This window comes from Eublepharis macularius, chromosome 7, assembly GCF_028583425.1.
Source record: "Eublepharis macularius isolate TG4126 chromosome 7, MPM_Emac_v1.0, whole genome shotgun sequence".
Classification (NCBI taxonomy): Eukaryota; Metazoa; Chordata; class Lepidosauria; order Squamata; family Eublepharidae; genus Eublepharis; species Eublepharis macularius.
This window is the reverse complement of record NC_072796.1, coordinates 42784266-42915497: the sequence shown is the minus strand read 5'-3', so window position 1 is coordinate 42915497 and position 131232 is coordinate 42784266. Positions and strand designations below refer to the sequence as shown.

Here is a 131232-nt window from a genome sequence, read left to right as displayed (position 1 = left end):
TTACTCCTCTCTCCTCTATTTTATACTTTACTCCTCTCTCTCTCTCTCCTCACAACAACCCAGTGAGGTAAGTTAGGGCTGAGAATGTGTAACTGGCCCAAGGCCTTGAATGTCAGAGTGAAGATTCAAACTCCCAGATTGTAGTCTGATACTGTAACCACTACACACACTGGCTTTTGTGGTGTGGCCACTATTGAACAGTAGCAAGCAGCCAGTCCTGAGTGAGTCAAGCAAGTCAGGCGGTAGCAAGTCACACAGTGGTTGTTGCCAGGCCTGACCTCTTTGAATTTTCCCTCAAAGGCCAGAACAGCCCTGGAAAGGGCCCTGCCGCTCCCCCTGCCTTTCACTTACAGAAACCAAGGCTAGAAGGCTGACAAAACAGTTGTGGTTTCCTAGCAATGGCCAATGAAGGCATTTGTTTCTTTAATGCATTGCTTCTAAAGGGGGGTTGGGGTAACCACTCAATATTTTTTCTTTAGATGTCATTTTTTCCTGCAAACCCCAGGCTTTTATCAGGTTTGTAGAAAGATCTGTCTTGTCCATGGCTCCGATATCTGGATTTAATTATTCACAGATTTGGCCATGTTTAGCATTAGATACATTTATGACGCCGAAGCATTCCAGTGTGGCCTACCACTATACTACCCTGGTGAATTCCAGGAATCACACTGACACTTGGCTAACAAATTCAACAGGGCAGGGATCCTATATGTGATGAAGGATAGTACGTATTTACTGAATTAAAAAGCGTAATCCTGTGGTTGCTGCTCTAGCAGTAGACCTACCCAAGGGTTTTCTAACACTGTTGAATTGTGCAAAAAACCCAGAGCCACCTTTGATTTCAGTCTGTCCATTCGAGCTTCATCAGCTCACACAAACCTATTACCTATGCTTGTCTCCCTCTATTTCCCCCTTCCCCCTTTTCTACCCACTTTTTTCCTTCCCATGAAAGACAACTCTGTTTTTCTTTCTGGTCCATTAGTAGTAATTCAGTTGGTGCAAAAGTGGTGCTAACCTGATTCTCCCTCCTCTGTGAAGCCTCCTGGGACACTTGGCTTTACCTACATGAGTTCCACAACAGCCAAAATCAGAGTTTTGAAGGGCCCAGGGGGCTACTGGTTGAAGGAGGGATGTCCAGCAACACTGTTTTCCTTTCCACCACCCCCACCAGCACTGCAACAACAGGCATCTTCCCCAAGCCCTGCACCGGCCCTTCTGTCAGCCCCTCAGCTGCAGGAACCTCCACAGCGGCCCAGGCCACATTCCATGGCGGAAAAGCAGCAGCCAACACCCGTGCCCAACCCTGGGTAGCATCCCCCAACTCTGCAGCTGCTTCACCTTCCTCCTGCAGCAACACAGACAGCCCATCCCAAGCCAGGCCCACTGGAGTGTTTTGGAAACCAGGGTAGGGCAGGCTCACAGCCAAGCTACAAGTGGCGCCTGACACTGGTTGGACACTTGTTAGCTTCTCTCAAGTTTTGATGGGAAATGTAGGCATCCTGGTCTTGCAGCTGTAATGGAGAGCCAAGCTGTAAAACCAGGACGCCTACATTTCCCATCAAAACTTGAGGTAAGCTGACAAGTGTCCAACCTGTGTAAGGCGTCACTTGTAGCTTGGCTCTCAGATTCCAGACTGCAGAGGGAGACATGCCTCAACAGTGCAACAGCAGGGACAAGCCAGGAAGAGGGCTCAGCAAACACCCCGCCCTAGGCTGGGGTGGGGAGGGTGGTGTTGCCAACCTCCCCCTTCAGAATCATGGACTATGTTACCTGTGCCTGTCTCCTGCCTTTTGAATTATGGACTATGTTATCCATGCCTGTTTTCTGCGTCCCTAGATTATGGACTCTCTCTCTCTTACTTGCCCTGAGACCCGCTGCATCTCTTGTGCGGGGCATGAACTGTACCTTGGGACAAGAACCTGGCAGCTAGCAATGACATGCAAGAAGGAAGGGTTCTCCGTGAAATGGACTAGGCGCCCCCTGGCCTGCCTTCCACAGGGAAGCCACTGCAGAACAGTCCTGGGCCTGCCATAACACCCAGAGAAGCAAGCTAGCGAGCCCACGAATGCACAGAAGCAAACCAGAGGGCAGCCATGCTCTCATGCAACAGGCAGTTACTACAGACGGTCCTCCCTGAATCCACCATTTCACCGCAAGGCTCCTGTCACGTCTGAAGCTATGCCTCGCCCTGATATGCAGATCGCTTGCAACAGCCCCGGGGGCGGGGGGGCGACATGCCAACTGTACCGGGCGGATGATGGACACTTATCAATACGCCCATCGAACATCAACATTCCGAGCCGATCACATCAAGAGCAATCTGGCTTCCTGTCAGATTCAATCAACCCGCCCTGCACTCCTTCCCTTCCTTTTGTCCCGTCCCCAAGAGTGTCGCTATCACACAATTAGATTCTAAAGTGGTCCATCAAATTCCTGATATGAGCCCATCATATCTCTTGTTAGCCCATTATATCTTTTGTTGAAAACATCCTGAGAGCCATTATGAGGCACCCCCAAAGAGCCCCCACCTCAGGGCACATTTCGGCTATTTAAGCAGGCTCTGCCTGACACTAAGTGCTCAGTGCTTGGCACCATGCCCAGTGCCATGCTCGGCCAGGCACTGTGCACCATCCCCAACCCAGATAGACCTTCTGCGCATATGGTGCTGGCATTATACACTGCAGACCCCTCCATCCCCGCCACTGGAATCTCTGCTTCTCGCCATGATCAGGTTAATGCCTTTCTCTGCCATCGATCTCAAGTGGGAACCTGCTAATGCAAATGTCTCTGTAACTCTTTCCAACCTTTATTTCTGAGTTCTTGTATGTCTGCCGTATGTAAGTGCTATGTCAGGCATATACAACACTGTTAGTAAACATTATTTATTTGAATATTAGCCTCCTCTTCCTTGTCTGAGTAATCTGAAAGACTGACTCTGCTATACAGCGGTTAAAGATCTGCGCTAGCTCAAGAAGAACTGCTTGCTAGTTTCCCCTATAAAAATAGCAGTTCTGATAACAGCGGGGCCAGGAAACTGTGAAGGCTATCCCTCCCCCCCCTTGGATAGGCTCGGAGAAGGACTAATCAGGGAGTCTGGGTGGTGATTGGGAGGAAAGCCAGGGAGGTGGGAGGAGAAATCCCTTAAAAGCTGGTTCCTTTGAGGGCCCAGGAGGAAAAAGCAAAGGAAGAGAAGTTTGGAGTGTGCTGCTGTTCTTCGGGCAGGAGAAGGAAAAAGGTGGTGCAACCCTCTTCCCTGTCCATCTGAGGACACAGGTCTTTGACATCTGATAGGCCAGCTGATAGCCAGACTGGATCATTGGTGAGGGAAGAGCCTCACAGGGGAAGTTCTGCATACATCCTTATGTGCATGTGCCATAGAATCCAAGCCAGCATGAATATGTGTATGCTATCTTTTTGAGCATGAGTGCAGCATGCCTACCCTTTAACCTCCCACCCCAAGTATTCCAGGAATCAACTTGAAGACATGGATGTATATTGACAGCAACCAGAGATATAAACCATTAGAGGGCAGCATGTACACATTATATATAAAGGATTATTCTGTTTCCAGCACTCACAAATATAAGCAGGAATCATTTTAATCAAAAGGAATTTCCCACAATGTTTAAGGCCTTGATTCCAAATAATAGACATTGTTATCAGGTTACAACTTTTAATTGTTTAAACTCATCAGTAGACAACTAAACTTTGAATTGATTAATGATTGGCCAATTTTAATTGGTAGGCCTGTGAATTCAGGACACACCAGCTTAACTTTGAGAGAAGTTTTGTTGTATGTGTATAACTATAATAGGAAATGAAAAGGAAATTGGAGAATATAATCTAACAATAAGTAGTTGGATTCATTAATCAAGTTATGATGATGTAACACTTCAGTTCTTGAAGAGGGAACTGTACTAAGGAGGTATGTAAATTTCTTTTAGTATAAAATAGTATATGTACTGCTGTAGGCTGTTTTAAATTGTGGATATGTGTGTTATAAATTCTGAGCTTGAGATCTTTGGTCAAATGAGCCAACAAATAAAGGAAAGGAATTAAATTTAAATTAGACAGTCATTTGAAAGGCAGAGGATTCATCAACCAACAATACAAGCCTTGTTCACAAGTTTCAGTGAGTGCATGTACATTCTTCATGTACATGTGTACATCTATTTGTAAACACATACCTGCACTGTGCAGGGGGCTGGACGAGATGACCCTACAGGTCCCTTCCAACCCTATGATTCTATGATTTATAAAAAAAACAAAACCCTCAACATGCACATTCACTTTGCAGTTGAAGCCAGGTACAGTACCTGAATCAATATGGAGTTTAAATCACATACTCACCTGTTGAATATAATGTGGTAATTATCCAACATACATAAAGATTTAATGTAACTTGTGAACAGAGCTTTCATTATTGTGCATCAGGAGTTGTACACTGAACTGCACTTGTACCAGTGAAGCCTTACAGTGCATGTACCAGGGAGGTTAGATTCAGCAAATGGGGTAACGTGACTGGGAGAAGCAATGAGTGGGAGAGAGCAAAGCTCATGGGAGACTGTGAGAACTGCAGTTAGGAAGGGGGAAGAAAAAATAGCTTGGGGATTAAGGTTGTAGGGGAGGTGCTTACGATTGACGTGCAGGTGAAAGGGAGGGAGAGGAAAAGAGCAAACATACCTCAGCAACAGCACTGGCTGCAGGCGTCTAATATTCTGTGATCTGTCTCTCCTCCCACTCCCTCCATCAATATTCATTTCTGTGGATGATCTCCAAGTGCTTGCTTGGCTGCTGAAGGTGTGTGTTGTGCCTCAAGGAGTGGAACACAAACACCATGCTGCCAAGATAAGTGGTGCCATTTCCCCAGTGAAACAGAGGCAGAAACCTACTACTACTCTCTAGAGTTCATTTACCTCAAACTGTTCTTGCATTCTTTTTCTCCTTCCCCAAAAGGAGCTTTTATAATGATATAAACTGAGCACACCAACAGAAAATAAACTATGATAAGTGAGAGGGGGGCTTGGGAGGAGGGGAAATCCCATTCTCCCCACTATCCACTTCCCCAAACTGTCTCCACTTCTCCCACACTTCATAGAAGCAGAACCACAAGTGACAAAAGGCACAGATTGGACACTTGTCAGCTTCCCTCAAGTTTTGATGGGAAATGTAGGCATCCTAGTCTCGCAGCTTCGCTCTCTGACTGCTGTCCAATGGACTTTTCAACTGTCACTTGTCCAACATTCCACCAAGTTGCCTACATTTCCCATCAAAACTTGAGGGAAGCAGACAAGTGTCCAATCTGTGCCTTTTGTCACTTGTGGTTCTGCTCATAGAGTTGGAAGGGGTCTTACAGGCCATCTAGTCTGCCCAGTGTAGGAACAGCCTAAAGCATCCCCGACCAGTATTCGTCCAGTTGCTCCTTGAAGACTGCCAGTGAAGGGCAGCCCACCACATCCCTAGGCAACCGATTCCCTTGATGAATACTCTTTAAGGAAGTTTTTCCTAATGTCCAGCCAGTAGCTTCCCTCCTGTAGTTTCAACCCATTGTTTCAAGTCCTATTCTCTGTTGCCAATAGGAACAGCTCTCTTCCCTCCCTAATTGACAGCTTTTTAAATACTTAAAGAGAGTGATCATGTCTCCCCTCAATCTCCTCTTCTCCAAGCTGAACATTCCCAAGCCCTCCAGTCATTCCTCACGGGGCTTGGTCTCCAGGCCCCTGATAATTCTGGTTGCTCTTCTCTGCACTTGTTCCAATTTGATTACATCCTTTTTGAAGTGAGGCCTTCAGAACTGCACACAATACTCCAGGCGGGGCCTGACCAACATGGTACATAGTGGGATAATGATATCCTGTGATTTGGATGTTATGCCTTTGTTAATACACCACAAGATTGTGTTTGCCTTTTTTGCTGCTGCATCATACTGGCTGCTCAGATTTGGCAGTAGAAAAGAGCAAGAGTTCTTTAGCACCTATAAGACTAACAAAATTTGTGGTAGAGTATGAGCTTTGCTCATCATTTGCTCATCCCTCTCTTGCTGTCACCTACCTTCTCCTCCTCCCTATTCCACCCCCACCAGCAGCCACCCTTCCCCCAAGTTTCAAAAACCTTTTAACTCAGAATATCTATCCTCCACTCAGTTCCATATGCACAATTACTAGAATTTCTTTGTGACAAGCTGCTGATATAGACATAGGAGCAGATTCAATAAATATATTGGCAGTTCTAGACATTTATTGCCAAACACAAGATCAACTGCATCGTGCCAGGAACAGTCACACCATGGTGGGTCTTTTCATTTAAGAGGAAAGCAACAGTTTTCCAGAATGTTCAATCTGAACTGTAACATCAAGGTGGTGAGGCAAAGTCTTAGGGTCTGATTTCATGAGATGTTAAAAGGCAAGTTATGTTGGGGAAAATTCACATTTAGCATGTCCCAGCACTCACTTTCAAAATGGTGTGTAGGGGGAAATAACCTCCCAAGTGTATGAGTGGAGGCAGGAAAGACAGTTCCACAGGAGACACATGTGGCCGGCAGTAACACGAACAGTCCACCTGCCCCCACCCCACCCCGCCCCCGTCCTTCTCTGCCTGCAAAAGTGCGCTGGGTGGAAGGGGGAATGAGGAAGCCTCACTTGTCTCCATGTGCACACGCAGGAGCCCATTTCCTCACACAGACTACTTTGAAAGTGAGCGCCAATCACACATTAAAAGTGAGTCTCCCCTGACCTAAATTGAATTTAACATCTTGTGAAATCAAGACTCTTTATTTCACATGTGCTGCACAGCCAAATTTTATGTTCTGATGTCTCTTGCGAGACTTCAGGCTACAGGCATAAAGTTAACATTTGTAATGCTCTTCCACATCAAAAATGCCCTGGCCTTGGAAAAGCAGCTTTTTAGAGTTCCGTGATTCTCCATCTGCATTCTGAACTGGTACAGGACTACGAAAGCTTGTGCTCTGAAAATCTTGCGGGTCGTTAAGGTGCTGCTGGGCTTGACTCTTGCTGCCCTGCTTCAGGTGTGTGTTTGTGTATGGTGGTGCCTCTTTCCTACAGCAGAGTGTCCTTTTCTTTTTATGGAAAGTGATATATTACTGGAGATTGCATTAATCCAACCACTGCTCTTGTCTATAGAATGATTTGCAAACTGATCCATTTGTGCTCTTTTGGTCATTTAAGCAGCTGTGGTAGACTGGGATGTAACTTAACCTTGATTTGTATTGTAGGGCTATATTACGCAAGCTGCAATTTACCCTTGAGTTAAGTTTCTGACTTACATTGGAAGGGAAGTAATGATGATAATCCAACTTAATTCCCCTCCACTGCATGTGCTGACATAGACTAACCACTTGGGACTCCCTTCTTTGTCCATTTTAACTATAATTTTTCTGTTCTAGTTGGACAGAACTTTAGATGAAGAGAAGCAATGGGTTTCTGGTCATCAGAAGTAAATCTTGAAAAGACTTAGTGAGGAAAAATAACTGTGGTTATTTATAAATTCCTCAGGGCTTCCAGCCACCTTTTCCTTACAAAATTTCTGGCACTTAGCAATAAGTGCCTCTTAACGCTTAACGAAAGACTGTCCCTGTGTGCTGTTGACTCTCAGCCTGCTGTTTGTGATCCAATTTAAACTGAAGCTGACAACACAAAAATAACTCACCTGTGGGACTTTGCACTTGCACAGCATGGCATTTCAAACTAGGGTGCCCACCTAAAGAAAGCAGTAAAGAATTCTTAGTTATTATGCCAGAGACTGATAGCTCTGGCTAGGGTTGCACTGATGTGCCAGCTAAGCACATGCAGCTGTTTTGCTCAAGCAGCAGCCCTGTTGACACAAGATGCTGCAAAACTGCAAAGATAAGCAATCACTCCAAGGGGAGGGGCTCAAGGTCTAGGCAAAACAGAGAGCACTCCTTGTTGGCATGAGCTAAGGGATCAAAATCTTCTGCTCTTTCCCAAAGTTTGTCTGGTACTTGGCAAAAGCAACCAGTATAAACCACATATTAATGGGCTTGACTTGCACAACTAGCAAATATTTTGTTTTAAAATGCAAACTCTGGGCATGGGTCAGTCAATCCTGTCACAGAAGCCTTTGGGATTTCCACTCATCTGGCACCAGAGACCCACCACCTCCACCCACCCACCCACACTCAGGTCAGAAGCAGCACAGTGTCCCACATACTACTTCTGACCTGGAAGTGCTGTTTCTTAAGCAAAGCTGTTTTGGAAGGCACCATTGTTAGGTCAAGAAGGGCTTCATTATGCTTCCACCCAGCCTAGCAAGTGCTCTTTCTGGTGCCAACTGAGAGAATGCATTCTAGAAACTATCAGTCTTCTGATGTGTTCTCTGATTTTGTGATAGGAGGTTGGGAGTGGTCTAGCCTCACATGATACAGACTGCGTAGAAGGGAAGGGACTAGACACAGGGGCCACTATGAGGGCACACCTGCTCTAAAAGAGGCGTTTTTCTGCCACAAGCATGCTTCTCGCAGGGCACCCAGAGGCAAAAGCATAGTGCAGAAGGCAGAGGGCACACACTGTCCTGTCCTGCAATGCCCAAGGCAGGATCCAGAAGGGCCTCTGGATCCAGTCAACAGTGAAGATTACAGGCAGAAACTATAACTCTCACCTCACATGAATGGACACCTCACCTGTCACTTCATATGGGTTTGGGGTTCTGATGAGATGCAGAGTTTCCATCCACTATTCCCACCTTCAGTAAAGGACAAAGGTCCCAGGTCCATTGCCACTACTTTCCTCTCCTCCAAATCCTTTACTGCATAGAAGGCAACAATCCATCCAAAGATGTTTTAAAGTACAGGAAGATGTTACTGACATGGTCACACTAAATAAAGATTTGTTGTATTTAAATTACTGTGGTATGAACAGTAGTACAGGGTTAATCCTACCCAAATCTTTCTTGACTCCCTGTCTATCCAAATAGTGAGAATCTGTCTTGAATAGCACATGGACTGAAACTGCACTGGAGTCCAGTACACTACACCTGTACTATTACTTATTATTGCATTCCTAGACTCTCATTTCCCTTTTGAGTACACGTGCATAGGACCTGGCTATGAAGCTACTGCAAAATGTAATGTAGTCTTCCAAACATTAAATAGATCAACCCTCCCCCTACCCTACTGACTAGTTTGCAAGGGACAACCATATGCCAGAGTTCCCCTGGCTCTGCCTAAACCGCTTCCCATCTTTACTTCCATGAAGCTCAACACTGTCTGCTACACCTCAAAGGGCTATGAACTAAGCATATTTTCAACAGAGGCTGAAATCTCACATGTATAATATGAAATTCATCTTTCTGCATGGCTAGCAGTTCAGAAACCTGATATACAGACATTCAAAATTGTCTTAATGTTTCTCACCCATGCATTTCAACTGTAAGTGGAAAAGAATTAAAAAATGCATTAAGTGGCACATGTGAATACCATCTAAAATGATTTGGATTTCATAGTGGCATTCTCAAGCTTGAGAGATCAAGGGTTATGGCATTTTAATAGTCCCCCTTCCTGGACACAAATATGAAGAAACTGTAAGGGAAACATCTGGTTTCATTTTTCTTTTCTCCACTGCTGTTCCCATCTGACAAAACTTTAGAACTTGCCAGTTTTCCGTAACAAAATTAGCTGTTTTCTACAGCCCAGGATCACTGTGTCATTGTGAGGTGAAAATATTTTCGTCATCACTAGAGTGCATTGAAGGGCTGAAGCGCCCATTTTGACCACTTGAAAGCCACCTTGGCAGCTTGCCAGGTACCTGTGAACTTAAACCAAAACACCACACAGATCTCCCTCAGTCTTGAAGCAGAGGGGCAATCTCCTGAGGTCTTCCTCCACACACGATATGCCTCTCTTAGGTGTGTGACCTAAAGCTACTTAACATGTTGTGATTCTACATCTCTATGAGTCACATTACTACCAGCAGTATTAGGAAAACAAGCTATATAATTTAAACTGGGTCTATGGATGTGACTGGGTCAGGCCCCTGAGGTCACCATCCCACAGGGATTAAGCAAGGAGGTTGGGTGGGCAAGGCAGAGCCAGTGGAGACAACCCCCCTAGGCATGGTATGAGAATGGCTATTTATTTATTTTTCAGATTTTTAGATCATCTCTTCCTCTAAACAAGGTCCAAAGCAGTTTACAACATTAAAAGCAATATAAATATTATATATTAAAAACTAAAAAAAATATGTCACCATAATTAAAGGGGGTCCCACAAGAATACAACCAATAGTAAAACAGCTAGGTGGCAACAACAACCTGGACCCAATCAGGTTTTAAAGCCTGAAGACCAACCTGTGCACTAGGTTAACCCAAAAGTTCCCACCTCCAGACACAGTTCACCTGCCTTGTCAAGGGTAGTGGTGTCAGCTAGGGCATGCCACTTAGGTTGGAACATAGGTGTTTATGGGGTGGGGGGAGTTCAACCAATCATATTGTCTGCCTGCCTGTAGTTGGCCAATGGAGAAGATTGGCAGCAAGAATGCTCTGTTTTGCAGAAGAATGTTGACCATCAAAAAGAAGGATTTGGATTCTACCTTCATTGTAGGAACAAAGAACAAGGAAACACAAAACCAACAGGAAACAGCAGAATGCAAAGGAAATAAGTTATTGGGACAATAGGAAAAGAAAAAAGTGAGCATGAAGCAGGATAGTTTTTTTGCACTTGTTGAAGTGCTCTTCTACTTGGAAATACCATGCTACCCCTGCTGCATCCATCTACACTCACTTTCTATGGGAGCATTGTTGTGTATGTGTTATTTGTGCCTGAGGAAAAACTCAGTGGATCAATCATTTAGTCTAGGAGGGGAACTAATGGTTGATGCTGCTTTGGTTAATCGCAAAAACAGATGCCCCCGAGCCTCATTTACCCATCCACTCCTGAAAAGAACAGCATGCATTTGTGCATGCGCAGCCAAAGCATGCACAACGGACCAAAACAAGAAAAAACAAATGGATCGGTTCCAAGCCACAACCAGCCCAGCCAGAACAAACTAGTAATGAAAAGGGACTATTCCAGAACTGAAACTAAAACGGAAACTTTCTAGATGCACACCCATTTTAACAAGCTTATCATGAGAAAATCTTTAAGAAATCAGCCAAATGATCATCCTTTTTAAAAAGTGAAATAGGCTTTTCTTTAGTTGCTGCTTTATTTTCTGACCCTTAGATTTCTGCAAGAGTCCAGTAGCACCTATAAGACCAACAAAACTTGTGGTAGCCAGGTATGAGCTTTCACGAAAGCTCATACCCTACCACAAATTTTGTTAGTCTTATAGGTACTACTGGACTCTTGCTCTTTTCTGTTGCTACAGACAGACTAACATGGCCATCCATCTTGATCTATCTCCTTAAAACTATGTAACTTGATTGTCCAACAAGTGTGTGGATAGTTTGCGGGGGGGGGCTCTAAAAAGCAGCTGAGGGAGGTATGAATCAGGGCTATGGTATTCAATAAGGGAGGGATTGCCTCTGATACATTTCCCCAAACAAAAGTGTCTCACTTAGACAGGGCCGGCGCGCCCATGGAGGCCAGGTAGGCGGTGGCCTCGGGCGCGCGGCCACTGGAGGGGCGCTGGAGGGGGTGTTGGGGGCGGAGGCACGCGCAGCAAAGCTGGCATGACTGGGCTGCAGCTACTGCTGCAGCCAGCCCGTTGCTGCCGCCACCGCCGCCACTCACCTCAGCTTGGGCGCAGCCTCCGTGCGCCGCTCGAGCAGCGGCTCGCGGCTTCTGCGCCCAGCTGGGGCGCACGGCGGCGGTGGTGGCATGGAGCTGGCTGGATGGCTGCAGCAGCAGCTGCAGCCAGCCACGGCAGCTCTGCAGCGCGCTCCTCTGCCCCCACACGCCCCAGCCAGTCGCAGAAGCCGCGAGCCGCTGCTGGGGCATCGCGCCAAGCAGCCTCTGTGCGGCACCCGCCCCAGCAGCAGCTCGGGGCTTCTGCATAGGGCCGGCGCGCTGCCGCCGCCACACGCCCCAGCCGGGCGCAGCCTCTGTGCACCGCCCCAGCAGCGGCTCGCAGCTTGTGCACCCGGCTGGGGTGCGCGGTGGCGGCGGAAGGACGGGGCTGGCTGGCTGCAGCAGCAGCTGCAGCCAGCCACGCCAGCTCCGCTGCGCGCTCCTCCGCCCCAGCCGAGCGCAGAAGCCATGAGCTGCTGCTGGGGCGGCGCACAGAGCAGCCTCTGCGCGCTGCTCCAGCAGCAGCTCGCAGCTTCTGCACTCGGCAGTCCTCCGTGCGCCGCCCAGCCCCGCTGCGGCACGTGATGACGTCTGCGATGACGTCATCACGCAGGCCGTGGCGGGCGCGCACATGCACGCCGCTGCGGGCGCCAAAACCTCTAGCACCGGCCCTGCACTTAGATGCATTCAGGCCATTTCCGCACAGCCCATTGTTCCCACCATTTTATCCCTTTGGCCTGTGCTTTGCTGAGTCGTGTCACATATTCATCCTCCATATTCATCCTCCACATTCACTGAGCATTGCCCACAAGCGCTTACCTTTGGTTGTGAGATCACATAAAAACCTTCACAGGTAAGACAAAAAAGTGGATTTGGAAATGCTTGAAATATATGCAGAAAAACTCACCATAAACCCGCAACAACAACAAAAATCGCAACGAAAATGATTCAGCTAAATCTGAGGAAAACCTGCTAAAACAACTACATGCACACAGCCGACAAACAGCAATGGGTGCAAGAAAAAGCTGCTACTGTTCTGTGGGTAAAGAGCACCTCGAACGACATCTGGAAACAGCCTTAGTCCTGGGGGAAGGCTAGAAGCAATTATTATTATATTTATAGCCTGCCTTTCTCACTGAGAGCCAAAGTGGATTACTTAGTGCACGTGAAAATACACTATAATCAATAGCTAGTACCAGGGCTTTTTTTCTGGGAAAAGAGGTGGTGGCTAGTACATTCACTGAGCAAAGTCCAATAACGTACAACAGTTAGGACATCCAGTGAAAAGAGATACAAATCCACAGGGAGGTAATTTTTAATAAATATTAATAACAACAACAACATTTGATTTATATACTGCCCTTCAGGACAACTTAATGCCACTCTCCGAGCGGTTTACAAACTGTGTTAATTATTATCCTCACAACAATCACCCTGTGAGGTGGGTGGGGCTGAGAGAGCTCCAAGAAGCTGTGACTGACTCAAGGTCACCCAACTGGCTTCAAGTGGCTGAGTGAGGAATCAAACCCAGTTCTCCAGATAAGAGTCTTGCTGCTCTTAACCACTACACCAAGTTGGGAAAACTTCAAGGAGAGAGAAACATTAACCCATCCTTCCCTGCACTTAATACCAATCCATTCCCCCACCCCTACCCCAATACATGCAAGCTATTTCAAGGTGCAAAAACTCACTTCTGGGGATTCAGTCACAGTTCCTACATCACATGGCATTGTCCCTAGGTGCATTCTGTGGGCACATTTTTTATTGTTTTGCTGTAAGCATAAGGAGGTGAACAACTAGCAATAAAGCAGCAATATCTAAAACGGCCTAAAACTCTGAAATAAAATCATGAGCAGGCCCTAGGATAAATAACGCCCTGCGCAAAAAATGCCTTTGGCACTCCCCCCCCCCAGTCAGCTTTGCAAAATTGCAGAGTGTGTGGCTTGTGGAAGATTGCAAAACCTAGTAGTATAACAGGCCCTACAGCTCCTCTCCGGGTTTCCCAGCAATGCCTGTGCAAAACACTCAGAAGCAGAAGACTTGTCCTTCTGCTGCTTTTCTTCCAGCACTCTGTTCCTACTTCAGTTCCGGGATCCCAAGGGAGCCTCCAAGGCTGTAGCTTCTTTACTCTACTTCCCTCTATCCAAGTCTTCTCCTCCAGCTCTACTTTTTAACCAGCTTCACCCTTAACAGAAGGGTTGACAACCATCTAGAGCAAGCCTTAAGCAGCGTTTATTTTGTTATTGGAACAAATGCTTTTATGGGTGTGCAGTAACAAATAGCTCATGAGGGAAGAGTAGGAAGAGGCATTCAGAGTTAGAGATAACCAGACAGCAGATTTTCCTCACGATCCTGATTTTGGAGGGGAAGGTACCACTTTCCTTCCTTCCATCCCATCCTCATTCTCTTTTTTTCTAACGGTTGTTTTAATTTTGCTGTTGGATAATTATGTTTTTGTACTCTGTCACCGCCTGAATTGGGTCCCATTTTTCTGGAAGAAAGGCAGGCTTCTACATATTTGCTGCATTCAGAAGACATCCAGTGGAACCTACAGACTAATTGGTTTTAATAGTTGTTAAGCTTATATTAACTGTTCAGGGATTTTCTAACCACATTGCTGTATGAAACAAATACAGATCCTGACTGGTTTTCCAAGGCTACTTTTACATGTGAATTTCCCCGTCACATGAATGGCAGCTACTGTGAGCTGTTCCACTATTTTCTTAGCAAACATTTTTGGACAGATATTGTCGATAGCCGTGTCAGTAATTACGAGGAAGACCAGGATTTCCTGGTATGCCGTAGTTACGATATTCCACAACTGCCTGGACCACAAGGATAAAAACCGGAGCACCTAAGCTGCCAAGTGGAGTAAACAGTTCTGAACTCCCTTTGTACAGCCTGGCACCAAAATAAATTCAAATATAAAGAACCTTGCAAGGAGCAACAGATGTCAGAGTTGGTAATTTTCCTTTCTGCTTCAACTCCTCAAAACTGCCACAAGCTGGCTAAGTGCCCATCCAAGGGCCTCACTTTGGAGAGCTAGCCAAACATATGCTGCCTCAGGAGCTGCCAGCTCCATTGGAAAAATGTACAAACCTCAAAACACACCTGTGAAAATGCAGCCATCTGCACAAACCACTCTGAACATCTCCTTTGCTGAATGGTATTGGGAAATGCCAGCCAGCTCCACAACACACACACGCACCCCGCCACAAATTGCAACAGCTGTGAAAATGCAAACTGCCTACAGTTTAACAGTTGTAGGATTTAAGTATAGAATGTTACATTGGTTGTAGAGAAAACTGCATACAGGAGGTTAAAGTCTTAGAGCTGGTTATACTTTAGGAGCAGAGGTCATTCACCTTAGCTGGTTCCAAACATAGGTAAGCGTATATATTTGCTGGGGTCACAAGAAATTTTTTCTATACTCCCCGCATGGAAACCAGAAATCCTGGAGTCTCTATACACGAGACACAGTATATGAGGATGCTCAAACGAAGCAAGGCACAATGTTACCCTGGAAACAAAGTTCTTAAAAAGACAGCTCTACAGAGCCTGCAAATATCGCTGCTCAGAGGGTTTGTTTATTTTCTCTCCGCCTCCCAGAAGGGGAGGTGAAACTGAGAGCTGAACTAGAAGTGACACCTGACACGGGGAGGACACGTGTCAGTTTCCTGCAAGTTTTGACAGGAAGTAGTGAGTGCACTGACAGCAGGGAGCAAGGGGAAGTTCCAGCTCGTGCACCTGATGAGAGGCCCTGATCATCCCACTGACAGCCACAAGCAGCTCTTGCAGGCCGGAGACCAGTCAGGCTGCTTTTGCTGAGCCAAGCCATCCCGCTTTGGGCTTCCTCTGAATGGCTGCCCTCTACCCTCCTGAGCCTTCCAGAACTATGGAACCCTGTGCGGCTGCATTCGAGCTTGAGGGCAGTCAGACAAAGGCTTTGCTCCCTTGATCCTGGTGGGAGAAGGGTGCTCAGGAGCGCCTTGGTGCTGCCCGTGCCAAAGCCTAGTGCCCGGAAAATCAACAAGCCTGGCTGAGCTGCTGAGCCGTTCCACCCCTCAGTACAACCCGTACTAGAAGCAAATAGCCAACCTCACCCACCCTGCAACTGAAGCCTACCTTCAGGTGGAAGACAGAGAGCTCTGGGGCCGGGCTGGAAGTGGGACCACGCAGGGCTGCAGCGCCTTCCCAGGTGCAAGGCTTTGGCACGGGCGTCACCGAGGCTCTCCTGAGTTATAGATTACATTTACAGATGTCGCCACTTGCTACTGATCCAGTGCCTCTGCCCATTCTGATGCTGCTTGATAAGAACTGAAACACAAAAACTTTTTGGGGGGAGGGAGACCTCTGTGTCCCAAATTTGTTTCACTGTTCCAAAAGCCACTTTAATGAACTGAACCAGTGATTTCTGGTTGTATTTCTGGCTCGTTTGTTTCATTTTTCACACCACTGTTTGCCAGCCATATAATAATCATTGTCATGCACATTCAACGCATATAACACTCCCTTTTGTAGGAACTATGGCTTTTGGGCAATGAAAGCGTGCAAATTAGGTGTGGCCCTCAGTCTCAGGATATATTCCAGTGCTCCATTTAGAGCAGAACAAGTTGCGAAGCTTGTTTCATGGGTCCTCTTATCTACAGTCATTGTGCCAGTTGTTTAAGAAAACCGATCGATGCGCTTGAAGTGCAGCAGCAAACCAGAGCTATATTTGCTCACTTCTCTACCCACCCATCTTGCCCTAGATTACTTACAAGTGCAATTCTCTCAAGCAGGGCCGGTGCCAGAGTTTCTGGCGCCTGAGGCTGGGGGCAGCTTCAGGGCTGTTGCCGTTCTCGTGCGCATGCGCATGTGCACCCAGCCTCCTCAGCTGCCCCGTACCGCCCTGGCCACCTGCCGCACCTGGCCCACAGCTGTGTTTTAGCAGCAGCGGCAGCAGCAACTTAGAGCTGGACCAAACGAGAAGAGAGTCGCACAAGTTTTCTTGGAGGGATGGGACAGAATAATGACAGAAGAAAGCAAAGGGGAAGGGGAAGGAGAAAGCGGGAAGGACCTAGAGAAACAGCTGCACCTCAGGGTGTGCGCTTTGAATGAGCTGCTGAAGATGCAAATCCTTCTTCCAGGCACGAGCCCCCCTCCCCACCCCTGATGCAAGGGCATCCTGGGAGAGAGCAGCAGCAGCCCACCCTGAATGGTCTTTGGGTGCCCTTGCGTCCAGCAGGCTTGTGCCTGGAAGAAGGATTTGAGTCTTCAGCAGCTCATTCAACGCGCACACCCTGAGGCACAGCTGTTTCTCTAGGTCCTTCCCGCTTTCTCCTTCCCCTTCCCCTTTGCTTTCTTCTGTCATTATTCCATCCCATCCGCCCCCACAGTCCCCCAAAAGAAACATCACTTTTCCTCCGCTCCTTTCCAGTTTGTGAGGCAACAGTCAGGAGATAGGGGGGAATGCTTGGCGTGCATGCGTCCTCCCAGCCCTCCTGCTCAGTTGCTCTGTGGAGCGCGCACCCACCCCCAGCGCCCCCCTCCAGTGCCTCTGTACTCAGGATGATTGCCGGACCTGCCTCCATTGACGTGCCAGCCCTGCTCTCAAGTCACATTTGCAAGACTCTCAGATTCATAAGAATTTGTTCATGCAGTATTACTTTCAGGACCAACGCCATTGTCTTTCTGCTTTAAATAAACTGACTGATTGTTTTATTGAATTGTTCATTCTAATACATTCATACTCGTATAATAATAACAATAACAACAACAACATTTGATTTATATACCGCCCTTCAGGACAACTTAACCCCCACTCAGAGTGGTTTACAAAGTATGTCATTATTATCCCCACAACAAAACACCCTGTCAGGTGGGTGGGGCTGAGAGAGCTCCAGAAAGCTGTGACTAGCCCAAGGTCACCCAGCTGGCTTCAAGTGGAAGAGTGGGGAATCAAACCCGGCTTTCCAGATTAGAGTCCTGTGTCCTTTACCACTACACCAAACTGGCTCTCATAAGGAGAACGCTCAGTGAACTACTGTCAGCGTTACTGTGTTAAACTATGCTGGACCTGATTTCAATCAGTAGTGTGGTCGCCAGTGAAAATTGCAGCCACAGGGTGGGAGCACCAAGTACTTATTATGAGAACCTTTGAATTTCCTTTTCATGTATATGGTCCATGCTAAATAGTATGGGAAGACGACACACTGGATATTCACTGAAAAGGAGGGGCTGCAGTTCTGTGGTAGAGCATCTGCTTTGCCTCCAGAAGGTCCCAAGTTCAGTCCCCAGCATCTCCAGTTAAAAACAGGGTAAGGCTGTAGATGATATGGAAAGCCCCTGCCAGTCAAAGTGGACAATACTGATCTTGATAGACCAATAGTGTGGTTCAATATAATGCTTCACATGTTTACGTGTGTCTTTATGTGGCATGAATAGTTCCAATGGAAGCTGGTGGGCCCATATAAGAAGTTGACCCAAATGTCCTTACAGCTGTAAATTTTAGTCAGCAGCTGCACGACTAACCAACCATTTTAATTGGGGCTAAGGGGACATAAAAAGGGTAAAGGTAGTCCCACATAATAGGATGTATTTACCTTTCCAAATCTACCCCTTCCATGGGTGATTTTTTTTTTGTCACATTGAGGCAGACACGCATCCCCAACTTATAAAATGTCTAGTTGTGTGTTTTGATTACAGACCAACCGATAGTTTGCAAAAACTTCACCACGTCGTCGGCCCATAATCAAAACACTTATTGAAATAAGTGTTGGAATGCATGGTACCACAACACTGCAACAAAAATCCATCCCCGGGAGCAATCTTAATATTGTTAAGAATAGAACTTTAGTATATGAAGGAATCGGTGCAGTGTTGTGTTTCAAAGTATCAGACTGGACCCAAGGAAACCCCGTTTAAAATTCACATTCACGTATGAAGTTCATTGGCTGACCTTGAAACAGTCACTTTCGTCAGCTTACCTCACTGAGGTAAAACCAGACAAAACATTGGGAATCCCATGAACAGAGCTCCAAACTTTTAAAAAAAGTTTTATGGTCAGAACACATAGGGGTCCGGCAAGCACTAGCAACATGGAGCAAGGGGACAGAATGTTTGAGCCTCCACCCACCCACCCCCACACACATGTACACCATTTTCTTGACCTAAAAACACCCCTCAGGAACCACTATTTTTCCCACTGGAGAAATATATGTACTAAATACAGGTACCAATATGCTTGTCCAAAGAGAGCAAATAGCAGCTCTCTATGTCAGTTTTATTTTGGGAAAACAATAGGGGGGAGACAAGCTCCCCCTTCCCCTCACACAGTAGTCTCATTCTGAATTGGGCCTTACCTGATAATTAAAAAGCTGCTGGAATTCTGGTCACATAAATCTCAGCATCAGGTCCTCGGCAGACCACAGGAAGTGATAACCACGTACCTTTCCCTGAAGTCTTTGAAGAAAATGTAGAACAGAAATATGATAAATGAAATCTAATGCTGGTGTGGTGGTTATATATTGCAGACTTGCAGCCAGCAATAGCTCATTTAATTCCCACACAGCACATGAGATTTGTGCATAAGACAAAACACTTTGAAATCCAGATAGCAACCAGACCCAAACATTCACCAAAAGAGATTTATTTTAAAAGGGTAGACATCAGAAAAAACCACACAAGGACCAAGGAAACAATGAGTTTCACACATGGGTGCTTCCCTGAGCAAACTAAATGGAAGGAGCTGTTTAAGTACCGCTGTATCATGCTGAGTCCAGCACAGATGGAGGCCTGTCACCAAGTTCATTTAATACAGTAACAGATGTAGAAACTCAGCTCCTTTACCAAACAAGTTCAGTCTCGAGCTCTCCACATTCTGCTGCTTCCACACTGGAACCAAATTTAGCAGGCAACTGTAGTGTAAGTGTCCAGCTCATAACCAACTGCTTTTTTGTTCCTTAGGGTCTGGAAAACTGAACAAGAGAATTGTCAGGACTGTAAAATTGGACTATCCTGCACGTAAGCAACTTGTCTGCACACTTTCTAGTGGCTCGGTGGGGGTCTGTCAGTATCAGGAACTGGGAAGGCACGAGGGTGTTTACATGGTTCATTACCCTCCTTGCAGTTGCTGTAGCAACCCAAGGGGACAGTTTATAGAAAGAAAGGAAGTTCACACATGGGGAGCTCAGCTTTCAGAGTCCAGAATCAAACATGAGTGTAAAACAAAAGATCAGAAGCTAGAGAGGAAATGTTGTTAAAGAAAAAAAATCCGGTGTGCAAAGTCACTCAGATGCTAGCAATGCCCAGCAGCTCTATTTATAAAAGCCCTATTTAAAACACCAGTTCTTATATCAGTCGCAGAGCAGACTCAGACCCAAGATCTGAGTGGTTTTTTTTTTAAAAAATAAAGGACCAGCCAATCTTGCAGGATAGTTTAGGGGGAATGGGAAATGTTCAAATGAGCCCTTGTATATCTGGAGTGAGGGCTTCCCTGTCTTCCCACTCTCTCTTCAGCACAAAGCACAGCAGGTCTGAGAAAGAGAGACAAACTGCCAGGCCTCTGAGGAAAACAAGCTGGCCCTGGAGAATAAAATCACCACTCCACTATGGCCAACTTGCTCTTCTCCCAGGCCGCTGGTGTGGAGGTTTTACTATTTGTGGCCCACTTGCTCTCCCCACAGCCATTGCCTGGTGCTGTGATGAGGGTACAGAGACTGCAAAAAGAAAGGCAGAGAGTTGTGGGAGTGGATTGACCTTTTCCTTCCATTCAAGGCTCAAGGCCCACCGCTCAAGGAGGGTTGCAGCTTACCCATACTCCCCCCCAGTGGCAGCAGTTTCATGGTGTGAGACAGGAGCCAACTACAAACTCTGCTGGGCAATGGCCTTGCCCACTTTCCTGCCGCATGAGTGGGGAACAGTGCTGAGAGGATCCACAAATGGCATGTCAAAGAGCCACATATGACTCCCAAGTCACTGAATGAGTATTGCTGCTGCCATAGGCTTTCAAATCGACACTGTCATTTCAAAGGAAAGTATGTGTAGCATGCCTCCCAGCCGCCCATACATTTACTCATTGGCTGTTTTCAGAGTACATTGACCCTTCAGCTTCTGTGAAGCTCCCAGTGAGCCACTATCCTAAAGGGACACTGGCAAGCCAAGCTGAGCAACAGTCATGCTAGCTCAGTTTAGATGTGGTCAGTAAGTTTACTCATTGCCTCAACTTCCCTCTGCCACTCCCCAGGTGCAAGCCAAGCAACCACTGTGACGTTGCCCTACAAAGTGCTCCTTTGAGAGCCAGTTTGGTGTAGTGGTTAAGCACGCAGGACTCTAATCTGGAGAGCCGGGTTTGATTCCCCACTCCTCCACTTGAAGCCAGCTGGGTGACCTTGGGTCAGTCACAGCTTCTAGGAGCTCTCTCAGCCCCACCCACCTCACAGGGTGTTTTGTTGTGGGGATAACAACAACATACTTTGTAAACTGCTCTGAGTAGGTGTTAAGTCATCCTGAAGGGCGGTATATAAATGTTGTTGTTGTTATTCAGACACATTGGATAATGCACTCTCAATGCACTTAAGCAATCTTTCGTAAGTGGATTTTCCTGATTCGCTTTAGCGATTGCCTGTAGATGGGTTTGCAATTGCAAATGATTGCTAAAGTGTACTGAGAGTACATTAGCCAATGTGTATGAGGCAGTGGACAGCAATGGTGTGGGCACAGACCATGGTTAAGCCAACATTCACCCTCATTGCTCTACTTGGCCAGGCCCAAGCCAAGCAGCCCCCGAGGTGCTGTCCAGACTCAAGCTTTGCTATTTTGTCATCCCACAGAGTAATTATTATTGCAAAATCTCAAGCAGACAGGATGGAGAAAAGACAAAAAAAATGACAAAATTTTACTTGACAATTTGTTACCAAGTTGTATCACTTGCTACAGGCTTGTCAACAATTTTTCTGGTTGCCTCAGGCAGGTAAAAATTATTTCCAGGAAAGCAGGCAGGAAAATTTTTGTAAAATGGAACACTGTTGGTTCTTTTTTCTTCCAATTTGTTAATGTGTTACAGCTGAGTTAATATAGGTATGTGTGAATAGGTGGGTTAGTAACTTCTGAGGATCATTTTTCAAGGCTAGGTTACTCCATTTGCCATCAAGTACAATAAATGATAGGTGGCATACTAACAACGTCCAGCATTTTTATATTTGTACTTGTGTTATTTGTACATTTAAAAAAAATCACCAGCAGGGGAACTTCTAGCATCTGATGGCATTTCCAACTCACACAAAGTGGCAATTCTGAAGTATGGTTTTGAGTGTGCACGGAAGCCTTTTTCTGGCTTTAGGTACCTTGTGTGTCTCTACAGGGGCTGTCCACTGTTATTTAGCAACCGGTACAAACTCCTGCCTGCAAAATCTGGAAGAAATACAAGGAACTGGAGAAGTTTCAAAGCAGATTTTAAGGGGAGCTAGTTCATTACGGCAAATAGCTCCTGTCCTGCAAGGCTCAGCTACTCTCAGCCTTATTTGCCTCAAAGTCTAGCCTCGGGCTTAGGCTCAGGCTTGACTCTGTCGTAGGGTTGCCAGCTCCAGGTTTGAAAATTCCTAGAGATTTGGAGGGTAGAACCTAGAAAGAATGGTGTTTGGGGAAGGAAGCAACCTCAGTGGGGATATAACGCCATATAGCTCACCATCCAAAGCAGCCATTTTCTCCAGAGGAACTGATCCCTGTGGCCTGGAAATCAGTTGTCATCCCAGGAGATCTTCAGCCACTACCTGGAGGTTGGCAACTCTGTGAAACTTGGCAGACAAACCTCTTCTAGGGATCTCAAGTCCCTACACCTTCCCAGTGGGAGGTCGGGGACCGGGAATTACCCTTTGAAGTATCGTCATGGGCATGTGCTCCCAGAGAGGTGTGATAACATCACTTCTGGGAAGTGATGTCATCGCACTGGCCACGGGAATGCTCCTGCCCTTTGCATGGGGCTAATTCTGGCCTGTTTGGGGTCAAAATGGGCCCCAATGAAGCACATTAGCACACTCGCGGCCTGTGTTATGACATCACTTGGTTGCGCCCCACCAGCATGCCAGTGGCGGGGGATTGCAACCTCCAGGAGACAACTAGGCAAACTCCTGGGAGATTGGGCAACTGGAAAGCCTAGCCTCTTCCCCTACAAAAACTCATAAGCACCAGAACTTTTGCTCAAAGGCACCAAGGCAGAGGAAAGGAAGGTTCTCTGTGGGCAGAGATATTAAAACATGAAGAAATATTACAAGATGAGTCATTCTGTGAGGAAAAAGGGAACAATAGACAGGCCTAGCCAATTGACTCATATGGAATCCAGTGACCAGTCAGGGGCATGGAAGGGCAGCCGATCTCTGCGCTGGCTGATGAGTTAGCATGCTGGTGCCTAGATGGACATGACCTAACCTGGGCTGACTGGTGTGTTGTGGCATTAGTATTTTGATTTCTGCATAAGAGATTTTTTTGTTGCAAAAGCAAGTGGAGGGAAAGAAAGGAGCCCCCCTCTTTAAAAAATGATAATCATCATAATTTGAGCATAGCAACTGGCAAGTTAAATTTACAGTAAAAAGGCCACGTTCTTGCATAACGTTTCTCAAGATGAATGAACACAAGACGGCCTATACCAAACCCTACATTTCAAACTTGTTTTTTCTCTGCACTGTTCATCTGCTGTCTAACAAGACACGTTAGAATGGTCTCTGGATGTCTATTTCAAATTGATTTCTGCCACTCCCACACTGGACCCAGCACTGTTCCCCAAGGGTACCGGAGCTACTTTTCAGGCAGCTTACTGGAGTACAGCAGGAAGCAGAGATGGAAAATTCCCGTTCCACAAGCTCTGCTCAAGGATCTAGTTGGTTACAAGCCAGTCGTTCACCTCACCTTTGTCAAGCTGAAAGCACCTTACAAAATCATCTGATGAAGAGAACTGTGGTTCTCGAAAGCTTATGCTACAGTAAAGTTGGTTAGTCTTAAAGGTACTGCTGGACTCTTTACTATTTTGCACCTTACAAAAACAATTAAAACCAATAAAATGTTGGGTGTTTGAGAATTTTGAAAAATTTTTCCAGAAATTGTTCATTGTTATCAAGAATGCTTCAAAAGCGATATCCCCCAACCTTCTGAAGGAAGAGAGGAAGAAAGATATCTAGGAAAACTATGGCAACCTTGCAAAGCCTTATCTACCCTGAAGTCTAGCAAACCTTAGATAAGTTACAGCCTGATAAAACAATTCATTTAGTTTTATCACTTTCTGTTCTATGAATATAAATACAAAAACATGTACATTTCAAGCCACAGAACCAATTCATTTTTAGATGAATGAGAAACATAAGATCATTTCCCTCTTTATGCTAGAATACGAAGCTGAAATAAATAGTACCTAATAACATTTGATGTTGTAGTTTAAAATTGAGTGTGTATATTAGAGGCCTGAATATTTTTAGTCTATTAGTACCTTTGAATTCTGACAAAGGGTAGTGAATGCAACTACAAAAGGGCCACTACAGAAGGCAGTCAACCACACAAATGTCTGGGAGCGAGGTCATGTGTAACTCTTAACAGAACTCTGCAAGATTTCAGGCAAAACTGAACGCCTTTTAAAATGAACATATGGGGTGGGGGTGGGGTTTTTTAAAATGGCATACACGCAGCTTACCTTCAGTCATGCAGTGAGGATCTTTGTGCTGTAGTGGCAGCTGCTGTTGAAACAACTTTTACAAATGGTTGTTGGGGGTTTTCCGGGCTGTATTGCCGTGGTCTTGGCATTGTAGTTCCTGACGTTTCGCCAGCAGCTGTGGCTGGCATCTTCAGAGGTGTAGCACCAAAAGACAGAGATCTCTCAGTGTCACCTGACCTTGACACTGACCTTGACACTGAGAGATCTCTGTCTTTTGGTGCTACACCTCTGAAGATGCCAGCCACAGCTGCTGGCGAAACGTCAGGAACTACAATGCCAAGACCACGGCAATACAGCCCGGAAAACCCCCAACAACCATCGTTCTCCGGCCGTGAAAGCCTTCGACAATACAACTTTTACAAAATCTGCACAGCCAATCAGATTTCCAATGGCCAGTCAGAAGCCCTACTGGATCCTAGCCTGGGCCACTTTCTAAAAACACCTGCTGGGCACCAGGAAAGAGGTTGGCAGGCATTACATTGGGGAACCCTTGGTGTGTCTCATATATTCAAAAAGAAGATAAAATGGGTAATGAAAATCCCCTGTGGTTCCAGTAATTTTCAAACGGAAGACTTTTCATACAGTTGAACGGTAATAACAACAAACATTGCTTATCAGTCACTGATAGCAGAGGCGGGGAGAGAACGGGGACAAAACACTAACAGTGCAATCCTGTGCAGTTATTCCAGCCTAAGCCCATCAAAATCAATGTATTTTGACAGTAGTTTATCAACTGAAGACCAATGTTTCCTCTGATAAATGTCAACTTGTTCGTAACAGTATATTAGGAAACTAAGTGAACCACTATAATGTGCAATCTATCAGAGAGACCAGCTAACTTTATCTTCAGGGTTGAGTCAAGGGGTGACCAGACTGGGGAAATGTGGGGAGTAAACAGATAAGGTTCACACTTCCAGTATTCCCATCACCATGAAGAAGGCAGTAGTGAAAGGATCTGAGATCCCCATGTTTAGCATGCCTGAATTAGAAGGGGAAAGCAAGCTAAAAGTTAATATGAGAATCTGGAAAGTGAGTCTAAATGGGAAAAAAAATTAACTCTCGTTTTCTCCAGTGTATTGAAAATAGTATAAAGGGAAAACAAGAACAAATCTGAATTTTCCAAGTGCAAGAATGAAACCAGTTACAGCAAACAAAGGTCAGTGTGAATCTTTTAAAGTTATTATTATGAACTTCAGGTTACTTACGGGTTTAAGTATAACGCTCCTTTACAGAACTAGGGCAATGTCAGATGTTGGCATGGCCGGGCAAACGCCAGGGCTCTGGGACCCCAAAATGGCCCACTGCAGATTTACATGTGCTAAATATATTTAACAACTCCATTTAGCCAATATAAGCGGAGAAAATTAGTCAGGGACTGCAAGGAGAAGGGGGGAAATGCAAAATACAATGTTTTGGTCACAAAAGCTCCCAGACCCTTGATTAAGCAGGGTTCAAAGTTGCGTGGCTTTGTATTTTTAGGCTCGCCTGCCACTCAGCATCTAAGAAAAAAAACTCTATGTAGGATTAGTTCTTGCTCAGCTCTTTTGATTTTATTATGTTTATTTGTTGTTGTAATATTGTTACATGTCTTGATTTCCAACTATGCTGAATAAAAGTCAGGCCTAGAAATATTTTAAATAAAACAATTTACTTGGCTTTAGTTTATATGTTAGAAGGTGAAACGTAAATAATTACTATGTGTAGCTGGCATCACATCTGTCTCTCTGCACATGATCCAGAGTTGCACTGGGAAAGACAGATGTTCTGCTAGGCATACAGTTGAGGCCAGCATTGGATCCACCTAATGGGCCTCCCTGCCAGTCTCCTACTAGTGGGGGGGGGGCAGCATATGGCCATCTGCCCACCACGTACGAGTAGTTATAGAATACCAACCCTTGCCTCCACCTTTCTTATATGGTGTACAGGGAAGGTGAAGGGGACCCATTTTGGATCCTGGAATTTATGTTTGTTGAGCCTGATTGTAGGATGGCATATCTGTAGATATGTGATTTTAGTGTTTTTATCTTTTGTATTCTTATTTATTGCAATAACCCGCCCTGAGCCCACTCGCAGGGAGGGAGGGCTATACATTTAATAAATAATAGTAATAGTAATAATAATTCCTGCCTACACACATGCACACAAATAGTAAATGCATTAGCTCACCAAAAGAATGCTGCCCATTTTGAAACTTCCATTGTTTTTTAAATATAACATTTTTATTGCGTAGATTGTTTGATACAGAACAGCATTATTTTCATCATTTTGAATTTGGAAGTAACATACAACTGAATAAGAGGAGGAATTGAAGTACCCAAACAAAAATGTGTGATTCTCTGTTCATGTGGCATAAACCAGTCTTGTACACAACTTGTAGCAGCAGTTTTATAAAGTTCCCTTTAGAAAAAAAATATTTATACATATAAATTCTACATACTAATCGTTGTTTTCCTTGCATGGGACTGAAGATTTTAGGATTAAAGTTCCTTCTTGAGTGGAGAAAAGGAGAGGAAGAGACACACACACCCTCCCAATTCTTGGTAACAATAGTACTATCAGCATAGATAGGTTACAGAAGGGAGCTTACAAGGGATACTTTACCTCCTCAAAAGCAGTATGCCGCTGGGCGGGGACTGAAAGAAACGTAGGCAAGGATTTATGACAGCAAGGAGGTAAGGGTTCATTTTATGTCCCTTCCAGCTCTTTTCCCTTCCGTAACTGCTCTGAAAGGCTAGAGGATTGAATGCAGTGCCTGCTCCACCCTCACTCCCACTTCCCCCCTACACCACAGTTCCATAGCACAACCAATAAAGGGGATAGCAACACACACACAGGCTCATCACTGGACAAGGGGGTATTCCAGTGCACAATGCTGGGTAATGGAAGAATTGAGGATCGGGATAAACGGAAAGGGGGAGACTCGTTCAGAAGCGGCCACTGAACCATCAACAGAGCTCTCACTGGAACAACTATTTCAACATAGCTGCAGTCCTTAGCTCTGCTTGTAACCTGGTTTGCTTTCCTTTCAAAGCTTTCACAGTCAAGTGCTTAATGTAGTGATTGCAAATCCAAGAAGATAATTTGGGGGGGGGGGGAGAGAAATGCTTGTCTTTTTAAAGCCCTGAGAGAAGAGGGGGGGAATGAAATTTAAAAAAAAAAAGCGGAGAGAGAAACAAATGATCTGCACATGCAAGACTAAGCCTAAGATTCACCCATAGTTTAAACACATTATACATTTCACAGTTTAATATAGGGAGTTGTGAATGTGAGGAGGGCCTGGGCGGCAAAAGTGGGTGGGGTGAGGGGCACAAACAAGGGGTTTTCTTCCTCCATCAAATGCAACTAATAAAAACATCAATAAAATGTGGCAAGATTTTATAATCTACTAGGATATAGATAAAGGCTAAATAAAGCTTTAGATCAATAGTGATTATTGCTAGCAGATGTCCCGGCAGGGTGCTGGGAAATTTATTTGCTACATTATTCCTGCAGCATAAAGTTTAGTTCAGGCCTGTCAAACCTGCACGCACCCCCCCCCACCCCGACCATATATGGCACTCTTGCCAGAGGCCGAGGCCTGCTTCGGAGATAATTAAGCACCTAGCAGGTCACAATGGGACATTGAGTGCCCCTTACCATCTGGGGAAGGGGTGGGGGTCAAGTTTGCCAATCCTTATTTAGTTAATGGCTTCTCCCCCACAGTATTATGCCATTTAGTGTGGAGAGTTGAAAAAAAAAATCCCAAGAACAAAAATACCTCTCACCCCCCCCCCCAAAATAATATTATTATTATATAATAGCAATACAAATTACGGGATACGTGAACTTCCTTTGATTAGAGTCACTTAGCAGAAGGGTTTTTTTTTTTTTAAGGAATCATTTTTACTATTCTGCAGGAACAGTTTCAAACCTGGGTTTTGCATCTTCTAATAAAATTCACATTTCTCCCCTCTCTTTTTAATTTTATATGAAGTATTTTATCAGTCTAGGATGGTGCACCTTTCACCTCTGCTGTCTGATTTGGGCCTCCAGGAAGTAGTGGATATAAGACAGAAAGACTTACTGTCCAATTGTGAAGGAGAATATATGGTGCATGGTAGTTTCCCCATACAAGTTCCATTCATTTAAATGGTGCTTGGTCCGGAGGATCACTTGAGGTATAGACTTTGAGGTCAGGGGAGGACAAAAAACAGGGGCCTAATTGGAGGAATAGCGTAGTGGGGCTCCAGACATTTTTTTTTTTTTGGCCCTCAAAACTGAAGGACAAGATATATATATATTGAGCACTCTAAAAATTAGAGCTACTTCAGAAGGAGGCCTATACCCAATCCACAAGTCTTTCTGAACCAGAATGCTGGGATGTAAACTGGCTTACACCCTACAGGAGACGGTGGCTATGATCACAAAACCACTGCACCAACAAAGAAGTCTCTGTTCTCACAGAAGAGGACAGGAAGTCACTGTGAACGTATCACAGCCAGCATTCTAATGTCATTTCCCTATATCTGCATCTTACAAAGGGAGAGCACAGAATCATACCAACTGGCAAAAGACATGAGAGGGCTCATAAAAGGTGTCCACAAGACTCCCAATTAGTTCCTTGCCTTTGCAAGACCATCAAAATTAATGCCTCTTCTATCTTTATCTGATTTTGCACTTGAATCTTAAGTCGTGATACAGGAATTTAACAATGCAGCCATCTTAAACACTGAGGTTCCACAAAAACCCATGTTTGTTTTTCAAAATTAATGGACTTCGCATCAGGGTGGAACAAACTGTACACCCCCAGCACACCAGCTTATCTGACCTACAGATCATCATTCTAATATTGGCATTTTACAACATCTCCTGTTGCCAGCAACAAGATATGCATTCCAATCTCAACGTAATTGAAAATTTAGGGGGCGGGGGGACCACCAGAATCTAAGCATCAACCCTAGAAATCTTGGGAAGGAAGTTTATTCTGTCAACCTGACATGTCTAATAGTTATCTGTAGTTTTATTGCCAGTAGTATTTTTTTCCTTGCTTTAAAGCACATTATGGTAGCAAGATCATTTAAGGCTTTCAAATTTATTTTTATTTTCCATCTTTCAGCTGGAAGACTGAATCTTCTTGCTCATCAATGTAAAAAAATGCAACTATTGCTATTTCAAACAAGTGTCAACTTCATAGTATTTGCAGTGCCTTCCACGTGCATTTGGAGAGTCTTCTTCCCCTCAGACTTCTCCCAGACGACAAGAAATCCGTCTCCCTTTCTATTCATTTACATTGAACTGCGACCACTGAAACTACCCCTAGCGCACTCCTGATCACTGCTTAATTGGCCTCTGTTTGATTCTCTAGTCAGAGGAAGACGGTTCCATATAAATACAGTAGAAGAGCTGCAAACCCATGAGGGAGGGGAGGGAGTCAGTGAGAGATTAGGTCAGAAACATTTAAGCAGGCAATCCAGGCTGCGTCGTAGATCTCCGTAGGCAAATATTGCCCATTGGTTTCTGCTGAACGCAGAGATTAGCAAACTGACAACATTTATAAAATATTAAAAATAATAATAATAATATATTGAAGCACAAATCAAACATATATAACGGTGCATAATTTCCATAGGTTTTTTAAAGTCACTATGCAACTCCTTCTGTATGCTCAAAGTCCACAATAGTCAGAAAGAGCCGTTTACAAAATGACAGTAGCTAGAACATTATCATTGCTAATACAAGGGGAGGGGGGTGGAAAGCAAGTATGTGGTTTAAATTTGTTTTTCCTGTTTCTGGCTTGGACCAACTTTGAAAACCTTAATCAACATATTAATACACAGAACCGGATTAACTGCCCCTCCAGCAAATATTTTAAAAAAAACCCTACCATAGGAAAAAAAAACTGAAACAAATCAACACCTTTATCCCTAGTTCCTCTATTGGGGATTTCTTAAAAGTTTATTCCAGTTATTGGCTGCAGTTTCCAGGGGCTTCCTTGCCCCACTGACTCCTTGTTTCCAGCTCAGAGAGAACACACACAGCGGCTATCACAGATATACAAGAACAAGCTCACACACCTCAATACAAAAAGGTAACATTAATGCTTAAATGAAAAAGGTCCTCTCCAAATAGTTTCATTAAAATCTTTTTTTTAAAAATCATCTTTTTCGTTTTTAAAAAAAATCTATGATACCAAAAGACCTAATAAAGTAGTAAGGCACTCATCAGTATATAACTGTAGTCTTTTGCATTATTTATACTGAAAGGTTTATGGCACTGAATCCAGTCTGCCATGCTCCCTCCTCCCCATTCTGCATCACAACAGGAGGTTGACTCAGCATTGAGGGCTTAAAAAAAACCTTGTTCCATCCATTTTATTCTGTGTGCCAGGTCAGTTTGCTGGGGTGTGGCGCATGCCATAATTGTCACTCAACTCCCAAGAGCTGAGGAGTGCTCTCTGCAGAGGCAAGAATGTGACTCATGGAAGATTTTTTGTTGTGCATCTCCAACAAATCCTGTATGTATCCCGATGAGCTCTCGTGGTCACCGTTCCCTCGAGACTCTTGATCTTTTGCCGCTTGCTTCTGTGCATTCTTACTAGACTCTGCAAGACCAGAGCCAGTTGTTCTCACATTAGGCCTTTCATCCTTGCAAATTAAATCCTTTGCAGCACTAGCAAGGCTCTCTTTCCGGCTTCTAGTGAGGGGAGAACAGCTACCAGGCCCCACAAGTGAGTCACACTCATTTTCAGAGATGGGGTTGGTGCTGCTATGGAGAGACTCATTTTCGCTGTCCTCGTCACCCCTGGAACGGGCATCCTCTCGGTCACTTTCCTTCCCATGATGCCGAGTACTCTTTGCCTTCTGATGTATACGCTGATGGCGAACCAAACTGTGCTTCAGTGTAAAGGTCCGTTCACAGGTTTGACATTTGTAAGGTCGCTCCCCTAAATCAAAGACAAGTAAACAGATGTTATAGATTCCTCTATCTCCCCCTTTTAAAATACCAGTTCTGAACTAATTACACATCAGTTATATAACAAAATGAAAGTGACAGGGATATAACAGTGCTGGAAGTCTGTGATTCTTTGGGGACTTTTTACAAGGAAGTTACAACTGTTTTGTACACTTGCAGAGCCTCCATAATGGCATCATGCCTATATATGCCGCTGCACCACCACATTCGTTTTCTACTACAGAAAATGCCATACTGCCAAGATGCTGTTGTTTCTCTATGGCACAAATGGTACTGAATGCACACCTATTGTAAGGAACAGGAAGGCAGAGATCATTTGCATTAAATAGTTACGCTTATGTGGAATGACGTATTTTCCAGTTTTAGACAAAGCCACCCATGTTAGAAAGTTTTTAGTTTCAACTGTGAATGAATCTATAGAAACAAGATGATGGGTTGTGTCCTTAGAATATGCACACTGGGATTCAGGTGACAGACAAAGGCGACTGCAAAACCCAATGGCCAATACAAATGACCCATTCCCGGAACAATGTCAGGAAAAAACTGCAAACAGGGAAACCAGCTTGGGTGCAGAATATCAAAAATTTCTTCTCTAAAGTTGTAAACAGACATGGCAGCAGGGCTTTTTTTTCAGCCGGAACGCGGGGGAACGGAGTTCCGGAACCTCTTGAAAATGGTCACATGGCTGGTGGCCCCGCCCCCTGATCTCCAGACAGAGGGGAGTTGAGGTTGCCCTCTGCGCCACTCAGCTTAGGTTTAGGGCGGGGCCACCAGCCATGTGACCATTTTCTCCGAGGACATCCCACTGAGTTCCACCACCTCTTTTCCCAGAAAAAAGCCCTGCAGGGCAGTATCAGAACTGTGATTCAGAACATGCATCACCAACTAATACAAAGAAAGTAGGGAGTAAGTAGTTTTATGCAAAGACAGAGAGGGTAGGATGCACGGAACCCCTTCTTTTCCTGCTAACCCCACCCCCACTGTTTCTGTCTGGGCCCTGATCCTGAAGTTAAGCTTCACCAAGTGAGAATGGGGGGACTATAGTGGGGGAAAGAGTTCATTCCCTGTACTTATTGCTACTCTACATGAAGTCACCCCCTCTCCATACATCTTTGGTAACATCTATTTTCTAACACACCAGTTGTCCTGCTGTCCGATCTAACTGGCACTTAATAGCATTTTTTTCCAATTGCCTGTGTACAGTGCCCTCAATCGCACCTGACTTAAGGCAACCCCAGGAAGGGGCTTTCAAGGCAAGTGAGAAGCAGAGATGGCTTTCCATTGTCTTCCTCTGCAAAGCCTTCCTTGGTGGTCTCCCAAGTACTGACCATGCTTAGCTTCCAGATCTGACAAGACTGGGCTATACCATGCTGCCTTCGCTCCCTCTTCCCAGTTACGCTCCTTTATAATAACAGTTCCTTAAGTTCCCTCCTATGAAATGAATTCAGCTTAAAAGCCCTTAGTTCTAGCTAAATCATACAGCACCCATTGTTATTAAGACATCCAAAGAAATTGTTAAAGTTCCATATTATACACTTATCCATACTGTTAGTTGCTTGGAATGGACTCTAAAATCACAAGGGTTAATACACCAGTGGAGAGTTGTGTTATTTCTTAGATGTGTAGGGTTGTGGTTTTTTAGCACATTCCTCGTGTCTCCTGCACCCTCTCTTATACACATACCCTAATCACATGCACACTGCACCTCCCAGTCCCCTCTCCACTATCATTAACTGCTATTAACACTATCAAAATATTGATTTCTGCCCTGTCTGCTGAGCCCCTTTCCATCAGTAACACACAGCCCTACTTAACAACAGTCTCTGTGTGAACATAAGATTCCCCTGAATCAGACCAATGGTCCACCTAGACCAGCAGCCTGTCGTGCATATTTTCCAAACTGTTCCCCTATAGGTCCATCAAAATAGGGCATAGAGGCTATGTTGCCGCATAGTACTGGTATTCAGAGAATTACTGATTAGTAATTAGTAACCACTAATGGACCTCTCCTCCATGAATCTGTCGAATATTCTTTAAAAGTCACCTATGTTCATGGCTGTCTCTACATGGTAGGGATAGCAGGAGGCCTCCTAGCATCTGAGCTTGTTGCCTACCAACACTTCTGGTGCTGATGGGAGGAAATGGAGGGGGAGAGTGTGCCAGCATCGTATCAGCGCACTGACATCTTACATTCCTTCCAGTAAAAAACAGAAATGACATGGTGACATGCTAGCATTTTACTAAAATCCCTCCAGTAAAGCCATAGAGTTTCTGTAAATGCTAGAGCATTTAAAGATGTCACTTCCTGTTTTTACTGAAAAGGATGTAAGTGCTCCAGACGCTGCCTCCCCCAATTCCTCCCAGGAGTTGCAGCCTGGCAACCCTACTGCATCCACTGGCAGCTGAATTTCACAATTAAAGTATTTCATTTTCTCTGTCCTGAATCTACTGCCTATTGACTTCATCAAGCGATCCTAAGTTTTAGTATTATGAGAAGGGAAGAAAAAAGATCTCTATCCACTTTCAGCACTCCATGTATTATTTTATAAACTTCTCACTGCCCCTCCTAGTTGTATTGTTTTAAACAGAAAATTTCCAAATCTTCCATAATGCAGTAGCTGCTAAGCCAATGGTTTTGAATAGGTCATATCAATATTTTAAAGCACAAACTATTCACAACCAACGGCCAAAGACTACTTCTTGTCATTATCCAAGTTACTGGTATGAACACAATTTCTTCCTGTGTTTTGTGTTTTAATTCAGTACCTCATGGACTATAAAATCAGTACCGTAAAAGATTTTTCAGAGCAGTCTTTGCAAATAGACACATAGACAGGGGCTCTCAACAAGAATTATCATTAGTTTGACTCAGGGCCTGCAACAAGAAATGAGGTTTGTTGGCTCTTTGACTTGCTGTTAAGCATGCTTTCTGTAGAAAACTTAGCCAAATCTTATGCAATTAAGCACCCGCAATGACCTGGCAGTTTTCCTCTGCAGCCCCAATAAGCTCCTTCCTCTAAAAATTATAAAAATTATTTTTCATTTGGTACAATAGAGCTCCAGAAATACACAGTTCACGAATCAGCATTTCCCTTCCAATCTCCAACTGCACAGCAAATCCCTTTAAGCGCTGATAAAATGAACGGAGCTCTATTTGCTTGTAAGCGTGGTCTGCTAGAGTAACGCACTTTTTTAAAATAGGGAGGAACCTAGAAGAAAGGCAGAAGGCAAAGAGAAGAAAGACATTTGTAGGAAAATCATTCAAAGTGCGTTCAATATGACAGCTGAAAATGGATCCCAAATCTAGAGTTTGAAGAATTGCTCTTTGCATAAGATATAAGTAAAGACTTTCCTGGTTACATGTTTTCAAAAGCGATCAATCCCGGTATGCATTTTCCCACTTCTGACCTATTTGGAGAATAATCGTGGGCTTTGTTATTGTGTCTCAGCCTTTAAAAGACACTTCATTCAGTCCACATGGTTACTGTTTTCCTAGGGCCAGGCCCAACACTAAAGATCAAGTCGCCACTTAGGATTGCCTTACCTGAAAAGTGTGGGATAGGGGTGGGTGGGTTGGTAAGCAGGTGCAAGGCATGAAGCCACCTTCCTTGTGCGCACATTCCAGAAGCCCCAATGACATTACTTCTGGTTGAAAATCAAATGGAAATTTGGGGCTGATTTGGCCCTTCTGAGAACCCTTAGCTTCCAGGTTTTAAATGGCAGTGTGTAATCATGGCCTCTGAAGCATGCATCATTTCATTGCATACTCTGGTGGCTTCCGGCCTGCCTCCCACCTGCTAACCATGTGAACAGGGGACAAAAGGTTGGGCAGGCATCCCTATTGTCAAAAGAAGCATTTATAGCTGATCCTGCAACTAGGGTTGCAGTTAGGGTTGCCAGGTCCCTATACCCTCCTTAGCGTGGGGATGGACCTGTGCCAGTCATGCACTCCCACTTCTGGAAGTGACATTGTCACGCTGGCCACAGGAGCACTCCCACACTCTGCACGGGGCCAAAATCAGTCCCAAACGAAGCACAGGAGTACACACGCACCGCAGATGTTCCCAGAATGCCTGCCAGTGGCGAGAGACCTCTGAGGGGCTTTGCCACCTCCCATCGATCGCTGGGGGATCAGTGGGCAAAGAGGCAAATCCCCAGGAGTTTGTCCGCCACTGGCAGGCACCTAGGAACCCTAGTTGCAGTGCCTGGAAATCAGCGGGAGGGTGAGGGGGCATTATTATTCCAGGAGAAAAATTAAAGTAAAACAAGGCCTCGTCTACTTACAGGAAGTTCTTATCATAGAATTCTGACAATTCCTAGAGCTACTTGGAAGTATGCAAGAACTTCCAACTTTACCCTAGAGCGTTTCCTAGAGTTACCCTTTGTTATTTCTGGGTAGCTCTAGGAATTTCCAGAACTCTATGGTTTGAACTTCCTGTGAGTAGATGAGGCCCAATTTTTCCTTTTAATTTTTCTCCATCCACAAACTGGGAGCAGCAAATCCCCTGCCCCCACTAGGGACTCAGCAGCCCTACCTGCAGCTATCATCTGCAGAGAGGTATACCCTTTATGAACAATTGAACCATAATAATATGCACTTGCAGGTTTGCTTTCAAAATTTTTGCCACAGGCGTAAATATTTCTGCTGGAATAAGTCATCCATGCCCATAGATCAGCTGAAAGATTCCTCACTATATCCATTCTTGGGATCATCTTCTGAGCATGTTGCACTAATGACACCTTCCAATAAAAATGTTTCATGAGCCTGAACCCATGAGAGTATCTCCAAAAGCTATGCTGCAAATGAGACACATTATGTCAGAACTTAATTGTCTAGCTGAAGATGAAAGAGGCAGGCAGGTCATCTTCATTGCTTTAAAACCTCTTAAATTCTTCCCTCGGTTAAAATTTAAATCAGGATACCTGAGCTTTAAACAAGCTATTACCTCTCACTGAATGAATGCATCAAAATACAAAACAAGTAATGGTCATACTCTAAGGTGCCACAGGACTCAAATCCTGCTGATCTACTGCAGACCAACACTGCTACCCCCCTAAAATTGTCCTCAAAGACTGAGAAGTTCTCAGTTTTTCCCATAGAAAACATGGGGAATTTGGAGGAGCACTGTACTGTAGGTATATAAGACATTTTCAAGATTTTTTTTGTTTAATTGTAAATAATTATCGCAATGATTAATATGCTATAATGTGTTTCCTGATAATACATTATTCAAGAGTTCTGTATTTTCAATGTTACAATGCTTAGCTTAATATCCACACATGCTGGCCATCCTACCTACTGTGACTCTTTGAGACAGCCTGTTCAAATACTACATAATTTGTTTGGTACCTTCAAATTATTTTTCCTATGCATCAGATGGCAAAATTAAAGATGCATGTGCTATGGTTAAGACAGGGTGCTACAGTTTGCAACTCTTTCTCAAATACTAGGTATACATACAATTTATATCTTCTAGAAAATGAAGATATTTATTCTTCTAAATTCCATAAATATGCCAGATAGTACAATTCCATAAGCTAACTAACTTATTAAAATCGCATGTATGTTGTTCAATCAGTAAAAGTAGATTAGGTTTGAGAGGACATAAGTAGCGTATATATTTCAATTTCTTCCAAAAGGTCAGTCAGTCCCCATCCCTCCCTCCCCCCGCCCCCAAGAAACTGGAAAAAATGTTTTCACCCCATAGCTTCAGAATTCCTGAAAATTCTACATCTCTAGTCCCCCCCAAAACACATTGAGAGAGAACATGCAATCAAAGAGGTAACTTCTTAGGGGGATCCAATCAGCATCTCAGAAGCCTTAGCTGCCAGTCAACTGGCCTGTAACCCTGGCTGAAGACCTCCTTGCAAGTGTAGTGTATTCAAATAGATGAAAGTTTCATTTGTGTAGAATGTTAAGGCTCTTCTCAGTTCTTCCCAAGGCAACTCCTCACCCCCTTCCCCAGCCTACCAGGAAACCCCCAACAGGTAAAGAATTCTGCAGCAGTTCAGAAGAGGAAAAAAAACCCCTTAGCCCATTCTCGAAAGAAATAACTGAACATTACCCTACTAAAAAGCTTTCCAGGAGAATGAGAGTATTCCAAGGGCTACAGCACTAGCGTATTCTTCCCAGGCCCAACGTGTAGAAAGCTTATCAAGGCGTTGCTTCTCGATCCATGAACAGATGCCAAGGGCATGAGCCAAAGACTAAGGAGAAGCCTGCAGGTGTGTCCTATTGGACACCAGGAAATAACAGTGCTTTGCAGTATGTGAAGCAGGGAAAAATTCCAGAAGGAAGTAACTGCATTCTAGTAATCTGTTTCCTTTAAAAAAAAAATGCTGCCCTCCCTCTTCAATCCATTCTGTATGGCTATGAAGGTTTCACCTGAAACCCAGAGGCATGTCTACTATGCCTTAAATAGTGCACAGAAGGAAGATACAAAGCCTCTTTTCCTCCCTCTGCCAATTACATGCTTAGCATTATCCTGCAACCTGTAAGGTCTAGCGAGCAAAGCCTAGCAAGTTCTTACCTGTGTGGGACCTCATGTGCCTCGTCAAGTCTTGCAGAGACCAAAATCGTTTGTTGCAAACTGTACAGACCTTCTTCCTTTTGTCAGCCTTGGACTCATTCTTTGCCATACCACCAGCTTTCGGCTTCCTGTCATCATCGCTCTTTTCAGAAGATTTCCTCCCTGTGCTCTCTCCCTCAGAGATGCTCTCGCTCTCTTCATTCTCTTTTCCTGTGGCCTCGCCGTCTGTGGGAGATTCGGCTACCTTTATGTCACTTGAGGGCTCTTCCTGTTCAGGAAAGAGGTCCTCTGCAGCATGTGCTTGAGGTCCGTCCTGAACACTTTTGCTTTCATCCTCACTGCTCTTTTCATCTTTCCTGTCTTCCTGCGCATGGGCCTTTCTGTGCCGGCTGAGCGTGCCAGCAAATCTGAAGGATTTCCCACAAACGTTGCAGGCATATTTATTTTCAGTCTGAATGCCGCTTCCTGTGCTCTGGTCACTTTCGGCCAACTTGAAGTCCATCAGCTTGCTAGCAAAATTGAGGTCCAGGCTTCTGTTGCTGGCAGAGTCTTCTTCCAGTCCCTCTTCATCCTCGCTTATTTTCACTTGTGCATCTTCCTCTCCTTGGGATGAGTCAACCTTCTCCTCCTCTTTGGGGCTGCACTCAGATTCTAGAAGCTCAGTGGCCTCCTCTGGGTGGTCTCGCTCGCCAGAGGTCAAGTCTAGTGCTTCGCTTCCGGCACCTGCGTTCTCCAGGTCTGACTGACTGTCTGCACGAAGAAACAAAACAGGGGAAACCTCAGCCCACAAGAATATCTGGACAAATCATCAATAAGTTTCATTCCCATCACTTCTAGTAACTTCCAAGACACTCAAAAACATTTGTTTAGGGTCAAGGTCCAGTACAGGTTTAGTAGATGATGATGTCAGATGACCAATGGGGGTAAATAGAGATGTGAAAAACATGGCCAAACCCATGCAACTTATTTTAAAAAGAGCTTCTTGCTAGTGAACCCAGGGGTCATGATCCAATGTCCTCACAAAAAAGCACTCCGTGCACACAGGTGCCCTGGATCTAAGCCTCTGTGTGATTGTGCTGAATGCTGAATATTTACAATCATTTATCTGGAAGAAATGGAGGGCTGGATTCAAACCTCCCCCACCCATCCCCGTTTGTCCTTACTGAAGGCGAACCAGCGGGCACAATCCTCTGAGTATCCGCATTTCCTCCTATTGGATTAGGGTAACTATTTTAAAAGCATATCACTCTACAACCAACAAAAGGTACTTACTACTGTCATCTCCCACTCATCTGAAGGTTCCAGGCAGCGACATCTATTATTACAACATCGTGGCCTGGACAGCTATGCCTACCTTTCATACTGAGTACATATTTAAAATTCTGAGTATCAAAGCACTAAAATACTGGGAGAATAAGAACCTCAGCACTACCTAAATATTCTCTGACAGATGAGTTAAGCACAAGATATTTTCAGATACATGATAAGATGCTGTGATTTTTACAACACAGATTAAAATACAACTAGCAGATATGCATAACTTTTAAGTTTGTTTTATAAAAATTACACAGGTGATCAATATTTGCTGCACCAACACACACCTGCCAATGTAGGAATATGCAGAGCTTTCAGTTATATAAACCCGTTCAGGCAAAACGGAAAACTTAAGTAATACTCAGGTACATAAAGAATAAAGTAGGTTACTGTGATGGACTGCACTTTTTAAAAGCCTGGAAGTGTTGTACAAACAGCTAAAGGACTGTCAAAGGTTAATCCCTCACAGACACAAAGAGCTTTCAGTGACAGGCTACTACAAGAAATCTGATTGAGTAGCATGAGCTGAAAAGAGGAAGGTCTGTTTTCAGCCCTAGCTGAGAGGAATCCAGTGTGAACAACTGGGAGATGGAGTCCTAACTGAAAGTAGTTTAACACCAGCAGGAGAACTGGGAGAAAGTTGGCAAGGAAGTTCAGGATGTAGGTGCAGACTCCCATTCAGGCCAAAAAAAGGGGATAGATTTTCTAAGGAAAGGAGACTTTCCCTATCCAGTTAAAAAGAGAAGTAGCTCTGGAGAGAGAAGAGATAGCTGGTCAAGTGTGGTTGGAAACTGCTTTTTGGAGAGGTTAAAAACTGAAGGAAAGCACTGGTGTTTAAAAGGAAGGGGTTTGGGGTACTAGAAAGTGGGCATCAGCATTCTTAAACCCAAAAGAGACAGAGAATACTAAAAGGAAGTGTACTAGAGTGTTTGGGGGAAACATGGGAGCAAAAACCTTTGGGTTTCCGATTCAAGTTTTTAACCCAAATCAGGCCCCAAATCGGGTAGATTCTGTATTCTCAAATCAGCCCCAGCATTGCTGAGCTGATTCAGAAATACTGAAGCAAAGCTTTCCGAAGCACATCGTAAATGCTTCAGAAAGCTTTGTGTAGAGTGGCAGCAGCCACTTTTCTTGACGTTTGCAAACAGCAAGTGCTGTTCTCAAAGCTTTCTGTTGCCTTCTTTCACCTGATAGGAAAGGGGAAGAGGGGGTTCCCTCCTCCCCTCTCCCATCCGGTGAAAGAAGGCAGCGCAGGAAGCTCAAAGCAGCGCTTTCCTTGCCGTTTGCATGGCAAAAAAGTGCTGATTTCAAAGCTTCCCGCCACCTTCTTTCACCCGATGGGAGTGAGGAGGAGGGAACCCACAACAGGAAGCTTTGAAAGCAGCACTTTTCTTTCTGTTTGCAGACGGCAAGAAAAGTGCTGCTTTGATCTTCAGTGTACTCCAAATCTTTATGGAGCATACCAAAGCAGTTTAATACCCAAATCCTGAAGGTTCAGGAGAACACCACACGCAAGGTTCGGTACTAACTTTACCTCAGAGATTTCCATCTTGAACTACCTCAGGAATTTTCAACCCCTGATTTCACCTGACCTTTCTCCTCTAAAATAAATAAAATTATTAGTTATTTTTGAATTTTTAAAACACTTCTGGTGCCATTTCTGCTGTTTAAGGTCTAGGAAGAGGGAAAGAGGAGGACATATCATAGTTACAATTATAAACATATGAATGGCTGGAGGTTGACAATAAGTATCATAACGCTCCTTGCACATCCATCCCATACAACACACTGGGCTAGCTAAAAGCTAGTATTCAGCCCAAGAAACCCACGTGGCAGAAAGTCAGAAAAGTTTTTCAGCTAGTAAATCTACAGTGAGAGGGAAATTGTTCCAGCAGGGTTACTCTACCTTATCCTTTTTTACACAAACAGCATTCAAATGTGCCAGGTTACACACACATTCAGTAGAAGAACTGTTGAAACCATCTCTGGTATTTAAGAATCTGGACTTTAACATTATGTGTTTAAAAATTTTACTTCTCCGGGAAAGCATTTGATAAAGTTTCTAAAATTTTGTACACTTGAGGTAGCTTCCCAGTTCCCCTATCCATTCCCCCTAATCAGCACTGATCACAGCCAAGACAAATACCGAGATTAAGGCAATTAAATACAAACACACAGCACCTGTTACCTTATCCAGCTGTAGCATGATGATTAAGTGGGGTGTGAATCAGCACTCTGCTGGTTCATCTCCTACTACTGCCATGAGCTCTGCAGGTGGCCTTGAGTATTTTTTTATTTATTTATGTCATGTATAGTCCGCCTTTCTCACTGAGACTCAAGGCGGATTACACAGTGTGAGATTAGTATAGTCAATATCAAGGACACTTCCATAAACAATGCCATAGGCTAAATAAATACAAGTTTACCAAGACACAGCATTACCAAGAATCCAATACAGAATTGAAGAAATGCTGAAACAGAACAAAAGCAACTAAGGCACTCCTCTCAGCCCCAGCTCCCCAGCTGCATTGTGGGGATAATAGCCACACTGACTTTGTTCACCACTCTGAATGGGCACTTATCTGTCCAGAAGGGAATATATAAGCACACTGTTGTTGTTGTTGCTGCTGCTATTATTATCACCCCCAATAATCTCCTTAAAGGACCAGCCTCATTTTATCCATAGTCAGTGATGGGAGGACAAATCTCATTTTAGAGTTTGCAGTACCTTTTAGAGTTTGGACGGAGAAAACTCAGGCTCAAGTCCCTGCTTAGTTACGTTATTCAAAATCACTCTAAAATAGTTTCAGGTGGGTAGCCATGTGGGTCTATAGTTAAAAAGCAAGCCCCAGGTCCCACAGCATCTTAAAGGCCTACTAGATTTCCAAGCTCATACCTTGGAAATTTAGTTGGTCTTTAAGGTGCTGTGGGATCCAGATCTTGCACTCTCTCTAAGCATCACTTATGCTGCAAGATGAGGCTAAGGTGTCCTGAGCTAACTGGAGGAAGAACAAGATATTAACTGGCGCTAACTCAAGAGAGTGGGGAAAGTGTTCCTGATCTTCTGGTCAGGGTCCCTCCCTAGTTAGTATCTCATGAGAAGACAATTCCCTTTCCTTTAGTTGGATGGGGGTGTGCCATGTTGCTGAGCTTGGGAGTTAGAATCAGCAGCACTTTTACCAGCTGCAAAGTCCAGTATGGTATGAGAAAGTGCCCTTCCCCTCTCCCCCACTAGGTGGAGAGAGACAGGATTTCTCATGCTGTGTTGCTTGGCTCTGGAACAGCTCAAAGCAAGAACTGACGGGCTCTAATGCCCTTTATGTTGAGAGCCCCCCTCCTCCAATTACCTAGCACAGGCAGAAGGAGGAAAGAATCAGCGATAACCAAACCTGGCTATTGTGCCAAGCCAAAAAAGTTATGGATTTATTAATGTTTATTTTAATAGAATCAACTAATACTGCGTTAATAAAAATGTCTCCTATTAGTATAGAAACATGATACCACTTCTTAGAAACTGCACATATTTTTCCTGTGTCCATGAACAAATGACCTTTCACATGTTGCAAGCTTACTAACGAGTTGCTAAGGGATCTGGGTGCCCAGGCAAACCTGCAACCAATCACACTCCCTGCTCTGGGAGTGACAGATCTCACATACTTGTGCATGACCTACCATATTTTGACAATATTGGAAAACTGAATCAGGACTCTAGACTCTGGGGGGGGGGGGGGGAACCTGAAAAACATTTTGCTAAAGATAGGGTTAGACTTCATAAATGAAAGGCGGAAATTTCATTTATTGTGTATCATCTTGTAAGCTTTGATTGTTACAGAAATTTTCTTCTGCAGTATTAAAACACACCACTGGCTTCTGTAAAAGTACGTGAGACTAGGAAGGGAAGTTTAGCCCCTCACAACAGTGGCATACCAGACCATTTATTTAGCTTGACAAGCCAACCAGAGCTCTGCTCAGGCAACAGAGGCACTGGAAGCACTGCTGGGGACATCAGACTGGGCGACTGCAAGAGGCATGGCTTAAGCCCATCATCTCTTCCAGGACCCGTTCAGCCACCAGCTGAGTCCCAAGTGTATCCCTGAGATGCTGGCGGTCATGCTGGGGCTTGACTGACTCCAAATGTATCTGAACAAGTACAACCTTCTTCTCCCCCTGCTACTTCATCAGCATACATGCACCAACGTCTTCTCAAGTAGACGGTGCATTTTTGGGGGCACTTGGGCCGTAAGTGCTGCTTACCCCTTTAAAACTATATATTCTTGCCATGGCTGAAGGGGGGGGGAATCCTGGGTAGGGTGGTCACACGAATTCCACTCTTTCTTAAAATCTTGGGATTCTAACCTGATGGATCCAGACTTAAAAACCCACAACAGGGCTAACTGAAATGCTTTCAATCTATGTGAGAAAGACAATGAAGTATGTTATTTGCATGCCATTCAGTAATGTAGCACAGACCTAGTGATAGGTGAGATCTTAAAAGATACAATGGTCTGTTTCGGGGCTCTCCAAAATTTATTTTTTATTCTTTCAGTTACTTGATCAAGAAATGATGAACTGTAATAAGGAGGATGCAAAGAGACACCTTGACTATTAAATCAAGGTAATAAATTTCCTAACATCAAAATGGTAAGCTGTATCTGTTTGCCAAGGCAGTAAAAAAAAAGACTCTGTAGCAGCAATCTGTAGCTGCTGCAGCACAGTGGTTAAGTGGTTCAGCTGAGAATCAGCACTCTACTGGTTCAAATCCCACTACTATCATGAGCTCAGTAGGTGGCCTTGGGTCAGCCACTCCTCTCAGCCATAGCTGTATTGTGGGGATAATAATAACACTAACTTGTTCACCACTCTGGGTGGGGCACTGATCTGTCTAGAAGAGCAGTATATAAGCAGAGTTATCATCATCATTATCAGCAGCAGCAGCAGCAACAGCATTGGCAGACTTCAGTAAACAAATGGGTATCCAGAAAGAAAAACAGCACTTTTTTTTTCAGGTTTCTGCAGCATTTAGTCCATTTCCTTCTAAGTTCTGTGCTCACAAGTGCTGTGAGATATTTGCATGCTGGAGACAGAAACTGGAACTGGCGTGATGGTTTTCAAGCATTCCCCCACAGTCTGTCTCTAACCCTGCAGAACAGCAAATTCTCTCTGCTGATCTCCAGCGGCTTCCACTAGGTGGAACACTTTTGTAAGTATGCATTTTTGCAAATGGTGGCAGGGGGGAAATGAAGATTCATATTTCTGCTGATTAAAGAACTTTAAAATTTCCTTAATACCATACCGTATAATAAACATTTCTTATTCATTTCTCCCTCTTTTCATGCTCATTTCAAATTGTATTTAACCCACATATTCATTCATTTTAAACATCAAGGCAACACTTGCAGATTTAAGCTAAAACCATAGAAGAAAAAAAAATCCAAATTCATACAAAATTTAGAAGTAACACGTTTTAATGAAGAAAATCAACAGCTGCCCTCTTTTAGTGACATGGGCCTTAAGCACACATTAATTAATTTATTGGGACAACTGTAACTGAATGGTGTCTGTCTACTGCATTAGCCTTTCAGTGGCTACAAGCTGCCCCTACTGGAAGAATCTATTTGAAAATAACTACAGGCCACTTGGGATGAAAACAACGCCAAATTAACTTCTCCTGGGGTAAATCCCACAACATCATAATCTTTAGCTTCTCATCCTTCCACTACTGCTTTGGAACAACGACTTGAACAATGATAAGAGTAACAGGAAGCAGGTAAATCAGTAGTTTGCTGCCAACCCCCCCCCACACACACACAACTGAGCTGTGAACAAATGGATATTGTTCATGCTTTTCTATTAGATGGGGGGGGGATGTTCATACTTCCTGCTTGCCTTGCAGAGAAAGATATGCAAGCTCCAGATGTAACGTAAGCCTGTCATCGTGATGCACAACTGCCTCCCTCCCCCACCCCAGCACAGGAAGCACAAACTGAGGAGGCACAAGTGACCTGCCCAACCTCTGTCATTACTAGCATGCACCATCCAAACCTGCCTCAAGCTTTAGCCAGGATTCCTTGGGTACATATCATCCAGTGCATAACACCATGCGGTAAAAGCTCAGTCTTGTAACAAGCTGCTAAATGATGCCGTAAACTTCCCAATAACCTAGTAACGTTCTTCTCCATTGGCTGCAGAGTAGCATGAAACCAGAATGTGCTATGCACACTATTGTGACTAGTTCTAGATCATGAAGACATGATGCAAAACTGAAACTAATCTGACTTATCAAAAAAAAATCTGAACACATAGGTATGATGCGTATAATTTTACAGTCTTCTTGATGGAAGTATTTTATAATTTTGCATTCAACAGGAGAAATTCCTACCTAATAGTGTTATTTTGATTCTGATTCTTCAACTATTCAAACAAAGTTTGGGTGTAACCCAACCAAAAAAGGTCTTCTGGCACATAGATAAAACTAGCCCACATCACAACTACAGATTTAATCATTTATCAGGCAAAGAACTGTCAAAGCTCTCCTGCTGGCCATAGAGGTCTATGATTTTCTTACCCTATTTGCCAAACCAGGAACACATGAGAAAATTCCTCTGTTTGTACTTTTCTGAACACAGGCTCAAACTAGGTTATGGTAGCTTAACCCACGTTTCACAATGTGTGTTGCACCAATATTCTAGAAAGCATAAGTGGCCCATTTAAATCCAGCATGGGTGGGAACGATTGTATGCCGAAACAAACGCTTCTCTGCAGCTGTCTTTCTCCTGGCACAGGTTACTTCTAGCCTCAGACCCCATGTGAAGAAAAATGGCTGGAGAGAAGTAGGTTTAGGAGAACACCACAGGCAGGGTTGGATTCAGCGCACACAGTCTTCGTTGCAAGCAGTTTTGAATTCTTTCAGCTTCAGAGGAAAACTGGCATAAACCGTCTATAATAAATTGCATTTATTATAGACCGGTCATGTTTCCATAACTTCTAGTCTGCCCCTTGCATCCCTTGAAAGACAACTAAAGCCTCGTTCATTTATCTAGGGAACCCAAGCAAAAGGAACACAACTCAAATTCTGGAACAACCTAAAAGAGCTACCTGTGCTATCATGAGCTCCAGCATCACTTTCTTTAGACTGGGGGATAAGCCCGTTTCTTCTTAGACAGTAGCTGGCAATTCCATGTTTGCGTAAGAGGTGGCGTTCACAGTTAGATTTGGTGGAAAAGAAGGCATCACATTTTTGACAGGGGAAGGGCTTCTGACCTGAATGGAGCAGGGGGGAAAAAACAAAACACGTTTATCTATCTTTCTAAGGCATCAGAGGAGCTCCACCATGTGTTTCTCTGTGCTTGTTTTACACAACCTGTGATTAATTTTCAGATCAATCCTGAACATATTTACTTGGAACTAAGTCCTAGAGTATTCAGCAGGGTTTACTTCCCTGTAAGTGTTCTTGGGATTGTAGCTACAGCCAAGTTAACTTATACATAAAAACATTGGCCTGAGAATTTGCCAATGCAAAGCATTAAACTACTAAAGTATAAAGCAGAATTACCATTTAAAAGTGGAGTAGTTAAAAAGACCCCCCCCAACTGAGAAAAAAACTGGTCTACTTTACCAGTATATAAACCGGTTGTGTTTATAAACAGCCTACACAATATCCCCCCCCCAAGCAATTAAGATTTTTTTTATAAATCCCAGGCCACCACTGAAACCAAAAGGAACTGCATAATTCAGGTGATTGAATGGTACCCCTTATGGGGACTCCATAAGACCAAGGCCAGAATCTAAAGTTAACAAACTGCCCCTCGTGACCAACAGGAATGTCTGTCAATGGCTAGAACTCATTCGGGTTCATTCATCCCCTGCCCTCCCACCTCTGCTCACCTGGCTGGCAGGGGGGGGAGGCAAGCATGCAAAGAGTGTGCATGCTTCCTTGTCACATCAGAAAATTCCATCGTTTTCTGGTATGACGTGGGAGCTACAGGTCGCACTGGGGGGTAATTCACTAAAAATCATTCCCAAACACTAAGCTCGTCCACTCCCAGTGTCATGATTCGAACTGAGCTGGCTCAGAAGTAGAGTTGCCAGATGGTTTCTGCAAAAATACTGGACACAGGGAAAAGGGGGCCCCCGGTACTCACTGGAGTACAAGCTCCTAGTGATGATGTCACTTCTGAAGTGATGTCATAGTGCCCCTCCCCCCACCCACCCGCACACATACACTCTTTTCATCATTAGACAGAACTTCCCAAGCTCAGGCTTTTCTGATGACATAGTTAATGTAGAAAGGGGCTGCCTGGCACTATGCAGGAAATACACATTTTCACTGCAAATTCCACCCACCCTCCTCTCCCCGGCCACAATCCCTTTTGCCTTTATAGAGTTAAGAAATGTAGATGCCACTTGGTTGCTTTCTAAAATAAAATAGGTGAGTGAAATTGCTGAGCAACTTTAAGGGGAGGAGCTCCTTACCAGGTTCCCGTTTATGGCACACCTCAGTGCTTCACTCAATAGCTGCAACCAGCAGGCGCTCTGACATAGGCTGGAAGTGGAGAGAAGTGGGCAGCTGCAGCTGCTGCATCCCCCCCCCTTCACCTGTTCCCCTCCCCAGACACACTCCTCAAATGCAGTGTGAAGGAGAAGGTGACACCAAAGCAAGCAGGACAAGGTGCCTCCTGGGCACAAAAAGAAGGAAACCTCCCCACAGGTGGGCTACAGCAGGAGGATGTGGGTACCAGAGAGAGAGGAAGAGCAGCTAGTATAGCAGTTCCTCCTCCCCCTGACTTAGAAGGAAAGAATGTGGCATTGGCGGCTGGCTGGGTAATCTCGCTTGCCTTCGATGGCTCTCGGCACTCCTCCCTCACTGCATAGAGAAAACGGACTGAGGTGTTCTGGAAGCCCAGAAGAGTAGGATTCAGTGCCAAGTCATTCACCCACAAAAGCTAGGGATAGTTCAAGAGGAGGAGGCCGTAGCACTCGAGGCTGCCTCGTTCCCTGCTAAGAAGATGCTCAGTAACATCAGCCCTCACTACTGCGCCTGCATAAGGGCGGGGGGGAGGAATGGAGCATGAGCTCCCACTCTCCTCGAGGGCCTGCAACTTTCTCCACCAGCCAGTAGCAGTTGATTGGCTGGCTTCTAGAAGCACAGGGCGGAGCAGGCAGAGAGGTGGTGCATGAACCTGAGTCCTGCTCTCTTCAGCCAAGGCCTGCTGGCTCCCAGGGCCGCTGCTGCCGGACACCGACTGCTTGCCTTGGCCAGCTGTTCCTCCCCAAGTCTGGTATTTTCTCTGCAGTTTTCCCAGACAATCCAAGAAAGAACCAGATACCAGGCAACCCTATTCAGAAGCCTCAGACAAGGAACTTTAGGGAGCCAAAAACAAGACCGGGCAAAGAGTCTCCTATATGATAGATGCTTCTGCCCCATCTGTTCCAGAGACTGTGCCTGAGGAGCCTACCATTGAAGCTCCTCCACCAGAACTTCATTCTGTCCCCCTAGATACTGGGTTAACCAAGAGCCAGTCCAGGACCTGGCCCACGAGCTCAACAGGATCCAGGTGGGAAGTGTGGGATCCCGTGCCCCCAGTAGGGGAATGGAAATCCTAACTGTGGAACCAGACTAAGCCCAGTTCTTTGCAGGCTTCTGGCCTAACTGAGACCTCACCAAGAGAGTTCCAGAAAATGCCTCCAGAACAGCAAGGACCACATTTCCTTAGTCTATTTCAACTGAGGACAAGGAAGGGAACACAACTGGATCAACCAAATCACAAGGCCACAACCATTAGGTGCTAGACCCAGCTCGAATTTGCCTGCTCCTGCACTCCAGGCCCTGCCAAGTGATAATTTTCAGACTAAGTCCTAGCTCTCAAGGAGACCAGCAAACCAAGAAGTCTAAGGCCAGAACAGTCTCCTGCTATCTACTTATTTTACTTATTTATTTAAAACATTTATTAACCACCTTTCTACCTTGCAGGAATTCAAGGCAGCTTACAATATAAATAAAGTAACAATCATAAAATGAATAAAAACCAAGTTTAAAAGCACAATTTAAGACCACCAGTAAACAAAGAAACAAAGTTAATAAAAAGTAGACATTTCCAATAAAATTGTCTTCAGCTACCTCCTGAAAATCAGCAGTAAGGAGGCCTGGTGCACCTCCCTGAGGATGTTGTTCCATAATCATGGGACTGCCAGGAACATATGAGAGACGATGATCCCTGGTCCCAAGATCAAACCAACATCTTGAGTCATGCTCAGACCAGATTGGTAGAGGGTAATTGCTGTAACACTGGGGTCACGTGTAGAGATGGGCACGATCCAAAAAAAATTAACGATCCAGCTGATCGTGGATTGGCGCCGGTGACGTTCCTGAATTAACGACCTGCACCAAGCATCTCCCGTTCCCTAGCCGTGGATCGTGGAGGCCAAAGTGGGGCACGCTGGTATTCCCAGCTATGTGGGAAGGTGGGTGATGGCGGCAGCAGCGGGCCTGGCAGGCACGGGGAGGTGGCGACGAGCCGCCTCCCCTCAGGGGGTGGGGGGTCTGGCCACTCGCCGACTGCTCCGTGGTTGGAAGGAAGCCTTGCTGATCAAGGAAAGCTGGGCTTCCATTCGGGTTTCCAGGGTGACAGAAGGAGGGCAAACAGAGCTCAGGCATTCCCCTGGCTCCGTTGCCAAGGGAATAGATTGCTGGCGCCTAAGTGTCTGGATCCCCGAACTGAGCCCGATCGCCCCGATCCAGGCCTCTCCCGACTGCTGGATCGTTGGCCGTGGACGATCACGATCCGCCGGGTCACGATCGCCATTATCGTAGGGGGGTTTTGTTCGTAATGCGGATCGTGCCCATCTCTAGTCATGTGCTCCCAATAGTTGGCCCTTACCAGCGGTCTCGCTGCAGCATTCTGCAGTAGCTACAGTTTCCGAACACTCTTCAAGGGTAGCCCCAAGCAGACTGTATTCCAATAATGCAGTCTAGATATAACTAAGGCATAAATCACTGTGACTAGATCTGACTGATCCAGGAATGGGTGCAAGTGACATACCAGCTGAAGCTGGACCAAAGCACTCTGAACAACCGCAACCACCTGGTTTTCTAATGTGACTGCTGAAAACCTAGATTTTCAAGGAAATATAACCTCATCCAAGACAGGAGAGACCTCAAGTTCCTGGTCTGCCCTTCTATTAACACAGAAAACATCTGTCTTGTCAGTATTCAGTCTCAGCTTGTTCACCCCCAGCCAGCCCATTACTGACTCCAAGAACCGATTCAACACATTAACAGCATCCGTAGAATTAGGTGGGAAAGAAAGGTAGAGCTAGCTGTGATACCTGTATTTGTGATACAGAGACCAAACCTTCTGATGATCTTTCCCAGTGGCTTCATACAGATATTCAATAGCATGGGGGACAAAATCGAACCTTGCAAAACTCCACAGACCAATGGTCAAGGGGCAATGCAGGATTCCCCCCAGCAATGCTCGAACCACCATAACGTGGTGCCCCTTAGGCCCAGTGCCAAGAGGTGACTCACTAGGATACTATGGTTGATAGCATCAGAGGCTGCTGAGAGATCCAGTAGGACTAGCAGGGCCACATTCCCTGTCTAGTTCTCAACAGAGGTCATCAACCAAGGAGGCCAAAACAGGCTCTATTCCAAACCCTGGCCCGAAGCCAGACTGAAATGGATCCAGAAATGAGTTTTTAAACAGCTTGTATACAAGTTATTTAGTAGCTGGTATCCAAGTTTACTTGATGTCCTTTTTGTTGTATTATGGGTAATTCATTTGATCTGCAAAACTGCCTTGAGTGCAGTGGCAGAACCACGACTGCAATGCTGTGTGCAGCAGCTTTGCTCCTCCCAGCAAGGTCTGGGGCCTGTGCCTTCTTCGTCTAGGGCACGTTTTGCAGCAGCCTAGGCTTGGGTTTTTTAGTGGCTGGCTACCACATGCTTATAGATCAGCCTCCCAGAACAGGTCAGGTGGACGTCTTGCCCTTCTGGCTCTCCAGTAAAACAGAATTGCTCTGTAGAGCTCCTCAGATAGCCCATCTCTGGACAAAAAATGGGAATGCTCTTCTACTGCTTATTTTAATACTGCTTATTTTAATGAGTTCGATATTATTGGGTCCTGAAATGCTAGGAGAAAGTCAAGCTTATAAATATTTTAAATAAGTAAATCAAAATAGGACATAGATAAATGAAGATTCAGAAGGAAGATTCTTGCCCAGGCAGCAAGCAACTTTACAGCAGTCACTATGCAGCTGCTGTTTTAGTCACTTGGTGTTCAGAAATTTATCACAATTCGAAACAAGTAATTTCCAATGAAAAATTAAGACACCGCTCCATTAAAAATAACCCAACTAGAAAACATCCCTGGTTCAAATTTTCCCTCATGCTGCAGATAGTAAATAAAAATTAGGGTTAGCTATGCCCAGAAAAATCCTGCAGTCTTACAGAAAGATGTTGAAAATTGGCCTAACCCAAACTTACAATGACTTGAAAGGGTCTGGAACCCTGCTTGATCTCCCTGTAGGAATGATTTCTGAATAAGCCAAGTAAAAGGGACAAGCGCAACAAGATTAGAAAAGCAAGAGTCGGAAACAATCACAGAAAGTCGAATACTTTTTTGGGGGAAAAAAACCTATAAATGCAACTTAACAGGATCTGTAAAAGACACTACATGATGGAAGAATGAGAAATGGTGAAAAGGGCAAGAAGGAATTGGTTGCTATAGGAAGCCAAGGGTGGCTGCTGTTGCCTCCCCATAATACAATGAAGGCTTTATGGATGTTTCCTGCACATTAATCTTCCTCCATAAGTTGGCTTCTGCACTAATTAACATCTGAATCTGAATTAGGGAGGATCATGTGTTGTTTAAACAGGCCTGAATCTCTTAAGTGTGGCAGTCATGTGGCTCCGTCTGCTAAGCTTTTTTCTTTGCTGCTTGAACTTTCATTCTCTATTTCAGATTTTTTTTAAAGTTTGCCATTTCAAAAGTGAGCGCAGACATAGAAGCAGCTCAGTCATTAGCTGGCTAATTAAGGCTGAACTTCTGCATAGTTCTAAGCAGGTCAATTCACACACTAACACGTTGTGAAGCAATTCAGCAACCGCTCAGTGGTTCCATGGCACTTTCGTATTATATTTTAGAGGTGCCATGGAAAGGTGATTAGTTCAGATGAGAAAGAAGGTGAGAAATAAGTGAGAATTACTCATACAAAAACAGAGTATAAATACTTAAGGCAAGCATTAGACAATTTTCTATTCTGTTTGACAAAGAATTTTGTGTAGTTTGGATTTCTGCACTCTCTTGTATTAAGAGATGTGAGTGCAATTAAACAACCAGGATAATTATTGTGTTTTTATTATCCTTTACCAATACCTCTCTGTACAAACAATAGTCATAACACTGAAGCAGAACAGCCAAGTACATTTTTAACATCTCAATATTGGAGAGATCTACTGCAAATAAATTAAACCCATTCATATACAAAATTCTCTAACTTGATACACTTGCTTGAACACATTTAATTAACTGCATTTCAAATTTATTTTCCCAGTAACAGCTCTTACTTTGCTGCACTTACAAAATACCTCTAAATAAATTAAAAATAAGTACTCCAAAGCTGAGACTTTTATTTAAATACGCCAAGTTGACTTATATTTTTATCCTGTCCTTCCTCCAATGAGTGTAGAGCTGCATACATGGTTCTGCCTTCGCTAGTTTACCCTTAAAACCAGTCTGAGATTGTGCGACTGACCAAAGGCAACCAGTGAGCTTCATGGCCCTAGGAGGATTTGTCCCCAAGTCTCCCAGACCCTAACCTAACACCACACTGGCTGTCAAGAATATTGGGATATAGCTGCTGTGCTTCTGTATCTGTTTGGACCATGCAAATCTAGTCCTAAACCCCTAGTATAATGGCACCGTGGGATATTACCAAACAGATTTACTCATTTGGAATCAGCAAGTGGGGTTTATATTTGCATATCTCGATACCGCAGCTAGCAGTTTCATATATCATTACAAGTCCATATTTAGATGATGTATGTTAAGAACGAAGCCATCATAATGGTTCCCACAATCAACAGAAACCAAGCCTGGAATACTGGCTAGACCAGGGCATCTGGTTAAAGCTACAAACGCTCCTTTTATCATTGTGGGTTTTTTAAAAACCATGTATTTTTTTAAGATTTCAAATTTTTCTGCAAACCTGGGGCATTTTTCAGGTGAGTAGGAAGATCAGGCTTATCTGTTCATTGCTCCAATCTCCAAATTTAAGTATCCTCAGATCAGGTCCTCCTGGCTATTAGTATGTAAGATACTATTTTTTACATTTTCTTCCGCCAACTATGGTTGGCAGTAACCTTTTACAAACACTAACAAGACTTAGTTGGAGCATGACAAAAAATTTTTTCCAAAAATATTAACTTGTCTCATGCTTACATATATATATTAGGAAAATATTACTGTCTGTTAACTAACAACTCAGCTCTGGGATGGCAATGTTCAAATCAGGGAAAATTTATATTAAATGTTTATGTATACCTAGCATGTTTATGTATACCTAGCAAAAACGCTCCAGTGACTAAAACAATGGTGTTCAGATATTCTCCTTGAAAGAAAACTTTATACTCCAGCTAAGGATTCTAGGGCACACCCTTCATTCATACAGGACCACTGGCCAATCCTGCTACTGGGCCAATCTTTTGCCCTCTTTGCATACTGAATGTAACCTAAAACAGTGATTATCAACTGGTGGTACAGATTCATGTACATGTACCACCAGTGGGACAGAGAAATAAGGTGAGATGCTTAGAATTTGCATTCACTCAATCCCCAGGTCCACCTGCAACTGTGATTTTCCTGTAAGATCTATCTGCCATGGATTATCCATCTGTGACCTTCTGCCATGCTAGCAATTACCTTGGCCCTTTGGTGTTTCTCCCGATCACCCATTTCCCCCTGCACACCAGCAAGTATCTGATGTGCCTCTTCCTGCTGTCCCTACAAGATTATCTGTTAATGATAGAAGCAACATTTACTCCCAACTTTTACGTCCTTATAGTAAATGATAAAAGGTTAACCACAGAAAGCCTGTAAACATATCAGTTTAGATGGGTAGTATATGATATGTAAGCATATCGATGTACTTGTCAGAAAAAGTGGGCTTTTTGTTTCTCTTGGTGGGACCTAGGTTCTTTGATAAGAGTGATCTATGGGATGTATGGTATGAAAGGTTAAGAATCACTGACCTAGAACACATCCAACATTCCCATAGCTGTAAATAGCAACAACAAGCTGCCTTTCTGGGAAGCCTAGGAAATACCTAATAACCTTTCAAGAAACCCCCATTTCCCTGAACAGAATTTGAAAAACATATGGAATAGAGCAGGGCCTAAAAGCAGCAGCAAACACAACCCCCCTGTCTATTGACCAAGCATCCTCGGGGGGGGGGGGGGACATAGCTCTCATAACCAAAGCTTTCCATTATTGTTTGCAACTTGCCATGCCACCCAATCTAGCCAGAAGGATAGTGACACTCAGACATCTCGCACACCGCAGTATTGATGGTGTGTCAGGTGCTTCTGACTGCAGCATACTTGTGACAATTGTTCCACCCTGCAGGTTTTTATTTGGACCTTCTCCATGTGTGTACGCTACCTTCCTTTACAGACTGTTCAGCTTGTGGCGGCGAGGTCCTCCCCTCCCCCCGCCCATTTTCTTGAGCTTGTGCTGTTGCACTGGAGTGATCTATCACAAGCAGTCAAATTGTGCATGTGTTGTATCGCTGCGTTGCTTAATCAGTTACTGCCCCCAAAGCCTGCCAGAAAATGGTACCTTGTGTACGGGTCTGGCCTTTGATTGGCTGGCTGCTTTCCCATGTTTTGAGTGGTGGTTTTCATTGGCTGTGCTGTCCCTTCTTTCTCTTTTTAAATTACGGGCAGTAGCTACAGCATTCTGCATAGCTAAGATCATGGCTAGAGATGGGCACGATCCAAAAAAAAAAATACCGATTAAGCCGTTAGTGGATCCGGGCCGCTGCTGACCCCAGGCCACCGATTCTAACCGATCAAGTCCCATTTCCGATCCGGAATCGGGAAGGCCAAAGCGGGAGGGCGCCCCGCTGTTTCCAGAGATATAGGAATGGTGGCTGGTGGCAGCGGCCGCCAGGCCCGGCAGGCAGGGGGAGGCGGCGATGAGCCGCCTCCCTTCAGGGAGGGAGGGGACATTCACACACACACACACACACACACTTAGAGGGGGGGAGTTTTTAACCCGGCAACGAGCCGCCTCCCCTCAGGGAGGGGACATTCCCAGGGCTGGATCTACAGTTGCCAGCGCCCAGGGCAACCATAGTCAGGCTCTTGCACACGCGCACTCCTGGGTCGCCCCCGCCCCCCGCCCACGCAGCAAGCCGGCTGTCCCGGTGCGCTGTGGAGCTGGCAGCAGCGCGAGTGGCTCGGCGGCTGCCCGTGCCGTTCACCTGCCCCGTAAGACAAGGGGCGGCCGGCTTGCCCGCGCGCCCCTTGTCCTGGGGAAAGACGAACGGCACGGGCGGCCTCCAAGCCTCCCACACTGCCTTTTGCCTTTCCTTTGTGCCCATGGCTTCAGAACACCCCCTTCCCCCTCCCTCCCCTGGGTTGCTGCTCCGTGGTTGGAGGGAAGCCTGCTAATCAAGGAAAGCTGGGCTTCCATTCCTGTTTCGAGGGCGACAGTAGGAGGGCAAACACAGCTCATTCCCCTGGAATAAATTACTGGCGCAAGAGTGTCTGCAATTCCGAACAGAAACCGATATATCCGATCAAGTCCCGAACAAGCAAACTCCCGACTGCTGGATCGGTTGCCGTGGACGGAACCGATTAGCTGAGTCACGATGGCGCAAATGCCAAAATTGGGGTTTTTCTGAAATCGTAATTCAGATCATGCCCATGTCTAATCATGGCTGACCTCAAGACTCAGGGGATGTGGCTTTGGAAGTTAATTAAATTTTATTAAAGGTTATCAAGCACATAGTCCAATTCAAGTCTTACTTTTACATTGGAAGTTAATTTTTGAGGTGCTTCAAAGCACCCTTACACTATTTGGTTGTAGCATCCTGTTCAATAAACAATCTTGCTATGTTTATACTCGTGTCAAGATCGAACTCATTATCACTGTGCACAAATTTCATTCGCAGAACATGTGTGAGGTGGGGGAGGGGTTAATGGTTAATACTGAGGCAAATTCTGCTTCAGAATCACCCAACCACCAGTAAATCATCATTAAGGCCAAGAAATGCTTTTGGCTGCACTCGATTTGTAAATTGTTAATTGTGAACTTTTTTTTTGAATAGACACAAATAGCTTTTGTTTTTTTAAAAAGTGCCAGTTCTCATGTGGTTGCAATGATTTCCACCAAGTCCTCCCCTCAGGGCTTGGGAGAGCTCCCCAAAAGGTGCCACTACTCATTACCAGTGAGTATCCCCACAAAAAAAAAGCCCTGAAATAGATCAGTCATTGGGGTGGGCCATTGCCGACAGGCGTCCCTTTCTTTGGTTTCTGTGGAGGGGATGCTGAGTAGGTCAGGAGACACAGTGATGAAAAGCACGCTGAAGCTTCTCCTCGCCCCGAATCAATAGCAAGTCAATGGTTTTTCTCTCTCTCTCCATTAGGATAGTTTTAGGTGGTTTGCAGTAGAATAGCAGGATTTGAGTCCAGTGGCACCCGAAGAGACCAACGAGATTTTCAGGGTGTAAACATTTGAGAGTCAGAGCTCCCTTCTTGTTGGTCTCTAAGGTGCCACTGGACTCAAATCTGGCTGCTCTCTCCCTCTCCAGAAGACCCCACATACTCCCACAGGCTTGCCTTTCTCTTTAAATTGCATGTTGAAAAGGAACCTACCAAGCAATGCTTACAGATCTTGAAAATGGCACCCAGCCATGGTGTTCAGGTGCACACTTAGAAGGAATAAACAGGCACCCACAAGAAATTTGCAGGCATGGAGGGGAGGGCAGGGAGCTGCTGCTGGTCTGGGGGGGGGAGCAGCAGCAGCGATGGAACACCCTCCCCCCTCCCCATGCCTCTAGCTTCACTGCTGGCGTCTTGGCAGTTAGAAGGCAACAGAAAAATCTGCAGAGGGCAGCTGAGGTTATTGTGTAGTGGAGCAAACAATGAAACACCCAGTTCCATAAACCTTTATTAACAGTAACGGTAGGGCTTGGCTTTTGTCCTGGCCTGGTCCTGAAGATTTCTTGGTAGGCCCTGCACTCTTGTAGGCTTCTAGCAGGGAAATAAAACTGTGCCCCTCCTACCCTCCTGCTTGCACTGATGCCTACAGGAACAGCCTCTTAAAGAGGTAATACACCGGAGAGGTGGTGCTTCTGTAAGTCAGTGACGGGTGAGAAGGCTCCTTCCCACCACCCTGCCTCCGTAGCTGCTGCCTCAGCTTCCCTCCCTAAGCTTTCCTGGGAGCTTCCAACTGCCTAGACTGAAGTAACAGCACTGGAGGCACCGGGATCGAAGAAGCGTCTCTCACCCCACCCCACCCCACCCCGACCCAGTGACATTGCCTCAGTTTTGGCAGTCGATGACAGGGAAGTTTGCAGAGGGTTACTGAGGCAACAGCACTGTAGGTGGACAGGTGAGGTTCCTTCCCACCTGCCCACCTCCATAGCTGCCACCTCAGGTGTCCTCCTTAAACTTTCCCATCAGTTTCTAACTGCAAAGAATAAGGCAAAAACCGGGGGGGGGGGGGGCGGCGCTGCAGCGCTGTTGTCCACACTGGAGATCTACTGCGTTTTTTTAACCCACCCCCTTCCAAGTTTGCAGAATTATTTTTGCTGTCTATATGGCGCCAATCTGGATTTAATTATCCACAGATCAAGCCACACTTGACTATTAAAATATATGATGTTCCAGTTGGCAGCGAGGAGAGTGCTTGCTTGTTTCCGATGTTCTGATTGGCCATTGCTGGTTTAGTATATGCGCAGTATATTGATGTTTTGATATACTGCTAGTATGCAATTTAAAAACTCGTGCACTACCCAATGTGCAGCCAAAGAAAATGGTAAGGTGGACAGAGCAATAGGAGAAGCATCACAGACAAGCGAAAAAAACAAAACCAAGCTGTTTCAGGGGAGGGAAAATCAAAGTAAAACAAGTTTCAGAAAGAGCAGAGGGGAAAAAATGGAGAAAACTAAGACAGCAAGAGATATGAAACAAAGCTGTGAGGAAAGGATAAAAAAGTGGTAACAAAGGGAACTGAACCCAGAACATTAAGACTGTCCACAATCCCCATTTTGTCTAACTTTTTCTAATTCTGAAGCCAAAAACGAAAAGAAACTATGGAATTGTTGAAACAAAATGGTGTAAAGAAAGGGATGAAGCAAAGAAAGTAAAAGCACTCTTTCAATAGGGGTTAGCAAACACAGCTCCAAAATATTACAAACTTCTCACGGGAGTTTGATCACACCTTGCGTATGAGAAATTGCCAGGCCTACTCACCATTCTGCATAGTCCTCAACAGAAGATACATGGAAATCAGAAGGTCCAAATAGAAGTACAAATGCTGAGCAATGTACCAAATCAGAGTATATGCAGCAAAAACTGGGCTGCATTAAGATAGCAGTGCCATGAGAGTACTGACTGAAAGCAGCTACAGTCATTGTCATTACAGTCATATTGCTGTTATACTATGAAAGGATGAATTTTTCAATATTGCCCATCAACAGAATGAACAAACCCAGGCTATGTCCATGTACTATCTGAACTCTCCATACCTCTATTTTAAGAAATATTCCCTCTACTGCAATAGACAGAGAGTAATAAATGCCCATTAAAGCTCCAGTATTTTCACTCTGCTCACCCATATACAACTGAGATTAAACTCTGCAAATACATACAGCTGTAGGATCTCACCAGCATGCACTGCGTATCACAAGCTAGCTGCATCAGGATAGCTGCATTAGCGAGCCATTCATCCACAAAAAAAGGTTGAATACCATAGTTACAATGCCCTTCTAACCAATGGACCAATGTCTGTTTCTAGCTGTGAAATATTCTGCATCTGTTCTCTGCTTCCTAGAAGTATGAAGGGTGCTGTATTTGAAAAGCTCAACCTACTTTTACAGACGCAGTAAGTTGAAACTGGAGAACCGGCATCAGGAAGATTCCTTGGGGACGCCTGAAACTATTACCGCTTCATCTGACAACCCTAACTTAATTTAATTTGACACCGTTCTACCATGAGTTCAGCGCAAATACCATTGAGTATACAGCGGCAGTTAGAACAAACTGAGGAAAATCTAGCAGTTCAAACTTTCTTTATCTTTTAAGCCTCTCTGCACTGGAGAAACAAAACTGTGAACCACCCAACCACTGCCATGAATGAAGTATTTTTTCCTTGCAAGAAATAAGATCTGCTTTATTATTATGGGGCACTTGGAAAAGGAGAGCCAGAACTGCAGCCTCAAACAAGACACTGACAGCAACCTTTAAATATGAAACGGATGTAAGATGTAAGAATAGACCTTATAGGAAGGCTCAACTACCACATCACATGCAACTACACCTAACGTGGTTCATATGTAATATGTAATATGGACTGCTTTACCATGGACCAACATTCCCTCTAAATAGCAACAGAAGTAATCTCCACGTACTTAGATGCTACACACCTAGTGCCCGACAATACAAATGAATACAGCTATTTAAAAACTATATATATACATACATACATATATATATATATATATATATACATATATACATATATACATATATACATATACATATATATATATACATACATACATATATATATATATACATATATATATATATATATACATATATATATATACATATACATATATATATATACATATATATATATACATATATATATATATATATATATATATATATATATATATATATATATATATATATATATAAAAATAGACTGACAGACAACCATGTGCTTCAAGACTAAGTACGAGGCAAAACAAAATGAGTATACATGTGCTTTGGGAATTTTTAGGAATGTTAGCAGGTGCCATAAAAATGGCTGCCATAGAGGGGTGGAACCAGTAGCAAAGGGCCACTCTACTCTCCCAGCCACGTTGGCAGGTTCCACCCCCGGCATCCACTTGTGATGGAAGCAGCTACTGAAAAACAGGTTCTCCCTCCTATGCTAATTAATCGGAACAAAACTAAGATTGGCTGTTTGCTTTGAAGAAGCAGCACCAGGAAACACGCCGGAAGCTGACAGGGCACACATGGGCACCACATTGGGGCTCACTTCGCTAGCTAATAATTTACTAAGTCAAGAATGGTTCATCATTCCCAGCCTTGCCTTTCAGCTACAATCCTTGCTCTAGAACAAATGCCAGGCTACATGTCCCAAAGTCACAATGATGCTCTTACCTGTGTGAGTCAGCATGTGCCGCTGTAGGGAACTTGCCCACGGAAAGACTCTAGGGCAGTGAGGACAGCTGACTTTCTGGATGCAGTTTGAGTAAGCGTTCTTCTTCCCTCTTAATACCTTGTCCTCAACTGTTTCTCTCTCTTCTTCACTGGTTCCATTTTGGTCAACTGCCTGTTTGAAGCCTGGAGCTGATTGCAGAAACGTGCTGAACTTATTTGTGTCCGTGGTCGCCAGCATCTTCTCTATGCTCGCAAACTCACCGCTTGATTCCAGATCCATGCCGCTGCTCAGTTTGGGCTTGTTCTTCGTGCCTTTCTTCCTGCCTCTTTTCTTCATGGATCCAGAAGGGGCAGGCTTTTGCAGCCTATCTGGACTGCCCACCACTTGTGTCAAGTCACCGGGAATGCTGGTATCTGTCTCAATTGCAGTCACACTGGTTGCTTTTGGTTTGGATCCCGCAGATTTTTCAGACCCGGCAGAGCTGCTGGCTGCCTTGGGAACAGAGTCCGTGACCTCTGTTTTCAGCAAGGCAGGAGCAGAAGACACAGACGAAATAATCTGTGCAATGGAAGCAAGGGGTGGCAGCTCTTTAGTAATGGGCGGCTTTGGCAAGAGAGGTGGAGGCTTAGGCCTCAAGGGGCGCAGCAAAGCAGCGTTCCCCAGAAGAGCTGGAGAAATTATTGGGACAGTCAAATGCAATGGACCCTTCGGTGGGTGGGAATGTCTGACAGCCTGGTTTTCCAAGTTGCCATTCACTGGGGGAGGAGATTGTTGAAGGTTATGGTGCTTCTCATCATTCCCACTGAGCTGCTCCTGCTTCTTCTCCTCGCTCACAGCGTCATCATCTCTGCCCTTCTTTGGAGCTTTGGGAATAGACAAGTCTATGGGCTCCATAGGACAGTCATAGAGAGAAGAATCAAATGAGTTTTCCTGTTTCACCAGCACGGAGTTCAGGTTTTTGTTCTTTTGTGAGAAATCTAACGGCTCATCGAAATCCATAGGGAAGTTCTTTGCCTTTTCAAGTTTGATCGACGGATGAGAAGGGGTGCCAATTAAGAAGCCGTTCTGAGGTTCTCGAAAAGGTGCGATGGTCTTGCAGTCCATGTAAGTGCTGTCTTCCAGTAGCAGAGGGCCTGGCTGGCTCTCTGAAGGGGTGCAGTCCACTGCCAGCACATAGCTCTCTATCTCCTTCTCTTGGATGTGCAAGTGCTGCTTGAGGATGTGATGGACGCAATTCCGCTTGGCCGAAAAGGCGGTTCCACACTCCTTGCACTCAAACGGCTTCTTCTTCTGGCAGCCACTGTGTGTCCTCATGTGAATGCGGAGTGCCCGGTAATGCTTCAGGTCCTCCCCACAGAACTTGCAAACTGTGTCTGGGGAACAGAAGGCATCCACCATCTCTGCCGCGTTGCTGGTGACATACTCTATGCTCTTCTCTATTTCTTTCCTAGTAATCTTGAGGTGCTTCTTGCGCAGGTGTCTTTCACAGTTTGCTTTCACCGTGAAAGGGTAGTGGCAGATTTTGCAGATGTACGGCCTCTCCCCACTGTGCGTCCTCAAGTGCCGTATTAACGCTGCCTTGTCAGCTGCAATGTAATCGCAGATGTTACACTGGTAAGGGGAGATGCCAAGGTGGGAGCGAATGTGAGCTCTCAAAACACCCGAGAAAGCAAACACCTGGTCACAAAACCGGCAGGGATACAAGACCTTCCTCATGGCTGGTGCCTTCTTGTTTGCTGCCCCCGAGATAATTGCTTTGAGGTCTCGCTCAGTTACCTCCTGCTTGATTTTTGCCTCCATAGTCAAAGGCAGAAGGGCCTCTATGATGCTGTCTTGTTCCAGCTGAGTTTTCATTTCGTGCTGACACAGAGGCTCTGCCATGGCCTGGGGAGGGGAGCTCGGCTTGGTTCCGGATTTGCTGTGAGAGTTCGAAGCTGATTCTTCAGAGGTTTTGACCAGCTTGGGGGGCACTGGAGGAAGGCTTGGGCTGATGCATCCAGGAGAGGCCTGCTGGGCATTGACCAGCGGAGGTGGTGTGGAAGTTGCTACAACTGTCCGCGGAGCCACCAGCGGCTTTGGCTTTAGTGGTGGCATATGCTTGAAGAGAGACTGCGCACCAACAAGAGGGGGCTTAGAAAGTGGTGGGAGGCTGATCTGGGGGGTTGCGGAGGAAGCCATCTTTAAGATCTGCTGAATGTCTGCTAGCTCGGAGGTGGGTTTGACAATGATGCTATTGTCCGGCTGGATTATGAAACTTTTCTGGAAAGGCTGTAGTGACAGGAGCTTCATGTTCTCTTTTGCAGAGGGAAGGACTGAAAAAGGCCCTCCTACAGAAGCAGCTTCTAGAGGGGACATGTTCAAATAGTTAGCACTGCCGGGTTCCTGAGGTAGGTTACATTTCAGTGTTCTTAGCTGCGTTTCTTGGACCTCGTCTGGCACCAGTTCCTCCTGCTTGATGGGTTTGACGTCTTTGGTGTGCTGCAGTCCCAAGGATGCCATGTAAGTTTTCAGATCTTCATCCTCTGACTGTACTTTGTGCTTTTCTTTGCCCTGACTTGTTGTATGGGTTTCCATGTGCAGCTTGAGTGCAGACAGCATGGGAAATGCCTTGTTGCACGTCTCACAGATATACCGATGGAATTCACTGGTACATCTCCGCAGGTTTGTTTCACACCAGACCTATGAGAAGCCACAAAAGAACACAAAATAAGTAACCTGGGGGACAATGGGGGAGAAAAAATTCAAACTCCAAAATCTGTTATTTGACATATGAGTATACAAGCTTTCTATGGTTCTCTTCCATTGGGCATCCAAGCAGATAATTCACTGCAAGAGCAAGAAAGAATGCACACACAACTGCATATATCTAGATCTTGGTTGACGATGACCTACAATTTTGTTGCAGAGTTGGGGGGGGGGCAGGGAGGGTATGAGACCTATGTTGAACTCTTGGCCCACTAGCTCCCACCACACAGCTTTCCACCTCTGGCTAAGCAGGGGGTTTATTACCTGGCAACCCAAGACCAACTCCCAAGACCAACTCTGGCCCCGAGAGACACCAAATCATTGATCTCTACATTACACAGAGGCTTATTTTCAAAATATATAACAGTCTGTAACTACTTGGTTAAGCAAGTGGCAGCTGTGGCCAGGTGTGCCTTTTACCAGCTTCATCTGGTTAGTCAGCTGTGGCCTTTCCTGGGTAGAAAATATTTGGCTGCTGTTGTGCATGCCCTGGTTACATCTAGATTAGATTACTACAATGTGGTCTACATGGAGCTGCCCTGGAATAGTGTTTGGAAACTTCTGCACTCAGTGCAGAATGTTGCAGCTAGGATGCTGACTGATGGAGTGGGTCATAGGGACAATATAACTCCAGCCTTGGACCATCTACATTGGCTCCCAGTTTACTTTCAGACACAATTCAAGGTGGTGGTGCTGACCCTTAAAGCCCTATATGGTTTGGGAAATCTGCACATATGTTCACTGCTTAGATCTTGGACAGAAGATACACCCACATCACAGGCAAAGAGTAACTATCAAAGACATCTCTTTATGAAAGGGCGAAGAGTGTTTCAGGATCTCAAGATCTACGTGGTTCAGTAGTGGCAAGAGATGCCAGTGGCCAGCAAAAAGCTCAGGCCCATCAGATTTCAAGGCGCCATACCACTTGTCCTTCTAATGTAATTGCCCTTCTGGAACACAAAGCACGTTATGAATTTGATCTGACTTGTAGATATGCTATCTCAGAACTTTATTTATTCCTCTAACACAAGTACCAAAGCCAGCAGAGATGCAGCTTGCAAATCTGCATGAAAGCTTACTGAGCTGGCATAAATATGCTTCCTTTTAAGCCAAACAGTAACAGGTATCCTTCAGGGCTGCCAGTTAAACATTAAACTCTCCCCTACAGGATGCAGATGTAGACAGATCAAGTATGCCAATTTGGGCTCATCCTCTTTATATTCCCCTAAGTACTCTGTTCCTCAATCCCCATCTAAAATATTATAATTATAATTTCAACAAGGAAAAAAATCGCCATACATTCAGATTATCAACCAAAGAAAAAGATTACCTGAGAGATGCGAGGAAATTTCCTGCAAGAGAAGTCTGTGAATCCCAAATCATGGAACCCCGCAGGAATCGAGGGGTTGTTCTGAATAAAAGGCTTTCCCGATGGGTCTCTTGGAAGTTGTTTATGAATGACTGCATTATGCCGCAACAAACCCCGGTGGGTACGAAAGGTAATACAACAGATGTCACACCTGGAGGTGAGGGGAGAGAACATACTGCATTTATTTTAGCTCTCGTGTTGCTTATCTTGCTACATAAACACAATACATAACAGCATCCAATCAATATTTTATTTTTATTTTTCAGATTTTTAGACTGCCTCTCCCTCAAAATGAGACCCGAAGCAGTTTGCCACAAAAAATTCCACAATAAATATTATACCTTTAAAAAAACCAAAACCTTTAAAAAAACAAAACCTTTAAAAAACAACAAAATTGAGGAGGGGGACAATAAAAACAGCATAATCCTAGTGGCTGGGACAACGCAAAAGTAAACAACTAGGTGGCAAAAATTCCAATGCCATATCACAGATAGTTAAAGGTCCACTACTATCTATTACCTTCTACTTTTAGTTAGACTCAGATCATATTACTATCCATGGAAATTGTTAGTTGCCTAGAGAGACCAGTAATTCCTCCTACATGAGCAGCACCTGTGGCACAAATGCACCTGCTCAAAGTGGACACTCTTGTTCTATCCATCTTTCAGAGCATCAGCAGCCCCACCAAGGAGAAGCCTGCCAGAGGTATCCTTGGCTCAGTGTTAACCTACACTCAGCACTGAGTTAAACACAGAGTGGTTCAGTTCCTGATCAGCACCCCAACAGTAGCACAGTAAAGAAGAACAGGAGCAGAAAAGAATGGTATCAGATAGGTATTAATTAGTTTTTACAAAGTGGGCAAGAAAGGTGACAGCACAGAAGAGTGGGACATGGGGGTGCCAATTACTTTAATGCTAATTTTCAGAGCAATCAAATAAAGCCTTGAAGTCAGACCTCCTCAACTAGTAACCAGATGGCTCACATATCCTACACACACACACGCACACACAAACACAAACACACATACAGAGGCTTAAAAGCTTTGTAAGATTTCTGTTTTTACCACTGGGCTGAGACAGCAAAAAAACAGGGAGAGGTGTCAGCCTGGTGGGATACACAATAAGTGCCTGGATGGCAGCTCTCTGCCTGGTGAGTCACAGGCTGTATTAAGGGATGCTCTTTGGTATTCTGGCATCTCTAGGAAAATATTGGAACGCCTCTCCCTTTTCACTAGCCCCAGTGGCGCTGTCAGGCAGTAGCTTCTCATTTGAAATATGCAGGGCTTTTTTTCTGAGAAAAGAGGCAGTGCAACTCAGTGGGTTGCCAGCACAGGGGGCAACTCTTGGTGGGAGGTGGTGCCCCTGGTACCACATGTGTGCACGCAAAGTGCACGCATGCTCCCAGGGCCAATGATGTCACTTTGGGTCAGCTGGAACAAGCGGGATTTTTTTTAAAGTTTAAATTGCCAGCAGCGCGGAGGGCAATCTAAATTCCCCTGTTTGGAGATCAGGGGGCGGGGCCACCAGCCATGTGACCATTTTCAAGAGGTTCCAGAACTCCGTTCCACCGCGTTCCAGCTGGAAAAAAGCCCTGGAAATATGTCATATGCTGTCTAAAGTGGGGCTCCAAAAGATAGAAGTCCATGGCCTGGAATGTATCCCTCACCCTTCTCCCCTAACTGTTGACAGACTTCAGCAAGCACATTCAACATTTCTCCAATCGGGGTGGTCTCAGCCGTTAGGCATCCCAGGCAGCTGCTTTGGGGCCTGTGCTGGGAAGGGCTGCTTTGAGAGCCCCCACTGCCCTAGGCAGCCACTGCTGTGAAGCCCCTGCCGCCACAGAGTAGCTGCTGATCCCCTGCCTTGCCTGACGGTCAGGCAGCACGAGGAAAAGGGTGCTGCACTGAGGGCAGTCAGGGGGGCCCTTCCCCCTCACACACTTCCTCCCCCTCACACACTCTTGGGCCCCATAAACACTAAGACAACTTCTGCTTCCAGTTACAGCAACAAGCCAGCCATCCCGAAATGGACTTCAGTTTGGGGATTTGGGGGGGGGGGCATGTAATTCAATTCGAAACATGATCAGAACCATTTCTCAAGTTCTGTCTTAAATATGAAAAGCAAACGTTCATCAATATTCTATGGAGAAAAGGGCATGTCAAAGAAGTTGCCCCTGTTTTTTAATGTGCAAGTTGGCTTTCGTTTTTACATGTCGTACTGAAGACAGCACTTCCAGACATCCAAATACAAAGAGGAGGACCACACAGGGCACCGGAAGCAGCTGTATTAAAGCCCAACAATGGTCCCAATGCATTTTGTGCTTGCCAAGGGACTATCCATTATAGAAATTTCCACTTATTCACAGAGGAAGGTCTTAATGCAATAACTTTACTATGTGCTGTATGTTTAAATGGGATGATGGTTATACTTAATAAAACTCCTTCCTGCATCCACTAGCATCATTCTTTGCACTTACATTTTACAGCCTGTGCTGGAACTTAAATGACCAGCCTTTCTTTGAACCCTCCTTCCAGAGTAGACAGCTGTATTCTCTCCCCTCCCTTTAGGCAGTCTAAACAAAATTTCCCAGTGAATCACAGAGCTTGAAAAAGATTATCCCTTTGGTAGGCCTCATTGAATTCACCATCCATTCTGCAATTCATATTATCTTCCTATCCAGGACACAACAGCTGATGGAGTATCAACTGATCAACTTATTAGAAGCGTAATTCCAGAAATATAAACTCAGCCAAAAACAGCAGTATTCCAACCTGATACAAGCAGTTTGTGCCAACAGATTTCCCCAAAACATGATACGTTAATACTACTGGACGGATCTACCAACCTACCCTAATCTGTCTTTGGGAGAAGATGACACTTGCATGTTATGTGAACTGTGGGAGCATATTTTAATAAAGCTGGATGGCACGGTCAGAAGACTTACGAATTCCTAGAAATGTGTGCTCAAAGGGATCTCAGTGGTAGGAAGTAATGAAGTAAAGTTGTGTGGACGATCTTTGTAGCATGCACGTATCCCCCCTCCCACTCATTTTCTCCCATCAGCATGACCAGCTCACAGATTGGGTAGAAACGTCAACACAAGACTTAGGTTTACTCTGCTGCTGCTCTTAGTCATTAAAGGTCACAGTGACCTTCCTGCAATCTAAACAGTTCAGGGCCACAGCCAAAATCTATATGCAGTAAGTCACAGAGAGGGACATTGCAATTATGGAGGATGACAAAAATACAGGCTACTACAAGCGCCTCAAGAGTTCTGTTTTATACCTGTTGCCATGACTGCAAGTGCAAAACTGAAACAAAAGCCAGTGTGAAGTCGCCACCCAGAAATGTCTGAAGCAGCCTCCAACAGCCCAAAGGCATTGGCAACAATGACACTCCTCCTACCATGTCTCTGACACCTTTTTCTAATCTATCAAGACAACAAGGAGCATTGCAAGCACACCCCCACCGTCTAAAAGGTGCAGATAAAGCTGTGAGTCTGTAGGCTTGCAAGGCCTCCTGGGATTTGCAAAACTAACATGGGCATGTCGAATAGGCTTTGCAAAATGCAAAGTGACCTACAGAAGATTGCAAGGCTGATGAGCAGAACTGGAAGGAATTTTTACTCTGCTGTGCAGAAAGCGCAAGAACATTCGTTCAACAAGGACTCTTGTGACCACAGCAAATTCAGGACAACTCAAGAATATGTGAATACAGACCCATGAGAGCTGCTGCAAAAAGTTACTAGTCCACAGCAGCTTTGTCCTGAAAACAAACCTGACCTCCCTGTGCTCAGCCCATTTTAATAATACGTGGAGCATAACGGTGGGCAGAGAGAAGGAGTCAGCTTTCATGAAGCAGCTATGAGTTGGTTCCAGCCTAAATTTTCCACTAACAGATAATTCCCACCCGTTTCCTCTTTCTCCTGTACCCCCCCCCCCATTTGCCTCACATGCTGTTCTAGAGGATCTCCTGCCCCCCAAAGGCAGCATTTCAGGGAGATCAGTGGGAAGGAGGGAAGCCGGAACAATCTGTTCCACTGACAACAGCCCCTCAAGTGAGCAGGAAATTTAGCATGGATCCAACTGGCAACCTCTTCTTTATTTCTCCTAGGCAAAACTGCTGCAGCAAACAGAGATGCCCATATGGGCAACGGACAGCTATGTGCATGGCTCCATAGGATACCTGCAAGCACTCTGGAGTGAAGGTTCCAGGCAAGGGCAACAAGCCCACAAGCCAAAATATAGTTCTCTCTGCTTAAGCCTTGACAGATACGAAACATGTCTGTATGTGATGGAATTCAGCATACTCACAATTGGCACTAGAGGTAGCTGTTCCAGGAAAAGGTGGCACATGTTAGGTTAAAAAAATGTAGAAAACTTTATTAAAAATTAAGAAAAAGAAATGTAATGTATATTTAAATACTGTATGGCTGTGGTAGCCATTGATTATGCTACTAGTAGGAGACGTGCAAAATGCATAGTCAGTATATTGTACAGACTAAGGAAAATAATTTTCCTTTGGCTGTTGTGTTTCATAGCTTTTGAGCAACTATTTAAAACTCAAGAAGCTGGACATGTCAAATAAAAAGGCTTTTGAAACATATGGTAACACTTTGCATACTACAGCTTTTTTAAAACCTTGAAATCTAACAAGACTACCCCACATAGAATGTCAAGTGAAATACAGAAGGGATAGTTACATAAAGCAGAGATTGAGACCGACAGAAGGGTTTAAGCAGAACTGTTAGCAAGAGGGACAGCTAGAGATGAAGTACTTGCAAGGCAGTGATCCAGCTGTTCTTTGGAAATAGCCTGGTTCAGGATACGACAGCAAGCACCTGACAGCTTTTTGTTATTCTGTCAATAAACGACATCATTTAAATAGGCAATCAGGCCCTACTGTTCCAAAAAGTGTTCCAACCAGGATCCATTCAGAGCTGCACCCACAGCATGCTGCAAAAGAGATACCGCAGAATTCCTTTGCAGCGGGTGTTCAGTGACAGGTTGCACTATTGTTTTACATTTTATACCTTCCTTGAGAGCCTTGCTGCTGCATTTTGCCATGAAAATACCAATCAAAAGAAACTACATTCAGTAACGTTCAAGCTACAGGAATATCTTCTCTTTGAAAGAGAAGTGTCCATGTCTTCTGCTAATGCCACTGTATTTTCAATCATTCAGTCAAGGCACAATTAAGAATCCCTAGATCCTATTGACTTAAAGTGTCTGAACATACTTAATTCTCCCAGAAGAAATCAACAAGTGCTTCACTTGGTCTAGATGACCTATGTTAGTGCCTTCTTGTGGGGGGGATCCGGAGAAACCTCATATCAGTGGTAGCGCCACCAGGAGAAAAATAAAAGGTGGCGAACAGAAATTGTATGTGTGCACATCAAAAGCAAGGTTTAATCATTCACAATGAAACACCACAGAAGTAATGAAATTCTTGCTACAGAAATTATTTTCTTAACCTAAGAAATGGCGATGGTTGTTGGGGGTTTTTCGGGCTGTATTGCCGTGGTCTTGGCATTGTAGTTCCTGACGTTTCGCCAGCAGCTGTGGCTGGCATCTTCAGAGGTGTAGCACCAAAAGACAGAGATCTCTCAGTGTCACCGTGTGGAAAAGATGTAGGTCATTCGTATCTACTCAGGAGGGGTGGGGTTGAGCTGAGTCATTCTGTAAGAGTTTCCCAGGGTGTGGAATGCTAATGGCGGGAGGCTTCACTGTAACCTGAGGAGGTTCTTTTGCATATGGATTGGTGCTTGATGTGCTAATCTTCTCTGCAGGGCTATTGTCGGGTGTGGAGTGTTTTGTTGGCCTGGTGTTTTTCAGAACTGGAGCCCATGCTCTGTTCATTCTTAAGGTTTCTTCTTTCCTGTTGAAGTTTTGCTTATGCTTGTGCTACACCTTGGTGCTACACCTCTGAAGATGCCAGCCACAGCTGCTGGCGAAACGTCAGGAACTACAATGCCAAGACCACGGCAATACAGCCCGGAAAACCCCCAACAACCATCGTTCTCCGGCCGTGAAAGCCTTCGACAATACATCTAAGAAATGGCCTTTGTTTGCAAAAGAGAAGGAATGAAGCCCACTTCTAGAAAGGGGACAGAGGTATCCCTCTCCCCGCCTTAAAATAAAAGGAACTCTAGCTAGCACTTAAAAGCAAAAGAATCATTCCTTGCTGAAAGGATTTCATTGTTCCTCCTTGTTAAACGTGCACTGGTTTATGTCCTTGTTAACACCAGCCAGTTTGCCACATTGCTCCCCTTCTGGACAAAACCTCCCTCTGTCTCCGCTTGCAATGCTCTGAGAGAAGCTGTATAAAACAGCTGCACTAATCCCTGCAGTTGCTGGTGATAGGAGCAATGGAGTAGCAGGAGCTCTGATGTCAATGGGAAAGAGTGGTAAATCTGGCCCACAGATAGAGCTAGACAACGGGACGATTATTCCATCAGCTTATAAACATTACGAATCTTGAACCTTAAAAAAAAAAAAAGGTACCCACACCATGACTAAACACTTCTTTCCCGCTGACACTGTGCTAAGCAGTGCAGAAAAAAGTGAAGCAACACATTCCTTGCTCCAACAACCTTGCAATGGACAAAACCAAAAAGTCAGCCCTGCAAAGCAGAAATATGGTGAACCTCAGTCAGATTTGTTTACACCTGGGATTTTCATATCCAAACCCAATACTCAAGCCATCTCCATATGGACGATTTGTTCTGGCCAACTCTCAAAGTGGAGAATAGGTCATAGGGTGTTTTGAACTGGTGCTGGATGTTTGGAAGCATTTATGTATTATCATCTCCCACCGGTGCGCATCATTGTTTCTGGAGATTTGCTCCCATGTTCCCCAAACTGGCTTTACTCCAATCGTTCTGGAAAGATCAAAGCCAAAATGGGTTTCCAACCTGGCCCCATGGTTCCCCCTAATCCATGAATGACCACCACTGTTCCCCCATGAAGAGTGGGCTTTTTGTCTTTTTTTTTTTTAATTGGCAGTAGATCAATAATACAGTCTGACAACACATCTACTAGCAATTTTTTAAGGTGGTACAAAGCCCTCCAGCAGCATGTAGCTAGAGAGAGGATGGCTGACACAAGAGGAAAGGGAGGGAAGAACTGAGAATCGGCTCAGTGCGGACGAGCCTTTCCTGCTGCAAATGTCTTTGCGTTCAGAATGAAGATGGGGAAACATCCCCATCGGGAAGCAGCCACTCTCTCACAACTTCCTTCAAAGGACAGCCTCCCAAGGAAGGGCTAGAGAAGGGGAAAGCCTGGCAGATTAAAAGCAGGGGGGAGCTGTACTAGCTGGAGAGGGAAGCAGGTGAGCGTGCGGTAAATTTGGTGCAGGTTTAAAAAAGGAGCAAGGAAGGGTGAAGGGGAAAACTGACGAGAAAATATCAGTCAGGACAGAGAAACAGCACACAAGTTATGCCAAAGTCACATCTGCATAAAAGGGTGCTATCAAGTCAAGCTTTAAAAGGCTATCCCTAGCTACACATTCAGTTCCCCCCACCCACCCACCCACACACTGAGCAGGGGCTGAAAAATCAATCACTGGTGGCAGGTTGTTCTCCCAGCCTTGAGAACTCCCAAGAGAGGAGGGATTTGAAAGGAGAACCCCTTGCCTGCCTTTCTGTGGAATCCAAAGCTCCCCTGGGCAGCACATTTTGCACGTCACCCTTTGCCTATTCCTGAAACCCAGCAGGCCACTCAACACCAGGAATGATCCCACACAGCTTTATATGAGGGATGCCCTCTCTGTGCATACATACACATCGTGGACATGCTGTCCGGCTGCTTCAGATTTCGCAGTCCTACCTCACTCTGACCACATGATTCTGTGCTTATTCCTCCCTCCTCCACTCTACTGGAGCTGCTACTAGAGCACAAGATCAGCCAGCCTAATTTCTTTTCCTTGACAAAGCTATGCAGGGAAAGCTTTTCTAACGTGTTCTCTTTCTCTAAAAGCCTTGCACAAGCATTATACCATCTTCCCCCCAGCCAGTGCGTACCCTATTCTGCTCAGCTAGGTAACTATTAGCATGGCCAAGCAATATCTATTTCTGAACGGTTAACACCTAAGCCAGTTTGAAGAGTCGTGAGCATCCTGAATGCTTCTTAATTGGCTCAAAGGTATCAGTTTACCAGTGCTGCATTTCGTAGGGAAGTTTCTAACTTTGCTGCACCAAAGGCAACCCCCCAAATAGAAAGCCCCTCATTAAAGGGAGCACTTCCTACTGTGAAGGTTTTTGCTTGGATGTTACCTTCTCTGTTCAGGCATGACAACAGCGCTCCTTGAAATGTTGATCCTACTAGGTAAAGGTAAAGGTAGTCCCCTGTGCAAGCACCGAGTCATTACTGACCCATGGGGGGATGTCGCATCACGACGTTTTCTTGGAAGACTTTTAACAGGGTGGTTTGCCATTGCCTTCCCCAGTCGTCTACACTTTACCTCCAGGAAACTGGGTACTCATTTTACCGACCTCGGAAGGATGGAAGGCTGAGTCAACCTTGAGCCGGCTACCTGAACCTGGCTTCTGCCGGGATCGAAGTCAGGTCGTGAGCTGAGCTTGGGCTGCAGTACTGCAGCTTACCACTCTGCGGCACGGAGCTCTGTTGATCCTACTAGCAGATGTGAATTAGATACAATCATTTAAACCTTCTCAAGGCACGTGGTTGGCAGGTGAGAAGCCAGTGTGGGGGATTAGTGTCAGCCTAGCATCAAAGAGATTCCTAGGTTCAAACCACCACTCCAGCAAGCTAGGTGACTCTGGACCAGTCAATGGGGTGCCCTCAACCATTCATAGGCTTTGCAGAGCAAGATCTCCCTCCCCCCACAGCAGTCCACTCAGCAATCCAAAATCTTACCAAGGGGTCTACATTCAGAGGTGGAAATTGGAAGGAATCACTGTTCATTCTTCCAATGACTTAAATGCTATCGTCTTTAGAACTGCATGGGATATACCCTGAAATCCAAGCACCTAACCTACCTCACAGGGCTTTTGTGAGGATAAAAGGAGGGGAGGAGACAACAATAAGCTGCTCTGAGCTCCCTGAAGGAGAGATAAAAATATGATTTTTTAAAAAATCAGTCCTGTGAATCATTGTACTGGTCACTCGCCATAGTCCTGCTATCACCTGGAAGCAAATTCACTCTATGGCAGAATGCTGCAGAAAAAAAAGGGAATTAACCATCTGGAACGCAATCACTCCAGAGGGGCGAGCCCTATCAGTCTGTCGCAGCAAAAATAAACAGGAATCATGTGGCACCTTAAAGATAATAGCATTTTATTCCAGAATAAACTTCTGCAGACTAAAGCCCACTTTTTTAGATGCTATAAGTGGATCCTTACTGTGTAGACAGTTTATGTTGGAGGTGTGGAAAGGGGAAAAAAACCAGCAGGCTCCAAGAGCCATGAGATGCATGAAATACAGGGTGAAGTTACATAAAAATTTAAAGCTAATAAAGAAAAAAATAGATATTCTGAATGCAGGTTCTGCAAGTTTGAGCAAAGACATGTTATCTCCTTCCAAAAATGTATCTTCCTCCTTTTCGCTAACACACTGCACATTTGTTGAGTGCTTCATTGTTTAACGATACGTGGCACTAAAACTCCTAGCATTCGGTATTTCAACAAAGGAAATGCAGTAAGAGAACCTTCCTTTGGAGGAAGGGCAATATTAAAATGTAATGCAACAACACTGTTCTCTACAGGAAACCCTGGAATTCCTCTATTTTCCTGGGGCTCATACTGTGCTTCTCCTGATGCCATTGAGAGCTTTGAGGCAGGCAACATTTATAGTTCTCAATGGGAGCAGCAGTGAAGCCACATGCAGGGGGGGGGGGGGAAGGTTGCAAGAGAAGAAATCCAGTGTGCGAGGTTTCTTGTTTTCCCTATTGGCTGTGTGGCACTTCCCAGCTCCGCTAATTATATCATCACTCCTCTATAAATGCACCAAAATAGCAGGAGCCCTGCTGTCGGGAGGCAGGCTGCAGAGAAGACTGCTGTCTTTAAATAATCCTAGCAGGAGGGAAGGCAGAATGAAAAGGACAGCGTTGCGCCACCTCCCCAGAGGATAATGGTCACAGAGGAGACATCAGCCTTACTCTAAGCTAACTAATGCAGCTAATTAGGGCGTGTCTTCCCAGGAGTTCAATAGGATGAGAAGCTAAACATGAAGAGTTAATTCCATGGTAAGAGCCCCACTGGCACAGCCCATTGTCAACTTAACAAAGGACCTATTATCTCCCCACCACCACCACCCACCCAAAGAGGAGGAGACCTCCTGGCCCTAATTATCAGACAAAGATGCATAATTTAAAGGTTCTACATCAAACGACAGAGCCAGCTTCTCAAAAGAGAAAAAAGGGAGTCTCTCTCACCTAATCGATGGATTAAGCATTTGTTTGTTCTTTGGTAAGTAAACAAAGGAGGTGCTCAAACCCGACTGATTTTGCATTTAAAAGGCAGCTGGCTCTCCAAAGTAGTGCCAGTGTTTTTAAACTCTGCCCTGGGGTTTAAGTTACTAATTTGACAATGGAATACTAAGCTAGGGACCAATGCTGCCATTTAGAGGCGCTCTCAGACAGATCCCAGGCTAACTCAACCAGCTGTTTGCCCAGTCTCATTCTCTACAGAACAATTCCTTAACTGCAAGTGTAGGAAAGGGAATATGCAGGAAAATAATTCTCCAAAACCTAAATAATCTACTGCAGAAACTAAGAGTTTGGGATTTTATACAGCAACTACCATTATGAATTGTTGCTTTGAGAACAGGCGGTGAATATTATAATAAACACTCTAATGAGGATTATAATGAACACAAATCGGACATTTAAATAGGAAAGGCTCATAAACTAATGGGAAGAGCACTGCTGTGTACCTGGATATTCAGTAACAAACTTTATGGTATGAGTAGAAAAATTTGAAAGGGATACCCCAGCAAGAAGCTCCTAAGTTAAAATTCATATCCAGGACTGATACTATCAGACTTGAGTTCAACACAGTCTTGGAATGGTTGGCCCGCTATAAAAGTAGATCTTTCTCCCTACAACTTAATGTAATCCATTCAGATTCCTCTTAGTTTGCCAGTTCATAAACAGTTGCGCATAGGTTACACCAGCTCGGAGTGGATCATTTGATTTTTTGACTGCAAATGGCTTTCACCTACGCTCTGCAATGCGGCAGAGCACACTTCAGTGTAATCTGATGAAGTGGGATCTGGCTCTCATTAAAGATGTCACACCAAATGTGTGGAGTCTTTAAGGTCTCACAAAACTTTGGTTATTTCAGATGCAGCAGACTAACAAAGATACCCTTCTGGCATTCCAGAAGAGTTTAAAGATGGTTGAAACCAGCAACAGGTCAGAGATTTCTGGCATGTCCTATGTATGTGGCAGAATGAAGTGGCAGAATTCTAAGGCAACAAATGAACTGGAACACTTTAGAAAGCATAGGTGGAGAAGGTGACAAGTGTCACAGTTTTCAATTCCCTCTCCGATTAAAAAATCCAACAAGAAAAAGAATTAGCATAACAGGGGTTTAACTTGGTCCACTCCTTGATATGCTACTTTTCTGCATGAAATAGCAACTTTGTCCAGGGGTGTTGGGATAGAAGCTACTCATGCCTGGACACTGGAGGGTGCTATATTTGCCCTTTTCTCTAGAATCAGATTGTGTATATATATGAAACCTCTCTTTGAGCTAGAAGCCTCTTGACTCCTCCACCTCTTTCTGTCATTTGTTCTCTCTCTCCTGCTGGTTTTACAAGCAGCAAGACACTTTCTGCAAGCTCTCCTGTGCAACTTTGCAAGAGACATACCCATAATCCAACTCACATGCAGCCAATTTAGCTGATCACTTTTCATATGGAATAATGTTATTTAGATTAGGTTTATATTATTCTTCTGCTACTACAAAAATGAAAGTGACTGTGAATCAGCTTCAATAAAAGTAACTTTTCTGAATTGCAATATACTGGCTTGGCGAATGTTTCACCACATAGGATTCCATGCTTTCCTGACTGTGCAACTTTGCTACATCAACTGACAAATATCTCCAATAAGGGGAGCATTTCACAATGGGATTTCTTCCTCTACACACACATCTACAATCTATGGTTCATTCTCCCAGCCCAGGGTCAGCCAGTAAACTTTCATGGTAGAGTGGGGATCCAAACCTGGGTCTCCTAAGATTCTAGTCCAACACTCTAACCACTACACTACACTGACTCTCCTTCTTAGTACTTAGTATTCCATATTAATTTTGGAATCTATACAGAATTTAATGTAAATGTAGAACCTCTGTATGATCTACACTGAATTATCTCAGAACATATTTGAAAAAGGAGAGACAGTTTATTGCTTGCAAGAAGGAAAAATACTGAAAAATGAGGAAAATCTATTACTTTAACATCACATTATTTTAGTGTCTGCACTAAATATTGAAAATATCTCTCCCTCTTTATCTCTGCATGCCTTTCCTTTACAACACATTCAGTTTCATCTTACATCGTCCCTCTCAAACCTTTGGAACTCCAGCCCCTTTCCAAATTTACCTATCTAGCCCTACACCAATCATTTATTTGATACGGTGAGTACAGTTACAGTCATGCACAGCTGCACACCATCTTCCTGCCGCACATGGAGCAGAGATATTAAATATTACTTTTGCAGGAGTGTTCCTGCCTTCCTCTCAACATGATTAGTCTAAGCCTTCTGCCCAACTCTAACCTTAGTTATTTATCCGCCTTGCTTGCAACAGAATTGCTTTAAAACTGTCCTGTTCCCCACTCCATGTGGTCAGAAAATACATCTTAAAAAAGGGTAGGGGGAGAATAACATACTCATAAAATGGAAGTGATCACCTTTAAACCACTGTGTGTGAGGCATCGAGGTGGGATTCAAACCAGGCCTTTGATTAGCCAGGCCCTAGTACTTTACAGCTGGCACCACAGGGCTAATGCCTGGGCAGCATCAGGGAAGGTAATGCCTGGGCAGCCCAACATCACCACTTGGGCTGTAGCCTCCATTCTAGTTTCTGGGATTATCTGACAGGCTCTCTCATCACACGATACTAAGGCAGTCTTTGCTTTCTGCGCAGATAACCTGCCACACTCCAGACAGGACCAATCTAGACTGAGATTAGCTCCCCTGTTCTCCCTACAGATTTTTTGGAAACCCAGCCTTGCCTAATTTTGACTATGCCTGCCATCTCTGGCCAGTGGATTCACTTCTGATCTTTTGGAGAACTGACTACTACCTGGCCTTGATCTCAAGCCTTCTCATTTCTGGACCCTTTACTGAGCCCCAGGCATCCTGGCACTTTGTCTTTTAGAAGCAGAAGTTATTCTGGTATTTTCAGCCCATTTGACTCCTCCTGCTCTGCCCAAATTATTTTGTATTGACATGGGAGGTCTTGCTTCAAGGTTTGAGGCCCTAGAGACACAATTCAGATTTTCCAGGGCTTCCACCTGCAAATAATATTTTTTGTTACGCATCCCATACCACTTGTTTTAAGAAAAGCAAGAGTTACACTTAATTAGCATTTATTGACTAATTTAGTGCATTCAAATGTAAGTGCATCTTTACAACACTCTGTAAGCAGCATTGTCCCCTTAGTTTAGATGGGGGTTGAACTAAGAGCCAGTGGCTTACTTGAGGTCATGGGCTCTGTGGTACAACATCTGCTTTGTATGCAGAAGGCCCCAGGTTCAATGCCCAGCATCTCCAGCTAAAAGCCAGGAGGGAGGTACAGGGAAAAAACCTGCACCAAAGACCCTGGAGAGCCATAGCTGGTCAACAGACAAGGCTGACCTTGATAGATCAATAGTCTGACTCACTGTAAAGCAGCTTCATGTGTTCACTTAACACATTTACGGGGATTTCAAACCTCAAAGGATCATATTTTATAAACACTGCAATTACACCTTCCAAATCTCAGCATGACCTGTTCCATACGATTTAACCTGTTGACAATGAAATGTGCTAAACAGAAACTCCACACCAAATATTTTTCTACATGAAACACTGCTTTGTCAAATCGTTTCTCCAGTGCTCTCTCTTACCTCAGAGAAGTATCCGGATGTGCCTCCATGTGGGTTTCGAGCCCATACTTGCAAGAAAATTCCTTGAAACACACTGGACAACGATACGCTTCTTCCTCAGCTTTCTTTTCAGCTTCGCCACTTTGTGGCTCTTCCACAACCTGTGGGGTACAGAACAGAAACTGATGGTGCCAGACTGACATACAAGCATTGGGTTCAATACTCAGAAATGTCGTCCTGTAAGTATTACAGAAAGCCATGACTTTGCTACAGGCTACTGAAAGGGACTCACACCAGAGAAAACAGATCAATAAGAACTGGTGCACATTTAGCTGGTGTGCGTTTCTGTGTGGGGCTTACTGCGCATGGCTTCATTTTTTGCAGACAAATCTCACCGGAAAACAGGGAATGTACGTACTGCCAAGTGCAGACCGCAGGGTCTTTGGGTCACTGGGTGCAATTACCTTTCCATTTCCCCCGTCCCTTTATTTTGTGTTCCCTGCCAGATGAAATAATGGATTGGACCCTCAGTCACATGAGCAGAATCACACCAGTTTAAGGGAACATTCCCATCCTCCCCTAAGTCACTGCAGCCTTACAAACTTGTGCTCATGCAGGTCAGTAGACCTGAAGGAACAGTGTATGGAGCAAACTGGGTGTCTGTAGCAGGTGGGGGGAAATATTGAAATCTCCCTCCCCCTTTTTTCTGTCAGAGAAGCTGCTGCTGAGCCAACCGAACAGCACCTTAGGATCCAAGCCTAGGAATGGACAGGCTGTATGAGGCCTTTACAAACAGAGCTGTTGGGCATAGTAATTTATGCAGAATTCACATCCAGTCACTAAACACAAGGGATTGCAGGAAAGACCATGAAGCTGTTCTACCTATCAGCAGAATTTTCTATTAACAAATTAAATTAAAATGAAGAGGCTCTCTTCCCCCTCCCTTCAGAGCTGCTGTTCTGTTATACAAGCCTGCCTCTTTCTGGAAGGTTATCACAAGCCACCGTAGACTTGCAGGTATCGTAATGTGTCTTGGATCAGCCAGGTCTATGCTGTGCTGGACATATTAATTTGGGAAACAGATGGGAATTAGTGCAGGTGCTGTGGGAGAGTTTTGTCTGATGAGGCAAAGGAGGCTCAAAATGCCAGGCTTGGAACTTTGTATTGGTTCCAGCTGATGGCTTGGATCCCACGTTAAATCTCTGCTGCCAGAACTTATTTACCACCCTTCATGCTGCAGCATAAAACGAACCCCCAGTGCAATGCCCCCCCCTCCCAAGGAGCAGAATGAAGGGGAGTTGGAAGTGGGCAACAGGGGAGGAGTGAGATATCAGTGAAAATTACCATAAGCTGAATTTTTACACAGGATCCAGCCCAGTAACTGCTTAGTCTATGTTCTAAGTTAGACAAGCAACTCCTGCTTCCCAAAACACTGTGTGCATGTCGCTCGTACACCGACCCTGCAGCACGCCTGGCTTTTGGAAATTTAATCCAGCATCTCTAATCCTATCACATTTTTCTTTATCTTTCCGCTCCTATTTGCATGTCACAAACGTATGCTTGATATATTGTAATACGATATTCTTGAATACTGCTCCGTCCCCCAGCAAAAAAAGGGGGAAAGATGGTAGGGCAGAGCAGGAAAGAGAATGTTGCAAAATGCTTCCTAGCGAACCTTTTTTGCGGGACTCTGGTCCTCCCTGTCTGTCTCAGGCTCTTGACCGAGTTTTCGTTTGGTGGACGACCGTCTGCGTTTCAGTGGGGAGGGAGGCGTGCTCATGGTGCCATTTGGATCCTTCTCGTGGATTTTCATGTGTCTAAAGGCAGGTGGAAAAGGGGGAGAGAAATAAGAGAACTGGCCATTCAGTTTCTAAATTACAAAATGAAGTTTTAACGGAAGTTACATGTAAACATATGATTTTTTAAAATATGTATATTAAGAATTCTCCTGCCCCTTTCATGCAGTGAATTTTAAAAAGTATCCAAACCAAGCCCAGAATATGCAGCATTACCATGAGGAAAATCCAATTGTACAAGTCTATTTTAATTTACTTGGTAATAAATCCTTGAGGAACTAATCTAAAATATCAAAAGCACATAATATGTAACAGGTGCATAACTGACAACAGAAATGAGTATTAAATAAGATTCTGCGTTCCGTTTAGGCGATATCCTTTTCCTATCCCTCCTCCAAGAATACACCCCCTTAATCACCTTGTCCTCTGAAATCTCAGAACGCATTTGCCAGCCCACATTTCAGAAGGTTAGGCAACATAAAGACGCTTAAGTTGCAGCTCACATCTCAACATGCGCTTCCCTTTGTGTTGTCCCAGGTTGCTGTGATGTGCAAAAAAGAATAGCCCCCGGCGGGATATGCATTTCCTGCTACCACAAAAGACAATGCAAAAGGGCCCTTATTTCAGTATGCAGCTACTTAACAACACACCTCTTCCATTTCGATCCACCTGGGTCAGATTCAACTATACAGCAATACTGGGTAGCTGCCTGGGGGCGCACAACTCAAAGGGTGGTTGATCTAACTTCTTTGACATACCTTAGCCTCTTGCCAGGCCCAGTTCCCTAGAGCCATCAACTTATATGCAGATGGCTCACCCACAATATGCCTGCCATCCACAGGTGGATCCTGACTCTACAACCAAAGCAGTATCCAATTACTCTAGAGAAAACCATTAATAGTTGAGCTGTAACATCCAAGGGAAATACCTCGATTTTTATGCTCGGATACAAGGGCAGCTACCAGCACATTCTTATTGGATATTATTTTAAAATAAACACAAGTTCTCTGTAATAAGGAATGAGGGAGGGATGGTCTAGCATAGTGAACTGGCTTATTCTTTCAACAGTGTCAGCAGGTTTCTCTCCTCTCTAGTAAGGGCAGGGCGAAAGATTAATTGACTAGCAATACCAGATATACTAGAACAAAAGAAAGGGCTGTTTTTCTGTTCTGCCACTCTGCAGTATTGACATGGGAATAAAGGACAGTTTTAAGTGTTGTGACTCTTTCTTCCCTCTCTGCAAATGCGTGGCAAGTACCACTATCTTGGTACTGCAAGGAGCTCTGTACATGCTCAGAGGAACCTGCTACAATCTAGGTTAGACCAACTTTACTGCTTTTACTTGCGAGACTGTGTGTTGTGTGATATTGTGCTCTTCTCTGATCTGTACTTTGTCCCCTTTTCTCCCTATCCCATTGTGCCCTTTTTTCCCTATAATAAAATATTTTTTATGAAGACTTCTTTGGCTTCCTTAGTACATTGTATTTCTCTCGGCTGGTTCTCTTGAGTCTCTTCTCTATGTGCTACGCAGTTGTCTATAAGGTATTTTTCAGGCTTCCACCATTACTTTGTTATTGTTCTAGTACTGCTGGAAGGCCCCTTCTCAGCGGGTCAGTCTAGATGTTCTCTGGAGCTATCTGCGTGTTGGCAGCCATTTACCTGGGTGTTTTCCAGGGGACCCTTGGTCTAAGGGAGATTCCCAGCAAACAAAGCCACACTTCCCCCATCACTGCCATAGCAACCACACATTGAGCCACATGTGAAGAAACCAACAGAGAAATGGCAACAAACATGCCAAAAAGTTGACCCACACAGATCTTAATGGTTTAGTATCTTACCTGCAGCAACTAACATGAATAAACAGTATTCTCTGTGCCTTGCATTATGACATTTAGGAGGAAGTTTAAGAATGTACAGGTTAAGTTACTTATTTGGATCATTTTTTTTCTGCCCCCTCCCCAGGGAACCTAGCCACGCTGGCTTGCAAAATAATAAAAACACTACACACCATTCGCATTAATTAAAAGATGGCACTAAAAACCCAGCCAGAGAGTAAAGCCTAACATTAGGCAGTTTAAAATAAAATTTTATAAACCATTTTCAGACTAAAAAGAAGACCATACAAACGGCATTAAAATCAACCCCTTAATTAAAAAAACAGGATAAAAAGAAACATTTTGGCCTGCACCTGAAGGGGAGTAGTGGAAGTCCCAGGAGAGCCTCAAAGGCAGGGCTTTCCACAGGTGAGGAGCTACCACTGAAAAAGCCCCGTCTCTGATAGCTTCTGAAGGGCCAGGCTAGGACTTCCAGCTGTGGCTTGGGAAATCCTGAGGTTCAGAGCCTGGGGAGGGTGGAGTTTGGGGAGGGGAAGAGCTCAGCAGGAATCATGTGATGCCATGGAGTCTGCCCTCTGAAGTTACCATTTTCTCCTGGGGAAGTGATCTCTGTAGTCTGGAGATCAGTTGTAATTTGGAAAGAACGCCACACCCCCACCTGGAAGCCTCCCTAGTGGGGGACTCAGACACAGTGCTTACAAGGAAAATCTTAGCTAGCAGACAAGGCAGCCCTCCCAAAAACCTGGTCCTGAGCCATTTACGGCCTTAAAGGTAATAACCAGAACTTTGAATTATGCCTGGAAACTCACGGGCAGCCCGTCCAGATCTTTCAGCACTGGAGTGATACAGTGCCCGTATGTGATCCCTGACAGTAACCTGGCCGCCCAATTTTGGACCAGCTGAAGTCTCCAAAAATTTTTCAAAGGCAGCCCACATTACAACAATCTAACCCGAACGTAACCCAAACATGGACAGATTATTTTAACTCTGTTACCATTTCAAATCTCTCTCACTCTTCTTATTTTTAATAAGAGGGGAAAACACTTGGAAGAGCAAATCATGCCAATTCTGATCTCCATTTAACGTAAATCAGTTTTGTTACTTTTAAGTCCATGTGCATTTTGCATTTTGCAAATATGCAATGTGCATATTCAGACAAATATGAATGCTTTATCAAAGATTTAACTCTTGTAAATTTTGTCTTTGATCAAGATTTACTTGTGGAATTCACTACACAGTCTGGACATCTCTTCCTTCCCTTTGTGACCCACTAGTCAGGTCTGAAAGGGTAGGATACCATAACCTGTCAGAAATAAAAGAGCTCTAGGTCTGGGCAGCGCCTGGATGGGAGAAGACCTGGGAACTCTCTATACACTGCCTTGAGCTCCACGATGAAGGACGCATAGCAAGCCATGAGTGGTGGGGATCTGGAAACAACCAGAGATGCTCAAGAACCTGAACTCTGACTTTAAACAAACCCAGAATTTCCAGGGATTGGGACAAAAGGAAGGGAGAAGTTTGGGAATGCATGGGCTGCCTTTGCTAAACACTTTAGGAGCCAGAGAGATCGGTTCAGCCTTTCCAAATTATGAGTGGGCCCCAAACTGCATGCCAGTTCTAATAAGATAAATCTTGATGCTCTTGTTCAAAGGGAACAGGACAACATCCATCACATGTACTGGGAGTGGGAGTAGCGATAGCTTTGCTATTGCTATTGAAGAGATGGTTATCTGTGGTGCTTTTTAGAAATCAAGGGAAACTTGTGCATCGCTGCTAGAGTGGAAGCACAAAGTATGCTTAAGTAGTCATAAATACAAAGAATCTCAAACAAAGATGGACAACTTCTCTAGTTTTTTAGGGGCAGCTGTACTGGTGTCTAAGCCATGGGCCACCAGGGACCAGAAATGCCACAGAAATAGGACTCATCCACAAGTGAGCCAGGATAATAAAGTTGGTGCTAAGTGGTACTCATTGTTATGGATCACAAACTTAGCATTACTTACAAATATGTACTATTACATACATGTTGAATGTAAACTGAAAAAGAGTAAACCGTAAGCAAATTTTTAGCGTATCTTGTCAAAACTTGGTAGAAATGTAGGTGAAACACTGCTGCTAAGTAGGAGATCATGCGAAAGACAAGGGGAGAGTAATTTTTAGGTGAAGAAATTCTTCAGAGAAGCTTAATCTAATTTGGTAAATTGCAACAAGGATTGTTGGATCTATTTTGGGTTTGTTTGTTTTTTACCAAGGGTGGAGTACTTATAGACCCTGCTCTAAAATTATTTAAGAGTAAGGTTATTCCCCACCTTTTATATGGTGCCGAGGTGTGGGGATGGAAAGAGGATATTATTACCAGTCTTGAAACAATCCAAAATCAGTTTCTACGTTGAATTCTGGCTCTTCCCAAGGGAGCACCAGTCACCCTAATGAGAGCAGAAACAGGTCTGCCCTCTCTGAGGGCGCAGGTGCACCTCGTGGTATTAAAATTCTGGAAAAAAAACAAAGCAGCCAGACCTGATACACGCAGATATCTGTCATTTAATCAAATGCTATCTAAGGACCCGATGCACCACTGTTTTTTTCATAATATATTAAACAGATATTCCATCCCTGATGATCTTCTTAACCCCTCAACAAATAACTTACATCTTTGAGACTGGGTCTATAAGGGTAAAGCCCTGATAGGCAGTCTTGAACTGTCAGTCAGCCTCTTGGTTTAAACTCTTCAAGTGCAATCATTCTAGAGCATCTTACCTAGTTAGTATTGCAAACTATAATCTTAGAGCAGCCTTCACATCCCTACGCTTCGAAACAATGCCAACCGCAGTTTTAGCAGGCCGCTACAGTAAAATACCTAAGGACCAGCACTTCTGTCCCTGTGGAACATCCACAATTGAGGACTTACCTCATTATATTCTTAACTGTCCATTGTATGCCCAACCTAGGACTAAATTTCTTTCTGAGATGTTGTCCAACCTTTGTACCCACTCAGATCCTGAGAAGATTGCAGTTTTATTAGCCGACTCTGATGCTAACATATCCCACAAAATGGCTTTATATGCCCTGGCTGCAAAAAAAATACGGGCTAATGCTGTGCTTAAGGGATAACATTAACATTGTACATTGGGGATTTTTATTGTTTTTACTGTTTTAACTGTGTATACTTTTATTGTCCTATATGAATTTGACAACCGGAAATGGTTTAATGGTTGTGTCTAGTTTTAAATGTTAATGCTTTGACTATGCAGCTAGTTTTAAATGTTAATGCTTTAACCATGTCACATCAATTTTATTCAAGCTTGTGTTTCTGTTTTGTTTGTTGTTTGTGACTTGTAATGGCCTATGGCTGAATACAATAAACCTTCCTAGTTACAATGTGAATTTGGTAAATTTTGAGGCAGGGTATTTAATGCAGAGTATTTTTTTTTAATATAAATGCTTTTCTAAGAATGAAAAGATACCACCTGATTAAAAACAACGGAAACCTCATTGCTTGGAGCATTTGAAACCAGAATGTAGATTTCATTTCAGAATATGGGAAAGGAACTGAATATGGGGTGATTTCATCTCTCTCCAAATGTAATATAGAAAGTGCTGAGCAAAACAAAATGCATCTTGCACAACATTATATAGCAAATCTCTGGAAGGAAGAAAAGGTGCTATGGGTGTGGGGGCGGGAAAGGAACCAAATTTCTGTAGTAAAGCCAAGTTAATATTTCATGATTCATCCTTGTAGAAACGGTGGTATTTTCAGCATCTTCACTTCACTTTACCACACCCTACACCCTCATAACCTTCTCCCTCCAGGGCCTCCAGGCAAGAGCAGACAGATGAGGATCATACATCGGAAAAATCCTTCAATCAATGCGGCACCACCACAAAAAAAGCTTCATTCCCACGATACCAGAAACCCATCTTCAACTATATTCTGGACCTTAAGCCTCCAGAAGAACAAACCCTATAGGAATAATGCAGCACTTGTAGAGAGCTCTTCTGAGTGTTCACAGACAGCACTTCCTTTACATTATCATGTAATTATGCAATTTTATTTTCCCCCATACTACAGAAGTGGAGTTGATAAACAGTGGATTCCCAAGGGCCCCACAGACCAGGCATTCTGTCACCCCAAGCAAAGTACACCATTGCCACCAAAGGTGTGTGTCTCATGTTTCTGAGACCTGGCAGCAAACTAACCGCCCTACAGTATATCAGCATCTTCCTCACTGTGGGCCTCCCAACAGCCTCCTGGATGACTCTGCCAGAGAACCAGCTCTGGGTCTGGTGGTCTGATGGCACCGGCAAAGATTAAGATAGGATTAGTTCATTTCTTGAAAATATGCTTCCTCATCCTCAAACCGATAGATCGGCCTAGATTTGCACTCTAGTCTCAGGCAAATCAGCTTTTGAAAAATAAGTGAGGGTTATCTCCTACACAGATTTGCCCCGCCCTGAGCCCGTTCACAGGGAGAGAGGGCTAAAAATCGAACTAATAAATAAAAATACTAATAAATGTAACTCTAAAAAGAAAACCAAGACACAGACCCAAGCTAGGCAAAGATTTGAAGCCAAAACGGAAGAAGAAAACTAAGGGAATACCGGAGCTATGCAAGCCTCCTGAGAGAAACAGGTCACTTGGTTCAACAATCCCATCACCAGTTAACTTATGTTAAAAAGACGACCAGGAATAAATGGTTGAGCACAGCAGCCTTGACTACTGCTGCTTGTTAAAGCTCTTGGGGTAGATTCATATTACTTCCTTAGCTACAGGATTAGTGGAATCTACCACCTTCTAGACCTGGCTTGGCCCTTAGTGGAAGGAAGCCTGTTCCTTTCAGAGGCCAGTACTGAGTTGTTGATGTGAGCCTGAGTTCTCACATTCCATGATTTTAAGTGGCTAACATTCAAACAGGGGGAAAATGACTTAAGAAAGGCAAAGTAGTATTTCTGTCTAAAACAAAACAGAAGTCCAGCGGCACCTTAAAGACTAACAAAATTTATTCCTACATGAGCTTCCATTAGTCAGAACTGACAGAAGCTCATTCTGGAATTAAAGTCCATTATTTTTTAAAGTGCCACTGGACTTCTGTTTTGCTACAGTAGACTAACATGGCTAGCTCTCCGAAATATTTCTGTCCCACAGCCACAAAATTTCATTCTTTATCTATCAAATGGTGGCATGCTTTAATGGATAAACAAAATGAGAATTGTTCTTAAAATCTGGTTCTGATACCTCATAGTGGCAAAGATAGGATTTAAAATGCATAAAACAGAAGTCACTTTTTGCTTTGTATTAGGACCAACCAAAATGATGCTAAGATGTGTGCATGCCACCAAGAGCTCCAGAACATCTCATCTGGCTGGATGTTAGGGGGGGAAATGGAGGGGTGGGGGTGGGGAGAGAGAAAAATTCATCTTTCAGGGCCATGGTATTAATACTTTGGGATGGTCCTAATAAACAATATTACATTCCTTTGGATTAATGTAGCTACCTGAAACTTCTTTCTACTTTGGAGCCTTTTGCAAGCACTGCCTGTTTTCAAAGTCCTGCACACAAACCCACTTTCTCTTACCCCATGGGATTTCCTGCCAACTAGTTATCTAAACTTCTAAGGGACAATTTAAAAATTCCAGATGTATCGCATTTGGCATAAACTGTGCACACTGATGTTAATAACAGGAAAAAAACGAGTGTGCATGGGAGATCTTGTGTGCCATTGTTTGAACTGTTCATCAATATGATCTACAGTTAAATAATTTACTCTGTAACACTCAGTTACCCTTCACAAGGAAGTACAAGAAATGACAAGACAATGGGGGGAGGAAAGGAACCCTACTTTGCATATTCTTCTCCTCCGGACTGTGCCGCTGCAGTTCGACCTTAACAGGAGGGTAAGGCAAGCACTCCCCCCTAACACACACACACACACACACACAACCTGCCCAACCTGTTCTAGTTTGGCATGCAAGAATGAGCAAATATCAGAATGTACCTTTCTTGTTAGCTCCCTTTTAAGCAAGACCAAGAAGCTGTCACAATTTTTTTTTAAAGAACGGAAGACAAAGAAACTTAAGCACATGGGTTTGAAAATGAACTGCCAGTTACTCCATCTCCCTTTTCTTGCAACTTGGCTTGCACACTCCAGTCACACTGCACCAACTTTCAGTGTACAGAAAAATGAGAGGGATGAAAATGATGCTGAGTATATTCAGTGTATCACATAACAGTAGGAAGTGTAAGCATTTAACTTGTATCAATGGGGAAAAAAAAGATTGTCCCACAACAGTGAGCAAAACATAGCATGCATGTAACTGTGACTTTTATAGTTTTGTTCATTGCTTAGAAAACTAAGGCTGGACTTTAAGTTATTTACACATTCATTTCCTTTTAGGTGCACACCTACGTCTAAGTTGTCTTGAGTGTGAGCAACCAAGTAGACTCAAAGTCGTGATTGCACACATTTATCTCACACATATTGTGCTTATTAAAGAGCATGAATTGCTGTGATTCCATCAAGTACACTTCCCAATGGCAAACAGTATGTCACAGTATAAGGTATGAAAAGAATCCCATTAAGGTCTCCTTAAAGGCAAACAAACATCAGGAATTTTAAAAATACATTCCATATAATGTGCAGAAATCTGTTTCTGACAGATGGCAGCACATTTGGGGTTGGATCAAGTAAGCTTCTCCACTTATTTTCACTTCCACTTCCTCTCCTTACTGTCCCACATCTCTTTTGTACGTGCAGGTCCCCTGATCCCCAGCAAACCCTTTCCTAGTGGTCAAAGGAAATCCCATCTTCCTTTATCACTAGCAGAACATGTAGCTGGATCCAACCCTTTGAATTGAAAAATATCCACCGGTGTTCTCAGCATCTCTTCAAAAGAGCCACATAAATGTTCGTGTCTCTTGCTAAGGGTCAGCAGCTTAACATGTCTTCCTATATTAATAAATGTAGCAAGTCACTTTGCTTGCATTTGTATGGAGTCCAGTCTTTATTTCTGAAGCCTCAAGTGGCAGAGATTCCCTCAGTCATCCATATCATCATGCAGATGGACAAGGAATCTGGGACCATGAAGGTTTGAAGCATCAGCCCATATGGGCAGTAAGGATGAGGTGTACTGCATGCACCACATCTGACCACCAAAACAGCCACCCTATGGGCATGCCCTTAGAATCTCCCCAGTCTCTTCAGACCACATGTTCCAGGGATTTAAAATATTCCAGAGATATCTCCTATACTTACTATAATCAGGAAAAAAGGGCCAGGGACTTAAACCAGCATTGGCTTACCATTTGGAAGATTACAGACTATGCACAAAATTCTCAAGCATGTGTAGACCCACGCATGCCAACACAGGTCCACACCCAGTGTATGAACTTGGGTTAAGAGGTGATGATGATGTGCAAGTTACAGAAAACAAAATGGGTCTTGCTATCCGAACAATGCATGCATGGGGAAAGGACACAAAGCAGAAGGCTGTACATAATTTAGAAACCACTAACTTTTCACAGATTGGCGTAAGTTGGGCAGAAGGGACACACAACATGACACGGCTTAACTGTAAGCACAGACAAACCTCTCCACTCAGACTACTGTTGAGTGCACTCAGCACATTTTCAATGTCATCATCTCAACTGTGAATGTCATGGATGCTCGAGGATGCCTAATGAAATCTTATTCAAAGATAAAATAACCGTATCATTACTCATTATCCAAAGTGAGCTTTAGTATATTACATGAAACTGTTTTATGAGAGGACTGGCAGAGGATCCTGCCTCTGAGTGGAGGTTTGGATTAGATGGTTTTGGGCCCTTTTCATTATTTTACTGGACAAACCTTTATTTAGATGTCTTTTTACTGGTACTCTAAGCTTCCATGAGAAATAACGATGTCTGTAAGCTTATCTTGGCAACCTTCAGAACTACAAACCAGCATTCTTGGGATTCTTCTTGAATAGTGCCTGAGAAAAATACAATGTGCCCCAGGGCTGTTCATGTGCCGCATATTTAGTTTAACGCATTGATTAATTTTTCTGTTGGTGAAATCACCAAAATCATGTTACTACTACACGTCAACTCTCCTTCCCGTTTGACTTTAGATCCCCAGAACACCAAACCTGCAGGCAGAGTCTCTCTGCACAAGACATCTTACACGGGGATGCTCAAGTGACTTATTTTCTGCGTGGTCTTATATTCTAAGTATACTCTGCCTCCCTAGCAGCGCAGTGTATCCAAAATGGGAGAACAAGTGTAAGATCTTTCACTTGATCCTACTCATGTAAGATGTCTTGTGCCGAGAGACTCATAGCCAAACTACAAACAGGAATGGAAAGAAACAGAAAGAAATCTAAAACTTGGTAAGACATATGACTTTGCAACTTAAGCCCTTATAGTAAAAGAGGCTTGCAACTTGATGATCAATATGCAGAGCAACCATATGGTGCAACAGCCATCCCCCTGCTGATGCACAACTTCCTATGGGCTGGCAGGTTTTCCCCTTTCAACTGATGCATAAGATTCCTCCCTACGTGCAGTTTAAGTGGTACAATCCAGGCAAAGCTGTACCTCATGATTGCAGTGCAGGCAAATCAGACCTGAAGCAACATTCTATGTGAGCACGTCTGGTGAAACCACACAGCTCTGTATAATCTAGCCAGTACTACCCCATCTCTTTTGACGTTTCTGTGACGTCCTCATTTTGTGATCCTTCAGAGACGTTTCTCCCCTCACTAAACTCTCTGTTCAGAATTTCTGCATTGCCTAAAGATGTACAAACAGCAGGAGCTGTCCCAGCACACTGCCTGAGGCCAATCCCAGCAGCACAGTACAAGATCAGGCTACTAATCTCCTGAGATCCAAAGGCTCTACCTAAGACGGAAAGCTAGATTAAAAAAAACAAAGGAAAACAGGGAGGAGTGGAGAATGTAGTACAGCTGGACAGCCGACGAGAGTTTAGAGGCAAGACTTCTTCTTGAATATACAGGGAGACTAGAGTGCAGGAAGGATGTTTGGCAACCAAGCATCTGTCCCACATCCACACCCAGCACTAGACACAAGCCACCAGGTAGTTTTATTCTTTTACGCTGAGGAAGACATTCTAGGCCTGTCCAATGAACTCTATACCCTGAGAATTCCTCTCTGGGATTTCCAATTTTGGCCCCATCCCTCAGAATGGAAACGGAGGCAAATATCTGATGTAAAAACATGGAACAGCAACAGAGGCAGTCACTTAATTTTCAACTGTTAGAAAATGGATGGGCAAGCAGTAAACAAGAACCGAAAGGCAGGTCACACAGAGTGAAACAGCCAAAGTACAAGGTGATGAAGCAGCCCAGTCGGAACTGTGTAGAAGACTAATTTTAAAAAGAACGTCCTGTTCAAACTCTGCAACAGAATGGGTGCAACAAACAAATTTAGACATGTGGTAAGCAAAGGAGAACTTGGGATCAAGGATGACGACAAACTAGTTTAAAGAGGTCAGTAGCCATGAGTAATTTAAGACACACCTAAGGGCACAAATCCATGGGGAAGACTTCCTGTGCAAACACAATCCAACTGAACAGGCAGGAGAACAGTAATAGCTCGGTGTCACTCCTGCTACAATGGAGCTTGTACAGGAGACATTTCCAGTGGATTATGCCCCTAAAACACCTCACATTCAAGGCTAGGAGTAATAACTGGTGGGTGAGAACCAAGACAGAAACAAGAGCTCACAGCAGCTAGCTCATGTTTAAACCTGTTTGCTGACAAGAGGTAGATTATGAAGATTAAGCTGTGACAGGAAAATCACAGAAAAACATACCATATAGGAACGGAACTACTACTTGTTTTAAAGATGATTTCAAGGTACTTTGGAGCTCACGTACATGCATGCAAACGGGGGCGGGGGGGATGGATTTAGGGCCCATTGCTAAAGACTGGTTAAAAATACTTATTCAGTGTGTACCATCACAAGCCAGCTGGTATGAGGGCCTCTAAGGCATAGTGTTTAGAGAGTTAGACTAGACACTTGGAGACCCAGGTTCAAATCCCCACTCTGACATGGAAGCTTCAGGCCAGCCTACCTCACAAAGCTGTTGTGAGGATCACAAAGAACCCCATTCATCTCCCCTTTTATGGCCATCTTTTCAATATTCTTCTTCTTAGAAGTAGGAAACTGTAATACAAGAACAGGGAGCTTATCCCCTGCCCCCAAGCAAAGTTCACTTCCATAAAAAGTGATGCCGAGTGGTAGATGTGGCATCACCAGAGCAGCACATGATGGTTCGTTAATACTCTGGCAGAGAGCTTAGCAATGCCCAAAAGGCCTTTACTCTGCAACTGGCAACATTAATAGGATTTTAATGGCTTCTCTCTAGGGGCCTGTTACCACACATGCAAGACCTCAAAGATACCAACATTAATATTCAGGCTGTTTATGCATGAAATACATCTGCTAATATTACCCTGATGTGCAACTAGGGTGGGGTATAGAAGGGGGAACGATAACAAACATACTGAGAGTTATCACAACGTTGGAATTATGCTATGCAGCCCTAGTTAGAGGTTACGGGGAAGCCAGCTGCAGGGCAAGGCACAGCTCTTCTCACTGGGTCTTTGCATACAGCTTAACCCAGTAAAATACATTCTGACCCTGAATATTGCTAATGGGTAAGGCTGAAAGTGGCAATCAGAAATAAGCTGCTCTAGACAGCAGCACTGACATTTCTTTTACCTAATGATTCTTGAGCAGGAGCAAAGTGAGGAGTTCAGCGGCAGTCCTATGCCCTGACCTGGATAGCCCCAGCTAGCCTGATCTCACCAGATCTTAGAAGGACTGGCCCTAGTTAGAACTTGGATGGGAGACCACCAAGGAAGGTCAAGGTCGCTACACAGGAGCAGGCAATGGCAAACCACCGCTGAATATCTCCTGCCTTAAAACCTCCAGCAGTGATCGCCATAAATTGGCTGCAACTTGACAGGAAAAAAAAAGACTACGCCCCATCCCCGTAAAGGTCCATAACCAGCTCCCAACGTGGAATGCTTCAGAACTGAAGCGCATCCTATATGTAGAAAGTCACGATGCTACTGAAATGCTTGCACTGCTACTGTTGTTTCTCAGCCTTCTTTATATAAAACCAAACTCTGAGAGACATTTCCCTGCTCAATCATCCATCATCATAGCAGCTTGTTGGAAAGGCACTGTTCCACTGAAGGAGACAGGAAACAGAGAGTGGTCAGAACACACTGTGAAGAGAACTAAGCGGCATTACAATCTCTGCCTGGAACCAAAAATTAGAATTTGAGGGTTTACAGGGTTTTTTTTAGTAGAAGATCTCATCAGAAAGGAGGTGTTACCCAACTATAAAAAGTGACTGCATCCGTGTGATGGATCAGAGACAGATTGGTGCTCCACAAACAGCTCTGGGAAATGAAGAGGGTGCTACAAAGACCCTCTTAGGAGCTGTCCTCTCTTAGAAACACAACTCCAAAGGATTTCTTGGAAAGGAAGCAATGACATGTCAGTATTTGTGGGGCAGACATGCCCTTACACATATGACTCAAATGTGGCAAGCTTCCGAATACAACCCAAAGAGCCCCACCTTTCCCTGATTCTGGTTAAGCTCACTGTTTTCTCAAGGGAATGAGATCCCTTCTGGCACTGGCTCTGACAGGAGGAAAATGCAAACCTGCAGGTAGATGTTCATACTTTTGCCAACAAGCATGTGAGCAAAGCTAGAATTGCCCTCCAGATCCAATGAGAATTCTACAGGCCCCTCAAGATTTAAAAAGCAATGGGGAACAAAGGTCCCTACAGTGTGCTTGGAACCTTCACACTGATCTTAGTAAACTGTAAGAATATGGAAGTGATGGCACTAGAGTTATATTAGGCAAAAGGACCAAAGAATGACTATCGGTCTTCCCCTCTTCATTATGGTCACTATGAGTTGGCAGCACTGAGGACCGCCAAGACTGGGGCCTTGCCAAAGCATCACAGAGGGCGAGCACAGCAGCTTCCAAATACATGCTTATCACAATTCAAGCGACATGCCAAAATATTCTCTTCCCATGACCAGGGAAGAAGCCAGTATGATGCAAGTCAATGGAGTTTTGTGCTTGAGCAATGGGCATCAAGTGGACTGATACATTTCGCAAGTTGTCGGTCTCCTTAACACAAGAGAGTATCTGAACAGAGCTTGCTTCAGGGACAAGATGGGCAGCTCGGCACAGCAGGCAGGCCACAATCCTACCAACACCATCTCCGCATACAGTGTATCTTGAATTGCCCAACTGGATACAATGGATCCCTACAGAGCCATCACGGTCACTCTCAAGTCCTGAACTTGTGATTTGGTTCTAAAAAAGACCAAACTTGAAAACAGCAGAAGATGCCACAGACAAGCATCCTCAATCTCAACTTATTTCACAGGGTCACTTTGTTGGTAACAGTGAATGTTTCTACTGAAGTTAAATAACAACATTCAATTTATATACCAGTGAATGTTTCTACTGAAGTTAAATAATAACAACAACATTCAATTTATATACCACCCTTCAGAACAACTTAACACCCGCTTAGAGCAGTTTACAAAGTATGTTATTATTATCCCCACAACCATCACCCTGTGAGGTGGGTGGCTGAGAGAGCTCCAAGAAGCTGTGATTGACCCAAGGTCACCCAGCTGGCTACAAGTGGAGGAGTGGGGAATCAAACGTAGATCTTAACCACTACACCAAACCAACAATACACAGTCTGCTTTTAAAATGAGCACTATAGGGAGGCTTTCAAAAGAGATTCGACCAGTTCCTGGGGCTGGATTCTAACTACTCCCAGCAGAGTAAAGCTGGCAGACTAGGCCTTCTTCTACCTTCCTTTCTCTGCTCCAACTGCAGGCCACAGAGCACCTCAAAATTCCACTCTGCAAGGGGGGAACCTCAGGAAGAGTGTGGGGGCAAGCTGGAGGGAGAAACTGGCAGGAAGTGTTGTCCATCAATGGAAACACCATTCCAATGGTATGACTACCATTGCCCTAGTACAATGGTACAATGGATCAAACCCACTGAACGAAGCTATTAGCAAGGACAGTTAAATAGAACATTTGTACTCAGTAGATTCAGGACAGACAAAAAGAAAGATTTCTTAACACAAGAAGTGATTAAGATGTGAATTTTAGTGCCAGAGGATGGCCAGGAGCACAGACAGCTTTAAAAGGTGGGTAGGACAGATTCATGGAGGACAGGTCTATGTGGCTCCTAGTAAAGGAAACCTCTGAATACCAGCGCCAGGAGGCAACTTCAGAGGAAGGCCTTAGCCTTTATGTCCTGTTTTTGCCCTCCATAGTAACCAGTTGGCTCCTGTGTGAGACAGGATGCTGGACTAGACGGACCACTCGTCTGATCCAGCATCAGAGGTGGGGCAAATAAAGGAGGGGTGTTGCCTTCACGCCTTTCCCATGGGCTTCTCAGAGGAATCTTGCTGACCAGTGCTGGATGCAACCTACACGAACCTTCGATTAAATATCATGGGGCTCTACTTAAGGTATCAAGTGGGGGCTGTTGGCTTTCTATATCTCCACAAAAGTAACCCTTTCTAAGCTTACCATTCAACTGGTCTTAACGCATTCCAAAAAAGTTCAAAATACAATATGAAATTTTTAAAATGAAGGATGCCAAAGAAACATCTGGCTACACTGCACTTTGACCTGTGTGCCTGGGCAGACAGTTTCAGTAATCTTGGCACAACATTTGGCTTATTAGCTTAGAATGTGAACATGGGGGGGGGGAAGCAGAATACTGAAATATTGGCTTAATGTTCACCTGTCCTCATATTTGCCTCCATGAATACTGAGCTTTCAAAGACCATGCTCGAAGAACTCCATAAAGACACCAAACAAGCACAAAACCAGGCAACAAATAAGGAGCTTATTTAAGAGCTTCCTTTCACTCTGCATTATATGCAACATCCTTTACTGGTGGAGGGCTTAGACCCCTTGCAACCCCCCTGTCCATTCTTACAGTGTTCAACAGAACTTCCTCTCAAGTATTAGGAATATAAACTTCTGAAAGTATAAAAAAAAGTTTGTGAGTTGAGGTTTATAGCTGAATATGATTGGTTTGAGATACTGTCCACAAATGAAGCAAGCCAGAAATGAAATGCAAATTCAGGATGCTTTCAGAAGGGCAGTTTTTCACGTGATCCTCCACAGTATATCGTGTATGTTGGTGCACCCAATACAACCAAATAAAAAAAGCAGTTTAAGATTTATTTCACACATCTGTATGAACAAAATATTTGGAGGGGCTTCTAAAGCATGGCACATTGTGTGGCAAAGTAAATAAAGCAATGCATACCTCCGAATTAGAAAACACACCTATTTGATCAAGGATGAAATATTACAACAGCAGGTTATTTTTCCACTCCACCTGCTCAACTTTGACAGCAGTTTGCTGATCATGCCTGGACTCTCAAGACAGCAGCGTATCAAACAGAAGAACCCCTCTTGGTGAGGTGGTTTCACTTCTTTGGTAATCCCACTGGGCATGACACACATTTTCTGATAGCAATTCTCAAACAGTTAGCTAGGAACTACCATTGAGTCTTTTGGGGCAGGTTTTCAGGCTCTCCACAACAGCAGCTATAGATAAAGTTGATTTTTAAAAAAGTAAGTGCTCTTTTCTGACACAGGTACGAACCCTTAGGGTGATCCCCAAAACAGGACAAAATACAACCAGGAAAGATCCCAGTAAAGTATTGCAAATTAAAAATATTGATAAAAACTTGGTGAAGAGGCTTCCAGTGTGTAGGGCCAAAAAGGTCTCCGTAAGGGCTCTCTCAAGCCTACACAAACCCTGCCACAACAGAAGACCTGTGACTCACCGCAAGGAGCAGTTCTCAGCAGAAAATGTGTGTTCCGAAAGGGATTGCAGCCATGAAGTGGGATGAGACATCCAGTAAACCACATCCAACAAACATACACTTACTCATCTTCCACACTCACTCTTACCTGTGCATATTTCCATTGGTAGTGAAGGACTGATCACATACTGAACATTTATAAGGCCTTTCACCTGAATGCACCAGCATGTGGCGATCAAGGGAGCTCGCTGAGCTCAAAGACTTTCCACAGATGCTGCAGGAATGGTCTGTCCCTCCAGTGTCAGTATTGTGCTAAAGAGAGCAACAACATATTTCCATTGAGTTCTCCCTGTTCAGCTACAAGGGCATGTCAACATCATTTGCAATTATCCTCCAAAACAAGTTTTAGCAGAGTTAGTGAGCAAGAAACACCTGTGTTAACACAATTTTTTTAAAACTCTCTGGTTATGGCTCAGCCCCAAAGATGTTGCAAAGAAAGGGCATGCCTTATTTGTATCCCAATGTTCTTCCCAATGGAGGCCCAAAGAGTATACTCTCCCCTCCTCTATTTTACCCAACAAACACCCTGTGAGACAGGTTAGGCTGAGAATATACAATTGGCTCATGATCACCCAGTAAGCTTATATAGTAAAATGGAGATTCACACCTGAGTATTTCAGACGCTAGTCCGACACACTAATCACTAGACCACACTGAACAATCTACAAAAACATTTGGAAGATTAACAGCTGGGCTCTCTTGACTTCAAATATAGACTAAGGAGGGCTTATGTTGCATGGAAAGTGAAGCATTCAGAAAAACCCTTTCCCTACTGACAAGTCTAGTAAAAATGGATGGATGAGCACTTACTCTGGAAGTGTATATTAGCTCTCAGAAAGAACCTTATGAGTCATCTAACCCAATCATCCAAAGCTACTGAGCAGGTTTGTGCTTAAGTGCTCCCCCATTCGCCCCACATGAAGACTTGGTGAGCATGCAGCCTCACTCAGAGGCATAGTTAGGGAGAATTTTGTTAATGGGTGGGGGTGGGGGAGGAAAAACAGCCACCGTGACTTGCACAAATTGCATGTGTTCAAAAAAAAAAAAAAGGAGAAAGCAGGAGAAAGGCACAACATTGCAGCAGATCCACACACGCCCTCCTCATGGACGCAGCTTCTCGCAAACACATGCTCCGTCCAGAGTGATCCCTGAATCTTCTTGAAACGCTTACTTTGAAGACTATGTTAAAACGTGAACCAGCCAAGCAGGGATTGCCTAAAAGCCTAACCACAAAAATAACAGACTTGCATCTAGTCTTCCTCTTTAAAAAAAACTGTCGGAGAAGGCGATTCCACAACTGTTCCAAGAAATCTATTCTGTTTAACCGGTAGGGACAGTCCTTCACTAGCCAATCAAAAGTAGATTTCTTGCCAAGATAAAGCCATTGCTTTTCATTCTTCGCTCAGTTAAGTAAACATTAGTTTGCCCTCTTCTTTATGGTAAGCTTTGAAATTCTGAAAACTGCTCTCACGTCCTACCTCAACCTTAACCTTTTCCTCCCTAAGCAAGATCTTTCTCTAAAACTTCTCTTTGCATCTTGTATGTTCCTGTAATCGCTAAATCTTGCAATCTGGTGTTTTTTTCTTCCCCCCAGACCTCCAAAAACTGCTTTATTCTGAAAAAAGAGACAGAGTACATCATGCTGGGCTCACCTAGCGAGCCTGAGAGAGCCCACCAAGGAACCAAGCGGTTTGTGCTGAAACTACAGGCAATATTTATTGCTTAAGTGGTTTTCTGAAGCTTCTAATAGTTTAAAGAGTACTACTGAAAGACAGTAATATAAGCAGGAGCATAAAAATTGGATACACATCTTAAGAAAAGGTATTCTTAAGGGGAGGTATAAGAATTTTAAAAAAAATTAAAGCAGTCCTAATTCCTGAGCTTGAATGATACATTTTATTTGCTTAAAAAACCCGCAATCCACACCAGGAAGCCACCTTCCCACATGAAATTCAAATCCTAAGCTATCTCATAGGGTTGTTAGGAGGGCAGGAGATCAATGTAAGCTGATCTGGGTCCCCAGTGAGAAAAAAGGTGGGGTATAAATGAAGTAAATAAATGAATAAATAAAACTACCAGCTTACCTGACGAATATGCATTGTCAGCTGATGTTGGGTAGTGCAAATCTTTTCACATAGAGGACATGTATAGGAAGACTTCTCATCTTTTGTTTCCTGTTTTTTAAAATATATATATATATATAAATAAAAATACAGACAATGTTCACAGAACACAAGAAAGAGCAAACCAACATTTAGAGAACTGTAAATATTACACCTCTTGCATTCCTGAAGCAAGCATACAAATAGCTCAACATACCATTACATGGGAAATCATCCAGACAGATCCTCAAGGAGGCCTTTTAAAGTTTGAAATCATTGTTTTATTCAAATAACCAAATAACCAGGGGCAGGAGGGGGGTGGGAGTGGAAATAGTGCCAGGTCTACAAATAGGTTCTAGCTCTGATCTGAGACTTCACAGTATGGAATTTGGGCACATAAGGCACACTTTAGTTCCCCTTATCTATAAAACAGTAACATCAAAAACTGAATACACCACAAACTAAAGGAAATGGCAGTGGTTTTCAAGCTGTGTCCATGTTTGGAAGTGTTCACGTTGATTTGCCTGCAAAGAGACCCCTGCAAAATATAGAGAATTCTTGGGTGTCTTGAAGGAAACCTACATGCAGGGCCAAACACAAAGTTTATGGCCCTATGCTACAATCACCCTACAACTGTGAGTTGTAGGGGACCCTTTAATATGTTTTTGGGGAATCCCAGGAATTCCCAGAGATAAGGAAAGGGCATACACTCAAAAGATTAAATGTCAGAGCAAGCTAGAAGCAAAGAGGAAAAACTACTCAAAGCAACTTTTCAACTTCATACAAGGAAGAGTTTTATTTGCTACCAGCAAGTAATGTAGGTTCTCCAAATTACACTTTTACCAGGAGGTTTGCGTTAACGGCAGGCATCTGCCAGAGAACTACCCACAGGATGCTCAATGAGTACAGAATCATCCTCTCTCAGGTATGTAGAAGCTTTGCATCATATCTGCACGACAACAAGGCAGCCACACCCATTCCTCCTGCTCAAACATCAAGAGAACCCACACCCACCCAAGACCCAGCCATATTTCTTACGGCACATGGGTTCCAAATTCACTCCTCATCGTAAAATATTATGAGGGATGAGGAAAGGGGTCGTAGTGTCATTTCAGTTTTCAAGTAAGAGTCCTCTTTGGAGTGTACATGACTGGTATGCTCTTTACAATGGCTACAAATCAGAAATCAAAAGCATTTGTTCCAGTGTAAGAGAAGAAGAGTGCCCTGTGCTTTTTAAAGTATGCCCTTGAGACACTGAGCCAGACACTAGCCTTTCAGACCAAGGACAGAATGGAACTCTGGGCTGAAACCAAGTTAAATCGCTTTCTCTTTCCCCAATTGCTTTAAATAGCCAATGTAAGCCACGATTTCACAGAAAAGGGTAGAGCTGTCAGTACAATTCAAGTAACTAATACTTTCATACAGTACACACACAGTCACTCACTCATGGCCTATCTGATCAGGCCCTTGGACTTAGGACACTCGGCCTGAATCTGTCCCTGATCACTCTCAGAAGTCCTACCAATTTCAACAGAACCTGCTCCTCAGGAAATGTGCCCCAGACTGAGTTAGGGGGAGGAAGAGAACATGAAGAAATTATAACTCAGCCCCACTGTTCTTCTATTTTCAGGAGTGGGCTTCTCTTCCTCCGTTTTCTCACTGTCAGCTGACAGGAACAACCATCAACCTAAATGAAATATTCCTACATTGAAATTATTTCAATTCTAAAAATCATGAATGAAGCAGAAAGAACTCAGAGAAACTGTGGTTTGATATTGCTTTATAAATTATGCAGCACCGTAGACACACCAACATTTACTCAAAAAAGGATGACCTAGTGACATGTCACAGATTGCCTCTATACGTTTAGAAACGCACGTCTCCTTTCTATACTAGTTAATAGCTGCCAGCACTGATACACACACAGTGCTGTGTGCTTGAATGCTATAGTTGTAAATCAGAATTTGAATCCAAGCCCCAGATCTCTTTATGTAGGAGGCATCACTGCACTATTTCTGTTCTATTAGCTTCTGTAAAACTGTAATATACAGAAACATGGCATTGCTCTTTCATTTGCTTCTTGATTCTTCTAGAAGAAAATGAAAGGGTAAGCACAGAACAAGGGTCTTTAAGAACTGGCAGCATGGAGGCAGTCTAGTGCCATTTTGGTCAATGGGAAGACTGATGCACCACAAATATAATCTGTGCTTTGTTTTCCCTTGGACTCCCTTTTGCTCCCATTCATTAAAAACCTATAGCTGTAGAACTAAACAAAGTCATTCAAAATTAATATGAACAAAATGAGAGAGATATGCCTTTTTAACCATTCAATACTTCCAAGGAAAACAAACTTATGACACTAATCAGTTTGTCTTCTATGTATTCCTTAGCCTATTATGATAGTTGACAATTCCTGTAGCAGTGAGTTCTACAGGTCAACAGTGCACTGGGTGCTTCCTGCTGCCTCACCTTTAGCAGACTATTAATTTTACGGGTTCAAAACAGCAACTAATACAGGATGAGGGGGTTATTTTCACGCCTGTGTGCGCAAATGCACACACATTCTCTTGATGCCAAACCCTAACACATCCCAAACACGTTTCTCTCCAAGGAGCTCCAAATATTAGTTTATAGAAAAACTTTCATCCCCAGTTTTGCGGCAGGGCTGTTAAAACGTTGTCTTCCAGCAGAGGGAACAAACAAACTGGGAAGAAAAACGCTTGCAGCTACGTTTGACTGTTTAGTTTTAATCCCCAGGGCCTGTGAAATTGAACTACATTTGAGGGAAAGCTATCTATTACTCTGTGCATTAAATGCTCTGGAAGCTTTGCTCATCCATGGGAGGGGGCTAGCACACTGAAAAAACTGAAGGCAAAAGGCACACTATGGTTCAGCCAGCGCTGCTGAGCCCTTGGGTTTAATATTAACCACCCCTCAGAACGTCTCTCTAGCACTCGCTCAGTGACTGGGCTGCATTCCGTAACAGCAGCGAACCAAACAGGAAGCATTCTGGGGATTCTGTGTAAGCGCAGAAGGCTGAGCACAACTTCTGTAAAAGCTGCTCAGCCAGAGACTCTTTAAAAGGCAGCACTATGCTGCAGGCCTGGATCCCTGCCGACAGAAGAGTGCTTCCCCGAGTTAAGAGACAGAATTAGCAGCTAATTTGATAACAACACTTGCTTTAATAAAGTGACCTGGCTCTTTCCAAGTTCTGCATTGGGTTACTGAACTTCACTTTCCCACTCACTGAAGAGACAAGAGAGATCTCGCTTTGGGAGGATGGATGGGTGGGAAGGTAAGAAATTATGCACAATTGTCACAGGCCTTGGTATCCAGCTAGGAGGACTAAGCCCTCGGGCAAAGGACGCCAAATACAGCCCTTTGTAGCACAGGAATGGAAAGTTTACAGTTGCCAAGAGCAAAATGATAAGAGCCTATTTACAAGCAGACCAAACACCACAGTGAAGAACCCATCCCCATCAGAAATGTCAAGAACCCTGGGCTTAATTCCCCCCCCCTGCCATATGGTTAGAAGAACAGAGAAAGCCACCGAATAACAACACCGCAAGAGAGAGCAGAGCTGCTGGACTGGAAAGGGGCAGTTTCATTTTCTGCTTCCAAGGGCTTCAGGGAAACTTAGGAACAGGGCATGATGGCACTGGCCCTCTTGTTTGTCTCCAACATCCAGCGTTCACAGCATTTTGTTACCTAAGCTAACAGTACTGCCACAGTAAAGCTGGTTAGCGGAGATCTATGCAGGGCGATCAAAGACTTCGTCATCACTGCTCCCCCAACACCTCCTCTCCTCGTGTGCCACAGATTTACAATGCAAATTTAAAATCTCACTGCAATCTTGTAAATGCCACCCTTTCTTTCAAAAGGAACAGAGAACTGCTGTTTGGCAATAATATGGAGAGAGTCCACCTACAGGAGCAGCCCTGCCGGTTAAGCACCAGCAAAAATTTAACAAACCCCAGGCCACAAAACAAGCAGGACCCCAAAAAAAAATGGCCAACTCGCCTGCCTGTGCAAACCTCCTTATCACAGGACAGCTCCAGCAACAGACCTGACTAGAGGCTAATTTCTATGCTGACCCAGAGAGAAAGCCACTCTTTTCCCTGCACAACACACACACACACACACACACACACACTTATTTATTTATTTTTGTAACACACAAGCCTCTCTTTTAATCCTCTCACATTTACTCTCTTGATCTAATGCCCAGTGAAAAGGCTGCTGGAATTAAAAGGTCAGTGGCTGCAAGGCACTGTCAGCAGCACACACACACACACAAATAGGCAACCCACCGCCACGTGCTATTCTGACAGGCAGCTGTGCCACAGGGCTCCTCCGCTCCCTGAGCAGGGCAATTTGGCCCCTCCCACAACAGTCCAAGGAAGCCGGCCCCTGATCAACTGGGAACAGCAGCTCACAGGTTCTCACGCCCTGATCGGGGGGGGGGGGGCAGTGTCGAAACCTGTTCCTGGGGGATCTGTACATGTTAGCTTTCTAGCGTTAGCTATTATTCAACCCTTAGCTAATGAGAATTGAATACCTTCCACATCACACAGGACTGAACACTTGCAAGATCCCCACAAGTGTTTAAGAATTACAATTCTTTTTTTTTTTAAAGAAAGGAAGAAATTGTTTCTAGTCTTCCTGGAGGGAATAAGCTTTAAAGCACAGCGACAGATCTGACAGCTTTGCAAACAGTTATATTTGAAAATCAGTTTTGCACCAGTTATTTTAGTACATTTTTATCTCACCCTTTTTTCATAAGAGTTCATGAGAGCATACCCTGTTCTTCCACAACAACCCTGTGAGTTGGGTTAAGGCTAAGAGAGAACCTCTTCACACTTTACCGAGGGGCAAAGGCTGGGTTTGGAGTCCCCACTCTGTGCCCTGTGTAACAGTCACACCTGACTTGCACTTTCTCCTCAATGTCTGTGCACACAGTGCCCAACTAGAATCACAATTGTGGAGAAGGAGTTTCAGCCTCTCTCTCTCAGCACCATCTTCCTGACTGGCAATAGTCCCAAGGATGTGCTGCTACTAGGCCTGTTGGGGAAATGCATACATCAGTCTCCCCAACAGGTCAAGCAGTGCCCCGCCCCCCAGGAACGTTTTAGCATGCATGTTGCAGTTGCGAGCCACACTGGGCACTGCATGGACAGGAACTGAGAACTTGCAAGCTTCCGTGGTAGGGCAGGAATTTGATCCTGGGTCTTCCAGATCCTAGACAGATGCTCAATCCACTCATTCAAGCTGGCTCAAGATTTGGAGGACACCACAGATGAGGGTGTTACCCTCCCGGGGACTACAATTAACAAACACAAGCAACAGACACAAGAACCTTACATTCACAAATACATGAAAAGTGCATCAGTGCATATAGTGTAATAAAACATTGAATAATAGTACAATAAATAATCCAATAAACAGTCACTAATTTTCTAGACAGTACTCCGAATCACATTATAAAAGTTCCATCAGTTCAAACAACTTCAATAACTGTTTATGCTTTCTCCTTTCCTGGTCCAGAAGAACAGATCAACCGCAGGGTCCCAACGGGTACCAGGTAAGTAATTGTTCTTGTCTGTTCCAATATGCTAGTATACAGGGCTTTTTTCCTGGGAAAAGAGGTGGTGGAAGTCAGTCGGATGCCCTCGGAGAAAATCATCACATGGCTGGTGGCCCCGCCCCCTGATCTCCAGACAGAGGGGAGCGTAGCTTGCCCTCCGCGCCACTGAGCGGTACAGATGGCCATCTAAGCTCCCCTCTGTCTGGAGATCAGGGGGCGGGGCCACCAGCCATGTGACCATTTTCAAGAGGTTCCGGAACTCCGTTCCACCGCATTCCTGCTGAAAAAAAGCCCTGCTAGTATAATACTGTTATTTCTCTATTGCAGATTTCAGACACTCCCAGAGGACATATTTCACAGCATATTTCCCAGTGTACTGGATGAAACTGTCTTAGTAACAGTAGCCTTCAGAGGGCAAAGTGGTTAGGAGTATTCCAAAAGCCTGGCTTCCAAAAGGGCCCAGTCACTTGCCGATAACAGGCTTAATCTTTTCTTATCGTATAGTTCTATAGTTGAAAACAGGCAGAAACCATTAAAGGTTTCCTTTCCTGCTCAGGAAATCGCACAGCAAAGGATGCAGCCTGGAAAACGACGTAGGGAGCAGCACACTACAAGCATGAAACACGAGACCCGGGCAATGTGCTACCATGGCTGCGCTTTTTCCAGTTGCTGTGATCTTTATTTATAAATAATGGGATCGTTCCTGTTGTGAACTGTATACCTCCAATTTTCACAATACATTTTCTGTGGCAAACTCTGCACACAAAGATGGAGGGACATGCTTGAGTACAGGGGAAGAGCCCTATTGTAAATTGGCAAATGCCTATATGAAATCAGAGCGCTGGTCATACACAAAGCTCTGTTTTTTTATAAAATGCATTGTGCTGTGATTTCATGCCCTTTAACTAAACTGGTGATTTTAAACCACGGTGAAGGACAAAAAAGCATTATCTGTTAACAACCAGCAAATTAAATTGTTCTATATTAGTTTTAATACACCAGGTCATGATGGGACAGGGTGTCCACAAATGTTTGCTTTTGTTTTGCAAAATAACACTCCTCTGTATCAAAACGGTCTGCTTATTCTTTACCTGGTTTCTACGGCCAATCCGATTAGGAGTCAGGGATTTTGATGGAGATTTTACATTAGGAGACACCACACCATTTTCGGCTGTCTTCCCCAAGTTCATGACGGCTGCCATCATAGTGTCAATAGAGGACAAATCCGTGCCTTCTGAACAGTTTGATAACCCTAGTGTTGCTGCAGAACTACTCAAGCCTCCAGGTTTGTTCTCTGCAAGCAGAAACAAAGGGAAAGTCAGACATCCAGTCCATATGAGCGGCCACAGAAGCAACGTTGTTCATTATTTATTTAAGACATTTATATGCCTCCCTTCCACACCTTACATGTCTCATTCATTAAGAGGATTTTAAAATTCTGGTTTAATTCTGTGCACTTTTAAATGTGTAGTCTGTGTACTAAAAAATAATCGGTGCATTTTGAAATAGGTCCATTTTTTATTCTTATGGATTGGATTCTTACGTTTTGTATTCTTCCAACCTTGTGGTTGCATTGTTGAGCCTGAGGGGATAACTTTATTTTAAATAACTAACAGAGCAACTGAAGGACAAACAGGATCTTGTGCGAGTTAAGCTTGATTTTGTTCCCCGCCCTCCATTTTATTCCCACAGCAACAATCCAGTGGTGGTAGGTTAGGATAAGAGGGAATGATTGGTCCAAGCAAGCTCCCATGGCGCAGTCTGGGTCTCCAGATCCTGGACCAACCAGGACATCATGCTGCTCCTCGACTATATCGGCCTGAATCCTACCACTCCATACACAGAACAGGAAGCTTTCCGTTGGTCCTGTCTCTTCCTGCAATCCCTTCTGACTGCCAGAGAGACCAGTCCCAGGGTGGCGGAACTGGCACAGACAAACAGCTGGAAGGATTGGGGGGGGGGCGCTGAGGAAAGGACAAGGGGGTTTAAATGGCTCCCACTTCTTCTGACAGCTGCAGAAAGCAGTCTCTTTTGTGCCCTTATCCTTCCTCAGTCCAACCCACCAATTCACATGACTGTTCCTCCACCTGGGGCCCCTGATTGCAGGAATTATCTTTCCAGAGGTTGGAAAGTGCTGCAAGAACACAGAAATGAAAGAAGGAAGGAAGCTTCCATGAATGGATGGTTGGCTACACGGCACTATTTTGTCCAATGAGATATTGTGGCCATGCAGAATAAGCATGCATTACAAATACATTTCTAGGCGAGGTTTATTCTTAAGCCGGCCATTCCAGCTGAGCTAATTACCTTCATTGTTCTTCCTCTGACACTGTCCAGTGAGATGTCCCCTCCTCCTTGCTGGCTGCTCTCCTGTATCAGTGGGGCAGGCTTAGTGCCATCTAGATCCCAAACCTTTTCCTCAGCAGCATCAGCTAGCACTGGATGATAAAAAGGAGGGGGGGGGAGTTAGGGTGATTGTGGTAATAGCAAAGCTCATGAGATGCTACCAAGTATCAGTGACAAAGTTCAATAAATAGGATCACCGCTCTCAGACTAGTCACTTTAAAAGTATATGCCTAACTATCCCAGGCCTGCTTCATATTGGGACAATGGCTGGGGGGGGGTGGAGGTTTAAGCCCTTTTGATCCCAGTCCAAACTTGGCCTCCCCACATGACTGAAAAGGAAGTTCAACATGGAACTCCCAACACAGGTTTGTCTGACAGGACCAGAGACAGACCCATAAAAAGAGTAATGTGCAATTAGGCCTTAAGTCAGCAGTACTCACTCTATGGCTCACATTCACAAATACCATCAACAAAAGAGCCATATTTACTTTCACCTTCGGCCTCTTTGGCACTCTTGATTTCAGCACTCATATGTTCCAAATGGCATTAGAATAATCAGGAGACCTCCAGCACACCATCACAGGCAGCGGTCAAATCCCAAGGAGGGTCGCCATGTACATACACAACCAGCAAAAACTTTTCACATTTTAAGTTACGTGGGCAGAAACGCCAATCATCACCTCATTTCTATGCTGGCTTAGCTTCACCATTTGAATTGCGTCTTGACTAGGGGAGCCCCTACTACCTGCTGAAAATTAAGGAGAAGAGGCAAGGCAATAGCATCACTCCCCTTCAAAAACGATAAATACGTCTAAGTTCTGAAAGAATTATTTTGGTCCTCAAAAATTAAATAGAACTCTAAAAAGGAATTCAGCTCATCCCAAATACAAAGTTACCCACCCACCCCAAGCTGCACTAGACTCACAGCTTAATTGCACATGACTCATACGGGACCTCTGCAAGGGTCACCTGACCCTATCTCCTTGCCTTGGTATGGACATAGCCAGTATGGGAAACAGAACAGTGGAGCAAACAGACCATAGGTTTGCTCCAGCAGGGCTCCAACATCCACTGCTAAGACACACTATTTGCCATGATCACAATATAAATGACATGATTTCCATGCACTAGCTAGAAGGATGCCAATGAAAAAAAGCACACATTTTGCCCTATGGACAAATTCCTGCACAGACACTGCCCATATATTTTCATAAGCATAGATTTGTTAAACTGGATTTTAAAGAATCCTGACCCAAACCCTCATATTGTCCCAATGGCACACTTTACTCAAGATTTACTCTCCAAAGAATGTAGTGCCCCAGCACCTTCTAGAGACTTTAGACCATATGTGCTTGGACTTTACATTGAACTGACTCCTTTTACACCTTCAAGGGAATATTCTGCCACTTAAAAATATGGATGGAGGGGCTAACCATGCGGGGGGGGGACCTCTGCTTTTATGGCCATATTCTCATGCAATGCTTCCCCGAGGAAACTGACCTTTGCTCTCAAGGAGTGAGTTCCCAGGACATTTTGAGCACATTCAAAGAAAGCTACTACAACGCAACTGTGGAAAAGTGAACCCGTTCAGATTAAGGCTAAAAGTATTATCAGAGGTTAAAGTTCAAAGGAATGCTCCAGCTCTTCCGTTTTGATCCTGCCCCTTAAAAGACAAGGCAGACAAGAGCTACAGGACTGGAGATCCTTTGCAGACATAAACAGGCTACCAGAAGTTGCAGGCAGCGTGAGGAAGGCTGGCTTTTGACAAAGGCCAGCCCTGAGGCAATACCACAGTAGTCAGCCACATACCCAAAAAGATGAGACAGAGTTTAAACACAAAACAAGAAAACTCATCCGAAGAAAAAGATCGTTGCTTCCCAGTCTCAACAGGAAGACATTTGCTAAATCTATTTCCTCCACTGGGATAAAAAAACTGCAGCTTCGCTGTGTGCTGAAAGTTAGGCCATCCAGTGTTCACTCACCCACCCACAGCTCTCCTCCGAATCTTTTTTTGTTTCCGTTAAAAAAAACATGTAAACGGATGCTTATTTCCCTGCACAAGTGAGAAAGCTCAAGGAAGCCTCTGGGTCCTGCTTCCTTTCCCTTTCCTCTGTCCTTGCCCCCTTCTAAAATTTATGGCGCTCCAGACTTTGTTTTAGTTGACATCCAGAAGAACTGCAAGAACAACAACAAAATCAAACTCTGCCGACCTGCCCCACCACTAGCCAAAGCTCCATCGATACTGTACTTTGGCTGCTGGATGCTTAAGATCCTGCTCTGGAATAGGTAGGAAGGGGCGGCGGGGGGGGGGGGACAATATGTACTACGAATGCACAGAGCAAGGAAAACTCCAGGACTCCGGAAGAAAGCGGCCCATTGTTCTTCTAACTCTCCCTCCCCTCTTGCACAGCAATGGTGCTGAGAAGCACCAACTCTTCCCTAATTAGGCTAAAGAAAGATTTCAACACTTGCAACAGAAGTCCCTTGTGGGCTTCTTCGAAAGCAGCCCCAGCCACGTGCTTCAGGAGAAACTGCTTTAGAGGGAAGAGCTGACTGAACCATTGCAAACAGGGAATGCCAAAGGTGCTTCCCTCACTTCACTTGTAAGGGGCAAGCCAGCAAAGACCTGTGAGCCTCTTATAATAACCACAATAACAACAACAACAATAATTGTGTTTATATACTGCTCTTCTAGACAGATTAGTGCCTCGCCCAGAGTGGTAAGCAAGTTAGTGTTATTATTATCCCCGCAATACAGCTGGGGAGCTGGGGCTGAGAGGAGCGGCTTACCCAAGACCACCTACTGAGTTTATGGCAGTAGTGGGATTTGAACCAGTAGAGTTCTGTTTCACAGCTGAACCACTTAACCACTGTGCTACAGCAGCTCTCATTTATATCATTTGAGTTTGGAGATTTCAGTTCACACAAATTCATGAGAAGGGATTGTTTGCTTTCCATGCTTCTTTGTAATTCCTGGGCCTCCTCTAGAGCAGCAATCCTATGCATGATTACTTAGAAGCAGGGGTCATTTAGTAGAAAAAGAGCTGGAAGAACTCATTAGCACAACTCATTAGCATATGCCACACCCCTTGACAGCACCAGAAGTGTGTTGTTAGCATAACTGATTTGCATATGCCACAACCCCTGACATCACCTATCCTGGCTGTTTTGGACCCAATCCTGGCCATTCAGGGCTGAAATTGGGCCCAAAATGGCAAAAAGGGGCTGAAAATGGCTGAAAAGGGGCCCAAAATGGTCAGGATCGGGCTGCTGCTGAGTGGGAGAGTGATCCACCACCCATCAGAGGCCCGATCCGAGCTGTTTCGGCCCCAATCCAGGCTAAAACGGGCCCAAAATGGCCAAGAGTCAGGTGGGCAGGGCCACCTGACATGTGACCTCTTTGGGGAACTGCCGGAACTGCATTCCTGTGTGTTCCCTCTCGAAATGAGCCCTGTTTAGAAGTAAATTCCATCTTGCAAAGTGGGGTTTACTTCCAAACAAAAAGGCAAAGGATCAGGCTACTCTTCTTATTCCAAATCATCAAGACTTACAGTGCAATCCTATCGTGAGTTACTCCGATCCAATGGACTTAAGACTGGAGTAACTCTCCATAGGTTTGCACTGTTATTCGGAGTTCGATCATATATCTAGCTTGGTCCACACATACAACTGAATGAGGTGGTAGAATTCTGAGATGATGGAATGGATTGTACCCCTTTCAAAACTAGCACAGGAAAAAACAAAGCCCCAACAAATAAAAAAAATAGATCAAGGAGAAAGGCTGTTCATGTCATCTTCTGCTAGATTTCTACTTACATGGAATTATTAATGCAGAGCAATTAAAAAAAAACTAATTGTCCACCGTCTGAAGTGGTATAGCCTAGTCTACCACCACCACACTCTGCCACTTTATATGTAAACAAAGGTCTCAGCTCCACCAAAAACAGTCACTTAAATCCAAGAACAAGTGTCTATAAAAACTAGTCTACCATTTGAGCACGTAGGACTAGACTGTTCCCAGGTGGTAACGGTGCTGGAAATAAACCCTTGCACAAGTACCACCGCAAGGATCTGGAAAGAGGGCCAGGAGCAACAGGATGTGGATCATCCCACATGATGCGGCACAGAAACCAGAGCAACCACCCACTAGTTGAAACCAAGTATTTCTAGGAAAAAGACTTTACAATGGGGACCGAGGTTAGTTACTGTTGAAGCTCCTAAGGATATATGAAACCAGGTTATCCAAGATGACGTGATAGTTTGTACTCTCAGAATTTGTACCTCAGAATTTAGTACTGAACACATAATCCATTGTTTTTTTCATATGAGAGGAAGAGGCGGCATGTTTAATGAGAAAGCTGCAAAGCCGGTCCTGGGCAATGCCTTGTAAGATCCCAGAAGCGAGAGGGCACTGAGTAGACACCAGTCAAGAGACTTTGTTCCAGGAAAATGTCAACTTTCTGCCCTCTATGTCATTCAGGGACACCTGTGCTGCTGCTTCCCACATACTTCATAGATTAGTGGCACAGCTGACCGCTGTATACTGTGCACAGCTGATTAAAAAACAACCTTACATGACCCCCGCCCCAATGTCCCGTGCAGGTGACCCAGGGGCATGTTGTCCTTTCAAAGGAGTTTCAGAACAAAGATTAATGCACAGCATGGCTTAGAGACAGTTCACCAATCAAGCCATAGCCTAACTTATTACTTGGCCATAGGTGGAAAGAGAAGTCACAGAAGGAAACAGCTGTGCAATAAAAAGGATTCAACAGCCCCCACTTATATATCAACATCTTTACAAAATCATCCTCCCTTGAACAGTTACTGGATTGAATCCCACACAATATCTCCACCCACAGAAAAGGAGAAAGTCTTCCCTACCTCCCCCCATCCCAAATTGCCCCCCTGCAATGCTGCTCCTTAGGGACAGGGAATCTCGAGGAACATCTGCCATGGGAGAGAGGAATCAGCAAAAAAATCTCCTCCCTCCTCCCCATCCATCAGCAGAAATTTCAGCTGCATCCAATCCACTGACTCCAGAAGTACATGCAAGAAACAAAAACACACAAAAAAGCTGAACACAAAGCCACACCCATGGCCTAGCCAAATTTACGTGGCCGGCTGGGTGAGCAGATAGGCAGAAGCTAGTACTCTCCCCTCTTGTAACAGTGCAATAGGAAAAACCGAACCAAAGTTTCAGAAGGAAAGATGCAGGGAACAGAAACTACTGAGAGAGTTACAAAATGGATTTCTCCAACTAACCTTTAAAATCATCGATCTGCCCTTGCTTCCCAAGGGATGGTGTAAATGGGATTTCAATGGTAACTGGCCAGTAGAGTCACTTCTGTGTTACTGCTAATGGAGCACCGGTACAATACTGCCTAGAGGAGAAAGGCAAAGTGAAATTAGGGCTATTTAATGATTAAATGTAGAGATGCTTCAGTGATTTGGGGTCATATTACTGTCTCTGAGCCAAGCGTGTGTCACAGGGTTGTTACCCTTCCTTCAAAGAGCACAAGGTAATGCCCATGGATCCCCCCCCCAAACTCATCTCCCCCTTCATAACCACCCTTTGAGGTATGTTAACCTAAAAGATGGTGAATGGCTCCAGTGAGCTTCATGACTGCATGGGTTTGAATCCAGGTCTTCCCCATTCTACGCTCAAAACACTAAACACTACACCACGTTCACAAATGTTGAAAAAATGAAATAAAAAGAGACTGCTCAATAAATATAAGACAGATCCTAACGCTGAGAGCCAGTTTGGTGTAGCGGTTAAGAGCGTGGGACTCTAATCTGGAAAGCCGGGTTTGATTCCCCACTCCTCCACTTGAAGTCAGCTGGGTGACCTTGGGCAAGTCACGGCTCTCTGGAGCTCTCTCAGGCCCATCCACCTCACAGGGTGATTGTTGTGGGGATAATAATGACATACTTTGTAAACTGCTCTCTGAGTGGCCATTAAGTTGTCCTGAGGGGTGGTATATAAATCGAATGTTATTATTATTATTAATCAAGATTCAGACCAATGGGTCAACCTTACAAATAGGCTCTGAGTCACATAATGATACATTTACATATTTAACTGCACACTGTTATCAGAATTTATATTTAATTTCAACAAACAAAACAGAAGCCAAATTACAGTTTTGTTAGTGGACATGTATTTATTCTACAAAAGCTATTCATGGATGTGAAAAAATACCATCTTCAAAATCATAACTAGAACACTTGAATTTTGTACTTGCCTCCATGTTTATTTCTACACACTTCTAGATAACTAGAAACAATACTTTCTTTTTTAAAAAAACAAATGGCCATCTGAAGCCCCCGTGGGAGCAACTCTGGATCTCAAGCTCCATTTTTTGTGTGCGCACATAAGATTCACACTGTGGAAGCTAAACATTCATTGGCAACAGAAGAGCGGTCAGCCTTTGGATAGAATGTGCACTGCTGCATAATAAACACAAAAACCCGATGATTTAACTGGGGGATTGAAAACTGTTAGCGCCTGGCACTTGGTATATCCATTTTCTGTCAGTGGAGTACAAGCTTCTAATTCCAAAAATATTTTTCACTGCTTTATTAACTTGCACAACTGACTTAATTCACGAAAGGCTAAGGAAACCAGCTACTGCACAACATCTCTTTGCTAGTAAGAATGGAGGTTTAACTGAAGCTTGCAAAGCCTCACAGCTAAAGACCTGGGGAGGGGGGAGGCTAAGGTAAGATCACAGCCTCTGCAGTGCCTGCCTTAATATTATATACTTTCCCAACTTAAGGCCAAAGGCAGGTTTACAAATAATTCAAAACTAAGCAATACAAATTAATATACAAGATTAAAAACAGATGCTCACTAAGGAACGGAACATTTACTAACAGGAACCCCTAAGCAGCATCTTCATCCAAGATGCTCCCATCTGAAGAATATGATCATTCTGTTCATGTAGCCTGCAATTCTGCATAACACAGATTTCCTTACGCCCATTTCTATTGCTTAGATGTCCTATGATTGCCAAGTTTGCTGCATTCTCCTCGTTTATTTTTAAGCCTTTATTTTGCTGCACAAGTTTAAGCAATGCTGTTCATTCCAACATGTTGCAAAACATTACAGTGATGCCATAAAGAAAGTCAGCTCTTCCTAGGCCTTCTCTGCCCTACTTATGCAGCATGCTAGTTTGCTGAAATGCGGCTCTGCCGCATTTAACTGCACTGGCTGTTGCCAGCAAAGCCACAGAAACACTCACTCCAGGTGGACTGGGATGTGAGCACTGCTTGGCCCAGCCAACCGTGGCAATGATGTCATTGAGTATAGGCTCGCCCGCTGGTTTCCGAGGTCCATGGGCCTATGGACAAACAGGAATTTATTTACTTATTTAGAATATTTATATGCCCATCTTTCTCCTTAGCATCTCAGGACCAAGAAGGAAATGACACACAGGCACATTGCATGGGCGGGGTTGGTAGTGAGTGACAGAGCCAACCAGTGTTGGAAGTGGTGAGCAGTTCTCTTTCCTTTAAGAGTGAACAGCAGCCACTCACTTTATAGGGTGACAGAGAAAGTAAATGCATTCACTCAATGAAACACTGAAATAGGGCTACAGTCATTCTAGGGCAAAGGGGACAGACACGCTTAATGGTCGCTTACACAAATGCATCCCAGACAGTTAATTTTTTTCTTGACACAGCTAAGAACTGAGACAGTCTGTATCTGCACAAGTCCCCCCTCATCCTGGATTTATATAAATAAATTTATTTACCATTTTCCAACTTGAAATATCAAGGGTTTAAAAAAACCCGCAATTGTTTTCCCTAGGACTTTCCCACTTGCAGCTTCTGATTATCCTAGAAATGCAGAACTCCAGGCAGGTCCTGGAGATCTCCCAGAATTCCAATTGATTTCCAGATGACAGAGATCAATTTCCCTGGAGAATAGCAGCTTTGGAGGGTGGACTCCATGGCATTATAACCTGCAGAACTCCCACCTCAGGCTCCACCTTCTAAATCTCCAGGAATTTCCCAATCTAGACTTGGCAACCCTACAAGGAGATACTTTCTGATGAGTCTAGTACCTTTAGCCATCTAACCCTGTGTTGCCTAATCAGACTGAAACAGCACATCTCCAAGATCAGTCTTATTCCAACCCCCTGCCCCTTTAGTCCTTGTAACTGGAGATGCTGAAGACTGTATCTGGGACCTCATGACAGGCAAGCTTGTCCTCTCCCGCTGAGCTATGGTTCCTCCCCTGCCTCCGTGAGCAGGAGGATGGGAAGGCTGCTTTCACTCAACATGTTGCTTCACAGCTCTTATTGTTCAGTCAGCTGTTGGGCTTATCTCGTCTGCAAATGCCAGAAAACAAGGGTTTGGCCTGTTCCAGGAGGCTTTCGAAAACATGTTCAGGCAAACTGGAGATCAAGATTTTTTTCAAAGCAGTACAGTTTTCAGGGCTGCTAGCAGCATCTTTGGCTACACAAGTTGGAACAGCAACAGCAACAATTGCAAATTGCACTTGAGGCTACACATTATGATTATTTTTGTACGATCTCTGTTGGAACCCTATGCTTTAGGACAAACAGTGATGGGGTGGAAGGGGGCTGCTTTCTGTTGCATCCATGGGATGTTGCTCTAGAGATGCTCCTCTGGTGTAACTAGAGACGTGCCATCCTAGAGTCCTCTTAACAAAACACCTCTGCCTACGCTTTGGAAGTTACAGTTCACGGGATTACACTTGCTAGCTACTGCTTTGTATGAATTCCAAAAGTCTAAAGGCTAAAACAACTGTACAAGAGCCTAAAAGAAATGAGAGTTCAGGGCTTCTGGCTCCCTTCAGTTTCTAATATTGCAAATCTACACACACACCCTTCTTCAGCTGCCTCTGTTTCATTATCAGTACTGGCTGCAACAGTCCTTGCTTCAGAAATGGGTGGGATGTAAAGTTATCCTGGGGGGTCTTGTGAAACATTAGACATTCCCATATAAGGCAGCACCTCTCATTTGCTTCTTAAATGAGGAGTCTGGAAATTCAACCTATGCTAACACACATCATTCAGGAGTGTTTAATTGTCCAAAATTGGAGATTCTTGGTATATCTGATTTGCAATTCCTTACAATAATGTATGTGCAACTTATTTTTGCTATATGTAACCTTCTCCTTTATGGATGATATTTATTAGTCACGTATTACTATTTTAAACCTGACATTCATTAGCCAAGAGCTAGTACCTGTGCAGAACCATCACTACTGGCCAGCCATGGCTACAATCTAGATTTCTGCAAACCCAAGGCACTAAACCATGTCTATGGCAGTGGTAGAGCCACAGGTGGCTCTGAATATGCCACTCCCAGCTCTTCTTTAATTTGGGGTTCTGAGGTTTGCTTTGTAACTCCTGATGGTGTGTCTTGAAGCAAATGCATGCATCAGTAAGTTAATGGAATTTCATTACACTGCAGTGAAAACTAATGTGATCATATTTAGAGTTATATACATAATGGTAGATGTGTGCATTTAGGTGCTGCAACACCTGGGGGCTTTTGAGGATGGAGTCCGGTAAGGGAAGTGTGTTGCAAATGCCTTGATGTCACTTCTGGGTGATTACTCAGAAGTGATGCCAACGCACCACAACGCTTTAAGAATTGCCTCAATTTTTATGGCAAAGTTTATAGAGATGGGGAAATTCCTAAAGCGCTACCATGACATCACTTCCAGGTGATAACCTAGAAATGATTTCGCAGTGTTTGTGTTCTCTCTCACTCACACACACACAAACACACAATTTCTCTCCCACAGCTCAAGAGACTGAGTGAAGATGCCGGGGTAGGAGCTTATGGGCATTTGGTAGACTGCAGGGCACAGAGTAGTTATGTTTGGTTAGCGGTGACTGCAAATGTGGGTCTCTGTAAGCTGCACAGTGAGTCACACTGGTCTATGCAGACATTTCCCCAATCCCAGCCTAGAGTTCAGGTAGCATATCAGGCTGCTATTGCAACCTAAAATTTCAGCCAGCCGAGGGGAGTTACAAGAAGCCGAAGCAATGGAAAGGGACGCCAAGCTAAAGGACGAAGGCTGTTTCCCCTACCAGCCACTCCTCCTCTTGTACAGTTGACTGGTCTGGGCCTCCAAGAGAGTTCTAGTACCACACCTACTACTAACAATAGTCCCTTAGGAGTGCTACCAAAGGATTCCCAGCTAGATCTGAAGTGCATTTTCTATTCTTGGGCACAAAGATGTTGCCATCCAGTACTGCTGTTGCTTCACAAAGTAATTCTAGCACTTAAAGAGTAACCTGCATAGCTCTCAGGTGTTCTTTGTTATAAAGGGACACCCAGAACTTTTTACTCTGCCATTCCCGTCCTTGTTACTGCTGCAAAGCTCCTCGCTCTCACAACACATTCCCATCCATCTAGATTTATCAGCAGTTGTGGCTAACGGCTTGAGTTCTAGGATGCCAGGAAATCTTGCTGCAAAGAGGAATCAGCAGCTGTCTCAGCTACTCAGCTTCAATGGCTGAGTGGCCAATGCCAAGTCAGCCAAGTCAGGTGCAACTTAACAGAAAATTCCCAGCATGTTTTGCAGACCCACAGAGGACAGCTAGTAGTTATACAGACACATGGTTCATTGCATTCAGGTAAGACAGTCATTGCACATGCATCATGTTTAAAGACAAAGCTCCTCTGAACGATATGTAGTGTGTGTGTACTGCACTACTAAAAAACTCTCCTAGAGATTTGTTCAACGCTTTCAGAATTTTCTGTTAAACTACTATTGCACCCTGAAGGCAAGTGGAAACCAGCAGGTTCACAGTTGTATTAATTCCACAAAGGAGGAAGGTTTGAAGGAGACACAATTCCATTTGTATCCCACATTTTAAACTTCAAGTAGCCAGACTGTCAAGTATCACAGAAATCTTCATCAGGATACTTAAGGAAAAAAAGATGCCTAACTATCTCTTCCAAGGCTTAAATTAATTTGAAGCTCTTCTATCTCTCAAAGACTTACTATCTTTGAAATGCTGGATGTAAGCTTCTGAGGGCTAGCTGGCAGAATAAGCAGTATCATTTGTTACGTGTTCCATAAATCTAATTAACAGGCAAACAAAGTCTAAGCGGCCAAATATACACCACCACGGATGCTGCAAGCAGAAGGAAGCTGAACCACACAAGATGCATCACAAAGTGAATTCTACATCTGGCCCTTAAAAAAACGTGAAGTCAAACCCATGCACATACACAATCTGGGTCTGAAGCAAGCAACCTAATTAAGAGGCTTGCTGCAATTACTGTTTTCAGATACACCTGTGTGTGTGTACACTGGAGCCTTTTGCGCCCCCATCCATTGGTCATGCAGATGCCTAGGCATGCAACATGATAAATAGGCTAGGGAGAATCCGCCTGGTTGTTCTTATTAAGGCACAGTGGAAACCAGAGAAGCCGTAATACTGCAACGAAGGGAAAGCTGCAATCCAATGATGTCAGAACTCTCTGTGGGCATTTGCTCCTTGCACCTGTTGAAAGGAAGGCAAGGCAAGGCAAGGAAGCTCCCTCTCCAGACCTCACTTGCGGGCCCCGCAAGCGGAACTCACTCCCAGCCTTCTGAACTTTCTGTACTGACAACGAACGCAGTCGCTCATCGACTGCACTTTCCCTCCATCCTTTGTAAAGGAAATGGCTGCTAGCTAATCTGGGGGCTGCACATTTTATGCAGCAGTTTCTCTTAACTTCAGGGTACTTTATTTGTAACTGACTAGCCATGTTCCATGTGTTTGTTCAGTCAGGACAGGAGAGAATTTAACCAGCATCTTGCTTCCATAGGAGGCAGTGGAACAATGCTCGTGATCTGCCCTGCACAGGTTGCCCTAGTTATGACCTTCCACTACCCCCAGGATTCCCCCCCCCCCGCATCCATCTGTCCAGCAAGAAATCCTTCCACCATTTCCCCCATACTGGAAACACTTTTAATGACAACCTCAGACCCAACTTTTGATTCATTCCCCCCCTCCCCTAAAAGAACAGAACCGTATCATACCTGTCCCTGCTGCAACTATGGCAGCTCCAAGGGAAGAAAGGGGGAAACCACCAAGCAGAAAAGGTTAGACTCCCTCTTCATCTAGTGCCATTACCCTAACCCAAATTGGGAGAGATCCCACAACAGCTTTTTGTTGGAGAAAACAGTAAGATGCAATCTACAAATCCTGCAAGCCGTGTTTAGTTTAACCCTCAGATCAGTGGGTTAACTGAAGTTCACATTTACCCTATTCTCCACTCCTTGATAGTTCTCTGACTTCACACTTGGATTGCTGGAAGTCCATGGTTCTGAAATTCTAGCATGGCTAAAACACACACTTGTATTTTTCTAAATTCTAAACTTAAAAGAATAGAATAGTAGCTTTCAGTTAGCCTTATACTGGATTTGGGTTTCAAATTTCTAACCATGCCCTATTTTTCTCCCGAATCTACACCTCCACTCCAACAAACAATATCCCATAATGAACTTCACTACTATATCACTATATAAGGCCAAAGAAAAGAGACACTTGAGGACAGACAATGGAACAAACGCCTCTGAAGAAAATGTGCATACTGCCAGGAGCCAATGCTACCCTGGTTATCCTTAGCCTTGGTGAACATCTTAATTAAAAGTGTGGGAAAGATTACACTCTTGGTTTGTATTTTAATCAAGGCCGCTCAAAATCGTGTAACAACATTTTAAAAGTAGGGATCAAATCAGATTAAATATAGGGGGAAAGTGGGTGCAACCCACAACCACTCATTTAAAAAAAAAAAAAACACCACCAAAGCTTTGCCATTTACTGATCCCCACATATTTCTAAAAAGGAAAGTGGCATTCTTCTCCCTAAGTTGTTTTTATTAAACATCCTGTTTGCAGAAGAGTTCTGTGAAATTCAAACACTTGCAGGACACATTGCAAACTCTAACTCGTCCTGACAAATAGCACTGTTTTACCGTCCCTCATAAAAGCTGTTTTAAAGCAAGGCATATGCTGCAGTCCTGGATGCTGCTCTTTCCCCCGCTGACAGGATTAAGTCCTGCCAGACTCCGAAGCTGGGAGACAGCTGCCCTGCAAAGTCGTTTATTACCCCGTGCCACTCCTCTCAAGTCAAGAGAGAAACAGGCCTCCTTATTGTCAGCTGTGTTATCAGCAGGGGTTTCTTTGCTCAGAAGGCTTTAGTGACTAGGCCTCTTCAAGACAAATACCTCAGTTTTCTACTCCCCCCTCCCTTATCAGTCTCATCTTCTGCTTTCAGACTCACAGGAACTCCCCCTTCTTCTCCCCATATCAGGCTCTCGCACTGATGCAGATGTCTGCACATTTAAAACGGAGTTTCAGAAGGAAACTGTACTAAACTAATCACGGTGGTAGCATGCAGCGGTAGCATTGCTCAAGAAGACTTGCTTTCCATTTCAGTCAGTAACAGAGTGCACGCAGGAGTTAACATTAGTGGAATAACAAGGGTGGTTACTAAACCATGCCTACTTGGATCAACATCATTTTCACCATCCCCTTGCTACGTGTGCCATGGTGGGGGGTGGGGGGGATGAAGGGCCAATTCACATGGAGAGAAGTCCTCGGGCCACCACAGGGACCTCTTATGTGGGTGGGTGAGTTCCGTGTCTCCCAGGCACACAGGGCCTATATTCCAATTGCGGCATATGGAATATGTGGAGAATTAGCTTTGGTCTTCCCACTCCCTTCACACATACCGTTTTGACAAACTGAAACAGCATCAGGGAACTGATTTTTTCCTCGCCTGCAATAATAGCCACAGATAAATTTCCAGAGACAGCAATTCTCTGGAATTGTTTCAGTTCACAAAAATGGCACAGAAGGGGGAGAGGCCGAAGCCACTTCTCCATGCATGCCACGGTCATGACTACAGCCCCAGATACCTGTGAGGCCCAGAACTGCCAGTCAGTGCTTATGTGGCAGCCACAAGGACTTCGTATCATGTGGACATGGAACACAGACAACACAGCCTTCCACTGCTGTCATCATCCTACTAGCTATTGTGATATTTGGCTAGTTTCAGTCTTATTTGTCATTAAAGTTTCACTATCCATTACAAAATGAACACTGAATTTTGCCTTACTAGCTTTACTGTTCTAGGGCCAATTCTACACTTAAACTCTCCCCTCACCTAAATTTCAAAGCTTTAGCACCACATTTTAATCTCCCCCCCCCCCCACACACACACGATTTGGTTACAGTGAAGTTTTAATTTTGTGGCGTAAAAAACATGATTCGTTTTTCTAAAACTGTCACATTATGCAACGTTCATGTGCAAACTTGATATAGATGGTGCCCTCTAGGAACTGAAACCCGATTACTTTCCCACAGAAAGAGAAGTTCCACACGGGTAAACTTTGATTCAATTGTGTGCTGACCCACAATGAATGCTTCCAATGTTACCTAACCATATTTAAACAATTGGAAGCTGGCTTTAGGATTGTGCACAACCTTTCCCCATCTCTCTATTCTGGGGCACAAATTACTCCTTCCCAGGGGTCATTTCGTAGAAAAAGAACTGGAAGAACTCATTAGCATAACTCATTCGCATATGCCACACCCCTTGACATCACCTATCCTGGCTGTTTTGGACCCAATCCTGGCCTTTCAGGGCCGAAATTGGGCCCAAAATGGCAAAAGGGGGCTGAAAATGGCCGAAAAAGGGCCCAAAATGGTCAGGATCGGACCGCTGCTGAGCGGGAAAGTGATCCACCACCCATAAGAGGCCCGATCTCGGCCGTCTCGGCCCCAATCCAGGCTGAAATGGGCCCAAAATGGCCAAGAGTCAGGTGGGCAGGTGGGTGACATGTGACCTCTTTGGGGAACTACCAGAACTGTGTTCCTGCACGTTTCCCCTCAAAATGAGCCCTGCTCCTTCCCTCAAGTAGCATTAAAATATTACATTGGCACTGACAGTAACTCTGATTAAGGCTAAACAAGTTTCTCTCAATACCAGCATTTTAAATTGATTTCAAATTCTGGTGAAGAGGAAATTCTGGTGAAGAGGAAATCGCAGTTGACAATAGCAATTAAGGCAGGGGGAGAGTAATTGGCAGCTCTAGAAGAGAATGCACAGCCCAACAGTCAGATCCCAAAGCAATCAGAAGCATTACAGGTGTACTAGGCCCTACTAAAGCCAGGCTTAATTTCAAAAAGAACTTAATGTAGGCAAACACAGCTTTAAAATATGTACAGACAGCATCATTCCACCATGCAGTAACTGGATCATGCTGTAGGAATGCAAGGTATTTAATATGTTCGTTCAATAACACAACTGTGTTCAAATCCATTTATTCCTTCTTTTTTTTGCAGGCCACCTCTAGTTAACAGTGCAAAGCCTTCTCAGTTCATCCTCTATCTTTTTATAAAATACCTCGCAGCAAAAAAAAAAAAAAGACACCTGTAGGTGACATTCCCTCCTGGACAGTGGGCAAGCAAGGAAATGCAGCATGTATCATCTCCAGGCTAAGCCCAGAAGTCTAATGGAGCTTATCCTTTCCTTCCATTTTCTCTCTCATCTAGGCCCTGCAGCACACCAAAAGCCACATCCTTGTGTCATTCAAATACAAGGTTGCAAGTACAATTTTCCAAGAAGTGAATTCTCTTTATATCGTATTCATAGTACTCTGTTTTGGAACAGACTGTTAAATAGCCACTCACCTGGCCAAAGTTAAAAATCACTTCCAGGCAAGGAAACTTTAAAAAAGTATCTGAGGGTATTATTTTCCCCTTTCAAGTCACCAGTGATTCGCATAGAGCTGTGCAGGCTAGTATAAATGTGAGTTAGTCTCAAATTCTGTAGACTTGTTTGGAAGGGTAGTTGCAGAAGGTAATAAAAACAAGAAAAGATGAGAGGAAGACGAAGCAGCCATCCAGAATTCTAAACAAGTACTCAGTATAATGCAAGAAAGCTGTTAAGAATCTTAATGGCTGCTACCAGATGGTAGAGGACACCTATCAAGAATTAAGCCAAGAGTGTCAGGCTCACTTCACAAGGTTCAAAGTCTAAAATAGGAAACAAGGACTGCTTGTCAATTAATTACTGAAAAAACTGCAACGAGATCTGGTATCATATCTTCACTCCTGGTGGGGATCAACATTCTCTCCAAATGCCAGCATCCCATTTTACCAGTGAGGAATGGGGACAGACAAGCAGGCTATTTGCTCAAGGCCTTTTGAGATGGAAATGGAGGCAGAAGCAGGACAAAGCTGCCTGAGAGCAAGCAAGTCCTCTTTTAATTTATTGCACCACAATATTTCAAACACTCTGGCATCAGCATCAAATTATCAGGAAGTCGGGAACCATGTGTGTGGGGGGGGGGAGCAGCAGCTTGTACAAGCAACGCTGCAGAAATTTTCCCAAGTTCTTAAGCATCAGCATCAAATTCAGAGAGGAAGCAACCAGATACCCAAGACTCTTATGCAAGCCAGAATATTTCCCAAAGAAGCACAAAACGACAAAAGATACAGAGTGGCAAAATAGGCTCTTGATTTCTGTAACAGCCATTCCTCAACCTCCTGAATACTGGCTTCTGTTTAAAAAACAGGACAGATCTTTCGTTCCAGTCACCTCAGTGGAATATAATAGATGTCACTTATTTTGGAAAGTTAACAACTCTGCAGTGCCCCCTTCTTTTTAGGCATCTTGATCTGGCAACCTTCCTAGTTAGTTTCCTTTCTGAAGTAACAAAGGGCTTTAAAATAGCAGCAAAATGGCTCAAGGGAGCGTGGCTCGATTTTAAGGATTACTGCACTTTTGAGGATGTCAAGAACCTGTATCCTGGCTATGTTTCATACCTTCCTGCACCCAGGGGAGTGATTAGTTCATGATAACACCATTCCCTGGAGTGCCTAATTGCTTAACTGGCTTACAAAAACAAAACAGCCATGCCAGCTGGAATCAAACTGGATTAGAGGAGACACTTCTCTTTTCCTTTATAATCTTGGGGGGCAGGGGGAATAGTGGAGACGAATGAATCGCTCTGGACACCTACATTTTCAAGGTTTGCTTGCTGCTTAACTGCTAACAAATGCTCTGAATGCCTCCCTCCCCCATGAAGCATCTGCCAGTGGACGCACAAATAAGAGAAAGGTTAGAAATCAGATTATTTTCAAATAGTTCCATTATGATTTAATGATTAAAAGGCCTATAATCAACAAGGACCTTTATATATAAAATGAGGGGCGGGAAGGAGCTATTGCATCCCTGGAAACAATTTGGGGGAGGCATAAATCCAATCAACAGATTAGAGAAAGCAAACATTGCATGTGATGCAATTTTTATGCAAGCTGCCTATACTGCTGCACTAAATGATAATGAAACAAAATCCTAGCCTTCCTGGAGCCAGACCACCACCGAGACAGCACAAGTCATTCATAGACCTATGGCGATCTATGAATGAGAGACCTCCAAAATGTCCTATCATTAACGGACTTGCTCAGATCCTGCAAACTGGAGGACGTGGCTTCTTTTATTGAGTCAAGCCATCTCATTTTGGGTCTTCCTCTTTTCCTAATGTCTTCCGCTTTTCCTAGCTTTATTGACTTTTCCAGAGAATCTTGTCTTCTCAAGATGTGATCAAAGTACAATAGCCTCAGTTTTGTCATTTTAGCTTCCAGGGTGAATTCAGGCTTGATTTGATCTAGTATCTACTTATTTGTCTTTTCAGCCCCCATTACATGCAAACTCAATAGTGGTTCATATTACAATATTTTGACAAGGATGTTTGATCATTATAGATACTTGCCAGTATCAGCAGCATGCAAAAATAGAGAAGATTTTGGACTAAGAGCACATGGAAGCAAGTCAGGAAGAACCTATTTAGGAACACTAGTGACACCTATAATGCGGAAAAGCATTCTTTGCCAAAACATCTACATCTCTTATTCCTTACAAAAGGTTTAGCTAGCCTGTGGTCAAACAGCACAGCATTTTTTTCAGAGTATCAGCATTTTATTTCATACAGGCTAAATCCAAGAATAAGGCCAATTCCCCCAAGATGGAGACAATTCTTGCCAACTGCCCTTTCATACTGCAGAATCTCAAGTCTGTTCATGAGGGCCTGCTGGACTCCTCCAGATCTGCTTTGAGGAGCACCGGGAGCTGCAGCAGGAAAGATTTATTCCACTCTCCATTGTGTGGTTTCAACAGTATATTAGGAAACATATGGCCACTTCACACACATGCACATCCATACAATGATTATTTAGGAGACAGGATAGGCTCCAGTGCACAAGTCAGCCATGCAGCATTTGGGGGCTGCACTGCCTGCCAGAAGTCCATGGCAACCACAGGATTAATACATCACCTGAGAAGATGACCCTCTTGACAGATAACAGCAAACTCTACGTGCAAACTGACAGTTTGCCTACTAGACCCCCTTAAAGGAAAGCTGTTGAAAACCAGCTTCTGAACACATAAAGCTCATGTTTTGCAAATTCTCACCCCTTTAAACAAACAATGCTATAATCACCACAGATAGGGCACCTTTTCAAAACACTTTATTCTTGGGGAGGGGGGGAGAGAATGAAGCAGCTCTTTAATAATAGACTAATAAAGAGGAGATACACATATTTATAATGGCTTGAGTATTTTTACCTGCCTTCCCTAAGCACCTCTCTACAAACCCCAAATGGAATGGACTCCCAGGGGCGGGGGGGGGGGGATCCTGCCAGCAAACAACCTTCAGTAATCAGGAGACTGCAGTAAGGTGGGTGAATTGGGCACAAGCACCCTCCCCCTCTTCTGCAAATGATCTACTGCAAATAATCTACTATTGCCATAAGAACCCAACACAATATTCATAGTACACTTAAGGTAGTCTAAGAAGAACAAGAGAGTGGATTAAGTGAATGTAAAAGAGTGCCTCCTTCACTCCAAATCCCTTTTTTATCTTTTTACTCTTTACAGTTTTAAGAAGCTGACGATTGCTACCATCCACTTGCCTAAGTGTCCACATGAAATATATGAAAAGGTACTATGCAGCAGGTCAATAGCAAATTTTGACAAGGACGAGATTCCTCTGCTGAGGCACCATCGCTGAAAATAATCTCTCTCCAGTTGCCGCTCACCTTACTTCAAAGCAGTGGTGAAGTAAGGTGGGCAGGTTTAATACAGAACAACTGTCTTTCTGGCAACCTGGTCCCAGGTTGTTAAGGGCTTTAAAGGAGTGAATCAACACAGAACTGAGCCTGCAAGTCAAGAGACAACCAATGCCTTTAAAAAAAAAAAAAACTGGTGCACCCCCCCCACTCCCTGTGCCCTGCACCATCTGTGGCTGTATTCCTAACTGTTTTCAAAAGACAGCTCCTACGGTTGTCAGCCTCCAGGTAGTGGCTGGAGATCTCCTGGAATTACAGCCGGTCTCCAGGACACACAGATCAGTTCACCTGGAGAAAATGGCTACTTTGAGGGGTGGATTCTATGGAATTTTACCATGCCAAGGTCCTTTCCCTCCCCAAACCCCACTTTCTCCAGGTTTTACCCCCCCCCTCCACCAGATCTCCAGGAATTTCCCAACTTGGAGCTGGCAACCCTAGCAGCTCCACATATTACAGTAATCTAAACAGGGAATGACCAGAGCATGGCTAAGAGATTCTCATGTTAAGGCTGGACTTAGAGCTCCTACCAAATGTAGGCAAAGCACTGTGTACCACAGAGAAGCCCTTGGCCTCCAGATAGATGCAGGAACTTAACAGCACCATCAAACTATAAACCTGCTGCTATACAGAGAGATCAAGCTGAGTCTAAAAGGGAGGGCAGTTTCTTTACTAGATGAATTTGGGAGAAGGTCCCACAACTCTTGGCACAGTCCGGTAATCACAGCACTGGACACAAGTACACATATATGAAGGACCACATCTCCTTTGATTCCTGATCTCTTTTAGCTATCCTATCATCTGGGACAACCCGAATTTTTTTTAAAGCCACTGACTGTTGTATAATGAGTTTCAGGCATTGGGTGCCTAAAAGATGCTGCTGTGGGCAAAATCACCTATTTGTTTGAGGGCTTAATTATGTTTTAATGTGCACTGTGTGTGGTTCTAAAGGATATTTTGGGTTATTGACCTCTGTTAGCCTCCCTGAGCTAAACTGGAAGGACAGCTCATAAAAATGTTAAATTATATGAATTAAATTATTTAAATTAAAATAAATCCAGAATAGACCGAATCTTCAAGTTCTTCATTTGCTGCATCATCAACAATGCAACAGTCTTGTCTGGAATGAGATCCAGTTTACAGGTTGAATTACAATGACTGCTATGCGTAAAATTACTATGCAGTCTCCTACTTGGTCACAGACTGTGATCCTACAGAGACCTCGGCATTCGTTTTTGTAACAGCAATTTTCTTATAACTATGGAGAAGTTTTTAAATTGTGGGCAGCATGTGGTAAGAATCTAAGAACGCAGCTGGGCTTCAGTGCACGCCAGGAACCCCATCCTGTCACTCCCTGGTCTTGCTCCTACAAGTTCATCTAGATGTTAATCTCTCTGTATATCAACATAATTTTCTTAATCAGCCCAAACACAACCTTGCAAATTCTCCAAAAGTTTGAATCATGAGAGGAAGACTAACAGTGAAACCCTGAACGTTACTCCAGTCTAAGCCCATTGATTTAAATGGGCTTAGACTGGAGTAACTCTGCTTAGGATTTCACAGTAAATTGTGCAGAAACAAGAGTGTTTTTATTTGCCTATTTCAATTGTGGGCTTCAGTTCTGGATCTTCTTATGGTTAACACAATGAAGTTCTATTTATACTTGTCCCACCATCTTCTGAACAAGTGCCTTCCTTACTGCTTTTCAGAAAAAAAATTAAACCAACCAAGAAAATTGGCCAATACTACAGTATCAGGCAACCACATGCCCAATTACTAACGAACAAAGACAACTAGGGAACCACAACTGTTCAGTTAGCTGCAATTTTTGGTGAGAGCTCCCTTAGGCTAGAGAATCATGCAGAGCTTTATTAAAAATATACACAGTCTGCTTGCCTGTAAGATATCTCATACACAAATAAAAATATAAACTTGCTTCCACCTCGTGGTTTACTGCAGACTAGTGTTTTAAAAGTAAATTTGCTGGACTGCCCTTAAAGTTATCATGAGTCTGCTGGGGGAAGGGAGGAAGAGTCAACCATTACAGCAACTTCAGCTTCTGTTTTCAGCCCTCGAAAGCATAAACATAGAAGCTGTTTTGATTTAATGCAAAGAACATTTTCAAAAGATATTATCTCCAAAGCTTCTAGAAATCTGTCTGGCCACAACTGCAGAGCCGAGAGTAGATATACTACAGTTTCTAAAGGCTTCATACATCACTGCCCAACGTGGAACCCCACATATAGCTTTGTATTATAAAATGAAACTGGCTTGCATGAAAACCAAGCAACAAATCTACCTACCTACATTTCCAATCACTATATACATTATTCACCATCCTTCAAGTTCATTTTGCACAGTAATCTCTGTATAACCCTTAAAATCTCTACTTGTGCAAGCAGAGACTGTTACTGCCATTTTACTTCATCGTCTTATACTTTATTGTGCTTTTGTACGTTTTTAGAATGATAGGTTTTATAACTGCATTACCCTATGACAGTTCTGTTAAATTACTGGTCTGATACCAACATACCCCTGATCAGACAAGAACTGATATAGCTAGCCGTCTTTTGGTTGCCAAGACAGCGTTAGCATCCAAACAGAAAAGTCCCGATCTCCCATCTCTACATCAGTGGTACAATAGGATACAGGAATATTTAATCTTTGACAAAATCTCTGATACAATTAATTCAGTAGTCAATCCTGGTGCACTCTCTAAACTGTATGAGAAATGGTGCCCTTTAATAGAAAGCATGACAAACAAGGTTATTGATCGTGAGTATTGCAAGAGTCTTGAGGCTTACGAGTTTGTTATACTATTGAAAGTTAATCAGTTAATATTCTGTATGGTACGACTAAACATTTTTTAACTATGTTAAACTGAACGCCATGAAATCATCTACAGTTTTACGCAGATTATGAAGTTTGTTTGCGTTGGCATTTGGTTATATCAAATTTTGTATGTTTGTACGTTTTATTGGTTAAAGTAAAAAAAAATTAAAATGTTACTGTATTAAACTGAACGAGTGTTTCTAGTTCCCATAAGGCAAAAGTAAAGCTGAACAAGATGTTGCTGGGAGAGAAAGATAAGAGGGGTGGAGAAGTTGCCTGTTTGGCTTCCAGTAGTGATGAAGTCTCCCCCCCCCCTTTCCATGAAAACAAAGCCCTGTTTCTCTTTACTTAAGGAAGCTTGTCAGATGACCTTGGGCCACTCACGCTTTCTCAACCTAACCCACTTCACAGGGTTGTTGTAAAGATAAAATGGAGGAGAAAAGAATGATGTAAGACACTTTTGATGTAAATGAATAAAATAAATAAAATTAGATCACTGCCCTGGAGCCTCTCATCTACTCCCAATAGCTTCCAGCCCATATTTCCTACAACTGCCATACTATTCACACTGCATATGTGAGCAGTTGAGCACACATATACAGTATTAAGAAACTTAGTAGCAGGTGTTGAAGTTGCAGGAGCTGTTAATAGGAATAACAGATATACACTGAAATCGAAGACCCCAGAGCTAAAAGTGTAGCTTAGTCAACAATTTAGCATACCTACAACGCCTTAAACATTTTCATCTTTTTTTAACAGAAACTCCTCACACACACAGAGCTGTAATTCAGATTCTGAAGAAGCTGCCCCATCAGGTGTTCTGTGTAAGGGTGCAAAGCAACTGGGTATGTACATTTTTTTTCCTGTTTGAGTAAAGTATTCCAACATGACTTTGGTAGGGGCCAGGCACGCACGGCTGTAGAACTCCTCACTATCTTTTTCAATACATACGCAAAAACCTGTGGTTTCTGCGGCTTCAATGTGATGAAATACATGCAGAAAGGCACATGGGTTAGAGAGATTACAGTACCATAAACCTTCTCTCCCTTACTTCAGTCTTGCAACTGGCACTGGCAATGAGCGAATTAAGAGAGCCCAGTGGTTTAGCAATTCCAGTCTCCCAATGTGAATTAAGGGCTCTTTCTGCAGAAAACAAACTTGATCTCTACAGGACCACACTTGCCAAGTTCTGACAAATAAGCCAACTAAGACTGTAGCTTGAATCTACAAAATCTCTGGTCTTTGTTCAGAGTTCTCAAACCAGCCAGCTTTTTACAGGTTACCTGTAATTTTAGCATCACCAGCCTTTCCCAGCTCTCTTTCAATTCTAGCATTTCCTAAGATAAAAAACAATATTATATTCCTCATACAGTGGGAAAAATCTAGAGGAAAAACGTAGACAGTTGATAGAAAGGATTCCATTTCCATACGCATTTTTAAAAACTTTCTCTGGGAAACATCTCAGAACTTCTAGGTGTGTCACATTCTTTCTCTAAGCATTCCTGCTGCATAGCAGGGAAGGCAAATATTGCTGCAGTGTGCAACATGCACACAGAGACAGCAGCTCAACGAGGATACCAGCAGTCCAGCAGTGTGCAGTTGCAGTCCAAGAGATATATCCTGTACAAAGATTCACAAGGAGCTGCAGAAGTATTAATAACATGCCCTTTCTGACATTACCCTTTTGCTTGGTCCAACTCTATGGAAGCAGCAGACAGAAACAGGTGATAGAGTGCACAACCCCAGACTTTTAAGAGGAGAATGCCATTTTTAAAAACTACTCTTCCGATGCTAGACACTCCCTGCAAGTAGAAAGCCACTATACCAGGGAGGGAAGGTTCCATCTAGCTCAGCTCTCTTCCTGCAGAGTTCGTTCATTCCACATAAGGGAACTTTCCAAAATCTAGTTCCTCACTTGCAGTGGTACAATTCATTTATTCCACTGCATATATAGATTCAGCATCAAGGCCC

General features: G+C 44.1%; 1 protein-coding gene across 2 annotated transcripts; it reads right to left on the bottom strand.

Annotated features, from left to right (window-relative positions):
• Positions 1-26577: 26577 nt before the first annotated feature.
• RREB1 (ras responsive element binding protein 1) lies at positions 26578-107355 on the bottom strand. Of its 2 annotated transcripts, XM_054984689.1 has the most exons (11): positions 107274-107355; positions 106058-106260; positions 99365-99454; positions 97369-97532; positions 80422-80563; positions 78768-78907; positions 64655-64844; positions 60579-63258; positions 46271-46435; positions 37862-38611; positions 26578-31302 (listed from the first exon to the last, which is right to left on the bottom strand). In XM_054984689.1, exons 2-11 carry the CDS (start codon positions 106169-106171, stop codon positions 30782-30784), a joined length of 4956 nt encoding a protein of 1651 aa, XP_054840664.1. In that variant the 5' UTR covers positions 106172-106260; positions 107274-107355; the 3' UTR covers positions 26578-30781. The 2 variants fall into 2 exon arrangements, with proteins under 2 accessions (XP_054840664.1, XP_054840665.1); XM_054984690.1 differs by lacking the exon at positions 46271-46435.
• Between the last annotated feature and the right edge of the window lie 23877 nt (positions 107356-131232).

What these genes read in the sequence shown, in the direction of transcription:
- RREB1 (XM_054984689.1), bottom strand. Translation starts at nt 106,171, where the DNA reads ATGATGGCAGCCGTCATGAACTTGGGGAAGACAGCCGAAAATGGTGTG. An exon ending in TGACAATGCATATTCGTCAG is followed by an intron (nt 97,533 to 99,364) that starts GTAAGCTGGTAG and finishes TGCTCTCTTTAG; the next exon opens with CACAATACTGACACTGGAGG. An exon ending in ACCAATGGAAATATGCACAG is followed by an intron (nt 80,564 to 97,368) that starts GTAAGAGTGAGT and finishes ACCTGCCTTTAG; the next exon opens with ACACATGAAAATCCACGAGA.